Source organism: Malus sylvestris, chromosome 11 (assembly GCF_916048215.2).
Source record: "Malus sylvestris chromosome 11, drMalSylv7.2, whole genome shotgun sequence".
In the NCBI taxonomy this organism is placed as follows: Eukaryota; Viridiplantae; Streptophyta; class Magnoliopsida; order Rosales; family Rosaceae; genus Malus; species Malus sylvestris.
In genome coordinates this window covers 11,644,114-11,788,292 of record NC_062270.1, presented here as the reverse complement: position 1 = coordinate 11,788,292, position 144,179 = coordinate 11,644,114, and the positions used below count along the sequence as shown (strand labels likewise).

General features: G+C 38.1%; 6 protein-coding genes, 2 long non-coding RNA genes and 2 pseudogenes across 11 annotated transcripts; 5 read left to right on the top strand and 5 right to left on the bottom strand.

Annotated features, from left to right (window-relative positions):
* The first annotated feature begins 20,047 nt into the window (after positions 1–20,047).
* On the top strand, positions 20,048–22,190 carry LOC126589607 (putative pentatricopeptide repeat-containing protein At1g12700, mitochondrial; annotated as a pseudogene).
* Positions 22,191–28,741: 6,551 nt separating this feature from the next.
* LOC126589611 (uncharacterized) lies at positions 28,742–29,872 on the bottom strand. The gene is made up of 3 exons (XR_007611885.1): positions 29,484–29,872; positions 29,364–29,398; positions 28,742–29,137 (listed from the first exon to the last, which is right to left on the bottom strand). It is a non-coding gene; the product is annotated as an uncharacterized LOC126589611 (long non-coding RNA).
* A 10,886-nt stretch (positions 29,873–40,758) lies between these two features.
* On the bottom strand, positions 40,759–41,340 carry LOC126589610 (uncharacterized). The gene is made up of 2 exons (XR_007611884.1): positions 41,231–41,340; positions 40,759–41,121 (listed from the first exon to the last, which is right to left on the bottom strand). It is a non-coding gene; the product is annotated as an uncharacterized LOC126589610 (long non-coding RNA).
* Positions 41,341–47,230: 5,890 nt separating this feature from the next.
* Positions 47,231–88,924, top strand: LOC126589606 (putative pentatricopeptide repeat-containing protein At1g12700, mitochondrial). Of its 3 annotated transcripts, XR_007611878.1 has the most exons (3): positions 47,231–47,342; positions 47,441–49,482; positions 50,769–51,162. XR_007611878.1 is itself a non-coding variant. In XM_050254957.1 (2 exons), the coding sequence occupies exons 1-2, from the start codon at positions 47,536–47,538 to the stop codon at positions 88,630–88,632; spliced, it is 1,851 nt and encodes a 616-aa protein (XP_050110914.1). In that variant the 5' UTR covers positions 47,366–47,535; the 3' UTR covers positions 88,633–88,924. The 3 variants fall into 3 exon arrangements, 2 of the variants coding, with proteins under 2 accessions (XP_050110914.1, XP_050110915.1); XM_050254957.1 differs by lacking the exons at positions 47,231–47,342; positions 50,769–51,162 and adding an exon at positions 87,886–88,924 and having other exon boundaries at positions 47,366–48,639; XM_050254958.1 differs by lacking the exons at positions 47,231–47,342; positions 47,441–49,482; positions 50,769–51,162 and adding exons at positions 86,227–86,875; positions 87,325–88,924.
* Positions 88,925–89,959: 1,035 nt separating this feature from the next.
* Positions 89,960–93,516, top strand: LOC126589608 (probable pyridoxal 5'-phosphate synthase subunit PDX2). The gene is made up of 7 exons (XM_050254959.1): positions 89,960–90,144; positions 90,239–90,366; positions 90,875–90,962; positions 91,081–91,154; positions 92,146–92,337; positions 93,083–93,180; positions 93,249–93,516. The coding sequence occupies exons 1-7, from the start codon at positions 90,090–90,092 to the stop codon at positions 93,370–93,372; spliced, it is 759 nt and encodes a 252-aa protein (XP_050110916.1). The 5' UTR covers positions 89,960–90,089; the 3' UTR covers positions 93,373–93,516.
* Positions 93,517–97,339: 3,823 nt separating this feature from the next.
* Positions 97,340–99,251, bottom strand: LOC126588236 (mitotic-spindle organizing protein 1B-like). 2 transcript variants are annotated; one of them, XM_050253319.1, is made up of 3 exons: positions 99,101–99,251; positions 98,920–99,016; positions 97,340–97,675 (listed from the first exon to the last, which is right to left on the bottom strand). In XM_050253319.1, exon 3 carries the CDS (start codon positions 97,664–97,666, stop codon positions 97,448–97,450), a length of 219 nt encoding a protein of 72 aa, XP_050109276.1. In that variant the 5' UTR covers positions 97,667–97,675; positions 98,920–99,016; positions 99,101–99,251; the 3' UTR covers positions 97,340–97,447. The 2 variants fall into 2 exon arrangements, with proteins under 2 accessions (XP_050109276.1, XP_050109277.1); XM_050253320.1 differs by having other exon boundaries at positions 99,105–99,202.
* Positions 99,252–101,433: 2,182 nt separating this feature from the next.
* LOC126590810 (subtilisin-like protease SBT4.4) lies at positions 101,434–104,426 on the top strand (annotated as a pseudogene).
* A 6,228-nt stretch (positions 104,427–110,654) lies between these two features.
* LOC126589651 (uncharacterized) lies at positions 110,655–112,266 on the top strand. Its single transcript, XM_050255017.1, has 2 exons — positions 110,655–111,291; positions 111,414–112,266. Exons 1-2 carry the CDS (start codon positions 110,805–110,807, stop codon positions 112,148–112,150), a joined length of 1,224 nt encoding a protein of 407 aa, XP_050110974.1. The 5' UTR covers positions 110,655–110,804; the 3' UTR covers positions 112,151–112,266.
* Positions 112,267–112,410: 144 nt separating this feature from the next.
* Positions 112,411–119,357, bottom strand: LOC126589650 (beta-galactosidase 8-like). Its single transcript, XM_050255015.1, has 19 exons — positions 118,773–119,357; positions 118,585–118,680; positions 118,149–118,261; positions 117,920–117,986; positions 117,727–117,819; positions 117,482–117,625; positions 117,298–117,389; positions 117,050–117,155; positions 116,827–116,914; positions 116,440–116,558; positions 115,764–115,925; positions 115,128–115,330; positions 114,906–115,015; positions 114,195–114,304; positions 113,967–114,080; positions 113,695–113,796; positions 113,240–113,451; positions 112,826–113,162; positions 112,411–112,713 (listed from the first exon to the last, which is right to left on the bottom strand). The coding sequence occupies exons 1-19, from the start codon at positions 118,923–118,925 to the stop codon at positions 112,606–112,608; spliced, it is 2,529 nt and encodes an 842-aa protein (XP_050110972.1). The 5' UTR covers positions 118,926–119,357; the 3' UTR covers positions 112,411–112,605.
* Positions 119,358–124,360: 5,003 nt separating this feature from the next.
* LOC126590733 (probable catabolite repression protein creC) lies at positions 124,361–129,056 on the bottom strand. Its single transcript, XM_050256231.1, has 11 exons — positions 128,534–129,056; positions 128,086–128,388; positions 127,865–127,973; positions 127,684–127,777; positions 127,076–127,163; positions 126,890–126,973; positions 126,464–126,560; positions 126,295–126,382; positions 126,007–126,112; positions 125,804–125,896; positions 124,361–125,327 (listed from the first exon to the last, which is right to left on the bottom strand). The coding sequence occupies exons 1-11, from the start codon at positions 128,771–128,773 to the stop codon at positions 124,884–124,886; spliced, it is 1,746 nt and encodes a 581-aa protein (XP_050112188.1). The 5' UTR covers positions 128,774–129,056; the 3' UTR covers positions 124,361–124,883.
* Positions 129,057–144,179: the final 15,123 nt, after the last annotated feature.

Sequence of the window (144,179 nt, the reverse complement as noted above, 5' to 3'; positions counted from 1 at the left end):
AGTCTTCTCTGTAGATTCCCTGTTAATGTACAGAGCCTACTCACTTCTCCCTTGGTTTCCAAGGAGATTCTTTCCATGCTTTTTAGTACTTGGATCATAGTAGCTTGTAGTTCACTAGTTCCCTTCCCTTCCGATCTCTCAGATGAAGTTGGGCTTTCTAGGACCACTTGTCCTGATGGGGAAGAAGGATCTCCTGATTGATCTGCCATTTGTAGGAGAAAAGGGTGAGAGAAACCCTTTGTCGGGTAAGATCACAAAGTGCTTCGAATCCCACCGGGCGTGCCAAAACTATATTCGCGTCAGGAATTTCCGTCAGGGACGTTTCCTGGCCGACGAGCGCACAGCTCCCTAGGAGGTTGGCATCGGTTGAGGGCTGCTGTCGGGCTTCTACTTTTCTGTCGGGCTTCGTCGGGCAAGTCTTATTGGGCAAGACTCTTCGGGCAAGGCTCGTCGGGCAAGGTTGAAAGAGAAGGACAAAGTTAACTTTGAGAGGTGCCTTTGAGGCTTCCCATTAGAGTTCGTTCTTATACTCAAACGTTCTAAACCGCAGAACGAAATGAATCCAAATAGGTGCCTTCGTGGGGCCTTAGGTGTAGGCCTTAAGGCTTCCCATCAGAATCCATTCCATGCTTAAGCGTTCTATGATAATCATAATATAATAGAAATAAGACTAAGAGGTAGGTCGATTACTTGCGCCCCAAGTAACTTCGGACTTCTCGTTTATCAAGGATTGTCGTGGATGTGTTAAGTCCACATAAGGTTCTTTTTTATGCCTTGAGGCCAAGGACTTTTAACTGATCAAATTTACATGCCCGATGGCTTAGAACTTAGATCTGGTTTGAACAATGAATATATATTCAAATCGGATCCGAGTACTGAGAAAGCCTTTTAACAATCATCTTGCTAGAAATAACTTGAATATAACTGGAAGTATACAACATATTGCTAGGCTAATGAATGAAAAGACAAAAAACACAAAGAAGGTCGGGCAAGCCTGGTCGTCTTGCAGGTTCCTATCTTTATGGCTTATCAAGGGTCTGAGAGCTTTTTAGGGAGAGGTAAGGAGAGGAGTTTTACAAAGAGAAATCGATACTACAGCAAGGTTGAACAGGGTAGCAGAGCTATTACAAGGGTTTGAGTGAAGGCTTGTCCCGAGAGGGATGAAGGCTTGAGCTGACTACAGCTTCGTTCTAAAGGCAAATCTGGCTTTGAGCAGAGTTTGTGCTTGCATTTGTTTATTTGTTTGAGTGTCCTTAATCCTGATTTCTCTTTCTTCTTTTATAGACAACTCAGCTTAGCCTCTTGTAGCAGCAGCCTTGCCCGAATGCAACTTGAGAGGTAGTGACTCATCAGCTATATTACTTGTTCTGCCATTATAAAGTACTTTATGGGCTGTATAGCTGGTCAGTCTATACCACTTGGCTTTTGGGTAGGTGAGCAAGTGGTCTTCATAAGCTGTACCAAGTCAGAAAAGCCCATTTTCTGCTTTCTGGGCTTTGGTTGGGCTCTCCTTTAGGCATCCCTTTGGGCCAACCCCTTTCCTGAGCCCAAAGTTCAAGTTTTGATCCAAACAAGTTCCAGACCACAAACGTCATATTCCTATCACCAAAGCCTTAGATGCAACGGAGGAGAAACCAAAAAGCAACTTCTGTAGACAACAAATATCACACACCGGTCCGTCAAGTGCAGCTTCAAAGTTCCAACCTTGATCCCTATGAAAAGGGCAGGAAGAAAGCAATATATACCAAGATACACAGAATTCATAATTTCGAATTATACAAAGAAAAAGATAAAAGAAAGCATGAAAACAAAAAGAGGAGGACAAAAAAGTAGAAACTCGAGAGGAAAGAAACTGTTCCCTTTGTAAATTCTAGTCTTTGGTGTTTTCTTTGCTGCTCATCATGGGTACAAGACATGGAGGCTACCTTTTTATGTAAGAGTTCCACCAAAAGCTTTTTGTGCTAGGAATTCGAAAAAGAAGGAAAAATGAAGATTGTAAAGTCTGCAAAAGAAAGCTACAGCAGGGAATAAAAAAAATAAAGGAAGTTGTCTTCTAAGTTGCTAGAAGATTTGACGCAAACACAAATAAAAGATGAGATGAAGACAAAATGATAGAAGCTACAAGTCAAAAGCAAAGGAAGAAATAAGTTTTCGTCAAGGAAAACTTTGTACAGTACTTGAGACGACAATACTGTAGCAGCTTTGATGTTCTGGCTTCACAACTTTAATAGATGTTCTTCCTTCTTATTCCACCGAAAGCCTTACTATTAAGAAAAGGTGAGTTGATTCCAAAGTAGTGGAGGATTGCAGTAAAAGACCAAAATAGGGCAAGTGTGCTGCAGGGAAGTCAAAGACCCCCGATCCTTTCACATGGTTGATTCAAATGGGCAAACTCCTATGAAAGACTTGAAGTGGATACAGGATGAAAAAGATGATAATATCCTGGGTGGTGATTTCAAATTACGGCAATACCTCAGCCTGGTCATACAAATAAATCCTCTGCACAATGAAAGAAATAGGGCAATCACATGATGGTTCAAAGGCTGAACGACCCAACAATTAAAAAGATGTCATCTGTTCAAAAACCAAAAAGACGAAGGTAATTCTACAAAGGCTTATCATTACTCCTAAACAACAAATACAAGACCACTAAGGAGCTACAAATGAAATTAGTAGATAGCTTTAAACTGATGTTGTTGCGGAATAAAAATCTGAAGCAAAGCTTTCAAATACAAAGCAAGTTGAATTCAGAAAACAAAGATGCCAGTCAAAAGGGGTTTATACTGATTAACAACTAATTGGTATAAATTTCCAAGTGAAGTCAATGGGCATGATCTCCAAAGTAAATTTGTCCGTTGTATCAGTTGGCATATAATTGATACAAAATTTCACCAAAGCCAAATCCAAATCCAAATGGCATAAAGCCGCTCCAAATACTAAATGGCACAAAGCCACTTCAAATGACATGAAGTCATGTTAAATGGCACGAAGCCGCGTTAAGTTTCAAATGGCATGAAGCCGTGACAAGTTTCAAATGGCACAAAGCCACATCAAATCCCAAAAAGCACGAAGCCGCTTCAAGCTCCAAGTGACTCAAAGTTCTCGCCTGCAAGAGCCTAAAATGCACAAGGCATCAAATCCAAACAAAGACATTTTGAACTACATCGGCTTGATTCCACCAAGGATACATAGGTAATCTAGAGATTCTATGACACGCCCCGACCCTGATATTCTCTTAATACCAGGATAGACACGTGCTGGCCGACACTCAAGGGTGACAAAAGCCATTAATTGATACAAAAGCTAAGAATAAGAAGTAAATAAGGGTTATGAATTTAAAATATAGTGAATTAATAATTTAGGAACGTGTTCAAAGCATACAACCAACTAGAGTTCTAAAAGAATTAATGTAAAATTGAATAAATAAGAGGATGTGGGTCCTACACCGAGAGGACTTGAATATACCAATGCGAAAGCGTTGACGTCGGGATCGTATGCCTCGATTCTAAATCCTGAAAGAGGGCGCAAAACAAGGGTGAGTGGACCAATTTCATATAAATACATAATACAAAAACATTTATAAACATACTAACCCCCAAAATTTTAATAATGAAAACTACTAGTATGATAAATGATAGGTTTCTCTGAAAACCCTAGCATGCTGTAAACATCTCAAAAGACATATCGCGGAAATCAAAGCATCAATAGTCTCATAAGATCACTGAATAATAATACTCCCGGCCCAATGCCTGCACCTAAGTCTCTGTGCCTGTAGCCAGAGATAACTCCATCCCGGCCCAATGCCTGTCTCTGTGTCCCTTAGCCTTTCGCTAGGGATTATTTCTCCAGGCCTAACTGCCAACACCAGATCCTTGCCCCAGGCGGCATAGTGTCCACTAGGTATGCACAAATAGTTACGCCTCTAAAAAATAACCACTTCATAGTACAAAGTCATCTTTCGTCTATACTATAAAGAGGGGTTTTGAAAACACGTTCTAGTATCCTATCGTCATCCATCAGATAGTCTACCAGTTCATGGTTTTTATAGAAAATACTATATATTAAAATATAGCTCAATATAGGCCGACAATTAATTCCTAACCAAAAACACGAGACGAAAGTCAACATATTCAATAAATATGCTTAACTAAAATCAAATCATAAACTCGTAAGACATGCATTTCATTTATGCAATTAAACAATGAAATTATGCAAATTTTAGAAATGGTCCACTCACCGTACACCGATGGTGCCAAGCTGTACCAAAAAGGAATAACGAAATCACCGCCAATAATCGCACCTAATCACATAAAGGGGTACCTTTAGTCAAACTCTATTTAAACAATTGAATTTGGGAAAACGGACTTCAAAAACGGGTCCAAGACGTTGAAATTAGCCTAGGAAAGGTCCTGGACAAAACCGCGAAAAGTCAACTTTAAAAGTCAACATTGATTGGTCAAAGTCAAAGTCAACTCGAACCGTTGACTGAGTCAACACTGACCGTTGATCGAGTCAACATTAGCAACATAAGGATATTACTTGCCAAAACACTATTCAAACCAGAAATTGAATTGGAGATTGGGCCCATTGTAGATGATAATGTGCCTCGTTTCCCAACCAATGATGCAATATCAGAACCTATTTCAAAAATAGAAGTTGAATCTGAGAGTCAGCCCACACATCTTCGATGCCAATAACAAAGCTAGAAAACACATTGGATCCTCGCTTACTCAACAATTTCCTCAGTAGATCTAAGGCAACTGAATCCTCACCTGCTGCATAGCAGTAGAGAGCTAGTTTGTAAAATATTGCTTTCCAATCCATAAACCCAGGGAGCAGTTCTTCAACGTGATTAGCTAAAGCCATGGTATCCCCTGTTACAGACAAAGCAAAAGAAAGATGGTCCAAGATTGATGGATCCCACTGGTTATAACAATTTCTTGTGGGATTACCCTTTGTGGGATTTACCGTCAACAACTTCATTGAACAATGGCTTCGTGCCCACAATCAAAACTAACAGCTTTGTGCCCACAATTTCTTCAACTAATTACTAACGGCTTCGTGCCAATAAATTTCAACTTCTAATGGCTTTGTGCCAACAATCTTCAAGTACTAATGGCTTCATGCCCACAATAAAAAAAAAAAACTTAATTTCTAATGGCTTTGTGCCAATACTACACTACACTAAACAAATGTCCACGGGATCGCCCTTTGTGGATTTTACCAATTCACAACACTACCTATTCATAACATGGAATTTCCCTTCGTGGGATTTACCATTACCAACTTCTTCAAACTTCATCTTTTGAGACACATATAACCAAACTTACAGTAGATACATGCTAGCAACTGAGCTCGTTAGACTCTGAAATTATAGGCTGAGTGTTGAGCAAAAATTGTACACAATATGTAAACAAATAATTCACTCGACACAATTTCACCCTCGTTCATTTTTACGAAGAGGGTTTTATTAATCTGAGTTCAACCCATTCCAGGCTACGCGCCTATTAATTACAACCCTTCTTTTGGGAAAGGAATACCCTTTGATTCTAATATGAATAAATCGTAACTTGGGGATTTGGGTGTTTATTTGATTTTGCAACTACACCTAGGTCGAGCCCTAGATTGCCTATGTACCCTCGTTGAGGGATCAAGTCACTTGTAGTTCATGATGTATTTGTTGGGGTTTGATGCCTTGTGCAGTTTTAGCTCGTGCGGGCGAGGACTTTGAGCCATCGGAGTTTTTGATGCCTTGTGCAGTTTTAGCTCGTGTGGGTGAGGACTTTAAGCCATTGGAGCAGAACGCAGCTTCGTGCCATTTGAGACTTGATACGGCTTCATGCCATTCGAGATTTTCCTTTGGCTTCGTGCCATTTGAGACTTGTCGCAACTTCATGCCATTTAAGTCTTGTCGCGGCTTCATGCCATTTGATATTTGATATGGCTTCGTACCATTTGTAGCGGCTTTGTGCCATTTGATTTGCTGTGGCTTTGTGCCATTTGAGACTTTTCTTCGGCTTCATGCCTTTTGGTATTTGATACAATTTTGTGCCATTCAAATTTGGAGCGGCTTTGTGCCATTTGATTGTGGCTTCGTGCCTGAGTCTTTGATGTGGCCTCCTGTCATTGGCCACTTCGGAAATTTGATCCATTAAATTTGACGTAGCGTAAGTCCATCGATCCTTGTGTTTTGAGATGGTTCACGTCCACGGCAGTTGAAATGGTTTGTAATCCGTAGTTCAAAGTTGTCTCCAATGTTTTTTTGTTTTAACCGCTTGAACTCAGTGCTTCCGCCATGGAGTAATGAACTCTTGTTTGGCACACATGTTTGCCAAAGTGATAATGCCCACATGAATAATATGGAAAAGCTACCCTCCTTCTTTTCTCTCTGACTTCCACGTGGATAGTATTCCCATTTAATTTGAGAGAATTGTATTGTAGCAAGTAAAAAAAAAATGACTTCATAATCATGACTAATGTTTGAAAGCCACGTCACATTCACTTGATTTTTTTTTAAAGGAACTTGATGGTGCCTTGAATCGTCTTGCTGCACTTCTTTTCTCTCCTTTTTTATTTTTATTTTTTATGTTTGGTGTGGATGAGATGGGGTTGCCCATTTTTTCTTCCTTGCTTTCCTTTGTCTTGGGAACCTTGTCAGTTTGTCTTCATGCTTTTGATTAAATTCTTAAATTTACAAAGCCCATAATTTAGATGGGGAACCATGACGTTCTTTGGTTCTCCACGTGAGTGGCCTTCCTGTTGTCAAGGAAAGAAGACCACATCAACATTTTTAAATTTTACTTTTGATGTGACAAAAGATACTTTTGTATTTTTGGTTGAAGCTCTTCTCTTCCTTTTGAGTTTTAAACTTGTTTTCCCTTTCCTTTGCAGCTTCTTTCTTCTGACAAATTTGTAAAAAATCGTGCTCAGAATTTAAAAAAAAAAAAAATTCCTTTGATTCCTTCGCGGGATTTATCCCACAAGGGTTCTGTTCAAAGTAGCCCTTTTTTTTTTATATATTCTTCTTTTGAACTTTCAATCCCACCTAACATGGGACTTTAAACCCATTTGTCCCAAGCTTATCTCCAACTTTGTCAGCAAGCTTTTTTTCTCTTCCCCTCTTTGAAGACTAGAACTTTCCTAGTCTCGAATAGTACTACACGGTCGTCGGGTATGGCTGTAGGAACTTCATAGAGAGCTGTTGAGCTTCTGCAATCTATTTTAAAGTGCAATTTTAGAGCCACTTCCGCTGCATCCTTGGACCTGGGGACTTTTCTCTTTTCTCAAATTCTCGGCTTTCTTGCCTTCGGATGTCTTCCACATTTTCTGAAGGCTTTGGATTATTCTCACCACTGTTGGTGTGGTGGGATGGGAATGGCTGGCAGCGATTGGTGTTGCAATTTTTTATTTTTTTTTTGTGAGACTAGTCTTTGAGATGGCCTTTCCACCATGTGTGAACTTGAGAGAGAAAGGCAAAAGGACTCTTTTCTGGGCATCAAAAGAGCTGCTACAATAATCACTCTGCTATGGAAAATTGAGGGACTTGATGCTTTCTTTCAACACTTCGTAAGACGACCAATGATGTGTGGAGGAGGGAACTGAAAATCCCTTTTCTTCAAATCTTTTTGCTGCTACTAACTTGGACAACAACATGCACCGTTTTTGGTGTACATTACACTACAGATGAGCCTTAACTCATTCCTTATTTGTGGGGTCTCCCATCTACAAATTGTCAGTAGCCGTGAGAAGAGACGAAGTTGATTTTGAGCCTTCCACTGGATGAATTTGGCATCCAAGATTTGCACGGGTTTGGTACCCAAATATTTTCATGTAGGTTCACTGCTTGCTTCATCTTTGTTCTTTTGTTGGCTGTCTTCGGGGTTTCTTTACTAGGCATACCACTTTTTGTTCTTTAATACCAAGCCGGTGCAATTACCGGAAGAGACGTTGATGGTCTGATTTCAAAGAGCATTAGTTGAGAAGCGGATCACTTAGACTTGGTTGGAACTTCAGGGGTGGTTTAGACCACCCACAAGAAATTCATGGAGTTGACGGCAACGGCGGGGAGCGGATCACTTAGACTTGGTTGGAACTTCACGGGGTGGTTTAGACCACCTCGAAGAAATTCATGGAGTTGACAGCAGCGGCAATGATGGTTCTATTTTCAGAACTTCTCTCGACTGTTTGTTGTTGCTGCCATGGTGAGCCGGTGGGCTTAGTCTTTATTTTTGGCTTTGGTGAAAAATGAAGAAGAAAGCAAATTTCTTCTCTCTCTCCTGCAAAAGTTGAGAGGAAACAAAACAACAAAGAACAAATTTAAAATAAATTTATACCTTGCTGCCCTTTGTTGTTTCTTTCTTTTTCTTTATGTTTCTCCCTTGCTTTCTTGCTTTGTTCTTCTTTGCCGTCCGTGCTTCTCTGCTGTCTTCTCTGTATCCTGCTCTTCTCTATCGTCCTTTTTTATTTTTGCCAATCTCCTCCCTAAAAGTAGTACTTTGTTACTTCTTTTCTCTCTCAATTTCTGCAGATTACCCCCTCCTCCCTTTTTTTTCTGCCCCCTTGCTTTTGGATCACATCCTTTTATAGAGAGAAGACATGGAGCAGTTGCTTTCCATTTTCACAAAATGGGCGGTTTGGAAGAGCCACTACATTGATGTTGTTGAAGACGTGGGACTATGGGATTGTTCTGGAAGCAGACCACTTCTTGAAGTTTCAAAACGTGATTTTATCCCACCATCTTTTATTCTTATTTATTTAATTGATTGCAAACAATTATAGACTTTTAAAGGAGCCAGCCCAATCTTACTTTTTGGAATGAACTTGGGCTGTTTTTTTTTCTTTTGTTTTTATTTTGGCCCTCTTTAAAGCTATTTACTTTTTTTTTGTTTTTTTTAAGGGCTGTTATTTATTTTCTGTGAAAATATATGACTCAACACTGAGATAAGGGAAAATTACTGCATAAACTCCCCAACAGAATTGCAGAAATCAGTGAAGCAGAGAGACAAGAATTGGATACTGCAAAACTTTCTGAGCAATTCGACAATGAACACAAGAATCCAAGAATCCATACCTGTTGGAGTGAGATTTCCTACAAGAAGAAATACCTCCACAGATTTGTTGACCGCAATCCTCACGTTCGCCGAATCCTTCTTTGAGATGTCCCAAAATAATCTTCCTCCGCAGTTCGACGAGCGGGTACTTGCAAAAGATCCTCCAACGCTCAAGGCAGTCGATTGATTTCTATTCTTTGGATTCTCTCGGGTTCTCCTCACGTACCTTGTTCTTTGGCTCCACTCCATCTTTATAGGATTGCCTGCCTGGAGAACACGTACCACGATCTCTCTCTCCTTCCCACTTCCTTAGTGGTCCTCCGTAATATGACTGCATGCTTCGGGAACAAGCACCATGTCATACTTTCCTTTCCCACTTCCTCAGTGATCCTCCGTAATGGAGGCGATTATACCTGGACACGTGCGCCTGCTTGTTCCTCATGGGCTCTTCTTACGGTTTACCTTGCATAACACCACCCTTAAGTGACTTGGATTGGCCCATGAGTCGAAACCCGGATTTTATCCTCCCACAATGCCCCCTTTTTCCCTTTTTTACGTATGTAAAATAGGGGAAAACCGAGTTTTTCGATCACATGTGGCCTTGAAACTATGCTTTTTGAACCTAGCTAAACTTTTAGCATTTCTTACTAAGACCAACATTTGTGGGAGTTGCTTTTTCTACGGGTAAACTTACTATCATTGTTTCGTGTGCTTGACTCTCGAAAGCCAGACAGGCTGCTTTGCTTACTTTACGAAAGCCACATCACGCCTTCACATGAAATATTGGCCGACACCTTCCACAAAAGTAGACTGACATTTACAAACGTGGATTTACGAAAGAGGGTTTACGAGGACATCACGAAGGCGGACTGAGGACTGTCATTACGAAGGACTGACATTAGGAAAGTGGAATGACACAACTGACATTACGAAAGTGGACTGTCATTACAGAAGAGAACTGACATTACGAAAGTAGACTGACATTATGGAAGAGGACTTAACTGACCTTACGGAAGAGGACTGACATTACGAAAGAGGACTTAACTGACCTTACGGAAGAGGACTAACATTACGAAAGTGGACTGACATTACGGAAGATGACTTATGAAAAAGGACTGACCTTACGGAAGAGGACTGACATTACGAAAGTGGACTGACATTACGGAAGAGGACTTACGAAAGTGGACTGACCTTACAGAAGATGACTGATATTACGAAAGTGGACTAACATTACGGAAGATGACTGACATTACGAAAGTGGACTCACATGGCGAAAGAGGACTGACGAAATTTAACTGTGTAGTCTGACATGTCACACTTATGCGTATCTATTATATAATTCATTGTCCTATCCCGTCTTAGCTTACATACGTACATATAGATATATATGCATACTTTTGGGGACCTCACGTTCTTGCCAGACTTTTGCATGTTTCCCTACACATACTTTTGTGGACATCATGTCCCGGCCAGATTTTTGCATGCTTTTATATATATATGTATGTATCCTTGTGGACATCATGTCCTGTCTAGATTCTTGCATGTTTTTGCATGCTTTTCTATATATATATATATATATATATATATATATATATACGCACTCTTGTGGACATCACGTCATGTCTAGATTCTTGCATGCTTTTGTATGCTTTTCTATATATATATATATATATATATATATGTACTTTATGTGTGTATACATATATATGTTTGGATTCATAGGCATATATAGGCAGATCTACGAGCAACTTACGTGTGCATATCTTTGCATACTGACATGCGGATCTCTGCACGTACTGTTCATATATTCGTGTACATCTTATGCACACATGTATATATATATATATATATATATATATATGTATATGTGTGTGTGTGTGTCATTACCTTGTGTCTCTCCATCTTTGCTTGTCTTCACTTCCTCTGCTTAGTTTCTTCTCCAAGCCTGTGATTTCTTGCTTCGAAAACCTCTTAGTTTACAGGTAATTTTCATTTCAAACTCCTCTTGCGAGAATATTTCAAACATTACGAGCACAAATTCCCTTTCTATCTTATCTAAGCAAATTTTGGCCGGTAAGTCTCCCACCCGTTTATCATGTTGAGACGTACACCCTGGTCTAAATATGGTGGTACTCCACCACCCTTCGAAATCGTCAAGGCTCGTGACCTAGGTCATGTTCCAGATAACATACGCCTTAACCCACTTCCTGCCAGAGCCGACATGTATTCGGGCCTCGGTATCCCAGCTGGGTCTACCGTCTTGTCTCCGGACCATTTAGAGGTCATTAGTTTCCCGCTCCACCCCATGATTCATCTCATCTTATTCTTCACTAATACTCACCCTATGCAATTGAACCCAAATTCTTACTTGATTATGTCGACCTTTTTGGCTTTGGGTTTGAAGCTTGGTGTATCCTTAGGTTTTAGGGATTTTCTCTATCTCTTTGACTTGACGGTTATTAAAGGTGAAACTAGCTTCTTTAATTTTAAACCTAGATATCGTAAGAAATTCTTGTCATTGGGCCCTTCGAGAGCCAGAGATTGGAAGAACCGCCCTCTTCTGATTTCAGGGAACTGGAAAGCTCCCGAGCTGGCACAACTATCTATTACTTTTGCTTTCGGTCCTAAACCTGGTATATAAATTTACTTTTATTATTTTTTTTCATAAATATGCGGACTTTACTTACCGTGAATTTCTTTCGTAGCTTTATCAGATGGTCCCGAACAGATCATTTCCAAAGATCGAAAATGATGGCTAAAGAAGTTTGTGACGAGGAAGATATGGAGCTCTAGAGAAGTTGCCGACACCCTCGCTCTAATCACCTCTCTTCGCAACTCCATCATTTACTTCCCATACTGTTTGGTCGACCGGTCGTTGCCCCCAGACCCCCTGCTCAAATCTATCTTTGCTCTTGATCTTGACTTTCAGTTCAGCGCAGAGTCTTCCTTACTTGTGGCCGACTCTCGAACGGAGGGCTCAGAAGAAGAAGACGAAGGAGGAGAGGACAAGGAGTCAAGGCAATAGGACATAAATTCTAACTCAAATTATTCTCCTGTGATGGCTTCACCACCCTCTGACATTCCACTATCTCGCTGCGTTACGTCGCCTCCATGTGATCTTCCTGTGCCCAGAATTGCAGGCAGGTCGGATAAGCGTCCTCTGGCAGATAGGTCCAAAAAGTCTAGGTGTGGTTCGCTGAATATCTTCGACACAGCCCCAAGATCCATGTTATGGCAACCGGTTCCTCCCACCTTCGGCTCGGCTAGTGGTGATGGTTCCAGCAATTCATCTCAAGCTTGGAGGCCTGAGTTCACAAAAAGAGATGGGAGTCATGTCACCCTTGGCGATGATATATGGGACAATGCAAGTGCCGCTACTGCTGTGGCAAGGGGCTTGGTTCACCCTAGTGACGTCGGTTGTTTTGAGGCAATGCTCGATGACGATGTCGACTCTTATGAATCTCATTGCCTTATCAAGGTATGCCTTTATTCTCTCATGTTTTCGTCATTTTTGTAAGCTTTAGCCCTGACGTTGTTTCCAGATGACTCTCCTTCAAAAGGAGAAATCAGACTAATTGGCTGCCAGGTTAGAATCCCTCAGCCTTACTCAGCAACAGGTCAGAGAGTATCGGGCTAAGTTTCACGGATATGAGGAAGAGATCACAAGTTTGCAAGGAGCTCAGGATGCTGCGACGTTCGAAGTATGCCGTGTGAAGGAAGAGCTGGCCGAGGTCAAGCCAGCGAGGACCACTGAGCGCGAGATGAATATGCAGCAAATACGTAAGGAGATGGCTTCCAGCTTCAGGTTTGGTTGGGCGCAGAGCCAGCAGCGCCCTGAACATCGATTTGTAGATGATCTTGACGTGTATGATCGTCATATGGGAATTGAACCGGGTGGATACAAGTGGTACGAAGGGATGGATCCTAAAGATCAGAGACCCTCAGACCAACCTGCTTTTTCTTATCCTATCCCAGGCAGCGGGTTTGTTACTACTTCCGGACCCATCTCGAGTTTAGGCTTTGGAGGCTTTCAATCCGACCCTCGTTTCGGCGCTCAGTAGCTCTCGCAAACGTGTGGTCTGTTCTTTTGGGCTACACCCCATTTATGTTGGTGATCCATTCTCGTGGGCTAAAACTCCATCTGTGTTTGTAATATGTTTTTTCTCTTATTATCTCATTTGTATCTTCGCGTGATTGTCGTTCACAAATTGGGCCTTCGCCCTTCTGCTTCCTAACTCTTCCTATCTGTTCCTTTTAATTTTCAATCGTAACTGAATGTGACCAATTATCCTTTATGCTTAAATTTGAGTTTTCAAACCAAAGAGGTTAACTTATCTTGATAAGATACGGTCACCTCAAATTTTGAATTTTCGTTTCTATCAACTTTGAATTGCCTCTAAAGAAGAAATACCTCCACAGATTTGTGGAGGTATTTCTTCAGTTGTTCAAAAGCTTCCCTTTGCTCATGCCCCCACACATCTCCTTTACGGTTTCGTATGGCTTGAAAAAAAAGGTCTGCATCGATTGGATGATCGTGAAATGAAACGACTAAGGGCAGCGATTCGCCCGGTTAACACTTGAATGTCTCGGGGTGTTACCGGATCTGGCATGTTACACAAGGCTTCAACTTTCGCTAGGTTCGGTTCGATACCTCGTTTGTTCACTATGTGCCCTAAGAACTGCCCAGATGATACACCGAATGCGTATTTTGCTGGGTTTAGCCGCATGTGATATCTTCTCAATACATCAAAGGTGTTGCGTAGATGATCAATGTGTTGACACCTTTCTCGGCTTTTGACGACCATATCGTCAATGTAAACCTCCATTGTGTTTCCGATTTAAACATCTTGTTCACTAACCTTTAATAAGTTGAGCGCGCATTCTTGAGTCCGAAAGGCATAATGGTGTCACAATACAATCCACGCTCAGTGATAAAAGCAGTATTCTCTTAATCTTCAACAGCCATAGGAATTTGGTTATAACCAGAATAAGCATCTAAGAAAGACAATAGTGCGTACCCAGCCGTAGCATCCACCGTCTGGTCAATCTTTGGAATTGGAAAACAATCTTTCCGACATGCTCTGTTCAGGTTGGTATAATCCACACACACGCGCCACTTTCCTTTTTCTTTCTTGCCCACCACCATGACATTCGAAACCCAAGTTGGGCACCAGACATCGCGGATGAACCCAACTTCGAGGAGCCTATCAACCTCTGCACTGATAATCTGATTTCGTTCTTGCGTAAATCTCCTCTGCTTTTGTCTGTGTGGAGTATAACTCGGATCAACATTCAACTGATGGCATGCCACTTCTGGATCAATTCCTGGCATGTCCCTATGAGACCATGCAAAAACATCAGCGTTGTTCCTTAGAAATTTCATCAACTCTTCGACTTCCGCATCAGATAGGAGGGAACCCACCCATATTCGTTTCTCAGGATCGGTTGGATCCAAAACCTCTTCCCTTAATGGTTTTATAGTTGGGGGCTCTTGATCGTTGTTTTCCTGATCCTGTTGTGGTGGGTCCTCCGCTAATTGCTATAATGGTTTATTCTTATGAAGGTCCGTGCTCTGTTGCACTTCTTTGTTTGTCTTGATGTCTGTTGCCATGCTGTAGCATTTTCTGGCCTCCAGCTGATCCCCTTTGATATCGATGGTCCTTTGACCATCTGTCGACAAACACCTCATTACTTGGCACCTGGTTGACGCTTCCCCATCCATTCGATGGATCTAATCCCTTCCCATAATGGCATTATATGCACTCGGTGCATCGATGATGACAAAAGTGACGAAAAGAGTCTTACTTGCTGCCGTGACAGGAAGGGTCACGTCTCCAATGGGTCGGGCCTTAGTTCATTCAAATGCATAGATAAGAGTTGGGTTTGGCCTTATCTCTTTCTCGTCTAGTTTCATTTTCCTAAATGTGCTCCAAAATAGAATGTCTGTGCTGCTTCCCCCATCTATCATTACCCTTTTCACTCTTGCATTGGCAACACGTAGCGTTACGACCAATGCATCATTGTGAGGGAATTGAATTCCTTCGAGGTCTTTTTGGCTAAAGAAGATGACTCTGAAATTATCCAATGCTTTAGACGCTTCAGGGGCTGATGTTATGTTGTGTACGCGTCTAGACTTCTCGGCCTCTCGTCTTTGTGACCGATAACACGCTTCGCGTCCCTCAGAGGGTTGGGGCCCACCATGTATGACATTGATATCCAACAACCTCTCATCCGCTCCAATGTTTCCTGTTACTACTTGAAGTCCTCCATCGTTCTTGTATTCGTCTCTCGATTCTATGCGGTACTGTGATAACATTCCCTTTTTCAGCATAGCTTCCACTTGGTTCCTTAGGCTTCGATAATCATTAGTGGTATGACCAAAGTCGTTGTGATGAGCACACATCTTGTTCCTGTTTCACTTCTCTAGTGGCGTTTGAATTGGGGCCGGTGCACGAAAGATTCCTTTTCCCTTGTTCTCGTGAAATTTTTTACCCAGGCTCACTGTCAGCTTAGTGTTTGGGCGATCAAGTCTAGATCTTTCATTAAACCTATCATTCGGATCACGTGAAAATCTTTTTTCTTGCCTCGATTGAGCCGTGGGTTTCAAGGTAAGTGCGGTAGTGTCCGCTGGAGATGCAGCAATAGTCGCGGTGGCCCGCTTTGATTGGTTAAGTTCCTCTTCCTCTAATCTGATGATTCCATCAGCTCGGGCCATCACCTCTCTTATGTCCAGTGGTGGTGTCTCGATTAACGACCTACGCATCTTCGTTCCAGGTAACACCCCTTCTCGGAATGCCAAAGCGGCAGTGTGAGAGTCACACTCTTCTAGGGTAGACATCTTTTCCGTGAACCTAGTTATGTAGCTCTTCAGGTTCTCGCCAACATTTTGTTTGGTGCTGAACAAGATCGTAACATCTTTTCTTGGCCTCCGATTACAGACATATTGAGATATGAACGCTTCACAGAGATCTGTGAAACTTCCGATAGACCTCGATTTCAGTTGTCTGAACCACGTTAAAGATGATCCCGAAAGATTTGAGGGGAACAACTTGCATAGGAGGGCCTCATCGTCTCCTTCAAGTGTCATCTGCTGTTGAAAGTGGTAAATGTGTTCGACAGGATCGGTCGTGCCTTCAAATAGCCTAAACTTTGTTTGGGTGAACTTGGCAGGTTTTTTAGCTTTCAGGATGTCCTCTGTGAACGGCAATTTACGAATTCCTCTGGCCACTTCTAAGGCAAGCTCCGTTGGAGTTTGTGGCTTGTATCCCTTTACAATCTTCTCAATTTGCTCTCGCAAATCAACATCTTTTACCTTCTTCGATCCTTTTCCCCTGTAGCCCCATTCGCCTTGAGTTTTTGTCACTTCAACACGGTTACTGGATGGCGCGCTACTAGAGCTACCTTCCTTATCCTCCTCTTCTGCACGTTGTCTCTTGGTGCCTGTTACATCTTCTACGACATTTCTCGCTTCAGCCTTCTTCAATGCCTCCTCTGCTGTCTTTTTTGTTTCGCGCAACTCCCTCGTTAACCTTCTAAATTGTTCCATGGCAAGACTGGATTCACTATTTTGTGATTGAGACCTAGCATGTACCGATCGAGTCCCTACGCCTTCAAAGGGATTCGGAACTTCTTGTGCGGATCCAGTCATGTTTGTAGTTTGATTTTGATTCCCACAGACAGCGCCAACTGTTGGAGTGAGATTTCCTACAAGAAGAAATACCTCAACAAATTTGTTGACCGCAATCCTCACGTTCGTCGAATCCTTCTTCGAGATGTCCCAAAATAATCTTCCTCCGCAGTTCGACGAGCGGGTATCTACAAAAGATCCTCCGACGCTCAAGTCAGTCGATTGATTTCTATTCTTTGGATTCTCTCGGGTTTTCCTCACGTACCTTGTTCTTTGGCTCCACTCCATCTTTATAGGATTGCCTGCCTGGAGAACACGTACCACGATCTCTCTCTCCTTCCCACTTCCTTAGTGGTCCTCTGTAATATGACTGCATGCTTCGGGAACAAGCACCACGTCATACTTTCCTTTCCCACTTCCTCAGTGATCCTCCGTAATGAAGGCAGTTATACCTGGACACGTGCGCCTACTTGTTCCTCATGGGCTCTCCTTACGGTTTACCTTGCATAACACCACCCTTAGGTGACTTGGATTGGCCCATGAGTCGAAACCCTGATTTTATCCTCCCACAATACCCATTTCACCAAACATATCAAGATTTGCAGAAAAATCGAGAGCATGAACCCAATGAAAAGTCCAATCAAAGCAGCAAAGACCAACACAATCATAAACTTGAACATCCCGGCCATAGCAACTACTGAGAGAATACTAAACCATATAACTGAAAAGAAGGAAGTTGTCCCCATCCGAACTAAGCTATCAAAGCCCCTTAAGGTGCAATCCAACCAGGCCATTGATAAAAGAAACAATATACTCCCAAACTGCATAAGCCACTTCAAAACGAATGGATATGCCTGCTCAAACTTTGTTTTGACATAATCACGGGCATACAGTGCCTTATTTCCAAAGAAAACTCAAACTGGTAGTGCCATTTTCCATAATCCAACAATATTCTTGAAATTGGGAGTGCATAGAAACATGAATACCCAAATCTTGAACAAATATACTTCCAAACGACAACATAAGCCACAACCAAGTAGTAGAACTGTAAATTCTTAACCAGCAACAAAAAACTTGAAAAACCCAGAAAAGATCCATTCTAATTGTTCAAGAATTCAGAGAAAAATGACTGAAAACATAACCTTCAAATGAAGCTTGTGAGCTGGGACTTTCTTCAAACACCTGGGTTGCAGTGAACAAGAAGCATAGGATTTTGGGGAAACAGCACCGCATTCTAAGGAAAACCCCAATTCTGACAAAACACCAAATCTGGATGAGATGAAGATATTCCACTGGATCCAAAAAATTGCTTGAAACTCCCACACAGCCACTCTGAGAGAGTCTCTTCTTTCCTCTCGATTTGGATTTCACACGGAAGCACTCTCGCTTTCTCACTTCGCAACCATCGCAAGTCTCAATCAATTCGAAAATTTTCATTGGAAAGAGTTGTTACACTGCCGAATCCAGTTCAAGATAGAGCAACTTTTATGTTGGTCTCCCAAGAAACATGCACATGCCCATGGAAGACAAAAGTGGTTACCATCTTCAAATTTCAAAAGTCGTCTATGATTGAATTTGTTATAAAACTTTCTAATTAATATTAAAAGAACAATTATTTATGAAAGTAGAAGACATAACATGCCAATAGAGATACGAAATAGGCACTATTGATGAAATATGATTAAAAATTAGACATTATTTATGAAACTGTACCAACTACTATACACTATTTATGAAACTGTATCAACTACTGTACACTAATTAGGCATTATTTATGAAACATGACCAAGAGCTAAGCATTATATGAAAGTGGACCAAGAACTATGCACTATTTATTAAACTAGACAAATAAATAGTGTAGTACTGTTTAATTTCATAAATAGTATTCAGTTTTATAAATAGTGTTAGTTTCATAAATATTGTTCAGTTTTTAAACAGTGTCTGTAATGAACGCATGGGTCCCGCACGTCAAATTTTTAATTTTATTTTATATTAAAATTGTGTCATTTTCATTAAAATTTCAGTTCTTTTGTGTTTTTTTTTTTAAATTAAAATTTAAGAGTTTTTCATTAATATTTAATTATTTTTCATTAAATAAAGTTATAGCATGATTTTTTGTTAAAATAAACTTATTTCAAGCCATTTTCATGAAAACTCCCTATAAAAAATGCTTGAGTTCATCAGAGCTTATGCGTATTATCAGATATAATAGTACAAGGAATACTAATTTACAACTAGTTTGTGGATGAAGTAGGCATTTAAACGATAATAATTAATGTTTGCATCATACTTCATCAATTCCAAAACTACCCAGCATTGATCAACTCAATATCTTTAGAGACCCACTGAAGGATTCGTGTTGAGGCACCACTGCTGAAGCACAAGAGTTTCTCTTCAACCAGGAGGTCAATCGCAACGTGACATGTGTCAACATAAGAATAAAGTTCCTAGAGTCCCACATCGACCACAGACGAAAGTCAGAGACTCTCCTCAACTACAAAAGGAGACCATTCTTCCACAATTAATCCCTAATACCAGTATTGCATGTAAATTCATCCTTAGAAGTCACTAATGATGATTACACTTGAACCTATTTATTGTGTAGACTCTTCATTGTTAATTAGAACTTCTCTACCTCGTGGACGTAGCCCAACTTAGGGTAAACCACGTACATATTGTGTTTGTTTCCCTATCTTTATCTCTTTACATATTAGTCTCATTAGGTGACCGGAGCAACCTTGCAAAGGTCACAAACTTGACACTTTAAGTTGTTCCAAAGTCTCATTGATTTTGTGCATCAACTAGTAATTTTTGCACCCATGCTTGAATATCTACAAATTTTTAGACTATATATTCAAGACCTTCTCCATCCTCTGGATAAATTAACAACTCTGACGTTGAACACAACTTAGACTCAATGTTTTTCTTGTTGCATGAAACTATGGAATTGTAATGCAATGTAAATATTAATAACCACAAGGTATTGAAAAATCATGCAAGCTTCAACACAAATGAGATGAGGTATGAAATTATAATATTTAAAACACAAGGTATGAAACTGTAGTTCAATTCACAATTGAAATAATTTTATGTAATTTACTCTAAATATTAATAACCACATGGCATTGAAAAAAATGTGTGCTATCTACACATCTCATTTTACTTCTCACACATTCCTTGATAATTTATGTTCGTTGATCTTCTTCAATTCATCCGATCCAACGGCCGAAAATTAAAAAGGTGTGTGAGAAGTAAAATGGATTGTGTGGATATCACACCCCTTGAAAAATAATGCACAGCTTCAACATAAATAAAGTTTGTTCCACCCAAACACCTCCACCTCCACATAACTATTTTTAATCTTCTCCCGACTTCCTCTCTTTTTCACTCCACCAAACACTACCGAAGTTTTTCTCGTGTGCTGAAGTGTTTTGTATAGCGGAGCTCAGGTTTGGAGGCTGAATCGCTGAAGATGATGCTGGCAACGATTGCTTCTTCTTCTTCTTTAAAGGTTGGTTATGGTAGCAGAAGCAGCACCACCAGACTGAGACTCAAAACTCAGAGATATGATGCCTTGTCTTGTTCAATCTTCTTCTGTTGTTGTTTACTTCAACAATTACTTGGCTTTGTTTCACTCTCGGGCTTCTACATCGACCGAATCTAGAAACACCCAACAGCGTCAGCTTGTGAAAGTCACTAATCTCGAGAATGCTCTCAATGTGTTCGACGAAATGCTTCAAAGGCGTCCTCTGCCTTCCGTTGTCCCTTTCACCCAAATTTTGATTCAACTTGCCAAGATGAAACATTATTCGACAGTCATCTCGTTGAATAATAAAATGGGTGTTTCAGGAATTTGTCCTGATGTTTATACTCTAAGTATTATCATTAACTGCTTTTGCCATTTGCACCAAATGAGGTTTGGTTTGTCAGTGTTGGGAAACTTCTTCAAATTGGGGTTTGAACCAGATATCACGACCTACACCACTCTAATCAACGGCTTTATTCTCCAGAATAGAGTGGCTGAGGCAGCAACACTTTTCAATAAAATGTTGGACAATGGTAATTGTAAGCCGAATATGGTTACTCTCCGTACCCTAGTAAAGGGCCTTTGCGCAAATGGTAACAACACTACCGCAATCCAATTGCTTAGGAAGATGGAAGAAGGGGGTTGCAAGCCTAACCTAGTTATTTATAGCATGATTATCGACAGTCTTTGCAAAGATACTCTAGTTGCTGATGCACATAACCTCTTCTCAGAAATGATGAGTAAGGGTATTGCCCCAGATGTCATGACCTATACCTCTTTGATTCATGGAGTTTGCAAATTACAGGATTGGAAAGAAGCTACAAGATTGTTGAATGAAATGGTGAGTAAACATATCTTTCCAAATGTGTGCACCTTCAGTGTCTTGGTTGATACATTTTGTAAAGAGGGGATGGTCCAAGAAGCAAGGAGCGTGGTCAAAATGATGATTCAAAGAGATATCGAACCTAGTATGATTACTTACAGCTCTCTTATGGATGGGTATTGTATGCGAGGAGAAATGGACGAGGCGAAAAAGGTTTTTGAAGTAATGCTTAGCAGAGGCTGCATGGTTGATGCTCGTAGTTATAACATATTGATAAACGGCTATTGTAAGCTTAAAAGGATGGATGATGCCTGGATGCTTTTTCTGGAAATGTCTCATAGAGGAATTCTTCCAAATATGGTTACTTATAACACTCTTATTTATGGGTTTTGCAAGTTGGGAAGAATACAAGATGCACATAACTTGTTCTCTCAAATGCAAGCTTTAGGCCAACTTCCAAATGTTCAAACGTATAATATTTTACTAGATGGCCTTTGTAAAAACCAAGAATTTCCCAAGGCAGTTGAATTGTTGGAAGAGATGGAGGGAAAGAAGTTGGATTTCAATATTGTAACTTACAATACTCTTATTCAAGGTTTGTGCAGAGATGAAAAAGTTGAATATGCATGGGATCTCTTTAGCAGTTTGTCATCAAAGGGAATTCAACCTGATGTCTGGTCATATAATATAATGATTAGTGGATTTTGTAATGGGGGGCTAACATGTAAGGCAGAAAACTTGCTAAGGGAAATGGAAGAGAGAGGTTGTTCTCCAGATGGTTGCACGTACAACACAATTATCCGGGGGTTTTTCAATAACAACGACACATCAAGGGCGGTGAGGCTTATTCAAGAAATGGTAGGGAGGGGTTTTTCTGCAGATGCATCAACTGGGGAGTTGATCGTTAATTTATTGTCTAAAGATGAAGTAGATCCCGATTTGTTGGCATTTATAAAAAGTCCGCGATGAAACTGATTTGCATCTTTGCAGTTTAAACAAGTTTCGGGGCTTCCTTCCCTTGAATGCTGCATTGGAGGGTGTTGTTCCACTGCTGAGTCCAGTTCAGGTAACCATTCATTCGTTTATCACCTAGTGATGTATGATATGTGTGATTAATTTAATCTATCAAGTGATAGAGCAACTTTTATGTTATACCTTTAAGATGATGATATCTTTAGCAATTCAAAATCTTTACAAAAGTAACAGAATCAACGAAATACAAACTTTCATTTGCTGCCTGCAACCACTCCTCAAGTAAAATACTCAAACAAATAGCCAATTAAAACACAACACCTCCCAAAAGTACAATGAGTTATCATATTACGTACATAAATTTATTGTAGCAATGCTTGTATTGGTGTTGTTTTGCTGTAATGTATAATTCATATGCATGAGGATCAAGAAAGAAGTTGAGATTACTCTTAACACACGTGCTTATGCGTGACATATTTTGAAGTTAATACACACGTAAATTGTTTAGCTAACATATATAATCTGCTCTGATATATTGGGTGAATAGGATGGACAACTGCTTGCTTCGAGAATTTCTCTATTTGAAAAGAACAAAAGGATCGTAATAAGCCATTTAAATTACGTGTAAAATTTGTTAGTTCACATGTAACAAGTCAAATATTTTTCGAAAGAAATCGCCTCAGCCTCAAGTTTTCCAAATTCCTCCACTATTGATTAAATGAGTTTATCGTACTTGGCCATAAAAAGATTGAGTTTACTGTCATTAAAAGCATTTTTTTGAAACAAACAAAATGTTCCAAGGTTCCAAAAACACTTCAATTGCTTTTTCACGATTCACTTGCATTTTCTCTAAAAATTGGTTTCAAATTTATTTTCACAGATATGTTTTTAGCCATCTTAAAAGCAGACCCTAAATCATCAATACAACTTTTTTAAATTCTCAATAACATCTCTTAGGAAACAATGTCTAACGTCTTTAAAAAAATTCGTGAAGCCAATGAAATCATTTAAGTGTTTTTCTTTAGGGAATTGTTATTGGTACTCCAAAAATCTCATTCTACACTCCAAACTTTCTATATTTGGAAAGAAAATGTGAAATCCCGTTCTTGGATTTTACTGTTATAATCTACGTATTGTATTATTGAGATTTTATATTATTTTTCGGAAATTTATATTAATTTATTTGAATGTAGGTTTTAATTAAACTAGTTATGAGGGTTGAAGTTCGAAATTAATTATTTAAATTCCGTAGACCTTTTGAGGTTATAATTTATATTTTCAAATAGAGTTTGATCTCATGAACGCGTAGGCGAAAACCGTTCATGAAATGGTGTTATAACGAAGAAATTAGAGTCGTTTTAGTTGTTGGGAAATAAATAAATAAATAAATGTTTAGAAGATGCCAAGTGGCAGCAAGGGAGAAGGAAGAAAGGAGAGAGTGCGGGAGAGAAAGGGAGACGAGCAGCCCAATCAGAAGAGAGAGCAAGGAGGGGAAAGGAGGGAGACCTGAGTTGGGTCATTTTTTACCCGCGAATGATCATTTTTGACCCGGCCATATCGCCTTCATCCGACTTCCATTTTTGGTGATCTAGGTGTCCATGGAAAGCTCTTGACGATTCCTACATCCCTGTAGTGTTAGATTTTCATTTTTCTTTTCCATTTTTCTAGGTTGAAGCCACAAAGTGCCGGTTTTCCGACAAGTTTTCTCATGTTACGGTGATTTCGACAACGATTACCATCGATCACCACTACAAATAGACTTCCCTCAACCCCTAGAGTAAGGCCCAAGTGTTGGTTAGGGCATCAGAGTTTTTTTGGCGATGAATCGAGGAACACCCATTTCTTGGTTTTCCGATGGGTTTGAGGGCAATTGGAGCTTTTTCCGGCCAAATTGGACTTGGCCACATGTATGAAACTTGCTCCACTCACTGAGATCTATTTTCCTGTAAAATTTGGTAATTTTGGAAATAGTTGAATTTTCCGAAGAGTCGGGGCGGCCGACCGCCACCCTCGGCGGCGCGTGGCCAATGGGCTGACGATGTCTTTCAAATTCCAATTAGATGCCTTGAATTCATGTTTGATATCCGTATGACGTAATTTGATTGTTTGAACTTAGTTTCATTACGATACATTACTCAATCAAAATATGAACCGACGATCTGACCGTTGAATCGTCACCAAACCTTAATGCGTTATAGAAAATAATATTTGAGGATAACTGGAACTGACAAATCGGGAATCCGACTTACGGATCTTCCCAAATTAGATTTCTAAGTTAGTAAAATTAGTTGTTAACCGCCACCTAATTCTAGCAATTGGCGGAGATCTGACTGTCGTATCACGATGAGATTTTAGTGTGTTGTTCTTTGAGCATAATTTGGACCTTAGGAAGTTACGGATCTAGATTATGATGTGAAGATCTTCCGGATTAAATTGTTAGGGTGTGGACCCCGCCGTTGACGTTTGGTCAACAAGTCTTGAACCATTTGAATTACTAAAATTAGTATTGCTAGAGACTTAGTGAAGCTTTGCAGACTTGTCTCGGTGAGTGACTTTAATATATGTGATATGGTGATTACCCGATTCCGTATATTAATATCCTTTGTGGATATGACTTGGTTTTATAAATGTATTTTCTGTTAAAATGTGATTCTCTTATAATTGGCCATCGATCTATTTTTATTAAATGTGAATTGAGTCATGGATTGGTAATATTGGTGAAAAGGTGATTTGAATTGCATATTGAAATGTTTGTTAAATTAGGGGTTAGTAGGAGACCATGACTCTGCTTGGTTAATCCGCGATAGGGGGTCACTAGTGGTCGTGCTTGGTTAATCCGCGATAGAAGACCATATTATTTATGGATCGTGCTTGGTTAATCCGCAATAGGCGATCCTTATGGCCATACATACCTAGAAGTGATCATGCTTGGTTAATCTGCAATAGGTGATCACTGTCTAACAGTTCCGTAGGTGTGACTCTACTTGGTTAATCCACGATAGGTGATCACTGTCTAACAGTTCCATAGGTGTGACTTTGCTTGGTTAATCTGTGATAGGGGATCACTACCTACTTAGTTATCTTGGTCCTGCTTGGTTAATTTTCTATGGATCGTGCTTGGTTAATCCACGATATGCGATCCTTATATCTTTGGTATGGCCATACACACACACACACACTTAGGAGTGATCATGCTTGGTTAATCCACGATAGGTGATCAATGCCTAACATATGCGTATGAGTGACTCTGCTTGGTTAATCCGCGATAGGGGGTTACTGCAAGGGTGGTTCTGCTTAGTTAATCCACGATAAGGGGCCATTTCCTATTTGGTTACATATGTAGGCTTCGGTCGAACTGCATCCCTCCAGCCCTAATTTTTAATGCACATATGAACGATGGTTTTTGGGAATCTTGTGGTTTGAATTAGAAAAAGCGTTGGACGTCTGGGTGACTCATTCGGAGTTTTCAGCGACTTGATTATGATTTCATAAAGCATGATTCTATACATGATGTTTATAGATTGTGATCGATGGTTTGTTTTTATTGAATATCACATACTTGTATTATTGTCACTCACCCGAGCCTCACAGCTTATATGAGTGCCTGATTTGTCCAATGTACAATTCCTATAATGTAGGCATTGATTTTACATATGACAGGTTTGGTTAGATTATGAGAAACTGCTTGATATTTTGGTTTCGTTGAGTGGTTCGGAACCCGGTGTTGTTGGATTCCGTTGAGTGGTCCGGAATCCTTGCTCTTACTCATTCCCATAAGGTTAGTCTAGAAACCTAGATTCGAGTGAATGAGAATCACTCACAATAGACCTTGTGAATACAAATTAGAATTACCATGTTCTTATTCATAATCCAAGTAGGGAATTATATAGGGTTCCTTGGTTAAATTCGTGAAATGATATGTTACTGCATTTATTGATTAACATAATTAAATGTTAAGATCATGTATCTTTGATTCATGAATTGATTGATTAATGGGATTGTGGAATGACCTTGGTTATGGTTGTTATTATTTTGATTATAGAAAAGGGATTGTGGAATGACCTTGGTTATGGTTGTTATTATTTTGATTATTTTGGTTATGGTTATTATTTTGTGACTGGGCAGCTCTAGTATATTTGTGTCCTAGTTTTTAGAAGACATTTTCTAGAAAAGATTTCATTGCTGAATAAATAGAGCTAGTCGACCATTAGGGTTTTCGTTATGCCATTTTGAGATAGAATTCGGCTAGAGCTGTTGGAGATTTGTAGACTTTTAATCCAAGGTGTTTTCAATTTTTTTTTCTTCTTAATAATATTTTCCTTGATTTTCATTATGAAAACGCGTAACTAATTCATTTTTCTACGGCGAAGCCACAAGGCTTAACATGAATATACGGACTTTATTTAATTGCTTATGATATAATGCATGCATACTTTGAATTATTAATCATTGTGTTTAAACTATCTTTATGTCATAATGACTAGATAAGTAATCAAATGCAATTTCCATTAGAATGTCACTCTGAAATTGACGAATGCTTTTTGTGGTTAATAATTGTAATTTCACTTAAGGCGAGTATCACGTCTTACGGGTTCATGGTTTTCAAGGGGTTTTCACAAAGTGTAATGAGTCTTGCATGTTTACATTTGATATGAATGTTACAGATGGATTGCATATTTGATATACGTTGTATCTGCCACAAGTAGAATATGCATTAGGAAAGCCACAAGTAGAATATGCATTAGGAAAACTAACCTTCAAGTTGCATGCATAATTCATAAGTAATTGGTAAAACTACATAAAATTGTTTAGGTGACGACTGAACCTAAGTGTCTCTTTACTCTTATTTTATCAAACTAGTGTGTTGTTACAATTTGTTTTCCAATTTTTTATTTTTTTTTTGGAAAATACCCCAAAATGGGACAATTTCTTAATCTTGGGACATAAATAGGACAAACCAGCCCGGACAAACCAGCCGGCCATGCACAAGCTATGCACACCATGCACAAAACCAAAATTACTAAAATACCCACATATAAATGGGTTATTCCTCACTCCCTCCCCCATTTTTTTATTTCTCTCCTTCTCTACTCTCTCTCCCTTCCTTTCTCTCTTCTCTCACTTTCTCTCTTTCCATTTCTCAGATCTCTAAGCTCCGATTTCAAAGAGATGGAAGTCCAAAGAAAGGCTCGAAGAGTGAGATGGGCTTTGGGTTCACCTCATACCTCTAATTTCGAACAAAGGGATGCGAGAGAGAGGTGAGAAAAGTGAGCTAGGTTTTGTACCATATTTTCTGTTTTGGCTGGAAAGTTCCATTTTTTTCGGCAACTGAAGCTTCAGCAAGTATATCAAGGTAGGGTGTTTAGTTCCAAGTTCCTTCATCAATGATTTATGGAATAAATGGGTTGTTTGTAACATGAATTAATACTTAGAAGTTAAATTAGGGTTGGTGTTTCATGTTTGGGGGTATGCGTTGTGGAACAAATTTCAAGTTTTGACGTGCTACAAAATTGGGATGGAACAATTTCTGGTTCAAGTGTCCAATTGCAGAAATTTGTGAATTTTTTTTTTCGTAATGTGCATGTGGTGTGCATATGGTGTGCATGGCTGCATCTTAATATGAGAAGCGAGAATGTTCACTAGTTAATTATGATGCACGTATGTTGTGCCTTAGAATTTAGCAAGTATGACCACAACCTAGTTGGCCTCGGCAAAAAACAAAATTAAGAAAAAACTTAGAAGACGTTAAGGATCATGCGTGTCTGTGAAATAATGACAAGTATCATGTTTTCCACGTGCACGATTGAGCAGTGGTTGATATACGTAACAAGACTTTTCAAATTGTCATTGTAATCTTATATACATAACAATTATATTTTAATTGTACCCATTATACCAATATGTTGCCATTAAAGTTTCTCTCGTTCTGTGCATATCATGTGCATATATTGTACATATTATGTGCATGTGGTGTGCATCTAGTGTATTATGTGTAGATGCGTACTTTGATACTCCTCGCATTAGTGTAGTTTACAACTTTTTCCTTTGATTCAAAGATAGGCCTTGCAAATACGAAAAAAGCGAATGAGTTCGTGAAACAATTTCCTTTGATTCACTTGGGTTCTTTCGTGCCCATTCAAACCACAATTTTTCAAATCCTTGAAATATTTGAACCCAATCAAATTTGATACCAAATTCAAATTAATGAATCTTCGATTCTTCATATAAAGTTTAGGATCATTTATCTGATTGCGTCACTTTTCTGATTTCAAAGAGAGAGCTGTGAGCTATAGGCTTTTGAGTTGAGCTCAGATATGTGAGCATAACATGTGCATGTGCATATCTTGTGCATGTCGTGTACATACAATATATGAGCGAGCTTGATACGAAGAGAGCGAACGAGTACACGAAGCAGTTTCGTCTAATCATTCTCTCTTCCATCTTTCCACTCTGATTTCTCCATTTTCCCTAAAACTTATCTCTTCTCCAAAAGGCAACTGGCCTTTAATACATTTTTTTCATTTAATTGCAACAAAAGCCAAACCTTATTTTAGTGCTTGCAAATTTGGATCGAGAGAGGGAGCTGAGGGAGGGAAAGAATAGAAGAAATGAAAACCCACATATAAACCAGAGAAATGGTAAAAAATAAAAAAAATCAAAATTGAAGAATTTGGGTCTCTTCCAAGAAACACCAAACCAGTCACTTCAACTCCAAAAGTCAATCAATCCACTACTACGAAACCTTTTGTTAGTGTCACTATGATAACCGACAAGAAACGTATATTACTGTCAGATATTAAGCAAAATCCGATAGAAAATGGATACAGTGGTGGATATAATAAGCAACAGAATTGCCAACGTCATGAAATGAATTTTCCGACAGAATATACTCTAAAACCGACATAAATTATGTCGGATATAACCGACAGAGAATATATTAATAATGAATAAATAAGAGTATTCTTTGTTGGATAAAGCCGACAAAAAATATATTAATAATAAAAAAAATATAAACCACTTTTTGAATCATTTATTTCCCTTTCAAGTTGGTCTCCCCTGCATTCACTGCATTTTCCAGCCAAGATGCTGCTGAGGAATCCAGGTTCTAAAATTTTCACCCATCCAACCAAAACAACCACCTACAAGTCCAATCACAAATATATAAACTTCTAAAAACTTGAGAGAAATCCTTAAAAAAACAAACCAAAAACAATAAACTACAATACATCAAATTGGAAATAAAAATCGTACCAAAAGGACGTATGTACAACAAAAAATAGTTGATTTATGTCTCACTTTCAACAAGAATGAAATAAACTAAAAAATACAGCTCAACTTGAACACAATATACAGAAATCTTCCAACCTTACAGGTTTCAGCAAATGTCGAAAATATTCAGCCTGGAAAATACCCAACAATCATATATTAGGCACCAACAACCATTATCAAGCGCAAAAAACAGAAGGAATAAACCCGAATTAATACTTCAATTTACAGTTTTGGGATAACAAGTACTTGGAGTCATTATTCTTCCTCAAATTTGCTTCTTTTGCTTTCAAAAGTCCAAACTTTCCCAGCCACCTGGGTCTTCCTCAAATTTGCTCCTTGTTGCTTCTCGAATTGTTCATCCATGGTGATTGAAGCGAGAAGGAGAAGGAAATGAGGAGAGGAGAAAAGGGGAAGGGAGAAGGCATCGGCGCAAGGAAGAAATGGAGGGGTTTTACTTTGGAAAATTTTCATTACTATCAGTTAAAACCGACAGAAACATTTTTTAAAATAAAAACCGACATAAAATTTTCATTATTGTCGATTATAACCGATAGCAAAAAAATGGTGGCAAAATTCCCCCCAAAATTTTAAATTCCCCCACAAAATTTTAAATTCCCTCCCAAAATTTTAAATTCTCTCTCAAAACTTTAAATTCCCCCCCAAAATTTTGTTACAATTTTAAAAAATAAAATAATAATTATTTGGTTTAATAAATAAATAAATAATATGTATTTAAATAGAATACATTTTTAAAAATTAAATAAATAATTGTTTGGTTTAATAGATTATAATCCATGTAAAATATGCGATAAAGAAACAAAAAGATAATTGTACAATGAAAATGTCATCACACAAACTAAATATTGTCTAATCAATACTTGAAAAACATAAATAAAAATTTAGCACAAATAATTTTTCCCACTTCAAAATTTAGGCAAATTTAATGGAGATATGCATTCAACGAAACTAGTTTTCATGATCTAACTGTCAAACTTGTTTATAGATACTACAAGATCGCATACGTAAAAAATCGCAAAAAAAAAACATTCAGAGATTAGGTAACGGAACAAAATTTTTCGACGGTTGTAAACTAAAAATCACAATTTAACTGTTATTCTAGCTCCGGTTTTGATGATTTTTTTACAGCTACACTCCTTGACCCTATAAGAATACAATGAATGAATTTGTTCTTCAATTTAAAATATTTACATTATTTTATACTTAATAGAAGTATAATATTAACTCTAAGTGTTTGTTTAATCTACTGTTTTGATGCGATATGCATTCTACGAAACTTTTTTCAACAATCCAACCGTCAAACTTATGTGTACACACTCTGAGATTGCATACGTAAAAAATCGTAAAAAACAAACATTCAAAGATTACGTAACGGAACAAATATTTTTGACGATTATAAACGAAAAATTACAATTTAACAATTATTTTAGCTTCAATTTTAATGATTTTTTACAGCTACACACCTCGACCCTATAAGAATGTAATGAATAAATTTGATCTTCAATTTAAAATATTTACACTAGTGGATAGCACAAAATTTTATTTTATACTTAATGGAAGTATAACATTAACTCTTAAGTGTTAATTTAATCTACTGTTTTGACGCGATACACATTCTACAAAACTTTTTTCAATGATCTAACCATCAAACTTGTTTGTACACACTTGTTTTCGACGGTTATAAACGAAAAATCACAATTTAATGGTTATTTTAGCTCCGATTTTGATGATTTTTTACAGCTACACTCCTCGACCCTATAAGAATGCATTGAACGAATTCGATCTTCAATTTAAAATATTTACACTAATCTTATTTTATACTTGATGGGGAAGTATAACATTAACTCTTAAGTGTTTGTTTAATCTACCGTTTCGATGCGATACGCATTCTACGAAACGTTTTTCAACTATCCAAACGTCAAACTTGTTTGTACACACTCCAAGATCGCATACGTAAAAAATCGCAAAAAACAAACATTCAGAGTTTAGGTAACAGAACAAAAGTTTTCGATGGTTATAAACGAAAAATCACAATTTAATGGTTATTTTAGCTCCAATTTTGATGATTGTTTACAGCTACACTCCTTGACCCTATAAGAATGCAATGAATGAATTCGATATTCAATTTAAAATATTTACACTAGTGTATACTTAATGGAAGTATAACATTAACTCTTAAGTGTTTGTTAAATCTATCAATTTGATAGGATATGTATTCTACGAAACTAGTTTCAACGATCCAACCGTCAAATATGTTTGTATATACTCCGAGATAGCATGTGTAAAAAATTGAACAAAAAACATTCAGAGATTAGTTAACAGGACAATGAGTGAAAAAAAAAACATTCAAAGATTATTCTGGCGGCCATCCAAAATTTTGCTTTGTTCGTGTTGGTTATAGCCGACAAGGCCATGAGTGAAAAAAAAAATTTTAAACCATGTGTTTATTTATTTATTTTTAATCAATATAACATTTTAAAATAATAAAATAGTCAATTTCTGTCAGTTATAACCGCCAAAATACTAAAATAATAACCGCTAGAAACTAAAATTATAAAATAGTCAATTTATGTTGGTTATAACCGCCACCATTAACTTAAAAATTGCCGGAATATCTTAAAAATATTAAAAAAAAAGAATTCAAAAATAATGGCGGTTATAATAATTTTATGGCGGTTGAATCCGACACTAAATATCCGCCAAGAATTTATGTCTGATATAACCGACATAATTTCATTATTATCCGACACTAACTGAATGATGTGTCAGGTATCTTTTATCCAACATAATGGCTTATTAAACCGCCACCATCATCCGACATCTAAAGCTAATATTGTAGTAATGATCGAAAAGCAAAATTAAGCAAACCTAGTTCAGAAAACCTACGAATGAAAAGGTAAAAATCGAAGAATATGAGTGGGTTAGAGAGAGAGAGGTCTTGTGCATATTCAAAATGTAGAGAGAGAGAGAGAGAGCTTGGATGAAGAAAATGAGTGGGTTAGAGAGAGCTCTTGGATGAAGGAGATGGGTGGGTTAGGGTTCTTTGAACTAGAATAGGAGGAGAGATTTTCTCTCTCTCCTCTTTGTTTCTCTCTCTACAAAATGAGAAATGAGAGCTGAAATTTCTAGATTCATATGGAAGGACAATTTGGTCATTTCAAGGTGTAGGAAAAATCTTATTTCTGTCCGATTATTGTGCATAGTGTGTGCAAGCCGTGTGCATAATTGAAATGTCTTATTTCTATCCCAAGATTAAGAAATTATCCTATTTCTGGGTATTTTCCAAATTTTTATGTGATTACCGATTTCTTCTTAATTGTTTTCATTAAAACGTTTTTCTTATTTTAAATTGTAAATTCAATCTTTTCTAAACCTTGTTTCAAATAGTTAATTAAGATTTGGGTTTTAACAAAAATTATTTCAAATAATCACTTTGGAGTCCTTGCATAAACATTCTTCCTACAACTACCTTGTACTCTTGAAAGCATTTGTAAGTATTTTGTGTGATTTTAACCCCTTTTGTACATGTGGTAAAAATCCTATCAAGAAGCCGGCGACATTGCCAGAGATTTTTTTTAAATAATTTGTGCTTTACCATATTCTTGGTTAATTATTTTTGTAAATAGCTTTTTATTAAATCATTTTTTTTTCCTTATCACAGCAAGCAAAATTTGAATGGTCAAAACTCGTTTACAGAAGATAGCACTTGAACCGTTTGATCCAGAAACTGAACGAACTGACACTTAGGAGAGACGCAAGGATAGTAATTTGGCGTGGGAACCTCCTTCCATAGGGCTTTCCTACACTATTTGTTTGCAGATCTTTCGGAGGAACCAATGGCGTTGGTGTTACCACCAGGGGGCCTGCCACGCAGAGAACCAATGAAAAACTGTGCCAATGATGTCCCGAGCTGTATTATGTATGTAGGAAAAAGACGATGCTTTCGAGATCAAGCACCATATGCTTGAAATTTTACTAACCTTTCATGGGATGCAAAATGAGGATGCAGATATGCACATTATGAAATTTTTGGTGGTGGGATGCAAGAATATTTTGATCATGGGTTTTTCGGCTGAAACTATCAAGCTTCATCTTTTTCCGTCTACTCTAAGGGAGAAGGCAAAAACTTCACCCTTCCGACTAACATTATCACTACTTGATAGCAGTTGCATACAAAGTTTTTGAACAAATACCATCCTACATCCAAGACCTTGAATTACAAGAGAGATTTTTGTCATTCTCATAGCGGCCAAACAAGGAGTTTCACGGGGCATGTGAGAGGTACACTGAGATGTAAATGAAATGTCCTACATCTAAGAGCCATGTCAATGCATCAGCTAGAGGATCTTTGTTTTCTGAGTTAGCTAGGGTGGCGTTTGAAGTATTTGACAAGATGGCCAGGGAATCTCAACAATGGGCAACAGAGAATTCATTGAATTATTTGCATTGGAAAAGTTTTGTTCATACTTGGTCGAGTCAAATGTAACTGTTTACACTAATCATGTTACCTTAAATTATTTGTTATCTAAAAAGGATGCAAAACCAATGTTAATTTATTGGTTCTTCTACTTCAAGAATTCGATTTGGACATTAATGATAAGAAGGGTAGTGAGAACGTGGTGGGTGATCATTTATCTCGATTAATTCTTCCAACGGTTGAAGGGATTCACTTCCTTTAAGTGAAAGCTTTCTAGATGAATAACTCTTTGCTACCCATAGCAGTACACTTTGGTTTGATGACATTGCGAATTATTTGGCAAGGGGAGTTGTAAATCCATACTTAACGTTTCAGCAAGGAATATTTTTTTGGCGAATGCAAAGCATTATTTCTGGGATGAGCCATACGTTAACACTCAAATTCTAAGGTTAACAAACTTAATTAAATCCCTTGTAATGGCCTTATGATATGGACTGAAGCGAAATGAACTCAAAGAAATAAGTGGTTCATTCCTCAAAACTGGGGTAAATCCAATGTATAGCTCATAATTTATTGACTTTAAGAAAATAGTGCTCGGCTTTTGGGTTGGTCATGTCCTGTCATAGTGCCTCGTCAATGACCTCGTTGTGTTGGATACCGCGCAATCACTCGGTCATGAGCCTCTCTACTTCTTCTTGAATTTGCCTTTGTTAGGGCAACGGAGCTCTCGGCTGCCCCTGATCATGACCTGCGAGTCTAGGTTACTCTTCCATGTGTTTGGCTCAACTATGTCGCGGTTGCGGTGCATGTGGAACGTTCTTAGCAGGCGACCAAATTTCTTGCAGGTTGCCAGTTAAACTTGAGCCGGATTGAGTGACTGCTTCTCTCCGTCCGTCATGATGCCTACTCCGATGTGAAGTTGAGCATGCTCCTTGTGAGCCTAACCGCAAATGAACACTTCGCCTAAAAGGTTGCTCATGTTGATTATGGGGGTGTGACCTTAATCGTGAGTGTATACTCGTCTGTGGGTTTAACTGATAGTACACACTCATTCGCATGCTAAGATGAAAGTATACGCTATCTAGGGATCCAGTTAAGAGTGTACACTGCCCGAACGCTCGATTCGTGGCTAGTCGAGGGGCTGCTTGGTGGGATGTTGCTAGAGAGGTTCATTGTTTGGCCTTGTCCTACTTCAAGACATCTCGTCTGGGGCACGCTGCATCTCGGTACGTTGCAAGAGCTAATTCACCAAGGTCTTTTGTTGTGCGAGGGTACTTATCAATTCTATGACTTGTCGAGACAAGTGTCGTTTGTCATTTGGGTTGGAAGAGCTTAGACGGTATACGTCTCCTTGTGTAGTGAAATGTAATGGGTTCCGAGCACAAGATTTGAATTGGGAAATGTTAAATCTATGGAGAAACATGGTGAAAATACCCCCAGTTTAATCGTCAGTCCAAAAATCTAAAACCCAGATGGTTGAACCAATCTTGGACCGATTTGGGCTGCTAGAAAGGCCATGAGAGTGGGCTGGACCACAGGTTTGACCGCGAAAGTGGGTCGAGTCACAGTAGCGGGTGAACCGCTGGCGTGGGCTGGGCTGCAGGAGAGCGTGTGCGCTGGGCTCCCATTGGTGCACCTCGTGCCTACATTGTACTTTGGGCTTGTAGGTCTTAAGCTCGGCTTCGGAGCACACTAAGCTCGCGCTGGCCTTGGGTCCATAAATGCTGGGCTACTCCAATTACTACAGCTGCTTGGGCATCTACTTTCATTATAACGTCATGGGCCTGTTGGATGTGGGTTGTTTTATGCTGGGCTGGCTGCCTTGTGGCACGGGTCTAGGTCTGCTGCTGCAACATGGCCTACTCACCGTAGGTAATGGGTTCATCAAGAGCTGCTATGGTGGTTGCTGCTACGATGGTCGCTGTCATGGTGGCTGCCACGATGGTGCCCCGTGAGGGTGGTGCTGTTCCATTAGTTCTCGTGTTAAGCCTCGTGGATCGTCACGATGAGGCTATCTTGGATCTCATTCATTTGGTCCAAATCCTTGAACATAGGAAGTTTCATTTGTTGTGGTTTCTGAATTTCTAGTCATTGTACTTTTTTTTTTACATCTATTCAAAGAACTTTATAAAAAATTCTAGAAATAAGAACGTACGAAAAATCTACAAATGAACGAGAAATGAGAAACTTTGAATGCGAGAGTCTTTTTCGAGCGTGTGAATCAAAACTCTCAATGAAAGCACCAATTTGTGGATCCAAAAGCCTTATGCACCCACGATGAATGGGGGGGCTTTGGCTGAAGAATCTCCGATGCCAAAGTTAGAATTCTGAAAAGGATGTGTTTAGGAGTTTATGGGTAGCAAATGGCTTAGCTTTTTAGTGGAATAATAAGGCTATTTATAGGGGAGTGACGGACCCTATTTAGAGAATAGTGACCGGCCATATATGGTGAAATTGTATGAATAATTGCAAAATATTATTTCACATAATATATTGCAATTAACATGACAATTAATCCTAAATTAAATAAGAAAATTGGGATTTACCTTTTGAATAAGGATTTGATGAGGAGTCATGAGAAGGATTTGGTTTTTGATCACCTTTGACTCTTCCTTGATTAAGCCGTATTGTTCGCTGCATGCGTGTGGGAATCCCGGTGTGCCTCGAGGGTAATTTTGTCCTTTTAACATAAAAGTCCATGTGTCACCTCCATAATTTTCTTAATTATTTTTTGCTCCACAATAATGTACTAACGTATATACGCATTTTTTGTACAAAGTACAACTAATAAAAAAACAATTATAAAACAATCGAATTTCGAAAAACAGACGGCAGATACAGGTTCGGCACGTCGAGAAACCTAAAAAGAGATCACCACGCACCGCCAGAAGGTGGTTGTGTATGTTGTCACGCGCCACACGTGCCGACCACCACGCACACCCATACACCTGCAAGTACAACAATACTCGCCTTCTTTATGAAGCCTAAAAATTTGCAGTTGCAGGGCCGACTTTCAGAGCTCCAAACGAGCTCATATCTCAACCATAACCAGCAATTTATATATGGATGTAAAGCTGGGAATGAGGGGAATCGGTATATACCTAACAAGACCAACTCGTGGTCGAAAATGGCCAAAAATATCGTTTGAAAGTGACAAAATATGGTCACGTATTTCATCGAAATCTAGGGAACTTTTTCTCCCAATCGTGTTTTTATATCAAACTTCACCAAATCAAACATCCTGCATCTTAACATTACTTTTAAATCACGAATGAGGAATGGCAGAGGTGACCTGAGGCTTATGTTAGTCGAAACACGAGAACCTGCCGAGAAAATAGCACAATGTGCACAGACGGTGAAAGAACAGACGAGAGAAATAGAGGTGGTGAGTTGGGTGCCTTGCCATAGAGGTGGTGACTTTCTAATGAAGCTCACAATAGATAGGCTGAGAAAGTCTTTCCTATAGAGTTTAATTAACGCGTTAACTGCTGCTCAGAGTAAATGCTTCAAACTGGGTTTTCCTTAACTTGCCACCATGTCATTTTCGTCCCAAGTAATGCATCTGGGTAACCTTTCAGCTCGAACGAGCGGTCAGGCCATTCAACAAGTATTAGGATCTGGTGCAAGTAATCGTCCAAGCATTCGTATGAATCCCTTGGTCGACACCTTGGTCTTCACTTTTACTGCTGACGCATAGTACACTCTTGCTAACGCCTAATTGTCTTTGATCATTCTTACCCCCTAAGAATCAAGAACTTCATCATTAACATCCTTTGATTAATCGTCACCTCCATCTTGATGAGAAACGGTTGTCCAAAGTTAACATTGTAAGTTGAAGAGTAGTCTAGAATTATGAACCTGGTTGTTAAGCTAGCCCTTCTAGGATGACCCCCGATTGACAACGTAAGGTTCGTTTCTCCGACTGGATGTACTAGAATGTCCTCAAATGATATGAGGGGTTCTATGTTATCGCACAAGAGATCCATGTTGACCTCTAGCTGATCGAATGTCGAGAAGAATATGACATTTAGAGAGTGACCGGTGTCAACAAAGACTTGCGTAACTTCACATTTGGCTATCTTTGCTGAGATGAGCAAGATGTCATCATGGGGTTGCAGAACTCCGAATTTATCATCTTCATTAAACATGATAGGCTATTTTGACAATCTTTTCAGCTTCAAGGGTTGGCTTACCTCTCTGACTAAGTAGAAATGCAAAGCTGCTTAACACAACACCTGAGCATAAACATTCTTATCTCAGTTAGAATTCCCTACTAGTGAAGATCATCTAGACAAAGTCTAGATCACCTTCCTTCTTACCAGATTAGAAGTTGCAGTGGCACCCGACGCTTCAGTTAGAATTCCCTACTAAGGAACTATTAGCGATGTATTATGTAAGTCACCACCAAACAAGCACTTATATGTCATCCTTAACATCTATGCAATTGTCGACAACATGGTCGTGGTCTCTCTGATACCAACAATACTTTTGGTATCATCTATTCACCTGCGAAAATCGTTTTCACCCTTCGAGTGGTAGGCAGTTAACGCTCCACAAAAGGGAATATCTCCCTCTAAGATGTATTCATGAGGGTATAGGACTTGTACTTGTCATATCGCTCCGAGTGACTCTTTGTGTTGGGTTGGTAATTCTCATACTTTTTTCTTTTTTGGCGAGCAGTCATACACAAATTCTTGATTGGCTTTAGGTGACATGCTTGTCCTTAGCCGAAATGCTCGGTCTATTAATCATTGTTGTTGTGGCAGTTATCTACATCCTTGTTTTGTTAATCCTTGTCTTGTTAAGTTGCTCAGTTCAGGAGTAATTAGTTGACTCATGGAGCAAATTCTTGAAAGTCTCCGGGGGATTCCGAGTTAGATGGAAGTAGAAATCGCCGTCAGTAAATACCCCATGAAGGCATTATTTCATCGACTCATCACATCCTTTGCATCTGATAATACTATTTGAATTTAGATATATAATATCTCAGTGTTTCATTCGGACTCTGTTTCACGCAGGCAAGACCAGTCGGTGTGTATTGCCTCTTAAAGATGGTCACACATGTGTCTACTAAAACCTACCTCAATCCTCTCCCAAGCAGCTCTACTAAGGGTAATCGAAAATAGCTTGCATTTGGTGGCATGGTTGTCTTGTCAACCCTTGACAGCGTATATGAACCCATAAAGACAGTTATCAGTATGCCCCTCGTAGCTTTCCATCTTGAGTGCTTCAGTGTCCCTGCTTGTCGGCTTGTCGAGTAACTCCTTGGCGAATGGCAGTAGCACATCCTCCTCCGAATAATCAGGGTTCTTTAGTTTGGACGATTGCTTAATGTCTCCGAGCTGATACCATATTTTTTTTCCTAACCCATAACTTTTCTTAGGGTGTTTCTCAGGTGATAGGGACTGACCAGAGTTCCCATCGAACCTCCTAGTGCTTGCTCGACAGTTATCACCCCTTCGTCCAGAGCGTCATCCTCTATTTAGAGATTCATGTTAATGACTTCACGGGCATCTTCATCTCCGCTCCAGACATCCCAAGGAGAGGACAAGCCCTTTACTTGGATGTTCTGTCAATCTTCTTGTTCATATAGTTGATTTGTATCAGGAGGTCATCATACTTTTCCTGGAGCAGGGTATTTTGGAAGTGGAGAAGGTTCCCCACCTCATTCATTTCTCCAACATTAGCAAGTAAGTCATTCATTTTTTCTTCCAAGCTGGCGAGTCAGGCCCTATCTTCTCGTCTTCTTCTTCGGAGTGTCGTCTTGGGCCTTGCAAAATATAGGATCATCCATCGTGTAGTCACTGCGTATCATTCTTAGACATCTGGGTAACTCTTTTTTTGTCTCGGTCTGCTCAAGTGCTTGGGGCTACCTTCTACAAACCATTAGGCCTTGCACTCCTAGGTCTTTCCTTGAGCATGCGCCATTAGGTGGGCCAGTGGTCCTGAATTTACAATTTTTCCACATTTCAATATTCCAAGAGCTATTATTAGTGATGTAGGTAAGCACTTCTTGAATAAACCATTTGATGCACTCCTTGCAAAATATGGGATCACCCATCATGTAGCCACTGCATATCATACTTAGACGTCTGGGCAAGTTGAAGTCTCCAACAGAGAGATAAAACGCATCCTAGAGAAAGCAGTCAACTCCACTTGCAAGGACTGGAGCTTGAAATTAAATGATGCTCTACGGGTGTACAAAACAACATATAAAACTCTAACTGGGATGTCACTCTTACGGCTCGTCTATGGTAAATAGTGTCATCTACTTATAGAGCTAGAGCATAAGGCATACTGGGCTATCGAACAGCTAAATTTTGCCTATTTTTATGCGGATGATAAGCGTAAATTGCAATTCAATGAGCTGGACAAACTTTGTAATGAGGTATATGAAAGTGAGAAGCTTTACAAGGAGAAACTAAGGCGGCATGACAATCAAATTCAGAAAAGAGTTTAAACCAGGGCATAAAGTTTTGTTGTTTAATTCAAGGTTGAAATTGTTTCCAGGGAAGTTGAAGTCCCATTGGAACGAGCAATATCGGGTTACTAACGTTTATCCTCATGGAGCTGTTGACATTATTAATGAGTAAAGTGGTAACACATTCAATGTGAATGATCACAGGCTAAAACCACACTTAGACCACCGGACTTCTGCTACGTCTAGCTATAGACGTTACTAAATTGCTTATTAAGAGGCAACCCAATTTTCTAACCTTAACTTGAAAAAATCCAAAAATAAAACATTTTGCTTTCGATAATACTAGTTTAAAATTTTGTATTTTTAACTTTATATTTTATTTTATTTTTTGTAAAAATTGTTAGCTATGAAAATTCTTGTTTGCCTAAAGAGTGTTTTTAATTCGAAAAAGAATTTATTTTGTTGGATAAAATTCTTATCTTTTCAAAGAGATTTTTTTCTCGCAGAAACTTCTATTGCGAAAAAAACCAAGTTGATAAAAACAGGGTATTGACTGAAAGACTTTGGTTTTTGCAGGTTGCAATCAAGACAGACAAGGCGGCCCTATATCTAAGACATGCAAGGAAAATAAAGTATAACTGGATACTGCATCCAGCAGCAATTCATTCATTCACATTAACCAAGCAGTTCTAAGGCTTTCATATTGCAGAAAATGTAAGCAGTTCAAAGCAATCGAATTTCACGCAAAGGACAGTCAAAACAGACAAGCAGATATGGGGTCCTAGCCTATCATTGAATTGCTAAGTCTCTAAGGTCATTCCTAATCTTGTTTATCTAGTAATTAACTCCTATGCATGTTTCTAAGCACAGTCATAGCAAGCAGCAGTTATAAAGTGGGTTTTTAGAAAGCATTCCAGGACAATTCTGATGAAGCTTCTACATTTGGACCGACTCACTAATCAATCACTTCATTGTAAGAAGCATTTCCGCCGTTTGATCTGAATTAAAGCGGAAACATTCGCGATTATTACACCGCTCGCTCGACGATTTAACAAGAAATTAAATGAAAAACAAGAAATAATTTGATAGAGAGAGAAAGGAGAGTACCTTCCATGGATTCGGATCGCAGCAAGAATGCGAGTTCTAGAGAGAGAGAGAGAGAGAGAGAGAGAATGTTTTTAGGACCAGAGGGATTGTGAGGGTAAGGTTTTGATTGCATTGAAGTTTGAATTGAGTGAATCTGAGCCCTTGGTTTAAATGTAAGCGATCAGAGAGCTCTTTCTTTCTAACGGCGACCACTTCGAAATTACCCAATTGGCCCAGTCAGTGAAAAGGCAAAAACGACGCTTAGTTTCACGTCGTCTGTTTAATAGGATGCAACAGCAGGTCGTTTACCAGTAGAGCCAATTGCAAAGATAATGTTAAGGAGACTAATTTTTTAAATCAAATTTTTTAAACAATATGATGTGTCTTTTGATAATTAGATTATTATTTAAGTGTTGATGAACATACATATTTTCTATTGATGACGCATCATATGATTTATAAATTTGATTTAAAAATTGGTCAAACACACACATCATATTATTATTACTTAAATGTTCATGAACATGCTTATTTTCCATTATCGGCGTTTTATACCATCACCATGCACCTCTTTATGTATATTTGCTCTTATATTTTTATAAATAAGATGTGCACGATAACATTTTTATCGATCAATAACATCTCTTAAGAAACAATCTCTAACATCTTTCAAATAATTCTTTGAAAAGCAGTGAAGTCATTCATTTTTATTTATTTATTAGAAGATTGTTTGATTCTTAAATATGAATGATATTTTTAATGATAGGGAATGAAGAACAAAGCAAAAAATAATGGAATTGGGAAAGAAAATTGGAAGAATTGGAAATGTTGGACCCCAAATTACATGCAAGTAGACCTGTAAACGGATCGGGTTTACTGGGTTTGGGTCGGGTTTAACCCAACCCGCTAATTTAACGGATCATCTGAACTCAATCCTTTAAGCTAACGAGTCATCTAAACTCAACTAGTTAATCTAATAAGTCACCCGTTTCACTCGTTAACAATTATTTTATTATTTTACTTTTTTACATTTTGCATTCCAATACAAATTACACATCTTTTAGCCAAAAGGGAAGTGTTATTGGCACTCCAAAAATCTCATTCTACACTCCTCACAAGTGTATTTTTCTTTCTAAATATAGAAGGTATTGATAACATTACCAATATCATGAACACAAGAGTACCTCATGTTCATGATCAAGAGAGTGTGAGGAGTGACGAGAGATTGCCTTTTCATCTCATCAATCAAGGCCTAGGTAGTGTCAAACTTTCTCATTTTCCCTAGAATAGAGATCATGGAATGGCACCGAGTGAGTGTAACCCGACTGCTGCTTTCCGGCCCAGAGGAAGAAGGTGAATGCCAATTCCCAATCATTGCGAACACGTGAAAGAACCGCTGCCACCAGCTTTGACGAGGCTGCTATGCCACATTGATCGAGCTTCATTTTCATCTCAGAGCCCATCGACTTGCACCGTAAACTTAAGATGTCGACAATGCTTTTCACATCTTGAGAAAGACCTGAATCCAAGACTCCCAACTCAATATCATCATCATCTTCGTCGTTGTCGTCCTTGTCATCGTCGTAAGCAACAACAACATTGACATGTGATTCTTCTGCTGTGGAATTATCATCAGCTGAGTTTGGAGACTTAGAGTGTGAGCTGGTCGAAGATGAAGACCAAAGGAGGACGGGAGTAAAGAAATGCGTTGGAGGTGTTGATAAAGCAGCAGCAGGGGTTTCATTATTGACTATTGAAATTACACAAAAACCCCCCATAACGAGTGTTAACGGATGGTTAACGGGTTTTGCGGGTTCACCTAAAATGACCCGTTATTTAGAGCAGTTCCACCGTGGGAAAAAACCCGATGGACTGGCTCTCAAACAAGGCAGAAAGCCCGAGCAACTTGGTCTAGCGTGTGCTGGCGATGAAGCCCGACCTGGCTAGAGGGAGAGGCCCGGCAGGAGTTGCCAACCCGAGAGCCCGAAGGGTATGTGACGCAAGGCTGACGTCTGAACGACGTCAACCACATGGTGGACGAGCCTGGACAGGATCCAAGAGCGGCAACACTCTAATGCGGTGGTGGACGGGCCAGGACAGCTCTTCCTGGAGGTCAATCTTGATGCCAGTGATGCTAATATCCCGGAGACGAAGGGTGAGAGTGAAAGCATGGCATCCAAAGATCATCTATGAAAGTGAAAGTATGGCCTCCAGAGAGCAACATTCTTAACAGCAAAACCAGATGAGGAAAGTCCCACTCTTCCCTCTCATTTCCCTCGTCTTCTTTGTCTCCATCTTCCTCGTCTTCTCCTCCATTCGAAAGACCTCCGTTCCTCCGCGGCCGCATAACGCGAGCTTCGAATTCCAAAAGACTGACGAATCCGACCCGAGTCGTCGGGGCGGGTCGTGTGACTACTCTGACGGAAAATGGACCCACGACCCAAAATCCCCTCCGATGTACAACAATACTTGCAAGGAGATATTCAAGGGATGAAATTGCATTTCCAGCGGCAAATCCAACGGTCAGGAACTACTCAAGTGGAGATGGAAGCCCAAGGGTTAAGATCTATTCAGTGCAAGGGTTGTATTATTTTATAAATAAAAAAAATATTATTCAGTGTAGGAGTGGAGATGCAAAAGGCAATAACTGTTCATTAAGAGCAGCTACTGTTCACTGAGTGGATTAAATAGTGAATAGCCTGGGGGGTCTTTCCCACGGTGGAACTGCTCTTAACGAGTTGACCCGTTAACCACCCGACCCGTTAAACACTCATCCAAATACTCATTTTAACGGGTCGGGTCTAGTTAACGGGTCGGGTTTGAAATGCCAAGTTTACATGCAAGGCGTTTTAGCATGTAGAGGCCCTCTCAACACTGAATTGTTTTAGTATACATCAAAAGTTTATATTTAAATTACACATCTGACCAAGAGTCATTAAATTCTGTTAAGTTAAATGATCTAACGACTCTCGTTCAAATGTATAACTTAAACGTGTACTAGAGAAAGCCTCATCTCATCACCAGTTGCTCTCTCAATCACGTTCTCTGTTTTTGTTTTTTTGTTTGTCAAACGATAGATTTGTTAGATTAGCCACTGATGGAGTTTAAACCCACACCGTCATGCAATTGCCTCCTAGAATATGGTGCCCTTGGGGCTTTCTATTTGATTGTATCAAAAGGCCCAATGAATTGAGATTTCCCTATTGTGTTAGGTCATTTCGGGACAAGTAGATCATTTATGATGAAGAGGACGAATTCAACACTTTTTCATCACTATAGTAACGTGCCCCATTAAGTGTGTATATTAAAGCTTAATGGGCCCACATGATCTCGAGGAAAAGGCAAAAACTAAAGGTTAATGGGCCCAACCTGATATTTGTTCTCTAAGGTTTCATCACCTGACCCACTAATAATAAGGATTTGGATCCTAATAGGGATTTTCTTTGTGAGGATTTTAGAAATTTTGACATCCTATCCGTTTATCGTACATTGTGTTGTTAGAAATCATTTTAAATTTTTTTATTTAAAATTAAACGCAAACATTACTTAATGAAAACTTATCGCACAATGTACAATAAACGGATAAAATTCCTGAGATCCTCACAAAGAAGATCCCATGAGTATCCTCGTCCTAACGAAGAATATCATCAATTCAGAATCAAATATCTCCAATTTGCAAAAGTGATTGTCTAGTGGAACGAAACACCCACAAAACACTGCATGTATTGTTTTTTTCCCCATAAAAAATTCGAAAAATTTACTCAATTATCCCACCATTTTTCGCATGGATTTTTCTTTCAAATATGCCATTTTAAAAAAATATTGTTATTATGGGGAACGATTTTGGCTCGAAACTATTACAACAATTTTGAGGAAGGGGGAGTTTTAAACTTGGGATGCATTGGTAAAAACTAACACCCTATCCGCTAAGATCTTAGATGACATGCAATAAAGGGAAGGACGACTCTGTTGGGGATTAAACTTAATCATGCCCATTAATTCTTCTTTTATTTACATAGTCTAATGAATTAAAATGGGTTAATTACACTAACACCCCCTAAGGTTTTTTCGTGTTTTCACAAAAACCCCTCACGTTTGAGAAATATCACAAACACCCCCTATGGTTTTGATTCACTTTTACATAACCTCTTAAAAGACAGAGATACCCTTGTAATTAATTACTTAAAATAAAAATCTTTATAAATAAATAATAAGTCTAGAAAAATGTTAAATTAACTAAAATTACATGAAACACCATTAAATAAAACAAAAGAAACCCTATGAAGCCATCAATTTATGAGATGCTTCAAGATCGGCATTCTTTTTAAAGGATCTAATCCCCGTCCTTATGTCATCACCACAAATGGATCGCAAGAACATTCCAAAATCCCAACAACGATGGTGCACAGACTGGTCGCAACCTAACATGTTTACATGGAGGTTAGCCAGATTATCTATTGTTTCTTAGCCATGATTCGATCAGAATCACCCTTGTTAAGTGAAGAAAACCCGCAAACCCAATGCACATACCATTTTTATATTAATACACCCTTCAACCTGTTATTCTTTATCGTGGAAGATTTCCCTCGCCAACCTCTACAACTGCTTCTTCAACACTGCCGCTTTGGCCACTGTCGTCCTATTAGAGTGGAAAACACCCGTCTTTGCAATTCCAATTGTTTTTTTTTCTGTATTTTGGTGGATTTTATTTTATTTCTGAGAATTAAAAATGATCAATAAAATCTTTGTTTCCAGTAAATTATAAACAATATTAGGAAAATTTTTCGTTGTCGTAGTATATGTTCTTCTTCATTCTACCATTCTCGCAAAAGAGGGTATGAATCAAATCCGAAAAAATATAACGAGAATAATTATGAAACTTGAAATTATTGAAGGAAGCCACCAATAGTTAAATACCAAAACCAAAAACCCAACACACACGTATCCCAGAATTCAAAGCCAAGAAGAATTCTACAATTTGGCCATTTTTAATGTTTAATGTGATTCTTTTTAATTTGATTTCTTTTTCTATTTATTTATAAATTTTTATTTTAAGTAATTAACTACAAGGGTATATACGTCTTTAGAGGGTTTATGTGAAAGTGAATTAAAACCTCGGGGGTATTAGTGATATTTATCAAACGTGAGAGGTTTATATGAAAACACGAAAAACGTCAGGAGCTATTAGTGTAATTAACCTGAATTAAAATGAAACATGAGAGTGTAACAACTAAGTGAAATGTATAAAAGACTAACGGCGAAGCAAGATGAAATTTGAAAACCGAGATCCGATAGGTAACAGAGGAGTAGTCCAACTCTCCTAACTTTTGGATGTGCAAAACTCTTCCACATTATGATATTAGATCTTGATTTTGCCTACGTGTGAACCTAACGATTGTACGTGTCTAGTGTCACTTTATTTGTGATGTGAACATGTTTCACTTAACCAACCAGATTATTCAACTTGAAGTCTTGAAGTGACCGGAATCTGCAGAGCCTGGCAAAGCTAACATAAGAAATATAACTAGAGAGTAAAGATAATGAATAGTTTACATACAATGAGACCAATACAAAGACAATTTGTGTAGTGTACCAGTTATGTGCTTCTTTAAAAAAACACTTCAAGTATTTTTTTTCAGAATGTACTTGACTTTTACTAATGATTGATTCCAAAAACATTTTCATCGAAAAAGTTTTCTTTTAATTATTTAAAATACACTTCCAAACACACTCTTATACTCTCATGCTTATTTCAAATTCTCACTATGGCTTGCATATTATCTTATTTCTTTTTCATATTAAAATAATGCTAGTACTACAATATTCCAACTTAAAACATAATATTTCTTTACTTTTTCTCTAAATTTTCTTTAATAGTCTACATTATTTAATGGTACGGAAAATGAATGGTCATGATTGAATTAAAAAAATATTATTTTCTTCTTTATAAGCCTTCAAGAAGTATATGCTAACACTATAGGACTGAATTTATAAGTCTCTGAACTATCACTTGATGTCATAAATGCCCCATCATTTATTAAGTTTACCAAATTGACGTTGGTTGTGTGCATCATTTGTGGCATTATAAGTTATAACCAAAACTTTTTTAGAGTAGCAATTGTATCTTGTTAAGGTATTTATGCATGATCGAGTCCTTATATATTTGTTTTACATTTCGCAAGAGTAGACTTTATCTGAAGTAACATGGGGTTTTGATTTCATTATTTCAAGGGAGAGCATTTTCCAACACACTCAACGAGAAGGGTGGTTTATTCCCGAGTACACTCTATTGTGGAGGATTAACGCATTGAATCGGTGACTTAGAGATGCTGATGATGATGCGGGCAACGATTGCTGCTGCTTCTTCTTCTTTGAAGGTTGGTTATGGCAGCAGAAGCAGCACCACCAGACTCAGACTCAGAGGTATGCTGCCTTGTCTTCTTCATTCTTCTTCTGTTGTTGTTTTCTTCAGCAATTACTTGGTTTTATTTCATTCTCGAGCTTCTATATCGACCGAATCTAGAAACACCCCACAACACCAGCGTGTAAAAATCACTAATGTTGAGGATGCTCTCAATGTGTTCGACGAAATGCTTCAAAGGCGTCCTCTGCCTTCCGTTGTCCCTTTCAACCAAATCTTGACTCAACTTGCCAAGTTGAAACATTATTCGGCAGTCATCTCCTTGAATAATAAAATGGGTGTGTCGGGAATTCGTCCTGATATTTATACTCTGAGTATTATCATTAACTGCTTTTGCCATTTGCACCAAATGGGGTTTGGTTTGTCAGTCTTGGGAAACTTCTTCAAATTGGGATTTGAACCAAATGTCACAACGTGCAACACTCTAATCAACGGCTTTCTTCTTCAAAATAGAGAGGTCGGGGCAGCAGCACTTTTCAACAAAATGATGGAGAGTGGTAATTGTAAGCCGGATGTGGTTACTTTCGCTATTCTAATAAGGGGCCTTTGCGCGAAAGGTAACAACACTGCAGCGGTCCAATTGCTTAAGAAGATGGAAGAAGGGGCTTGCAAGCCTGACATAGTTATTTATAACACGATTATCAACAGTCTTTGCAAAGATACTCTAGTTGCCGATGGACTGAACCTCTTCTCAGAAATGAAGAGTAAGGGTATTGCCCCAGATGTCATGACCTATAACTCTTTGATTCATGGAGTTTGCAAATTACAGGATTGGAAAGAAGTTACAAGATTGTTGAATGAAATGGTGAGTAAACATATCTTTCCAGATGTGTACACCTTTAATATCTTGGTTGACACATTTTGTAAGGAGGGGATGGTCCAAGAAGCAAGGAGCATAGTCGAAATGATGATGCAAAGAGATATCAAACCTGATACTATTATGTACAATACGCTTATAGATGGATACTGTTTGCAAGGAGAAATGGACGAGGCGAAAAAGATTTTTGACGTAATGCTTAGCAAAGGGTGCATGGTTGATGCTCATAGTTATAACATATTGATAAATGGCTATTGTAAGCTTAAAAGGATAGATGATGCCCGGATGCTTTTTCTAGAAATGTCTCATAAGGGAATTGTTCCAAATATGGTTACTTATAACACTCTTATTGATGGGTTTTGCAAGATGGGAAGAATACAAGATGCACATAACTCGTTCTCTCAAATGCAAGCTTTAGGCCAACTTCCAAATGTTCAAACGTATAATATTTTACTGGATGGCCTTTGTAAAAACCAACAATTTCCCAAGGCAGTTGAATTGTTGGAAGAGATGGAGGGAAAGAAGTTGGATTTTGATATTGTAACTTACAATATTCTTATTCAAGGTTTGTGTAGAGCTGAAAAAGTTGAATATGCATGGGATCTCTTTCATAGTTTGTCATCAAAAGGAATTCAACCTGATGTCTGGTCATATAATATAATGATTAGTGGATTTTGTAATGGGGGGCTAACATGTAAGGCAGAAAGCTTGCTAAGGGAAATGGAAGAGAGAGGTCGTTCTCCAGATGGTTGCACATACAACACAATTATCCGACGATTTTTCAATAACAAGGACACATCAAGGGCGGTGAGGCTTATTCAAGAAATGGTGGAGAGGGGTTTTTCTGCAGATGCATCAACTGCAGAGTTGATCGTTAATTTATTGTCTAAAGATGAAGTAGATCCTGCCTTGTTGGCATTTATAGAAAGTCCGCAATGAAACTGATTTGCATCTTTGCAGTTAGACAAGTTTCGGGGCTTCTTTCCCTTGAATGCTGCATTGGAGGGTGTTGTTCCACTGCTGAGTCTCGTTCAGGTAACCATTCATTCGTGTATCGCCTAGTCATGTATGATATGTGTTATTAATTTAATCTATCAAGTGATAGAGCAACTTTTATGTTATACTTTTAAGATGATATCTGTATCCATTCAAAATCTTTACTCAAGTAACAGAATCAACGAAATACAAACTTTCATTTGCTGCCTGCAACCACTCCTCAAGTAAAATACTCAAAACAAACGGCCAATTAGAAAACAGCACCTCCCAAAAGTACAATGAGTGGTCATATTACGTACATAAATTTATTGTAGCAAAGCTTGTATTGGTGTTATTTTGGTGTAATGTATAATTCTTATGCATGAGGATCAATAAAGAAGTTGGGATTACTCTTAACACACGTGCTTATGCGTGACGTATCTTGAACTTAATACACACGTAAATTGTTTAGCTAACAACGTATATAATCTACTCTGATATATTGGACGAATAGGATGGACAACTGCTTGCTTCGAGAATTTGCCTCTTTGAAAAGAACCAAGGGATCGTAAGAAGCAATTTAAATTACATGTAAAATTTGTTAGTTAGAAAGAAATTGACTTTATTTAATTGTTTATGATATAATGCATGCATACTTTGAATTATTAATCATTGTGTTTAAACTGTCTTTATGTATTAATGACTAGTTACCATTATGATGTTTATATAAGTAATTGGATGCAATTTATGTTAGAAGGTCACTCTGAAATTGACAAATGCTTTTTGTGGTTAATAATTGTAATTTCACTTAAGGCGAGTACCACGTCTTAAGGGTTCATGGTTTTCAAGGGGTTTTCACAAAGTGTAATGAGTCTTGCATGTTTACATTTGATATAAATGCTACAAATGGATTGCATATTTGATATACGTTGTATCTGCCGCAAGTGGAATATGCATTAGGAAAACTAACATTCAAGTTGCATGTTTCGCAATTCATAAATAATTGGTAAAACTACATATGATTGTTAAGGTGAGGGTTGAACCTAAGTGTCTCTTTACTCTTATTTTATCAAACTAGTGTGTTGTTACAATTTGTTTTCCAAATTTTTTTGGAAAATGCCCCAAAATGGGACAATTTCTTAATCTTGGGACAGAAATAGGACAAACTGGCCATGCACAAGCTATGCACACCATGCACAAAACTGAAATTACTAAAATACCCACATATAAATGGGTTATTCCGCACTTTCTCTCCCCTATTTTTTGATTTCTCTCTTTCTCTACTCTCTCTCCCTTCCTCTCTCTCTTCTCTCACTTTCTCTCTTTACTCTCTCTCCCTTCCTTAGATCTCTGAGCTCCAATTTCGAAGATATGGAAGTCCAAAGAAAGGCGAGAAGAGTGAGTTGGGCTTTGGGTTCACCTCATACCTCCAATTTCGAACAAATGGAAGCGAGAGCAAGGTGAGAATAGTGAGTTGGGTTTTGTATCATATTTTCTGTTTTGGCCGGAAGGTTCCATTTTTTTAACTCGACTGAAACTTTGGCAAGCATAGTAAGGTAAGGTGTTTAGTTCCAAGTTCCTTCATCAATGATTTATGGAATAAATGGGTTGTTTGTAACATGAATTAATACTTAGAAGTTAAATTAGAGTTTGTGTTTCATGTTGGGGTGTATGGATTGTGGAATAAATTTCAAGTTTTTGATGTGCTAGAAGAATGAGATGGAACAATTTCTGATTCAATTGTTGTGAAATTTTTTTTAGTAATGTGCATGGCTACATCTTAATATGAGAAGCGGGAATGTTCACTAATTAATTATGATGCACGTATGTTGGGCCTCATAATTTAGCGAGTATGACCATAACCTATGGCCTCAACTAAAAACAAAATCAAGAAAAAACTTAGTGGAAGTTAAGGATCATGCGTGTCTGTGAAATAACGATAACGAGTATCATGTTTTTCATGTGCATGGTTAAGCGGTGGTTGATATACGTAATAAGACCTTTCAAACTGTCACTATAACCTTATATACATAACAATTATGTTTTAATTGTATCCACTATTACCAATATATTGTTGTTAAAGTTTTTCTGGTTCTGTGCATATCATGTGTATATACTATGCATGTGCATGCGGTGTGCATATAGTGTATTATGTGTAGATGGTGCGTATTTACATCTTTGATACTATTCGTATTAATGTAGTTTACTACTTTTTCCTTTGATTCAGAGGCAGGCCTTGCAAATACGAAAAAAGCGAACAAGTTCGTGAAACAATTTCTTTTGATTCACTTGGGTTCTTTCTTGCCCATTCAAACTGCAATTTCTCAAATCCTTGAAATATTTGAACCCGATAAATTTGATACCAAATTCAACATATAAAGTTTAGGGTCTTTTATCTAATTGCGTCATTTTTTCTGATTTCGAAAAGAGAGCTGTGAGCTATGGATTTTTGGGTTGAGCTCAGATCTGTGAGCATAACATGTGCATGTCATGTGCATGTTGTGTACATACAATGTATGAGCAAGCTTGATACAAAGAGATCGAACAAGTACGCAAAACAGTTTCATCCATATCATTCTCTCTTCCTTCTTTCCCCTCTGATTTCTCCTTTTTCCCTCAAATTTATCTCCTCTCCAAAAGGCAACTGGCCTTTAATACGTTATTTCATTTAATTGCAGCAAAAGCCAAACCTTATTTTAGTGCTTGTAAATTTGGATCAAGAGAGGGAGCAGAGGGTAGGAAAGGACAAAAGAAATGAAAACCCACATATAAACCAGAGAAATTGTAAAAAATAAAAAATAAAAGTTGAAGGATTTTGGTCTCCTCCAATAAACACCAAACCAATCACATTGATCACTTGGTTGGTGATAATAGAGGGTGAACCTTAAGTGGAAGGATGAAGTTTGGAGTTTGAAGCCATAGGGCCTAGCTCTTTTGGGCATATAGGTCTTCGCCCTCCCTATAACATTTCAGCCCACTATTTTGGGCTTGCCGACATTTTGCCCTTTTTTTTTTGGCATGCTGCCTTCTTTCTTTATTTATGATTACCCTCTGGTGAGGTTATACAGATGTGTCCAAAAGATAAGAAAAGTAAATCACATCATTCAAAAAAGCTGCTGAAGAAGGTGAGTATGGCAGATGGTTGGATAGTGGGATAACATGTGCAGCTGGCAGTTGCAGGGGGCAGGGCCTGCTCAATGGGTCACGCCCATAATTCCCTTCTCTACAATCATGCCATCACCACCACAATTATGTCTGCTTTTTCCTTCTTTTTATCTTCTTCCTTTTTTTTTTTTTTTTTTTTTTTTTTTTTTTTGTTTCCGACTCCATTTTACAACTCAAGTAGACATATCCTCAGGTTCTGGGCCTTCAGAAAGTGATTTCACATGGCTACCACCCTGCAAAGAAGATGCAGGGGATAGGTCATTGAGCTCGGCACTCTACCCGCCAAGCATTTGATCCATTTGATCTTCAAAGATAGCCATGTCGGTAGTTCGACCCTCCTTCCAGGAAATTTGAATATTGGTGAACATCCCTCGAAGCTCTTGGACTCGAGTCCTTGCTTTCTCCTTCAGTAGCTTGTGGGAAGCAGCCTCACACTTGCTTTTGGACTCCTTCGTCATTGCTGCCCTCTATACTCTCCCCATCGTCTTGCAGCGCTGCTTCCAGCTTTGTTCTTTGACTTCCTGGCAATCACCTCCCACTCTCTGTCACCCTCGGCCGAGCCCAGGCTAACGTCTGCAACACCATGACTCAACTCTTCAATCTGCCGCGCAGGCCTCCGATACCGATATGAGAACGCTCAGCACATACGCCGACTTGTCCACCATGTTCGAACCGAAGTCCGCCATCAATTCCACCAGCGGTTTCATGATTCCCGATTGTACGGCTCAGATCTTGTTCTCTTTGACTGAACAAAATCCCGGTTGCCATTGAACGTGATTGACGACACGTCGTTCTGGTCCTTGTAAAATGTCACGAACGGCTTTGAAGCGTCAACAAGAACCTTCTCTGTATACACGCCCCCGCCGATGAAAACCACGACGCGCCTTGTGTTCTTAGAAGGAATGTTATTGACGGCGTCTGTGATGGTTCTGAATTTTTCATCTTTCCTGACGATTATGATTCTGACGATTTCCCTGGCTGAGAGAAGTTGGGTGTCGAAGCGGAGAGTGGCTCGAGTGGCCTTGCGGTTGGTGTAGTCCCTCATGTTGTGGGCGATCCACGAGTCGAGTTGGCCGAAGTTAGGTGGGATGAGGTTGGGGCGACTCAGCCCAAGTTGAGGTGAGTTTATGAAGATGTTGAGAACCAGAATAAATGCTAATAATGGTGCCATTAGTGAATTCTTGGATTTCTAGAAAATGTTTAGGGTTTGATTGATTTGATGGGTGAAGGGTTGGTGCTGTCATGGAAGCAGGAAGAAGAGAGAGACTACAAGACAGAGAGAGAAAAGATATTTGGTTTCTTGGGTTTTGCCGATCCACGGTGGATATTGTGGTGAGGTTTCACGCTGGTGAGATGAAAAAAATGAAAAAGAACCGACATAGCTTTTCGTGTCGATTCCCATAGATGGCGCCAAATGTTGATGCACAAAATCGGATGGGTCTTAGAACAACATAAATCCAACAGTAAATCTGCAAGAAAGTAAAGAACACAAGATGTATCATGGTTCACCCTAATGTTTGGGTTACGTCCACACTGATGTTGATATTGTTTCACTCTGAATGGTGAATATACAAGAAGGCTAGAGGCAGTGTGCTCTCTAGCCTATTTTCTGTGGAGATGTTTTCTCTCTTCCCATGGCTTGAAACTTGACCTCCCTTAATGAGGAGAGTGATGAGTCCTTTTATAGAATAAGGGCTCATCACTTATTGCATATTTGCCCCTTCATTTATTACATAATTACATTTGATTCCCCTGAGTATTTATACGAGGTCTAAATACGGAGGCCTTAAGTATGGTACAAACAAATTAAATCCCTTGTAATGGATTTATGATACTAAAACGAAATGGACTCAAAGATATAAATGGTTCATCCCTCAAAACTGGGCTAAATCCACTGTATAGCTCATAATTTATTGACTTTAATAAAATAGCACTCGGCTCTTACAATCATTCTTCTCTCTCCTATTCGTTCGACCCCCATATTGAAGGTCTTCATTTCTATATATAGGCCTCTCATTCTTGGAGTCTCTCAAAATGTCATTTAATGTGCCAACAACTTGTACTAACTCACTAACACCATTCCACCTATTCGGCCAGGCTCTCCTCAGTGACAATTTTGTAGTATGGGTCTTTTTAGGTCTAAGCAAGTTAACCGTCCTACTTGGACCTTGGTTAATTTGCCCCATCATAGGCTTCTATTGTTGAGTGTGAGCCGCCACATAGTCCAAATGGCACTTGAGTAGTTTTTCCCTTGGAGACTTGTCCCATAAAGATGTTAGTTTTCCCACATGGTTCATGCGGTCGGACAACTCTTTTTTTATTTTGGCCGACTATAGTGCTCGGGGTGACTTTCTATGAACCCTTTGGGCCATAGGCTCCTAGGTTTTTCCCTGGGGTGAGCCTAAAAATGACCAGCGTTAATAAGTATCACAACTCATTGGTTAAGAGTTCCTCATCAGAAGGTTCGTTGTTTGTTTATGGGGAATGGTCTATCTCCAGCTACGCGAAAAAGACTTGGAGCATGCTGCCGACCAGGCAACCCTTAGCGAAATGGGAGCCGAAGGTTTTCCCAATGCATCGTATGTGCTTTGAGGAAGTTCTTTCGCCTATCGGGTCGGTGTCCTGCCGACCCGTTTCACTATGACGCTCGTGAATACAATGTCAATCATACCCCTATCATCATGACCCAACCATTGTTAGAAAAGTTGACACATCTATATAGCATCCCTTCTGATGTCATCCTCAGACCACCGGTTGCGGGAAAAAACTTAGCCGACTGCCACATGGTTGGGTGGCTTTTTTTTGCTGAGCTTTTCAAATTAGGCGTTCGGTTGCCTTTGCACCCCTTCCTTCATCATATCATAGCCTACGCTGGTTTAGCTTCCCATAAGTCAATCACAATAATTTTCATTTCTTCCTTGGCATGTATATGATTTAGAGGGAGTTTTTCAAAGTCGACCCTAGCCTTGCCCTTATTCGACACTACTATAAACTACGAAACAGTCCTGGCCAGGTCAGATTCTACCACATGCTCGCCTTTTGTTTACTATTTACGGACAATTCATCAAATCAATGACCCTACAAGAAGAGTTGGTTTCTTGTAAGCGGCAACTGAAAGAGCTCGACTGAGTTAGAAATGACAGACGCTCGAGTCGCAAGGTGTTTTAGGATTAACGTGCTCAACTCTTGTCTATTATTTACAGACAACCCGTCAAATCAACGACCCTATAAGAAAAGCTGGTTCTTTGTGAGCAACAATTGAGAGAGCTCGGCTAAGGTGGAAGCGACAGGCACTCGAGTTGCTAGGTGTTTTAGGAATAAAGGTTCTAATATATACCATGCCTCATTCATATCCTAGTGTCTCGTAGTCTGTTATGAGTTTTCTAACTTAAATACAACTTCCCTCTTTTTCTTTGTAGTTGACTGTTCTGAGCAAATCTCCTTCTTTGAGGAGGAAGAGCTTTAGTTGGCAGTCGTCACTTCTTTGCCTTCTAGAGAAATTTACATTGCCACTATCCTAACTGACTTTCATTTACGAGCGATTCGTCTTCTAAAAGATAAATTGCATAGTCTCTCAGTACTTGTCTATCTGAATAGACTCACTTCTACTTGTTCATTTCTAACTTCTTTGTACTTTGCTAAGAAGAGATGAATAAAATGGACAAGGATGTTGAGCGGAATGCCTGCCAAGTTGTGGGATAAAAGTGTTGGAATTTATTAGGTTTATTAGGAAATTAATTAGAGATTTGATTTGATTTTGTAGTAGGGTATTTTTGGCATTTACGCATTAGGGTTTCTTGGGTTTATTGCTCTATAAATAGAGCTTGTAATTTAGTTTGAGAATTAAGTCATTCACAATGTAGCCTCTTGGAGTTTTGTAGCCGTTTCAACATTCTCGTTAGTTTAATAATATTCCTATTATTTTGTAGTCTTATTCGTTGAACACTCTGATATTCAACTTGGTATCAAAACAAGTTCGATTCTTCAGAATTTAATCTGTTCTAGATGGGTATCAATTTGTTCATCCGTTTGTTCGCTGCGTATCAGTTTGTCATGAAGTTGGATTGGAAATTGGCATTAGCATTGGCACTGGCATTGGCATTGGCATTGGCACTGGCACTGGCACTAGCACTGGGATCTGGAGTCTTACATCCACATATACTTTGGCAAACCCATGTCGTGTTCCGCCATGAATTTAACGGGGGATGTTGGAATTTATTAGGTTTATTTAGGAAATTAATTAGAGATTTGATTTGATTTTGTAGTAGGGTATTTTTGGCATTTACGCATTAGTGTTTCTTAGGTTTATTGCTCTAGAAATAGAGCTTGTAATTTAGTTTGAGAATTAAGTCATTCACAATGTAGCTTCTTGGAGTTTTGTAGCCATTTCAGCATTCTCGTTAGTTTAATAATATTCCTATTATTTTGTAGTCTTGTTCGTTGCGCACTCTGATATTCAACTACTCTAAGCAGAGCTCACAAATAGCCAACCGGCGTCACTGCCTTCCCCATCGGTTGGTACATAGTACCTTTTTTAAGCATGAGCAACTCTTCGGGCAAGTGCACAGCTGCTAATGGGCCAAAAGGCCCAGTTCCTAATTAAGAGACCGGTGGTCGGAGCCTCTGCTCCCTTGAGAATAGAGAGGTCGGGTACGACCGCCATGACAGTAGCTCGCTCGAAAGACACCTCTCTTTAAAAGATCGACTCATTCTTGAAGGTTTGCATGGGGATCTTTCACGAAGCGAGTGTCATGGATGACATAGCGCGAGCCAAGGGGAACGCCTTTTCCTTGGCGAAGCAAGTAGCCTCGCCCTTGGTCTGCATGCTTCCCATTTCACTTTCTTATGCTACGAAATGTCTTTTCCTTGGTTGATTTCCATAGTCTTTTCCCGTGCAGACTCTCTTTTCTCAGTATCGGGCGCTCTGACTCCTCTTCTCTAAAAAAAGCAGAGTGTTCAAACTCCAGTGAGACCTGAAAAGGCTTCGGGATGCCGTAGTAGCCAAGAAGACGGAGCTCAGGGCCGTTATGAGGACCATCGAGATGGTCAAAGAGTGCTCGGATAAAGCAATGGTTCTTTAGAAAAAGGCCATTGAAACTCCCATTTTTCAAACAAAAATCCACCTAATATTAAACATCCAAATAAAACTCAAATTTTAAATAGAGTACCATGTAGTCTAATGATTATCACATATTTACAACTTATGCCACAAAATCTTAATTATGTCAATAAATATTATTACTCACCCTAATTATGATTAGCAATTAACCCCATATGGAAATTTTACCTTTCTTGTATGATAAATATTAGGAACATATATATATATATATATATATATATATATATATATATATGTTGTAGGCATAATTTACTGAACAATTATGAAGGCATTAGAGAGAGAGGGGGTGCGGCAATAGAGAGAAGAATAGATAGATGTGTAATTGTGAGGTGTGTGTTATTCCACCCCATTGTGCCTTTATTTATAGTAGTAGGAAGGGTAAAACCTTTCCCTTTAGGATTACAACATTTAATAGGTAATCTAATCCTAATAGGAATATAAGATACATTCCCAGATTTCCTAGGATTTACACAATCACATTCCTATTCTAAATAGGACTACAACACTCTCCCTTGAGTGTGTAAATACTCAAGTAAATGGCGCATCAAGTCTTCATTGATGAAGTACAGTTGATGAAGTCATCGGCACAATGGGCAAATGCGAGTCTCAAATCAATGGAAGAATGCATAAAAAGTAAAACTCACAAAACCTCGCTATGGTAAAACCCAAGATGGGAGAGAAACCCATAGTCTAAGGAGAAAAGTGAGAAGTTGCATTAAGTCAAAATTATACATCTTTTGGACGCAAGTAGAAGAGCTCTTAAGGGTATGATCAGCCCAGGATGGGTGCCTCGTTAAAACCTAGTTAGGTAGCAAAAACCCAGTGGGAAAAATGCTCCTAATCGTAAGGAAAAAGAGTACATTAAGATCAAGTGAGTATACTTCTGGATAGTCCCCCTGAGTTTGACATAACTTCCAAATGAGAACTACAAGCATTGCATATGAGTAGTTAGGCATACCAATTCCTCGGACAAGCTTTTGGAAGGTTGACTTCGGCAGTGACATCGTGTAGAGGTCGGCAAGGTTGTCTGGGATCGGTTTGCATGACTTCAATCTCCTGATGCTTTGCTGATGTAGATGTAGACGCAATATGTCTTAGTGTTGACTTCGTTGATGTATCATGGCTTGGTCGGGTTGATACATGTGGCATAATCTTCATGGATCGTTGTTGGGACTCAACGATGGATGAAAATATAACAAGTACTTCGAATATGCTCAACAAGAACTCCTAACCATGTCTCACTTGTGGCATAATGAAGTAAGGTGAGTCTTGGAACGATTCGAAGATTTCGCAACTAGGGTCATATCGTGGACCTCCAAGATATTGCGATATTCCTAACGGTAAAGACATAACCATTCGGGGATTTTACCTTGTGCGGGTTTGATAAGTAACCATCGTCAGCATAACAAACAAGGCAAGCATCATTTCGAGGATCAGAGGGGTTAGATCCGCTCAAGATACGTTGGAATTTGCCCACGTAATACCTTCAGGGTACGTCTTTAATACCAATTCAGTGGTTGCATGTAGGCGCGGTGCTGCATCTTTACCAAGATCAACAGCAAATGAGATGTCCTGTCTAAATATAATGAGCTAAGTACAACGAAGCGCAAAGTTGAACTTTTAGATATGGAATTTCGGATTCCATAGACTCTTCAAGAGTCTCATTTGCATATAACGTATGGACGATCATGGGTATACTCAAAGGTGACACATTCAGGGTGTAGTTCAACTGGTAGACCAAAATACCGTCAGAACAATGCTTCAACTTCAGGTCAAGGCATAAACGAGTTTTCTCAAGATCCTTCATCTCAAATTCCATCTTCATGTGCGAGATAGTTTTCTCAAGCTCTTCCAGAGTCTTAGTGAGATTCGTGTTAACGACAAAAACTGTAACTCTAGCAATTTGGAATAAGAATTCATAGTTTAACACGCAAGGGCATAATTCATATCCTTGACTGATCAAATAATCACTTAGACGGGTATACCACATTCGTCGGATTTTTCAATCCATAAGTGAACGCCTCAAAACGAGTTAAAAAGGTGTTTCGTGGTTTGGAACTATTTGAACCAGTCCATGTAATTCTTCTGGAACTTACACGTAAATCTCTGTATATATATCCCCATGGAGAAATACTAACCACATTTCATAATGCTGCTATCAATCACAGGGCGTTTTAAGAGAAACCTTGTGCCGTAAGGCGTGCATCATATCGCACTATTTCATTAATCTCATAACGTTTCATTTCCCACTTGTAACTCAACAGGGTTACCTTGGGCAGTGTAGGAACGGCAGGGCAGGTCCAATACACACTTTGGTAAGGAATTTGACCTGGATTGTAACTTTAGTTGTCCAATCAGTTCTACGTTGTCACTTAATCAACGGAACATGGTTCGATATCGTCGCTTTTCATTTATGTCGGTAGCTACCATATAAGTGAAAACATCATCGATGATAATCTCATTTCAATTCCATTTTGTCATCCAAACTAGTATACTGGACCAAGAACTTCAAGTCTCAGGAGTAATCCGGATTAATCTCATGAGATGCAAATGATTTGAGACAGCGATCGAGTTTAGATTCATTATCGTGCCGTGTCTTCCTCTTCTAGGGAAGTGAATCCTACGAACCGAATGATATGTCGTGCTTCAGGCCAAGACAGATTGATTGGCTATCCACCGGTGTACCGGACAGTCCAACATGAGCGTCCAAACCATTCAACAGGGGCGGCACACCCTCCAGGGATGTTGACTCGACGTCCGTTAAGTACGTCTATCCTTGCAGGCATGTTTGCAGCTGGTATATGATCTCGTCACTTTAGCTAGATCAAATGAATGCGTCTGGAGCAACATTCTGAAATCTAGAATTCATCGCACTTGCTTATCACACTTGTGCTGTATGTGGATTGAGATGAGACATAGTGGGCAACGTCCACGTAAATTCGCGCCATTCTACAGGAACGTTGACATTTTTATCTCCCCCTAATGGCGGGAAGATGGTCTTATTAAAGTGACAACCCGTAAATGAGCGGTAAAGAGATCGCGTGCAAGGGCTCAAATAGAGCTAGTGTGAAGGAGAATCATGATCGACAAAAGATTCCCATCCTTTTTTGAGGACCCAAGGTGGTATGTTGCGGCAGTGCAACTTAGCACATGGAATGCACACCCAAATGCGTAAATACGAAAATCGTCAGGTTTGTACCAGTAACCAACTTTAACGTCATATAGGTTGGGTGGCAATGGGCCTCAATGTGGACCAACATAACTACGTACAAGGATTGCATAGCCCTAGGCAGAAACTGAAAACTTGGTACGTTTACCAAAATTCGGGCGATCATTTAAATTGCGCTTTATGATCACTAGGCGAGGCTATTTGGGGTGAACATGGGAATTCGATGTTCAATTAGAAACCCAAAATACATGCAATACTTTATCGAAAACCGTCGATGTAAACACTCCTGCATTATCCAGTCTCCGGGACCTTAAGGGATAAGTAGGGTGGTTAACCCATAATCGGTTAGGAGGTTTAGCAGCAATGTGTATGGACAAACATGTGACCAGTTTGTCGATTCATCAACCAAAACCATAAATATTTATATGGTCCGCATTTTGGTTGGATTAGTCCACATATATTCCCTTGAATCCACTGCGAAAATGGAGTTGTTTCATATCTTTGCTAGGAATGATTTAGAAAATCAATCTCCCTAATGAGCCTGCTTGGCAAAGTGTGCTTGTAGGCACAAGATCCTTACTTCGGGTAAGGAGATGTGTTGTAGCATCATTGTTCGATCGAAGTGTCCCAAAAGGTCGTGCCAAAGCAAGTAAACTGCTCAATCACCAGGCTATAGGCCGGCCACATGTGGTGTATTCCCAGTTGGGAGACAACCCATTGGCCCCAAATCAAAGCTTCAGGCTCATTTTTGGAGGTGGTGCAAAGATATTTCACTCTATTTTCTTAAGTGGTTTCATTTATGATCATTGTCATCTCGAATATCCTTAAAAACTCAACATCATGGAAAATTTAAGGTCCTTTAAATGATAATTCAGTATCATTCATACAACGAGGAGCGTGCCAATGCTCTTAATCAGGTTGGATAGACCTGAAATCGTTGTTAGAGATGTGATTTAGGTGTAAAGTTAGTGTGCGTAGTACGTATTCATCCAGACAACTAACTTTCCCACATTCCTACCTAATCACGTGTTTAATTGAATCGGTCACATGTATTAAGAAACATGATTCAATTAACTCATATTCGAGGACAATATCAATAAGATTATCCATAAGTAAAACATATACCAAACTTGAATCCAAGAACATGGAAAAATGTTCACAAAGTAAACCAAAGTTACTTTGGTGGATTCGGCCAACAAGGCCATTCATGTCACAATTTTAATATTCCAACGATATTCGATGGAGCAAAATCAATCTCACATATTGACTACTAGAATGGTACTCCTCAACAACATTGGTAAGGGCACGAACATGTGCATAACCAATGGTCTATTCCATCAAGACGGAAGTAGATTCTGCAGGGTTAAGGTTTGGGAATATTATCTCGTATTCTTGAAGTTTTAGGTCTTGGGTGCCAAGGATCACGCGTCGGGCATGATGCCACACCTTGGCAGGCCCTGATTCTACCATATGTTTGTCAAAACAAACTCAAAATTGGATGGTGAGAGAGTATGTCATTCAGTGTATCCTTGCCGAAGCAGTGCATCACCATTTGGTAGGCTTTGACCAAATTGGGTCCATACCTTTCTCTCATGTTTGTGGTAGTAATCAGATCCGAGAATTTGATAAACTTCCGCTATCTACACTGCTGCTTCAGGGGCGAGTTAGAAACAAGGAAGGACGAGAAAAGTATTCTCTAGTCAAAATTCGATTAGATTTATAAACTTCAGAATTGTACTCATTCATGGACGCAATCATGGTTTGCTTTGGGCAATATCTTTCATGATTAGACGGTCTGTAGAAGCGAGCCAAAGAGCCATGGAATCCTCGTTCGGGAGGTACTTCTATTTGTAATGCTTTGAGCATAAGTCTTCGAATGAAGATCATGGCAGAGGCTTATTCAGCTCTTCCATGCCATTGTTGGCTTCAATGATTTCTCAGTTTCTTAATAGTCATGTGGAGATTCACATCTTGTACCCCACATAAAGTGGTTTCTATTAGAAACGTCCAAATTAGGAAAATCAAACTTGTGACGGTTCGACAATTCATTGAATTTGAGGGAACAAGATTGTGATTGGTGCTATGGGAAGGAATCATCCATAAGCATCAAAGTTAGAACATTCGAGTTCTAAGACATGGCATGAAAAACGTTGGTTTTTCATGGGTGTATTGTTTTATGAAACTTCTGGTTTCAAAGGCACTAAATTCGAAACTACAGGTTCGATTTAGTTTATGAACATTTAGTTCATAAAAGAGAGGTTCCTGCAAGAAACTCAGAATGCAATATACTAACTTAGTGTAGTGGATTTGAGTTGTCTTCGGGAACTCAAGTGTGAGAGCTTCGTTACTACGAAAGTATGTGACGGTTTAAAGAAGAGAAATAAATTATTGAATCGTTAATGTCCAAAAGTAACATTCAGGTCAATAATTTTGGATTCATTATCAGATTAATGGACTGCAGGTCACTTTTAATTAATTCAATAGATCGGGACCATTCATGGTCGATCGTAGAAGCAAAATAATATTAAAATAATATTATTGGATCGAAAATAGAGCCCCAAAAATAATTGGGCTTAATGCCGGGCGTTAAGAGGCATGGGTTGGGTGCCTTAAGCATAAGGCGAGGCCCAAATGTTCCTTTGGTGGTGGCTGTAGGCCACGGGTGAGGAATGGGAGACCCTAGCCGCAGTTGGGTTGTGTTTTGGGCCACAAGGGAGTGCACGAACAGGTCTAGCGCAAGCTGGCCTGTGGGTTGTCACGGGGATCCCAGCGAAGGCTGGTTGCGTGAAAGCAGCCCCATAGTGACTGCAGGTCACGGGCTTGGGTATGGGTGGCGCAGTGACAAGCCCAGCATATGCTGGCTATATGTATGTGGGCCAGAGCAACAAAACCCAGCAACCAAAAAGGTTGCAGCATGTGTATGGGAGGACAGCCCAGACAATTGGGCAGGTTGGATGGCTGCGGGCCAAGGCCAGTGTGCATAGGCTCAGGGCTACAGGCCCTACCAAGGTAAAATCCAGGCCTAGGCCTGGTGATTATTTGCACAATGATGGTGCGGTGGTGTGCCGCACCATGTCCTGATTCCCCCTTTTTTTTTTTCAAATCCTTTAGGGTTTAGGAAAACCCTAATATGCTTATAATTTCTTTCGATTCTTTGACTCACAAATTCCACATAGCAATTATTGCGTAATGCATGAAACAAATATATATATTGACAAATATATGAAACATATACAATATATATATCGGAAGGTAAATATAAATGTAGGGGTTCATGCATCATGGGGAATGTTTTCATGCTTCATGGGTCGTTTCAAATATCTTCCTTTATTTTAAGCGTACCTGAGTAGAAGAAAACAACAAAAGCCTTTGAATTTGTAGAAGATCCTTCTTGAAAGCTAGAATTCTCCAATGCGTTGTATTATGTTCAACACAGAAAAATTAAATTGAATCAATAGCATGTAGATCAATTTAATAAAATAATAAATTAATCATGAAAAGAATGATTAAAACGTAATACTCCCCAAATTGAAGATCAAACTCTCTTGTTAGCGTAGCGTCAAGAGCGTACTGATAACGTGTTGTAGGCATAATTTACTGAACAATTATGGAAGCCTTAGAGAGAGAGGGGGTGCGGCAATAGAGAGAAGAATAGAGAGATGTGTAATTGTGAGGTGTGTGTTATTCCACCCCATTGTGCCTTTATTCATAGTAGTAGGAAGGGTAAAACCTTTCCCTTTAGGATTACAACATTTAATATGTAATCTAATCCTAATAGGAATATAAGATACATTCCCAGATTTCCTAGGATTTACACAATCACATTCCTATTCTAAATAGGACTGCAACAATATACATATTAATTTAGCCATGTTAATAAACAATTATGGGTACATTTTTCGTATGGAGAAAAAAAATCCTTTGTACAATCAGTTATTTTGCATCAAATAATATTGTTTGATAAAACCAACAAAGAACCAATTAATATTCTTTTATGTTGTAGGTAAATTGTTTTACCTAGATTATTACATACATTAGGCATTTTTTGTTTGTTATTATATTTGCGTGACAAAAATAATTTATCTATATTTATATGTAAAATATAAGTAAATTAATTTTGAATAAAATAGCATTTATTTTGTAGGTAAATTAAAATAGTAGTTCCATTATTTTGGTAAAGTTAAACAGTGACTAAATTATTTCGTAAAAATTAAACCAAGACAAATTATCTCCATTAAAATAAAACAGTAGATATTCGACAAAAAGGAAATAAAAATAAAACAACAGGTACATTATTTTCTTATAAGATTAAACAATAGGTAAATTATATTGTAGGTACATTATGTTTGTAATAAAATATAAAGAAATTTGAAATTCATAAACAAAAAGTAGTAGATATATTATTTTTTTAATCAAATTTCCTTTATTTGTAGGTGAATTATTTTCATGCATTATTATATATATTGGGCACATTTTACTGATGTGCACAATAATTTACATATAGATAAATTTATTTTGAATCAAATAACATTTTTTATTTTATAGGTAAATTATTTTGCATGTATCATTACATACACAAGGCAAATTTATTACCAATACACATGTCCAAATAGTTTACCTATATTTAAATATAGGTAAATTATTTTATAGTGCTCTTTTAGATTTTCATTTGGTAAGAAAATAACAAGATTGAATTAAAATTGTCTAATTTTATGCAAATTTGAAAAACAAGTACAAAATCTTAAGGAAAGTATAACATTATTAGTTCTTTTTTGCCTTAACATACAATTTGTTATGATATATTAATATATTAATGCATTTTTTCCATTAATCTCTCCTTTCAAATCTGCATAGAATTAAATGTCTACATTAAAACTGTAATTATGGGTATTTTAGGCATCTGAAAAATGCAAAATGTGTAAGGCAAACCAAATTAATGAATTTGCTTATGTGGAGCCTAGTCATTGGGTTTTATTCAGATAAAAAAACTATATCGGATTTTATGTAAAGAAACTTGAGTTTCAGGGGCTAAATTCATATTTTCAGTAAAGCACAGTAATGGGCGCCTAGGGAGGCAGTTGAGCGAAGCTGCCACCAAGAAACTTCTGGCTGCTTTGGAGCTGGGTAAGGCTAAAGATACTGCTCGGGTTGAGGGGAGAACGAGCCAACTCTTGTGCTTCCGGCTGACCCGTCGAGTGTTCTTGATGATCAAGCCGACCCAGTAACTCCACACTTAACAGCCGCAGACTCCTTGGCTGTCGACTACGCAATAGTGACGACAGGACCAAACCAGCCGTAGACTCTTTGGTCGTCGATCTAGCAGCCGCAGCTGGCAAGAGACCAAACCACCTCCGTCAACATAATTTTTGTGCTTTTAGTTTTTAAGTGTTTTGTGACGAAACGAAAAACTTTAAGTTTGTAATAATTTTTTCTTTTTATTGGACAAGGTCTTTCAGGGGTTAATTTTAAATTTTTTTATGAAGCGTATTTTGCTTTATCTTTTAACATGGTTGGATGTTTGATAGGACATGGCTTATTCTGAGTCATAACAGTGATGATTGGTTTAAATTTTTGAGTAATTAGTGGTCAGACGGATGTGTTTTTGCAAGTTGTTTAGTGTAGTAAGGGACCAAAATGCCTCTACAACATTTAGCTAGCTTCTGATCCAAAATGTGAACTTCTTTCAAGCCGAGTTCTTCCAAAAAACCTTCATGTTCACCTTCCTTTGAGCGGCCTCAACTGACACACCTCGACCTGGAATGTCCACCTGGACTTCGAATCGGGCTATGCTCAGGGCTATCTCTGAGATTTCGGGGGCCCTATGCGAAATTCATAAAAGGGGCCCTTCTTATAAGACATTTAAAAAAAAAAAATTGAACAATGTATTTATGCTAAAAAGCAATATCGAAATAAACTTTAAAACTAACTAATCATCTGTTTCTAAATATTATTAAATGTAAAGAAAGCTACAAAATAATCATAGTCCTAATAACTAACAATAAGTTCAATCTAAAGAAACAAAATAAACAAAACTTAAAAAAGTCTAGCACTGAAGCTTCACTTAAATATGGCTCTTCGTGCATTCTTTGCTGCAAAATCATCAATTAAATCTTCATAATCAATTTTGTCTAAAAAATCACTTTCAATCGATATCAAAGCTAGTCCATTTAACCTTTCCTGCAACATGGTTGACCGCAAGTATGATTTTAATAACTTTAACTTTGAGAAACTCCTTTCTGCAGATGCAATGATAACAGGTATAGTCAACAAAATTTTGTATGCAATGTTTGCAATCGTTAAACAACGCATCCTCTTCAAGTAGTTCAATATGTCAATGGATGTCTTTATTTCTTTTGGAAAACGCTCTCGCAAAAGCTTCAACTCTACTAATAATGCATCCCCATCAACATCAAAGAGCTCATCTTTCTTGAGAAAGTTTTGAAGCCAATCACAACAATCTTTTAATTTATCATTGTCTATCGAATTCAACCGTTCTGAAGTGAACCAAAACCCAAATATATCATCATACGCTTGATATTCTTCAAACCTTCTCTTCACTAAACAAAGAGCTTGATCTATTATATACAAGAAGTAATGAACCCTAAAAGATTCATCCGCTGATTGTTCAATTGGTTGGGATGATTCACCTTCATTCTCATCAAAATGTCTTTTTCTACGAACTTGACGTTTTTTTTAAAACACGGGATCAATTTTCATTTCAATAGCAAGTTTTTTAGCATTAATCATAACCTCCGTAAATCCAGTTTCTCTGTACTTTTCAAAATAAGTGATCAATCCTTGTACTTGTTCTATAGCAACATCAATAAGCATGTCTTTAGATTGCAAATCTTTGCTAACCTCATTAACAGCAACCAATATTTCATACCAAATAGTCATGCCCAATAAAAACTCAAAATTCCCAATGTCGTATGTTGCCAAAGATTTAGCTGCACTTCTTGTTACTAAGTCATTGTCACTTTCTGCTAATTGGAGTAAAGCTTTTTTTATTTATAGAGGTTGGGATTGAATTGCTTTAATACTTGCAACACGGTTTTCCCATCGTGTGGCCGACAATGATTTGAGAGTCAGTACTTTTATATTTTCTTTCAAAATCAGCCATCGTTTTGTAGAATTTGTGAACAAGCTGTAAATATGTTGTACTGTTCCAAAGAAGTCTTTCGCTTTGCCACAAGAGTTTGCCATATCACAAAGCCTTAAGTTAAGACTATGGCAACCACATGAAGTGTAAATTGCCTTAGGATTTATATCCAAAAGCCTTTTTTGTACACCTTGGTGTCTCCCTCTCATATTTGATCCATTATCATAACCTTGCCCTCTTACATCATCAATATCAAGATCAAGAACTTTTAATGCATTCTGCAACTCTTCAAACAGTCATTCTCTTGCTATGTTATTCACAATTAGATATTGCAAAAAATATTCTTCTACTTTTATTGGAGTACTATTCATATCCACTGTGAAATCCCATTCCTGGATTTCACTGTTATAATCTATGTATTTGTATTATTGAGATTTTAGATTGTTTTTCAAGAATTTATTTTAATTTGTTTGAAATTAGATTTTAATTAAATTAGTTTCGAAGTTTGAAGTTTGGAAAATTAATTGTTTAAAATGAGTAGACCATTCGAGGTCACAAGTTATATTTTCAAATAGAGATCGATCTCATGAACGCATAGGCGAAAATCGTTTGTGAAATGGAGTTAGAAGAAATTAGAAACGTTTTAGTGGTTGGGAAATAAATAAATAAATGCTTAGAAGCTGCCAAGTGGCAACAAGGGAGAGGGGAGAAAGGAGAGAGTGTGGGAGAGAAAAGGTGAGGAGGAGAACAATCAGAAGAAAAAAAAAAACAAAGGAGGGGAAAGGAGAGAGACCCGAAATGGGTCCTTTTTGACCCAAGAATAATCATTTTTGACCCGACCATATCTCCTTCATATGAACTCCGTTTTGGGTGATCTTGGTGTCCATGGAAAGCCCTTGACGAGCCCTACATCCTGGTAGTGTTAGATTTCCCAATTTCTTTCCCATTTTTCCAATTCAAAGCCACAAACCCACAGGTGTTCCGGCAGCTTTATCCCATTTCCCGATGGCTCCGAAAAGTTTCACCGTCCATGAACATGGCCAAAAGACTTCCCTCAACCTCAAGAACAAAGCCCAAGCAATGTTGGAGGCGTCGGAGTTCGATTGGAAGCCAAATCAAAGCACACCATTTTCTAGGGTTTCGGCGGGTTTGAGTGAAATTGAAGTGTTTCCTAGCCAAATTGGACTTGACCACAGGTATAAATTTTGTTCTACTCTTTGAGATCTTCATTTCTATAATTTTTGGTAATTTTTAAAAATAGTTGAACTTTCCGGCAAGTTGGGGCGGCCGACCGCCACCCGTGGCGGCGCATACGGCGGCGGCCTGGCCAGTGGGTCGACTATGTCCTTTTAAGTTCAATTCGATGCTCTTATTTTATAATTGATATTCTTATGATATGGTTTGATTATTTGAACCTAATTTCATTACGATACGTGGTTAGGTAAAAAAATATGAATCAACAATCCAATCGTTGGATCGTCACCAAATCTTAATGCGTGATAGAACATAACATTTTTGGATCATAGAAACTTACGGATCGAGAATCCGACGTACGGATCTTCCCTAATTGGATTTCTAAGTTTGTAAAATTAAATGTTGACCGCCACTTGAATTGTGAAATTGGCAAAGATCCGACTATCGGATCGTGTTGAGATTTTAGTATGTTATTATTTGAGCATAATGTGGACTTTGGAAAGTTACGGATCCAAAATTCAATGTGTGGATCTTCCGGATTGAATTGTGTAGAATTGTGGACCCTACCTTTGACTGAAAGTTGACTTTTGATCAACATGTCTCGAAACGTCCTAATTACTAAAATTAGTACTACAGGGGACTAAGTGAAGTCTAGTGGGCCTACATTGGTTAAATAGCGACTTGAATATATGAAATATGATTATTATCTTAGTTTCTTATATTAGTATAATTTTATGAATTGGTCTTATAAATATGATTTCTATTGAAATGTGAATTTTATATATTTAGCCATAGACCTATGCTAATTAAATATGATTTGGCTTGTGTATTGATGATGTTTGTGATAAACATGTGTTTAATTAACTTTTAATAATGTGAATGATAATTATGAAGAATGTTATGACAATTATGGGATCTAAATATTGTTTGATAATTATTTGGATATGATTGCCAACTGAATACTTATTTGAACTTGGCACTATTACCTAGCATGAGATGGAGATGAAATTCAGGAGATGAGTTAGGTACTTTATTAGATTTTTAGTAGAATTAGTAATTGAGGGAATTCCTTGTTTTGTGCTCTATATGACTAGATGTTGGTTGATATGTAGAGTCGATAGCATGTATGCGTATAATTATGTATAAGGTGTGATGATGAGACTGCACCATGTAGACGTGGTGCATGGCTGGTCCTGCTTGGTTAATCCGCGTTGGGGAGTCACTATCTACTTGGTTATCTTGACCCTGCTTGGTTAACCCGTGTTGGGGGGGGTCACTAATGGTCCTTCTTGGTATATCTACGTTGGGGGACCATATGCATTCTAGAAGTGAGAAGGATTAGTTGTACTTGGTACATTTGATGGAGGAATGATATGCTTGTTTGGATTCCATTGAGTGATGGTCCGAAATCCTTTTTATTCTGCGATTCCGTTGAGTGATTGTCTGGAATCGTATCCACTCGGATTCCATTGAGTGATGGTCCGTAATCCCTTTTATTCTGCAATTCCAGTGAGTGATGGTCCGAAATCGTATCCACTTGGATTCCGTTGAGAGATGGTCCAGAATCCCTCATACTCTGCGATTCCGTTTAGTGATGGTCCGGAATCGTATCCACTCAGATTTCGTTAAGAGATGGTTCGGAATCCCTCATACTCTGCGATTCTGTTGAGTGATAGTCCGGAATCGTATCCTGATTTGGATTACGTTGAGTGGTCTGTTATCCCTACTCTTGCTCATTTCCATAAGTTAGACTTGTTCCCTGGATTCGAGTGAATGGGATATACCCACAATAGATCTTGTGAATATAAATTAGATTTATCAAGTTATTACTTGAAATCCAAGCAGGGAACTATGTAGAAGTCCTTTATTAATTTTGTGCATTGAGGTGTGATCTGATTGACTGATTAACTTAATTAAATGTTAATATCGTGCCTCCTTGATATCATGGAATGGGTTACTTGAGATGATTTTGGAAGGATGTTGAATATGATTGTTATTAATATGATCAGATCAATGATTAATGCGACTAGAGGATACTATTGTACTGTGTTGATTCTTTGATATATTACATGATATGAATAGCGATTTTATGTTGAAACATAATGATTTATATGATGGATGAAATAGAAACCTTGATTGTCATGCGGGTTGTTATGTAGTTTGAATCGAATAATTCATGCTTGTTAAGTCCAAATGTTTGATTGAGGAATGTTATGCATTTTGGCTTGAATAGACTGTGTTATATGTCCAGTTATAACGAAGTTGAACTACGAATGGCTTGATCCCTATTGAGGGGACGTAGGCAGTCTAACGAGGAGGTTAGATGCAACTATAAAGTATAAGAAAAATTATCACGAAATTCGAATCTTGAGTTGTGCATTGTCCATATCCCGGAAGGCGGGGTATGTGAGTGATACGGGTATTTTGTAACGTCAAGTGTCGATCCTGGACGTATGTCGGGATCGGGGCGTGACATCCACACATCTTATGATCAAGGTCATTTGTTCTTGGTGGCTAAAATCAGGAGTACAATCAAGTATCACGGTAAAATATTTAGCTTCTTTGACTTTTTGAATGATTGCAGCTTTGATTTCACAAGATATCAACAATATTAACTCATTCTTCATGGTATGACTAAGATAATGATAACAAATCTCATTATTTTGGAAGCATTAAAGATGATTCTTTATCAATGGATCAGATTCAGCTATCATTTGAACTAGGCCCATAAAATTTCCATTACTTTCTTGATAAAGCGTATCGTTATTTCCACGAAAAGCCAGTGTGTGTTTAGCTAAATATTTTACAATGGAAATCAACCTTCGTAATAACTCCCTCCAATGCTCTTTTTCTTTCTTAATCTGGTCTTGCACAACTTTGTCAATTGTTTCATTTTTCTGCAACCTAAGACGCAAATCAATCCAAGTGGTCATGTTCGAGATGTGATCAAAACTGTTTTCATGCTCTTTAAGCCTCATATTGAGATGTGTCCAATCTTTGTAGCCCTCATTTGCTAATTGACCTTTGAGAGGCCATTTCTTGAACAATTTACAACAAAAACAGAACACTTTATCAACATCCTTTGAATAGACTAGCCAATCTTTATCATGTTTCGCTCCATTGGATAAGTATCGAGTGTAAAAGGCTGCATTAAAACGCCTATTAAACTGATCTTTAGGACCTTTCTCAATTGATGGATCTCTTGCAGGACCTTATCAATTCATTTGGGATCAAGACTATCCCAAATTTGAGGATCATAAATGTTTGAGGGAATGGACTCACTCGGTTGATCAGTGACTATAGGAGCATCCTCATGATTATCATTCTCATCAAGGTCATCATCAATTTCATCTTTGCCCAAATCATCAACTAATTTCTCATTGTCATCCTATTGTTCCGTAATTAAATCATCAACTGAACTTTGTGGTTCTTTTTCTTTCAAAAAGAACCTATCAATAGCTCCTTTTTGAGACTGAATCATTTGTTCAACTTTTCTTTTTCTTTGACGCTTCAAGTAGCCAGATGGATACTTTCTAGTAGGTGCCATCTTTTATATCTCAAACAAGATCGCAACAAAATTATAGTAAGTATGAACAATGAAACTTGATAGTCCGTAATACGTGTGCGTCTAGCAATTTTTTGTGACTACTCTTCTCTTGATTTTGTCCTGAAAAGTACAAAAGCAAAAAAAAATCATTATAGATGAGAAATACCCAAATCTTCAAATTTTGAGTCAATATACTTAAATTAGTCAATATCTTATTTTGTTTGAAGTCTACATCACTCTGATTAGTTGAATTGTCTTCATGATTTGGAAGTTTCTCTTTAATTTCATAAATTTATATATTTGGGTTTAATAATTTGTGGGAAATATAACAATGGGACGAAGAGAGAAGGGAATTACACTGGGAGTCTGGGACGTTCACACTGGCACAGGGTTCTGTTGCTCTGCGCTAAATTGTTTGCCTCTGTAGTAACCGTAGTCTGGTGTGAAAAGAAGAAAAGTGGAATGTAGTGATGAGATTTTGGCGTGAGAGAAGTAGTCTATCTCTGAATATTGAATTGTTTGCCTCGGCAGTGGGGTTCTCCACTTTAATTGATTAACTTTTCCCATTGTTAATTATTATTTTATATATTTTCATACTAATAGTAGTAGTCTGATGGCTTTTAACCTTTTAGCCTTTTAGGTAGTAGTTTGAGTCTGACTCTGATGGTTTTTAGGTAGTAGACTAGTAGTCTAATGGCTTTTGGGCCCATCAGATTTTTATACGTATATATTTTGATTTGATTAGTATTTCTATATTATTTTTATATATTATTATATATACATTATTATTATTATATTCAATAAAAAACATTTTTGGGGGCCCTCAAAATTTTGGGGCCCTGTGCCATAGAACCGGTCGCACTCCCCCAAAGCCAGCTCTGGCTATGCTGGCCGACACCCAGAATGTGACGAAGCCATAAAGTGTAGTGAGGTGAAAAATGTGAATAAAGTTAAACCTAAAAGTGCATAAATGCAAGAGTGCACATGTGAGCATGATTGAAATCATTTTATACGTGATATCAGAGCATAAGCATAATACAGTAAAAGTAGAATGAGAATTATACCATTGAATGTAGAATCCTCGTCGACACAAAAGCTCTGCCACTAAAACCTGGAGGGGCGAAAAACAAGAGTGAATGGGCATAAAATAAAGCTTTGTAAAACCTTTTCGAAAACCTAATAACCCCACGTTATAAAACAAGTATAGTTTCCAAATATAACATACTATGTATAATATGAAAATACTTACTATAAACAGTGCAATCATCGAAAATTCAATATTTCATAATATTTCCGCATATAAAACATATAACATCCGCTAATCACAATATCTCAAATAAATGAACTTATACTATCGGGTTCTCATTGATGTATGCTAACATACGAGTTCATGTAGAGGTATTCTGACATTAACATGACTGAGTGTAATTTGATATACGCTCTAGTACTACAATCACGTGAAGATTGCCGCTATGCGCATCAAGTACGAGTCCTAATTGCCTATAGCAATCTAGGATAGGATTGGCACCTACAATGGATCCCAGGTGAGTGTGTGGTGTGATGTGAACATACACGTGAAGCCTGGCCTTAGCTCGAGCGAGTATAAACACCAGTGTAGCATGCATATGAGCAGTAATATAAATATGATCATACTACGAAAATTTCGTAATTCACAACAATAAATAATAATATTTGTAACCTAAATATATTTATAGCATCGCATCAAAATATGTATAAACATGCATCCCATAGAATTCTTGAGAATTTCATAAATTTCATCAATACGCTAATTCTTCAAACGTTGGTCTAATTAAGGTATAATGTAGAAGTTCTTTGTTAAGTATATATGAAAACTAAATAAATATATGATATTTTAAAGTAAAGATCTACTCACAAATCATGTCGTCGGGTCGAACCTACCTCACGGGCATTGAAGATTCTTGCAATGCATTTCACCTAAAAATGAAACCATTTACGTAAATATAACGTACTAACTTATATATGGATGTGAAGTTGGGAATGAGGGGAATTGATATATACCTACATGGGACCAAATCGTGGCCGAAAATATCATCTGAAAATGATCAAATAGTCACTGATTTTGACAGAATCTGGGGAACTTTTCCTTCTAGTCGTGTTTTTGTATCAAACTTCACCAAATTAGACATCATGCATCTTAACATTGCTTCTAAATCACGAAGGAGGAATAGCTAAGGTGACCAACGGCTTACCTTGGTCGGAACACGAGAACCTGCTAGGAAAATGGCATAGTGTGCACGGACGGTGAGAGAACAGACGAGAGAGAGAGGTGGTGAGTTGGGTGCCTTTCCATAGAGGTGGTGACTTTCTGGTGAAGCTTGACGTTGCACCATCTCTGTGCTTGCCGAGGAATAAAGGAGAGAGATGAATGTTAAAATAAGAGAGAGATATAGAGAGAGTGAAAGAAATGAGAGTTGAAAAAGAGAGAGATCCAGGAGATTAGGGGACACGAAAAAGAGGGAAAAAGTGGGGTGTAAGCTCTACTAGCTCACAACACAAGGTAACAAAAGACAAAACATAAAATATCTCCCGTGAATATGAAATTACGAAAACGCCTTTTCAGTTCGTAGTTCCATAAAATTTTAACCGTAACTTCAATTTTGATTCATCTTATGACCACGCATTCGTACCATCGAGTACTTTGAGAATACGATAAAATAATAGATCATACGCTTCAAAAAATGACGATCAATGAAAATCAACAATCTTGCCTTTAAGGGCATTTTTGTCAATTCACTCTTAAAATTAATAAAATCATAAAATTAGTGACGTGTTGTTACATCAACAACTAGTTATGGGTCAAGTTATGTACCATTTGTCCTTTTTCGATATTCTATCATTTATTCTCCATCTTCCCGACCTACATGTTTTTAGCTCCGAGAACTTGGCCCCACGTCGTGGTCATTGCGAAACTCTGCCTTTTATTTTTCCTACTTTGGTGTTATCCGCCTTAGACAGGCTAATAGAGTCTTTCCTATAGAGTTTAATTCACACATTAACTGCTGCTCGGAGTAGGTGCTTCAAACTGGGTCTTCCTTAACTTGCCACCGTGTTCTTTTCGTCCAAGGTAATGCTTCTAGGCAACCTTTCCACTCGAATGAGCAATCAGGCCGTTCAACAAGTATTGGGATTTGGTGCAAGCAACCCTCCAAGCATTCGTACGAATCCATCGGTCGTTACCTTGGTCTTCACTTTTACTGCTGATGCGTAGCACACTATTGTTAGCACCTAATTACCTCTGATCATTCCTACCTTCCTAAGAATCAGGAACTTCATCATTAACATCCTTTGATTAATGGTCATGTCTATCTTGATGAGAAACGGTCGTCCAAAGTTAACATTGTAAGTTAAAGGGCAGTCTAGAATTGTGAACCTAATTGTTAAGCCGGCCCTTCTAGGATAACCTCTGATTGACATCGTAAGGTTTGTTTCTCTGATTAGGTGTACTAGAATGTCCCAGAATGATATAAGAGGTTCTATGTTTTCGCACAAGAGATCGATGTTGACCTCTAGCTGATCGAAGGTCGAGAAGAATATGATATTTACAAAGTTACTAGTTGTTAAAGTTGTTAGGTCTCCTAGTTTTTAGGATTTGTTTTAAGTAATGGTGAATAATCCCTATTCTTGAGGGATACGTTTGTTGCATTATCTGTTTAAGACTTAGTCATATACCACGATCCTAGGGTTGTAAATCATGGGATGTTATTTCTCTTTCAGTTTATTTTGTAAAGCTATTATATAGCAACTGCAACTCTTTGAATTCAATAAGAAAGTACTCCCTGCATCTGAGTGTTATCAAGCTATTACTTTGCAAGTTCTTTGTTGCTCTCTTGGTTTTGACATCTGGTATCAGAGCCCCATCACGGGGCCTGACCAAAAGTTTGAAACAGGAGTGTGAAGAAGCTTCGACATGGCAACTGAGAACAGTTTTGTGCAGCCAGCTATTCCGAGGTTTAATGGGCACTACGATCATTGGAGCATGCTTATGAGAACTTTCTGCTGTCCAAGGAGTATTGGAGCCTGGTGGAAATTGGGATTCCTGCAGCAGCAGAAGGAACGGATCTCACTGAAGCACAGAAGAAAACAATTGATGATCAAAAGCTGAAGGATTTGAAGGCGAAGAACTATCTATTCCAAGCCATTGATCGATCAATTTTGGAGACAATCTTGAAGAAGGATACTGCAAAAGATATTTGGGATTCGTTGAAGCAAAAATATCAGGGCACAACACGAGTTAAACGTGCACAGTTGCAAGCTCTTCGCAAAGAGTTTGAGATGCTTCATATAAAGAGTGGAGAATCGGTGAATGAGTATTTTGGAAGAACTCTCATCACAGCCAACGAGATGAGAATTCATGGAGAAAGAATGGAAGACGTGATAATCATTGAAAAGATCCTGCGATCCATGACTCCAAAGTATGATTATATTGTGTGCTCCATTGAGGAGTCGAATGATTTGGATTCTTTGTCCATCGATGAACTTCAAAGCAGCCTCTTGGTGCATGAACAACGGATAAGCCGACATATTATAGATGAACAAGCATTGCAAGTCACTCACGGAAGAGGTAGAAGAAGGGGTAGGTTTGGTTATGATAAATCTACCCTAGAGTGTTACAATTACCATGAGCTTGGGCACTTTCAGTGTGAATGTCCCAAGAAAGTAAAAGATTCTAGGGCAAACTTTGCAGAGACAAGTGAAGAGTTGCTGCTGATGGCATATGTGGATGTCGACAAATCTGATAAAGATCACATTTGGTTCCTGGATTCAGGTTGTAGTAACCATATGTGTGGCATAAGGGAAATATTTTCTGATTTGGACAGCAACTTCAAGGAATCAGTGAAGCTTGGGAATGATTCAAGTCTTACTGTGCTAGGAAAGGGTAATGTTCAAATGGAGGTAAAAGGAATTGTGCACATAATCACTGGAGTTTTCTATGTCCCAGAGTTGAAGAATAACTTACTGAGCATTGGCCAGCTACAAGAAAAGGGCCTTGTTATGCTTATGCAATAAGGAAAATGCAAGGTCTTTCATCTTGAGAAAGGCCTAATCATGGAGACAGAAATGTCGTGTAATCGAATGTTCGCTGTACTTGCATGATGTTCACCAAAGGAGCAAAGGTGTTTTTCGTCCCTGACTAATGACCAATCTCAACTGTGGCATTGTCGATACGGACATCTCAGTTGGAATGGTCTCAAAATTCTCCAAGACAAGAAGATGGTTAAGGGGCTACCTCAGTTCAAAGCTCCAGTAAACGTATGTGAAAACTGCTTGGTAGGAAGACAAGCTCGAGACCCATTCCCAAAAGAAAGCATATGGAGAGCTTCTGCGACTCTTCAATTGGTGCATGCAGACATATGTGGACCGATAAATCTCATCTCATCCAGAAAGAAAAGGTATCTCATCCCCTTCATCGATGACTTTAGTAGAAAAACTTGGGTATATTTTTTGGTGGAAAAGTCAGAAGCATTTGTTAGCTTTAAGACCTACAAAGCTAGGGTTGAAAAAGAAACTGGGATGTTTATTAGAAGTCTTCGCACTGATCGTGGAGGTGAATTTACATCACAAGAGTTTACTAATTTCTGTAAAGTCAATGGGATTCAAAGACAATTAACGGCTGCGTACACTCCCGAACAAAATAGGGTAGCGGAAAGGAAAAATCGAACTATCATGAACATGGTTCGAAGCATGCTTGCTGAGAAGAAAATTCCAAAGATTTTCTGGCCCGAGGCAGTAAATTGGATTGTGCACATTCTAAATAGAAGTCTGACATTTACCATGAAGAACAAAACTCCTGAAGAAGCTTGGAGTGGATATAAACCGCTTGTGGATCACTTCAGAATTTTTGGATGCATATCTCATGTGCATGTACCTGACAGCAAGAGAATCAAACTTGATGATAAGAGCCTCAAATGTATATTTTTTGGGGTAAGTGAAGAGTCTAAAGCTTATAGGCTATTTGATCTTGTCTCTCAGAAAGTTATCGTGAGCCGAGATGTAGTTTTTAATGAGAACCAAAGCTGGAACTGGAATGAAAGTCATGAGGAGGAAATCTTGGCTAATCTTGAATGGGAAACAGAAGAGGAAGAAGGTACAGAAAAAAGTAACAGTGAAGATGAATCTGCAGTGAGCGTTGTCAAAGAAACTCTTGGGGATGAAAGAGTAATTGAAGGTGACTCTTCTAATATGTTGGCAAGTGGAAGCCCACCACGTGAACCTCGGATAAGAAGAACACCAGAATGGATGAGGGATTATGTGAGTGGTGAAGGACTCTCGGAGGAGGATGACGTGGACGTGAACTTGGCTCACTTGGCATTATTCACGGATGTTGATCCTATTTCCTATGAAGATGCAGTGAAAAGTAAAATATGGAGGCAAGCTATGGATGCAGAAATGAAAGCAATTGAAAGGAATGATACATGGGAACTGACCGAGCTACCACCTGGAGGAAAAACAATTGGCGTGAAATGGGTTTTTAGAACAAAACTCAATGAGAATGGAGAAGTGGATAAGTACAAGGCTCAGCTAGTCGCAAAAGGGTACAGCCAACAGTACGGAGTGGACTATGCTAAAGTGTTTGCACTTGTGGCTCGCTTGGACACCATACGAGTTGTACTTTCACTTGCTGCATAGAAAAATTGGATGATCTATCAGTTAGACGTCAAATCTGCCTTTCTACATGGAGAGTTAAATGAGGAGGTGTTCGTTGCACAGCCACCTGGTTATGAACAGCAAAGGCACGAGCAAAAGGTGTACAGGCTTAAAAAGGCTTTATACGGTCTTAAGCAAGCTCCTCGAGCTTGGTATAGTCGTATAGAGTCTTATTTCATACGAGAAGGGTTCAAGAAGTGTCCATATGAGCATACTTTGTTCATAAAAACAATGAATGAAGGTATGTTAATTGTTTGTCTCTACGTTGATGATCTTATATTCACTGGGAATGATGAAAGTATGTTCAAAGAGTTTAAACAATCTATGATGGTTGAATTTGATATGACTGATCTTGGGAAAATGAGTTATTTTCTTGGCATTGAAGTATTGCAAAAGACAGATGGTACTTTCATTAGCCAACGAAAATATGCTCAGGAAGTATTGGAAAGGTTTAATATGGATCAGTGCAATCCGGTGCATAACCCAGTGGTTCCTGGTTTCAAACTTGTGAAGGATGAAGATTGAGTGAGAATTGATAGCACACTCTACAAGAAAATTGTGGGGAGTCTCATGTACTTGACTGCCACGCGTCCTGACCTGATGTTTATAGTGAGTTTAATCAGCAGGTACATGGAACGTCCCACTGAGATTCACTTACAGGCAGTAAAAATGGTGCTACGGTATTTGAAGGGAACACTCAACTTTGGCATGTTTTACAAGAAGGGAGGAGAAGAAGAACTAGTGGGCTATACAGACAGTGACTATGTAGGAGATCAAGATGACAGAAGAAGCACATCGGGTTATATGTTCATGATGGGCTCGAGAGCAATATCTTGGTCATCGAGAAAGCAACATGTGGTTACTTTCTCTACAACTGAATCAGAGTTCATTTCTGCAGCCTCGAGCTCTTGTCAAGCAGTGTGGTTGAGAAGGATTTTACAAGAACTTAAACATGTTCAACACAAAGCTACAGTGGTGTATTGTGATAATGTTTCTGCGATTAAACTTTCCAGGAATCCGGTGATGCATGGTCGTAGTAAGCATATTGACGTTCTGTTTCATTTTCTTCATGATCTCATCAAGGAAGGAGTTGTGGATTTGGTTCAGTGCTCTTCTCAGGAGCAAGTTGCTGATATTTTAACAAAACCATTGAAGCTCAATGTGTTCACAAGGTTGCGTGGGCTGATGAGAGTAATCTCATATCCAGGTGTAAACTGATTACTATCAGTATTCAGTTTAAGGGATGATGTTAAAGTTGTTAGGTCTCCTAGTTTTTAGGATTTGTTTTAAGTAATGGTGAATAATCCCTATTCTTGAAGGATACGTTTGTTGCATTATCTGTTTAAGACTTAGTCATATACCACGATCTTAGGGTTGTAAATCGTGGGCTGTTATTTCTCTTTCAGTTTATTTTGTAAAGCTATTATATAGCGACATCAACTCTTTGAATTCAATAAGAAAGTACTCCCTGCATCTGAGTGTTATCAAGCTGTTGCTTTGCAAGTTCTTTGTTGCTCTTCTTGGTTTTGACACTAGTGTCAACAAAGACTTGCAGAACCTCACAGTTAGCTATCTTTGTCGAGATGAGCAGGGGGTCATCATGGGGTTGCAGGACTCCGAATCCATCCTTTTAATTAAACATGACAGGCTATTTTGACAATCTTTTAAGCTTCGAGGGTTGGCTTACCTCTTTGACCAAGTAGGAATGCGAAGTTGCTTAGCACGACACCCGAGCATAAGCCTTCTTATCTCGGTTAGAATTATCTGTTAGTGAAGAGCGTCTGGACAAAGTCTAGATCACTTTTCTTCTTACCGGATCATAATTTGCAGTGGCACCCAATGCCGAGATAACACTTAGGTTGGGCCGAGGATCTATTGGCTACATATTCTATAAATCGCCATCAAACGAGTGGTTATAAGTCATCCTTATGATCCATGTAGTTGTTGACAACGTGGCCGTGGTCTCTCTGATACCGACAATACTTTTGGTATCATCTTTTTGCCTGCGAAAATCATTTTCACCCTTCAAGTGGTAGGGAGTTAATGTTTCACAAAAGGGAACATCTCCCTCTAAGACGTATTCATGAGGGTATATGACTTATAACTGTCATGTCGCTCAGAATGACTCTTTGTGTTGGGCTAGTAATTCTTATACTTTTTTTTCTTTTTTGACGGGCAGTCATACAAAACTTCCTGATTGGCTTTAGGCAACATGCTCGTCCTTAGCCGACATGCTTGGCCTATTAATCCTTGTTGATGTGGCAGTTATCTATATCCTTGTTTTGTTAATCCTTGTCTTGTTAAGTTGCTCAGCTCAGGAGTAATTGGTTAACTCATGGAGCAAATTCCTGAAAGTTTTGGGGGGATTCTGAGTTAGATGGAAGTAGAAATCGCCACCAGCAAATCCTCCATGAAGGCATTATTTCGTCGCCTTATCACATCTTTTGTGTTCGGGCAAGAAATCTGGCTAGCGGCTATTCCTGGCTTGAGCACACAACTCCCCGAGGAGTTGGCACTTTGGTTGATTGTCGGGCTCCTGCTTGTCGCAATGCTATAAGAGGAGAACAAAGTTAGTTCTAAAAGGTGCCTTTGTAGGGCCTTAAGTGTAAGCCTTGAGGCTCACAATCAAACCAACTAAGTTTTGAGGCGTGCCGCTGCCATCTCTGTATGGCAGATGTAAAACAAGTGTGTTTTAAGCTGATTCCTTGCGCCCCAAGTTATTTCTAACTTCAAGTCTACATTAAGTTCTTTTCCATGCCTTAAGATCAATGACTTTTAGTTATTTTGTATGCTTAAAGGGTAAAGGTCCAAATCTGATCAAGTCATCAATTTAACTCATTTTAATCTTCTTGTGACGACCAAACCATTAAGTGAACCAAATCTAAGAACTGATGGGGCTTTGGGTCATCAAAAGACTGGAAATAACTTGAATACAAACCGGGGAATGCATTATAACACCAGATCTATTAATTGAAAGACAAAACAAAGAGAGTCGGGCAAGATTTCACCTTGTCGGGCAAGGTTAAACGTCTTGCAGTCTCTTCTCTTTACATTTATAAAAGCATTGAATGCTAAAGGGGATAACTGGTAAAGAGTTTATACAAGAGAGATCGATACTATAACATATAGGAAAATGTAGCAAAGCTTTTACATGGACAAAAGATATCCTTCTAAGGAAATCTAAGGCTAAAAGGGTGCAGAGTCTAGATAAAGCACGACTTTCTGGGTATTTGCTTAACTGGGAGATAAGTTGTATGTTTGTTTGTTTGATTGATTGAGTGTCTTTGTCTCTGAGCCCTTTTCCCCCTTTTATAGGCAAATTAGTCTGACTTCACTATTTTTGCTTTTGCCCGAAAGCAAATGAAGGGTAGTGAGTCATTGCCTTTTTTACATGTCCTACCATTCAGAAAGTACTTTTGGGCCAAGAGTTGGTTGATTTCCATCAGTTGTCACTTCCCTTGTAAGCACTTAACCTTTGCATTTAATGGGGAGCCGTTATATTGTCTTGAAATAAGCAACTAGGCTTGGTGTTGGGCCTCGGGTAGAAACTCCTTTTATTAAACTCTTTTGGACTTTCTCTCCTCTAAGCCCAAAGTTAAATATTAACCTAAACACTTTGCATCTGGTGTACTCTTTGAATCTGGATATATAATCTTTTAGGGTTTCATTTAGACTCTGTTTCACGCAGGCAAGACCAGTCGATGTGTACTGCCTCTTAAAGATGATTACATAAGTGTCCAGGAAAACCTACCTCAATCCCAAGAAAGAGGTATAGACACTGGGGCTATTTGCTTGAACCAATCCCAAGCAACTTTACTGAGGGTAATTGGAAATAGCTTGCATTTGGTGGCATCGTTGTCTTATCGACCGTTAATAGCGTATATGAACCCATAGAGATGGTTATATGGATCAGTATACCCTTCGTAGCTTTCCATCTTAAGCGCTTCGGTGTCCCCGCTTGTAGACTTGTTGATTAGCTATTTAGAGAATGGCAGTAACATCTCCTCCTCGAAATAATCAAGGTTCTTTAGTTTGGACGATTGCTTAATGTTTCTAAGCTGATACCACAAGTTTTTTTATTTCCTAACCCATAACTTCTCTCAGGGTGCTTCTCAGGTGATGGGGACCGACCAAAGTTCTCATCAAGCCTCCTAGTGCTTGCTGATGACTTCACGAGCATCTTTGTCTCCACTCCTAACATCCCAATGAGAGGACGAGCCATTTACTTGCATGTCCTGTCAATCTTCTTGTTCGTCTAATTGATTTGTATCACGAGGTCGTCATACTTTTCCTGGAGCAGGGTATTTTGGAAATGGATAAAGTTCCCCACCTCATTCATCTCTCCGACATCAGTAAGTATGTCATTCATTTTCTCTTAGGCCTTGGACTCCTAGGTTTTTCCTGGGGCCTGCACCATTAGGTGGGCCAGTGGTTCTGAATTTCCTCTAAGGTACAATTTTTTCACATTCCAATATTCCAAGAGCTATTATCAATGATGTAGGTAAGCACTTCTTGAATAAACCTTTAGCAGCACTCATTGCAAAATATGGGATCACCCATCATGTAGGCACTGCATATCATACTTAGATGTTTGGGCAAGTTGAAGTCTCCAACAAAGAGATAAAGCACATCCTAAAGAAAACAGTCATCTCTACTCGCAAGGACTAGAGCATGAAATTAAACGATGCTCTACGGGTGTATAGAACAACATATAAAACTCTAATTAGGATGCCTCCATTATGGCTTGTTTATGGTAAAGAGTGACATCTACCTATAGAGCTAGAGCATAAGGCGTACTAGGCTATCAAACAGCTAAAGTTTGCCTATTTTTATGCGGGTGATAAGCTAAAATTGCAATTCAAGGAGCTGGACAAACTTTGTAATGAGGTATATGAAGGTGAGAAGCTCTACAAGGAGAAAACTAAGTCATTTCATGATAATCAAATTCAGAAAAGAGTTTAAACCATGGCATAAAGTTTTGTTGTTTAATTCAAGGTTGAAGTTGTTTCCAAGGAAGTTGAAGTCCTAGTGGAATGGGCAATACTAGGTTAGTAATGTTTATCCTCATAGGGCTGTCAACATTATTAATGAGTAAAGTGGTAACACATTCAATGTGAATGATCACAAGTTGAAACCACACTTAGACCACCGAACTTCTGCTACGTCTAGCTATAGACATTACTAAAGTACTCATTGAGAGGCAGCCCAATTTTTTAACCCTAACTAGAAAATATCCAAAAAATACATTTTGCTTTCGATTTTGTATTTTGTATTTTTAACTTTTTATTTTATTTTATTTTTTGTAAAAATTGTTAGCTGTGAAATTTTTTTGTTTGCCTAAAGAGTGTGTTTAATTCGAAAAGAGTGTGTTTAATTCGAAAAAGCATTTATTTTGTTGGATAAAGTTCTTATCTTTTCAAAAAAAAATAAAAAATCGCAGAAACTTCTATTGCTAAAAACTAAGTTGACAAAAACATGCTATTGACGTGCAAGGAAAATAAGTTGACAAAAACATGCTAAAAACTTTGGCTTTTGCAGGTTGCAATCAAGACATACAAGGCGGCACTATATCTAAAGACGTGCAAGGAAAATAAAGTAAAACTAGATCTTGCATCCAGCAACAATTCTTTCATTCACATTAACCATAGCAATTCCAAGGCTTTCATATTGCAGAAAATTTAAGCAGTTCAGAGCAATCAAATTCCACGCAGAGGACTAGGGCTAGAAGAAATTTCCCAAAAATCCCGAACCGAACAAAAAAAATCTCGATTCCAAACCGAAAAAATTCCAAACCAAAATTCCCAAAAATTTCTGGATGAAATACCGAACCGATTCCAAAATTTCGGTACGAGATTTGATATTATCTACTCAATTTTTGGATAATCCCATACCGAACCAAAAATAAGCATTATATATATATGTGTGTGTGTGTGTGTGTGTGTGTATCATACATTTGAATGGTTACTAACTACTAGTAGCAATATAATTGGTGTGGTCTACAGGTAGTAACCATAGCCATTTTTGTTACTTATTTTGTTTCACTTAACCAACCAGATTATTCAACTTGAAGTTTTGAAACGACCGGAATATGCAGCGGCTGGCAGAGCTAACATAAGAAATATAACTAGAGAGTAAAGATAATGAAAAGTTTACATACAACGAGACCAATACAAAGACATTTGTGTAGTGCACCAGTTATGTACTTCTTCCAAAAACCATTTCAAGTATTTTTTTTTCATAATGTACTTGACTTTTATTAATGATTGATTCCAAAAGGACTTTTATCAAAAACATTTTTTTTAAATTATTTAAAATACACTTCCAAACACACCCTTTATTAATGATTGATTCCAAAAGAACTTTTATCAAAAACATTTTTTTTTAATTATTTAAAATACATTTCCAAACACACCCTTATACTTTCATGCTTACTTCAAATTCTCACTAAGGCTTGCATATTATCTTTCTTATTTTCATATTAAAATAATGCTAGTACTACAATATTCCAACTTAAAACAGAATATTTCTTTACTTTTTCTCACAATTTTCTTTAATAGTTTGCATTATTTAATAATACGAAAAATGAATGGTCATGATTGAATTGAAAAAATATTATTTTCTTCTTTATAAGCCTTCAAGAAGTATATTCTAACGCTATAGGACCAAATTGATAAGTCTTTGAACTAGCATTTGATGTCATAAATAATGTGAACATGCCCCATAAATTATTAAATTTACCGAATTGATGTTGATTGTGTGCATCATTTGTCGCATTATAACCGAACCTTTTTTAGAGTAGCAATCGTATCTTGTTAAGAAATTTATGCAGGATCGAGTCTTTATATATTTGTTCTCCAAGGTGGTAGATAGATTACAATTGTTTGGGTTTTACATTTCGCAAGAGTAGACTATATTTGAAGCAACATAGGGTTTTGATTTCATTATTTAAAAGTACGGAATATGAATGGTCATGATTGAATTGAAAAAAATACGATTTTCTTCTTTACAAGCCTTCAAAAAGTATATGCAAATGCTATAAGACCGAATTGATAACTCTTTGAACTACCATTTGAGGTCGTAAATGATGTGAAGATGCCCCATCAATTATTAAATTTACCAAGTTGACGTTGGTTGTGTTCATCATTTGTGGCATTATAACCAAAACGTTTTTTAGAGTAGCAATTGTATCTTGTTAGGATATTTATGCAGAATCGAGTCTTTATATATTTCGCAAGAGTAGACTCTATCTGAAGCAACATGGGATTTTGATTTCATTATTTCAAGGGAGAGCATTTTCCATCACTCTCAACAAGGGTGGTTTATTCCCGAGTAGACTCTGTTGTGGAGGATTAACGCACTGAATCGCTGATTTAGAGATGCTGATGATGATGCGAGCAACGATTGCTGCTGCTTCTTCTTCTTTGAAGGTTGGTTATGGCAGCAGAAGCAGCACCACCAGACTCAGACTCAGAGGTATGCTGCCCTGTCTTCTTCATTCTTCTTTTGTTGTTGTTGTTTTCTTCAACAATTACTTGGCTTTGTTTCATTCTCGAGCTTCTAAATCGACCGAATCTAGAAACACCCAAAAACACCAGCTTGTGAAAATCACTAATGTTGAGGATGCTCTCAATGTGTTCGACGAAATGCTTCAAAGGTGTACTCTGCCTTCCGTTTTCCCTTTCAACGAAATCTTGACTCAACTTGCCAAGATGAAACATTATTCGGCAGTCATCTCCTTGAATAACCAAATGGTTGTTTCCGGAATTCGTCCTAATGTTTATACACTAAACATTATCATTAATTGTTTTTGTCGTTTGGGGAAAATGGGGTTTGGCTTGTCTATCTTGGGAAACGTCTTCAAATTGGGTTTTGAACCAAATGTCGTGACCTTCAACATTCTAATCAACGGCTTTATTCTCCAGAATAGAGTGGCTGAGGCAGCAATACTTTTCAAGAAAATGTTGGACAGTGGTAATTGTAAACCGAATGTGGTTACTTTCGGTACCCTAGTAAAGGGCCTTTGCGCAAATGGTAACAACACTGCCGCAATCCAATTGCTTAGGAAGATGGAAGAAGGGGGTTGCAAGCCTAACCTAGTTATTTATAGCATGATTATCGACAGTCTTTGCAAAGATACTCTAGTTGCTGATGCACATAACCTCTTCTCAGAAATGACGAGTAAGGGTATTGCCCCAAATGTCATGACCTATACCTCTTTGATTCATGGAGTTTGCAAATTACAGGATTGGAAAGAAGCTACAAGATTGTTGAATGAAATGGTGAGTAAACATATCTTTCCAAATGTGTTCACCTTTAGTGTACTGGTTGATACATTCTGTAAAGAGGGGATGGTCCAAGAAGCAAAGAGCGTGGTCAAAATGATGATTCAACGAGATATCGAACCTAATACGATTACTTACAATTCACTTATGGATGGGTATTGTATGCGAGGAGAAATGGACAAGGCAAAAAATGTTTTTAAGGTAATGCTTAGCAAGGCCTGCATGGTTGATGCTCATAGTTATAGCACATTGATAAACGGCTATTGTAAGCGTAAAATGGTAGATGATGCCCGAATCCTTTTTCTGGAAATGTCTCATAAGGGAATTGTTCCGAATACGGTTACTTATAGCACTCTTATTGATGGGTTTTGCAAGATGGGAAGAATACAAGATGCACAGAACTTGTTCTCTGAAATGCAAGCTTTAGGCCAACTTCCAGATATTCAAACTTATTCTAGTTTACTGGATGGCCTTTGTAAAAACAAACAATTTCCCAAGGCAGTTGAACTGTTGGAAGAGATGGAGGGAAGGAAGTTGGATTTTAATATTGTAACTTACAGTATTCTTATTGAAGGTTTGTGCATGGCTGAAAAAGTTGAATATGCATGGGATCTCCTTTGTAGTTTATCAATAAAAGGAATTCAACCTGATGTCAGGACATATACCATAATGATCAGTGGATTTTGTAATGGGGGGCTAACATGTGAAGCAGAAAACTTGCTTAGAAAAATGGAAGAGAAAGGTTGTTCTCCAGATGGTTTCACGTACAACACAATTATCCGTGGGTTAATCAATAACAACAAGACATCAAGGGCAGTGAGGCTTATTGAAGAAATGGTGGAGAGGGGTTTTTCTGCAGATGCATCAACCATGGAGTTGGTCATTAATTTATTGTCTAAAGATAAAGTAGATCCCGCTTTGTTGGCATTTATAGAAAGACCAGGGTGAAATTGATTTGCATCTTTGCAGTTTGACAACTTTCGGTGCATCCTTCCCTTGAATGCTGCATTAGAGGGAGTTGTTCCACTGCGGAGTGCAGTTCAGGTAGCCATTTGGTCATGCATCGATTCAAGTGGTAGAGCAAATTTTATGTTACTCTTTTATGATGATGAAATATGTTGGAGAAGCGGAGAATCTGAACTGATATGAAATTCATAGACATATTTATGGCTTGTTTAATTTCTCCTTTGCTTTTTGGTGATAATTCTGTTAATGACATTGTCTATTAATACTTTTGAAAGCATAAGAGTCTGATGGAAGAAGCAATGGAGGAAATGATAGTCACCGGCGGTGGACTCTGATCAATTTTTAAAAATTCTGCACTTTCTCTAACACCAGATACAATGTACACGTATGAGCAAATGATGCATCCGAATTCCATCGCGCAAGGAACAGTCTGTAGCCGATCAAACGCCGTGTCGCGTAATTCTATCTGCACTATAGATGTTGAAAGAAGAGAAGGCCATCTCTCAGTATACAGAAGCCAGCTTACATATTTTTAAGAATTCTGGCAAGCAAGAGTATTCTGAAGCTTCTTTTCAGACGTATAATCGTAATGACCTGGGTATTGGATACACATATATCATCATTCTACGTAGGAGTTGCAATAGCCATCTGCACCATAAGAAAATAAAAGTGATTAATAAGATGCTCTTGCTTTATGGTGTTTGACAGAACACAGTGTCACACACACATCACACTTAAGCAAAAGGAGGGGGAAGTTTCAAACCCGTAACGCATAAGTAGAAATCCAACATCATATCCATTAAGATATTTGACAAATGGGTAGAAACACACGATTGTCTAGTTGGAGATTGGTGGAATGTTGGGAGGTGGGAAACAACGTAGGGGTCATGTAAACTGATAAGGAATAACTTTTGGTATCAGAGCACAGTTTCGTTCTATTAAGACCATAAAGGGATCAGTCTGCCATGTATATATGAAAATGCTAAGGAGACGCTTTTAAAAGTACCACTCTTCATGAATTCTCCGTCACCTCATGTTTTTGGCACAATTCCAACGTTATAAAACATTGTGCCATAAACATGAAGTAACAAAGATTCAATGGAGAGTCATATTTTAAGATAATCTACTTTAAAACTATTACAATAATTTAAAAAAAAATTTCAAACTCGAGACACCTGAACCGAAAATTCTTTAACAACCAGGAATAGCACTCGATATTTCCTAGCGATTAGTGAACCCATGACCTCAAACGTGTAACATTTTACTACGTAAACAACTTAAATATTCATTAAAAAGGGCAAAAAGTGGAGCCACTCAGGAAACGAGAGGCGCAGTGCGCTCAATCGCTTTACGCCTTCTCTCCTTCCCTCGACTCTCTACATAATAAAAGCTCTGTTTGTTGTATCGTCAGCCCAAATTCCCCGAGCCGTCGAGCAAAAATGGCCCTCGTCGGCGTGCTTGCTCTTCAGGGGTCTTTCAACGAACACATAGCAGGCACTCCCTTTTTGCCGCCCGCCCCCTCTCTCGCAGCATATGCATTCGATATATGTTTTTGCTGACTGCTTGTGTGTTTGTGTGTGCGTTGTAGCTCTGAGAAGGCTTGGGGTGAAGGGCGTAGAGATAAGGAAGCCGGAGCAGCTTGAATCTGTGGCCTCCCTTATAATCCCTGGAGGCGAGAGCACCACCATGGCTAAGCTCGCTGAGTACCACAACCTGGTCTCTCTCTATGCTTCTGGGTTTGTGTTGATTTATTTAGTACTTTTATGTATGTTAATTCTTGGGTTAATGTGTAAATGACGGCTATAGAACTTCAATTTCCGGTAAAAAGTTGTATAGTTTTGATTTTTAAGTGATTAAATTTGTAATTTTTAAGAGAAAGAAATGGTAATGGGTCTTGTTAAATGGTAATTGTGGGTTAGGAGAGCTATTAACCGAGTATGAACAATTTTGGTTTGCCTTTTGTACTAAAGCTCCAACAGAGGGGATAAAAAAGGAGGAGAAAATAGACTATAACCTTATTTGATTGAAAAAGCAAATGACTTGGCTAAATGTAACCACCACCTTTTGTTTCGTATTTGCACAAAAGGAATTTGGCTAAATATTTGTGTATTGTCTGATTGTTTGTATACTGTAATATGTTTTTGGCTTACCAGATGGTTAGGAATTCGGACATTTTCTTCGTTTTCATATTTGGTTATTATTTATGCATGTATTTTGTTCACAGTTTCCTGCTTTGCGCGAGTTTGTTAAAATGGGGAAGCCTGTTTGGGGGACCTGTGCAGGGCTTATTTTCTTAGCAAACAAAGCCACAGGTTCATTTCCTTCCTTCTTTTCTGCTATGAATCTTTGAATTTTATTTTGCTTCTTCAATACAAATGAAAGTTACCAAAAGTTTAACTTTATAATTGAGACGAGTGGCATGTTTTTCAGGACAGAAAATAGGAGGACAGGAACTTGTTGGCGGCCTAGATTGCACTGTTCACAGAAACTTCTTTGGCAGTCAGGTAATGCACTGACTTCTGTATTCTCTCAAGTTAAGCGTGCTTATCAAGACCAGATATGCCATATGCAGCAAAATGATGAGACACATGTTGCATTAGTAAATTTGTCAGTATTTACCATGGTAAGAGAGTCCTAGTCTCCTAGAGTTCGTGTTCAAAAAAAAAAAAAAAAAAAAAAAGAGTCCTAGACTTCCTTACTTTGGAAAGTTAATAAAAAAAGAGTTGTACGTGGCACAGAGTATTTGATTGGTTGAACTGTGTTTGAAAATCATTTCTGTTACCTGTAGTCTCATCTGTCAATTATGTTCCTGTGCTTGTTTATGGGAAACTGTGGATTCCGTAGTTCTAAATTTTAGAAGGTCACACATTCATGTAATCTTGAAAGTTGTGCGCGATATTGGACCTGAATGATGTATTAGATTATGATGAAATATATGATGTATAGAAGAAAAAAAAAAGACATCCACTATTTCTTCACAAAAAAACCACGTCACTGTCTTATCTAAGGAGTCCAGTGGTGGTTATTTTACTAGCACAGACATAAAAAGAGAATAAAACACTTGCATGAAACTTTATTCATGTGCTTTTATGGGTACTTCATAGGGTTAGTATTTGGAAAAAAGAGCATGGAGCTAATGGACTAATATATTGGCTCCATTACTTATATTTTTGGTGTCATCTGGTGGAGGTCAAACACTTGTCTGATGACTAGATATTACTTTGAAACTAGATAAAGGAAAGGAGGAGGGCAAGAGGGGCTGGGATAATACGTATTCTTGGTGGAAAAAAGAAGTTAGTTTAGATGGGTGTAGCGCACCCAAACCACCACTTGGGTCCGTACCTGGTTTTAACGTTAAATAGATAAATAAAAAAGGAACAAGAGATGTGAGGAACTGACTTATTTAGGGAACCATCTGTTGTAACACATAAGTTTACATGATTTTGATATTCTGTGTGGTAATTGTTTTGCTTTTCCTAAAACACGAACTTACAGATTCAGAGCTTTGAGGCTGAACTTGCAGTACCAGAGCTTGCTTCTACAGAAGGTGGTCCTGAAGTATTTCGTGGGGTTTTCATCCGTGCTCCTGCTATCCTTGACGTAGGACCAGAAGTTGAAGTGCTGGCTGATTATCCTGTCCCGTCCAATAAGGTGTTGGATTCAAATTCCACAGTTGAAGCTCAAGAGGTTTGTGGTTCTCTCCTGTCTATAGAATTTTTTACCAGTTATACTGTTGTATATTCAGTCTTTAGTCGAGCCTCATTTGTTTCATTTAGGTAGGCAGCTTCATTTGCATCTTCAGTAACCATATTTCCTTGTAAACCATAAAACATCTAATATGTAATAGTTGGGTAAGTTCAACCAGCTCCGTCAGTGGTTGGCAGTTCTATTATTTGTGGATAGGGTATATAGGATTTTCTTTCGAAGGAGTGGAAAAATCAGGTTCATTTCTTCTAAAATACGGTAGTTAGTTTGCAAGTTCATTATAGCCGAGCAAGTTACGTTCAAAAGTACATTTTCTTATACAAGAAGCTGTAAATTTCTTGTGGTCTTGTCTTAAGTATATGTCTATGATTGAAAGTTGTTGATTACAATCAGACTAGAATAATTTGATCTGTTCATCATCTCGCTTAGTTTTGGGCTCTTAGAATCACCACTCACAAACCTGGTTATGCCATGTGTTTATAACACTTATTGTGTAGTTAGATTTTGCACAGAAATCTATCGTCGGTAACACTGATTCTGCAGTATATATCAAAAGACACTATCAAAGATTCTGTTCTGGTGTGCAAATATGCAGTTCTATTGCTACACAAAACCAGATCATCATTCGTCTAAAATGAAATTGCCAATGACGGCATGCTGCTGGAATATATTAAGTTCGTTTTTACCTTCTTTGATGCTATTTTCTTATTACTTTTTGACATTCCAGGAGAATCCTGTGTCTGAGAATAAAGTGATTGTAGCAGTTCGACAAAAGAATTTGCTGGCGACTGCCTTCCATCCTGAATTGACAGCAGACACTCGATGGTAAGTATGCTTACTCTGTCAGCCATTCTCCGAAATTCACACGAGGCTCTAAATGTTTAATATCGCAGGCATAGTTACTTCTTGAAGATGTCAACTGAAACCGGAGAAGGAGCCTCAAGTAGCATCGTTGCTGTTGGAGCAGATCTAAGTTCAGACCAACAAACAAAGATTGACCTCCCTATATTTCAATAGTGGCCCAGATAGAGAATTGTTATGGTTTATTCCCTGCAGTTTTAGATTCCTTACTTTATAACGTCTGTTTTTTCCGTTGACGGATGTTGATGTACGATGTCTGTTAAAGTTCTTTGATGGTGGAAAGTATTTTTTTCAGATGAATGGTTTAGTTCTAAGGAAACTAACGAAAAGTCCAAAAAAACTCTAGTTTTAAAGAAAAATGGCAAATAAATGTGTAGTGAATAGTACCCAGGAAAGGTTAAAATGTGGTTTTTCGTTAAAAACGAACAGTTTCGGAAGTGTTTTGTTAAAATTTCCATAGTTCTAAGGTAGATAACAAGTTCTGCATTTCGGATGGTAGTATATACCAAGTTTCCTTTCAAAATTCAAATTACCATCTTCCATTTACCTAGTACTGTATCATTAGGATCTCAGCCTGTCCTTTTAACTGCAATTACTGTTGTATTATATCGTAAGGTTGTCCGTCTTCCCTATATAGTTGATCGGAAAAATGTTGTCGCTTGAACCCTGCGATTACACATTTGACACACGTCACACACACCACAATTACTGGTGCAACTGATGGGCCTGGTACATATAGATGAGTCGAATTATCAATTTGCCCCTCATTTTGTTTGTTTGTGAATTCTTTGTTATAACTTAATTTCGTGAACGGTTTTTACCTACGCTCTTATGGATTTAGCTTGCAATGACATTAGTGAACGATACTGATTTGTTGCGTATTTGGTGTACCTTAAATGACTCACACAAGCTATATTTTATTAAGATGTGTATGGACGATGAATTGTATCCTATGCTATATGTAGGATGAACTGTTTTAGTATGTGAAACTTTCATTATTGTTTTAGCAATACAGTAATTTTACTAAGTCAGGACAAATGGTCCAATTGCATCTTCCCTTATTTGCATATTTATAAGTTCTAGAATATCTGTTTTTTTTTAGGTCACAAGAATCTATCAATTTCAAGCACCATCTGTTTTGCAATCAATATATCGAAACTTTTTCATTACCTGCTGCATTTTTGAATAGGTACTAATAGGGGTGGGCGCGGGTTGGGTTGGGTCGGGTCGGTTTTGGGTCAAAGCCAAAACCAAACTGACCTAGTTGGTTAAGTCAAAATTGCAAACCGAAACCGATCAAGCTAGGCCTAAAATCGATAATGTCAATTAACCGACAATGGCGGGTTGGTTTGGGTCAGTTTTCGGTTTGTATGAACACTAGTTAAATTCAAAGTTTAACATTCAAACATTCTTAAAGTTACAAAAAAGAAATTCATCAAAGGTCCAAGTTTTCAAAATATTACAATCCAAAAGTTTCAAAATATCAAAAGTTCCAAAGTTCAAAAGATCTACTGGGGAAGAAAGTACATATAGATACTTAAATGTTACATTCAGACATTCTTAAAGTTCAAAGTTCAAAAGTTCTACTGAAGAAAGCATTACATATAGATAATTAAGAATTGAAGTCCCAAAAGTTCCAAAAAGATAAAAAAGTTCCAAAAGTTCCATACTTCCAAGCCTCTAGTAACTTTCCCAGCACTTCCTACACTCCAACAATCTACCCATGTAATAATTATGTAAACACAGAAGCATAAGCTTTGCACAAGAGTTCGCAAAACTACCACATTTTGTTTTGTTGTGATGGGTACATGGTATGCCTATTATGATTAAAACAAATAAAAGCAAACACACAGGTTTGTTTGGTTAACCGATGTCCAAGAATTATAAGAACCACTTATCAAACCGAACTAAACCGTCGGTGCCGTTTGGTCGGTTTTGTCAGCTTTTTTTTTTTTAATTGCCCACTCCTAGGTACTAATATTCAATAAGTGTTAGTGTAACAAACATATCATAATTAAGCATATATGTGTTAAAAAATCAACAATAAAAAAACCGTCCCATCCCATCCATCTCATAAACATTATACCAAATAACAGACAAAACATGAGTACGCTGGTCATTTAATCTTCTCGTCCATTCCGCCTTGTGTGTACAAACACGGAACTAAAAAACTGTCCCCTTCAAGCATGCGCGTACCAAACGTGGCATTGAACCTCTATTCTATCCCGTTCCATTCTGTTCCATTATGTCCCATCTCCGTACCTAATAAGTGACAGAAAAATATCACCAACCAGATCACAATTGTTGCCCAATCTAATTCAACCCCATAGAACTCTCTCTTTGCAACAATTTATTGTCATGCAGAGGCTCGGTTCAGTTCGATTAATAGTATTTCAACTCACTTATATATAATCGTAATCGAGTTTTTACTCAAATAAGTTTTTCGTATTTAGAACCCAATCCAATCCAACCCCATATCGGTTGAGTTGGTCGGTAGACCAAATGCCCACTATTTTGGCAAAAAAAAAAAAAAAGCATATGTAATGTCGGTTAGGTCTTCAAATAATACAATTTTGGCAAAATATTAATGTCACATGTTTCCCTCATAGAAAAAGGAATCCATTCAGGATTTGGATATCAGTTAAAACAAGGGCAGTATTTGGAAGCATGGACTATGACTATATATATGTATATATATAGGTTTGGTCGCCAAATTCTTTGCAACACTATACTGCTAGCTTTGCCTTCTTTTTTCTCTTCACACATGGATTCCAAGTCTGCACTGTGTTTTCTTCTCATACTTCTCTCTTCAACTTTCTTTGTAACCACTCGAGCTGTCCAACCATATGAACAAGCAAACCAATTGAAACCACCGGGAATCAACGCCGGTTTAGTCTCCGGTGTACTTTCTGACAAAGGGTATCACGCCATGGCACTAACCCTAGACACCATTCTTGAGGCTGTGATTCTTCCAACCCTAAACATAAACCCTAATACCACTCTTACCCTCTTTTGCCCTCAAGACCAAGCTTTCTTTAACGCCATGGCACTAACCCTAGACACCATTCTTGAGGCTGTGATTCGGCAACTTGACACTCCTTGAGTACCATGTTGTGCCATTCAAGATGGACAAAGATGCGAGGGAGGCGTCTTTGCGTCACGGTTCCAAGGTTGACACTCTCCTGCTCGGCCATCCTCTCGTTGTTACTTCCCTCCCCGTCGGCACTAGCGGATACGCTTCTCTTAACCAAGTCAAAGTCACTGAGTGGGATGTCTACAACGACGGACGACTGATTGTGCATGGGGTAGAGGACTTCTTCGATCCGGCTTTCCAAACCCTAAGGTATCCAGAGTATGACGTGACAAATGTGAGAGAAGATTCTTCTCAAGGATTTTTCGCGTGTCCAGATGCAGCTGGGATATTAGTTGGTTTCTCTTTCTAGCACTGCTTGCTGGTTTCACCTCCCGATCACGTATTTGTTGTAGTAAGCCATATAACGATGGAGAATATGAACCTCTGCCATTTAGTACAACGATTTAACTGTAATTGTCTTTCACTTGTATGTGAGAAGTCTTGAGTTCAAACATCGTGAAACACGTTGGTTGTTGCTTCTTTCTTTCATTTTCTTCTTGATTGTTGAAGTTTGTTATTCTTTACATTAATTTTGCATCTTACAGGTAAATGGTTCTTCCATCGTAATGTATTTTATTAGAGAATACAATGAAACTTCGTTTCTTTTGGTTACCTCTTTGTTGCAATTAGTCTGAGACTGGTTTTCTCCTCCACAATAACAGAAGATGCTAATTAACTAAATGGGAAATCTACAGTGAGTAAAAACATTACAACATATTAGCTAGCCTAGTTTTGAGATCGACTGCGGTCCGAGAGCGCCGTTTTGATGCAACTCTGCCATATTTCACGCCCGATGAACCAAGTCATGAAGAACACACAAGAAACAGAACAAACAAGACTAACTTAATCGCGCACTCAGTAATCTGTGAGAAAGTGAGGGAAAATTTAGGCCTTTGGAGATGGAGAGAGCTGTTGATTCTGTACTGAGTATATTAGGGTTGAGAAAAGAAGATGAAGGCAACTAATGAGATGTAATCACAACTCCCGAACTTAGAAAAAGGGACTCACTTCGAATGAATACTTCAAGCGCGCAATTGTTTATGTTCCAGAGAAATCAACAAGTGAATCAAACCGAACAATCCAAACACAAAAACCAGTTCAAAGTACAGGACGAGCAGCATCTGATGGCGCAAGTGGAATGACTTCTCTTCGAAGTTCCTTAACAACAGCAGCCAATGCCTCAGGGTTGAGACCCAAATCGCATAATGCAATGAGGATGGAAAGGGTGTGACGATCAAGCCCTGTGTCAAGAATGTTGGACATCTGAAATGCTAGTTCAAGAGATTCCCGGGCAATTTTTGCAGCATCCGCATCCATATTAAGAAGCTGAATAAATGAAAAGAAAACAATATTGTTAAACCCTCGGCGATTAAAATGAGATAAATAAGTTAATCATAAATAATTCAATAACATTACAACCTACCAAAACACTCTAAATATTCCTTTTCACCTCTTCAGCAAAAATACACATATACAAACATACTTGGGCATAAATCATCATAAACAAAACTCGAATGTACGAGAATTTCATTAATATGCAAGAATGATGACATAGTGATGCGGGCACAAAGAGCCTTACCCCTCAAAGTGCATACAACAAACTAAAAGACAACAAAATCAAGAAACAAACATGAAATGCAAATATTGTAAAACACAGGATAACAAGATTCAAATCCAGAAGAAAAATCAACTTATAGGATTAATCCAAGCCTTTTCTGTCATCAATTTAGGATTAATCCATGCCTTGATTAGTTTAAGGCATCCAAACCATACAGAAACTGAATTTTCTAAACAAGTTAGAAAAATTGATTGCACAAATTTTTCTGATTCTATTTTAATTTTTGAATTACTGGTTTCAATTGGAATCTGTTCTCTTGTTTGAGACGGTCATTGCATTTCCATATTCCACAATGTTCTCGGCATTCATTTCGTTTCTATGACATAGTCTGCCTATCTGGTGCATAAAACATCTGTACACAGAGACGACAGACGACTTAACTCAAGGAAACAAAAGCCAAGTTTTGGTATTTGGGGTACAATGGACGAACGGCTAACTAGTTGCTTGAGGTTGGGTGTCATCTGGACTACTATTGGGAAGCAACACCACAGCAATAAAATTGGGGCATGTAATTCAATTTGAAGTCCTTTTCTCACTCTGCTTATCTTCTTATTGTTTCCAAGCTTTTGTCAGAATTGCAATGCATTGCGTTTCACTTCAATTCGATTTTTGATAAACACAATGACTATTTACTAAGAACACCGAACCCACTGGGGATTGGGTTGCTAGATCCATGAAACTACCTAAACCCGCAAATCAAACCCAACAAACAGTTTAGTACTTTGCGAAAAATCAACCACTACAACCCCAAATTGAAACCTCTGTTAAAGTGGGCATTCCCAATTCTACCATATTTCAACCAATTAAAAATGTCAGTACATAGAACAGCTCTGCAACACAAGCAACCCAGTAAAATTCTAAATTAAAAACCCTAATTTAAATCCTAAATCAAATTCCCCAACTTCAAACCCTAAACGAAATTTTTTTTTTCAAATTAAATTCCGATAGATACCTTGTTGCAACTTTTGGTTATGGTTGAGGTTGTGTTGTGAGAGCGAGCTTCCAAATTTGTGGGAGAGGTAGCAGCAAAGGTAGAGCCAGCAAAAAGCCTGTTTAAAATAAATAAATAAAATAGAAAAACCATAAAATTATAGGAAGAAAGAAAACGAAGAAGAAGAAGATGAGGAAGTTACCGACTGAAACAACAGTAGTTACAGAAGCGAGAGGGAGAAGGAGGAAGAGCTACTGCCTACTGGTGCGATTCGTGCCAAAGAAGAAAGGGAACTCAGGCGTCAACTTGTCAGTTCGGCTGGGCTGGGCTGGGCTGGGCTGGCCTTTTGTCCCCTTGGCCCATGTCGTTGATTTACTTTGAAAATGTTCAATTTTTAATTAATTTTACTGCACGAGATATTACTATTCTAAATTAGATTAAAGAGGTTGAGTATCTGAATCTGAAACTTAGTGGGTTGAAGAGGAAGTCCACCTGGGCAATTCATCACCTTTTTATTAATTCATTTTCAAGGTTTTTATTTGTTCTCGTTGGGGCAAAGTCGGCAAACGAGATTGAAACATCTACAGGTTATGTGCTCGTACAAGTGGGCTAACCATAACTCCAAGTATCGGGACTTTCCTACAGTACGAGTAAGGGGAGTGAAACTCTTGCTCTACTTTGAATAACAGGATCATTGCTCCACTTGACAAGTTAAGAGACCAATACTAACGGATTTTTAGTTTAGTATGTTTAAGATAATTGCTATGTGGCAAAATATAGTTTAGGACTATTGCTCTAGTTTCTCTTAAAGTTATACGCCTCACATATTTGATATGTAACAAAATTAGATGCGGCCCTTATTCTGTTGAAATATCCGACTTCAGCAGTAGAAAGAAAGAAAGAAAAGTTCAAATATTCTAACCCCACTCCATCTAACACCAAGGGCTTTTGTGATTAAAACTTCATAGTTGTCGAACTGTGCAGGTGGTAATTAACAAGTTGAGGATAATATCGGTGTTGTTGGAAGTGACATTTAACCTGTTTCTTTGATAATTTGGCATGGTATCAGAGCCAGGGAGCGCACCTATACTGCCACGTGATGGGTAGATCCCATTGGCACCGCACAATGATGGTAGGTCCCTTGGCCCCGTGTGTTGGGTGAGTCCTCTGGGCTCCACGTGGTTGTTGAGTTCAAATATCTTAACCCATCTCCATCTAACACATGTCGAACTATCAAGTTCAGTCCTGAGATTTTTAAGGGCCGGGGCAACACCAAAAAATGCGTCTTGGTATAACTCCATGTAAGAAAAAAAAATCAATTGTTTTAGTGTTCATATTTATGCATATAGATGTAACGTTTCTTTGATAAAATGATATCAGGATGTGAGTGATTTTGCTAAGCAATGAGATGAGCTAGCCATAATTCGATATCTAACTCGTCATTTAAGAAAATCAAATATAAAACCTTCCACTTATAAGTAAAGAAAGAATAGATTTCACATCTAAGCCATAACATTACACTTTAGTTGTAATTAGATAAGGGTACACAATTATTTCACAAGCAAATATAGGGCCTCATACTAATATAAGGATATTTTTTCTAATTTACTGTCCTCTTACTAATAGAGGGCCTCATAAGAATTGTCATGTTTTTATATCTCTAATTTTTATATATATAAAGTTATAAACAATGAATGAACATAAAAAAAATTCAGAAAAAAAAAAAACTAAATATCACATATATGTTATTTAAATATTACTCATTTTTCTTGGATAAGAAAGAAAACTAACCCTAAACCCTAACATTATATTGAAACATAACAACATTGTTAAAAAGAAAAAGGCCCTCATTTTGATTTGAAGCTGGGTGGCTATTATTTTTATTTTTATTTTTTGCCAAAGGGTGGCAATTAATTGAAGATGAATTTGTAATAGCCACTTTTGTCAAAGGCAAATGATTCATAAAAAAAAATGCAATTTACAGGGTACGAACCCGCGCGCCTTTTCATTGCAAGTAGTTAGCAAAAACTTTACTTCAACTACTGCAGTATAATAAACTTCCCAGTTTTATGTTTTTATACTCTAACAGAACATAACATCACAATAAACACTACTTCAACATTGCAGACTTTTCCAGTAACTTTAAATGGAAGGCACTCAGAGAATCTGGGCAGTGCCAATGCCAATTAGACTACATAAATTGAAGGCTCAGTAAATCCTATAAATTTATTACCATATCTTGGAGGAATGCAAGAAAATCTGGGTGTTTTAATACAGATGACAGGTTGTCATTAATTAGTCCAACTATATAAAGCACTCACCACCCATGAAGTTTTTGAGCATTGAACAATGGCTAAGCATGGAGCTTCTCTGTGTTATTATCCTTTCTTCACTCTCTTCTTACTCACAATGATCTTGTTATGCAAGGCCGCTGACGAGGAAAGAAGGGTACGTACTTTTCTTTTGCCATTAATAACAGAAAGATGCCGTCTTTGACAAATGGTAATTTCTTTTACATAGAATGTAATGATAACAATGTCGTTGATGCAGGTCCATATTGTGTACATGGGATCGCTTCCTGATGGGAATCCAGCGTACTCACCGTTGTCTCACCACCTTAGTATTCTACAGCGAGTTGTGCGGGGAAGGTAGTCTATCTAGATCTTCAAGGTTGCTCTTTTCTTTTCGTCTTTTGAGTCACGAGCGAGTTCTTATCCTTGCTATCTCTCTCTCTCTCTCTCTCTCTCTCTCTCTCAGTTTGGCAGAAACTATATTGGTCAGAAGTTATAAAAGGAGTTTCAATGGATTTGCAGCCAACCTCACTGACCAAGAAAGGAAGAAAATTGCGAGTGAGTCCGCTGAGATACTTTCTTATGAACTAGAAGAAGTTATATTGTTCACTGGTATGGTTTTGAGAATTTATCGAGTTTGTACATTGTAGACATGGAAGAAATAGTCTCTGTCTTTCCGAGCATAAGAATGGAACCTCAAACAACAAGGTCTTGGGACTTTATGGGTTTCGATGAGAAAGTCAGTCGAAATGCCACAACTGAAAGTGATATCATTGTTGGCGTGATGGACACTGGAATTTGGCCTGAAGCTGAGGGCTTTAAAGATGAAGGTTTTGGTCCTCCTCCTAAGAAGTGGAAAGGTGTTTGTGAAGGCGGCAAAAATTTCACCTGCAACAAGTATGTCTCTCAATATTTACATGCATAAAGTTATCAATTATACGAATTAAAACTTTTGGTTGAGTTTGCTCATTTCATAATTAAACTACTTTTGTAATGGTTTTGCCTTTGTACTTTGCAACATTTAGTCAACAGTAAGAAATGTTTGTTTTGCAGATAGATCGTTGGTGCTCGATATTACTTAACAGACTCTGCAAGGGATTTCGGGGGTCATGGAACTCACTGTGCATCAATTGTAGCCGGGAGTCCTGTAAAGGATGTAAGCTTCTACAGACTAGCAAACGGTACTGCAGGAGGAGGTGTACCTGCTGCGAGAATCGCAGCATATAAAGTCTGTGATCTTGATTTCGGGTGTAGTTCAGATGGTATCTTGGCTGCTTTTGACGATGCAATTGCCGATGAAGTTGACCTCATTTCAAATTCACTTAATGGATTTTTTCGTTCTGAGCCTCATTTTTATATTGACCCGGTTGCAATTGGTGCCTTTCATGCCATGAAGAAAGGGATACTAACTTCACAGTCTGCCGGAACCATATTTAATAGTGATAAGGTTGGTCCTGTGTCAAGTGTAGCACCATGGATATTCACAGTTGCAGCTAGTACCACAGATCGCCGGATTATTGACAGCACTGTTCTTGCAAACGGAAAGAAACTAGTCGTAAGTCTCATCCACTTCCTTTTTCAACAAAATAAAAACATTTTATGAATACTTGTATATACTGTGGCTCAGATTGTTTTCATTTCAATATTTTTTAATGTTCTTATCACAAACAGGGGCACTCTACGAACACGTTCACATTAAATGGAACAAATTTTCCTCTCGTATATGGAAAAGATGCTTCAAGAACAAATTGCTCTCAAATGCTAGCTAGGTAATTCTTGTCCCCGTTTCACTTTTACTGCATAGAATATAAAGGAATAAAAATGAAACTATAGCACTGACTTCTCGTTGCATTTTAGTATATGTTGGGAAGGTTGCCTGGACCCTGATTTAGTTAAGGGAAAGATAGTTGTATGTGAGAAGAACACTGGAATTCCTGGGACTTACAGATCTGGGGCAGTTGGGATAATTTTTGTTAATTTTATGAACGAAACTTCTTCTCAAGTTCTCCCATTTCCTGGAGTGAATTTAATCACAGAAGAGCTAAATGTGGTCAAGTCCTGCATGAACTCCACCAGGTATAGATTCATTTCAATTCTGTTAAGGTTGGCGATTTTCGATCAGGTTGCTTTTTAAATTCTTGAAAGCCTCTCTTATTTTACAGGGTCCCTCAAGCGACGATATTACAAAGTGAAGTCATAAAAGATGTTGCTGCACCTCTTGTTTCTATCACGTCTGCAACTGGACCGAATTTAGTTGTACCCGATATTATTAAGGTATATGTTTCTTGTCACTTACAGCTTAATGTCACATACATGTAGTAACATTTATTCTTTAATGTGCTTCATCCAGATATAAGTGCCCCAGGCGTAGAAATTTTGGCTGCATATTCAACTTTTGCTACTGCCAGCGAATATCCAGAAGACAATAGGCATGTAAAGTACAATATACTAAGTGGAACCTCCGTATCTTGCCCCCACGTTGCCGGGGCAGCTGCATATGTTAAATCATTCCATCCTGATTGGTCTCTGGCTGCCATCAAATAATCTCTTATGACTACTGGCACCCCCTTCATAAGACCTAATTAATGCTTAATTCTTTTGGCATTCTAAAATATCATATATCATGATACCAAATTTATTTTTTCCCTACTTGCAGCTTGGCCCATGAACGATACGTTGCCCGCAAATGATACGTCCAGCACTTTTAGCGGTGTATTTGCTTATGGATCCGGACATATCGATCCTGTAAAGGCTATAAGCCCTGGCCTTGTGTACGAAACTTCTGAAGATGATCATATAAAGTTGCTATGCACAGTCTATGATGAAGGAAAAGTTAGGCTCATAACAGGAGAAAATATCACATGCCCTAAAGATCCTGCTAAATGGTCTCCACGGGATCATAATTACCCTTCAATGGGAGCTAAAGTTGATCCGATGAAACCTTTCACGGTTCAATTTCATAGAACAGTTAAAAATGTTGGCCTTGCGAACTCCACATATAGGGCTAAAATCTTTTCAAACTCCAAACTTGATATCAAAGTGGTGCCTGAAGTTCTTTCGTTCAAGTCCTTGAACGAGCAGATGGATTTTGACGTGACTGTTGGTGGAAGCGATTTGCAAGATCGATCACAAGTATCTGGGTCACTGGTCTGGTCTGATGGTATTCATAGCGTTAGAAGTCCAATCCTGGTTTATGCATATGTTCCAATAAGCTCCAGAACATGGTTACATGAGTAATGAGCAAGATGTACGTTTTCAATTGATTTTAATGAATAAAAAAGTAGTAAAAATACAGCTCAAAAGGTTTTTTGTATGATTTTTACTGTTTTCTGTTGTTAAAAACTAGCTCAGAAATAAGAAATAAGATGGAGACTAACAATATATCAGCTATCACCAATTCTGAACCTGTTGAACCCAAGTTTTCCAGATTAGACTTACCAACTTCTTGTCCATTGCTTTTTAATTTATTGCAAATCAAAGCCAAGTTTCCAGATTTAGCTAAATCCAGCCGCAATAATGGTTGCCTGCTTTCATTGAATTCAAATGCTTTCCAGATTAGCCAAATCCAGGCTTTTGAAACAATATCTGGCCTGAATAAATGCGAATTTGTGTATACGAATGAAAGAAAATTCGGATGCTTCAATAGAAAAATTGATTGCACGAATTTTTTCTAATTCTATTTTAATTTTTGAATTAATTCTATTTTAATGTAGTAGTTGAAGCGGTGTTTTTGCTTCAACTACTTGCAATGAAAAGGCGCACGGGTTCGAACTCTGTAAATTGCATATTTTTTTATGAATCATATGCAATGTATTGGTCAATACCTAATGTAAGACTTCATTGCAAGTAGTTAAATTATAAGCCACTTTCGTCAAAGGCAAATGATTCATAAAAAAATATGCAATTTATAGGGTTCAAACCCGTGCGCCTTTTCATTGCAAGTAGTTAGCAAAAACACGGCTTCAACTACTACATTATAATAAATTACCTAGTTTCGTAGTTTTATACCTTACAGAACATAACATTATGATAGTACAAATTTTTTTTTTGGGCCCTTGACTTTTTAGGCCCTTTGCGGTTGCCTTGCTTGCCCTGGGTTAGGGTCGGCAGCGAACTATGCGGGTAGTGGTAACTAACAAGTCGATGACGATATTGATGTTGTTCGAAGTGGGTTTTTGACCCGTCTATTTGATAATATAACATATTCTACATCTCGGGATCCAATCAAATCCTCTAAAATCATTGAAACTGATCAAAATATATTGTTTTGGTCAATTTGAACAGATGATTCTTGCTGGTTGATATTCAAATATTCTTTCCCGTGAGAAAAAAAAAATCTTCTTTATTGTGTATCAATGTCAAGTTGTCAACCAGGTTGCAGTTGACGCTAATTTAGCTATGAAGTCTTATATTAAGTATTGACCAATACACTACATTGGATAGTATTGTTGTACAAAATCACGTTTACGTTAAAGCCCACCAAAGGAGTTATGCCTTGCAAAACAAGCATTTCTAATTTTCTAGGGCTTAAAGAGCATCTTCTATGAGCTCCATGGGAGAATAGTTGTTTTGAGTAGTACTAATATACTTCTTTCTTTACACACACACACACATATATATACAGAAAGAAATGCTAATGTGAACTGGAAGGTATCTCACTATAATTTTTATGGTGAACTCATTTTATTTCTTTCAAATTTCAAGTTTATTTCTTTCATTCAAATGTATAGCAAAGGTATCTCACTGCTATTCTTATGATAAACTCGTTTTATGCATGCAAGTGGATCCAAATGTGTTCATAATTTAGTTCAAAATGTGATTCATACGATAGATACAATCATCACTTGTTAGAATGTAACGGTGTTTTGAATTAGATAAGTTTAATACAATGGCCAAAAAAAAAAATCGAAACTTTTACTGCAACCTTCGCATGCAAATTACAATTTCGTAGTTGTTGACGATGTTCAAATGCTCATATTGTCTAACTGCAAATCCTGATAACAAATTAATTGAAGCAAGAATCTACTTGTTCAATGGTAGATTTATGGCCGGACAGCAAAAGGATTTTATCACTATAAAAAAAAGAAGTTGATAATCGTTATTAACATTAGTTCTACAAAAAATAAGTGTATAATAAGGCCATCTTCAATCGAGGGCTGGCCAGATGACTCATTTTAGCCCTTTGGCCCTCCAAGATATTAATATTTTAAAGAACAGTACAAAGCCATATTTGCCTCCATCTCCAACCGAGGGCCAAAGGGTCATAGGACTCATTTTAGCCCTATCACAAAAAACCGTCTCCAACCGAAGGCCATAGGGCCAAACATAATTTATTATTTAAATTTAAAAACTACAACAACTTAAATTTCAAAATAACAACAACTTAAATTTCAAAACTACAACTTATATTTTAAAACTACAACTTAAATTTAAAAACGACAAATTAAATTTAAAAACTACAAATTAAATTTAAAACTACAAATTAAATTTAAAAACAACATTAACTTAAATTTAAAAACTACAACGTCTTAAATTTAATATCCATAATCAATATCATCTTCATCATCCGCCATTGTTAGAGGTAAACAATTGTCACCGAGTTATAATTTCTTTTTTTTTTCATATCAAAATAGGCCTTACTCATTGGAGTGTAATTTGAAGTGTTCATTTCCATATTCTTATCATCCATCTCTTCTTGTATTTGTTTGCCCGTTCTTCATGCCTACACTTCCTTTCTTCTACCTCAAGGGCATTTTGCTCAGCCATTAATCGCAATGAGGCCGCCACTTCATCATGTTGAGCGACGTAATCATCATTTGCCTTACCCTTTTCCTTCAACCTTCACGCCTTGTTTCGTCCCATAGCCCTAGGTATGGAACCTTCACCCGAAGACGGATTTTCTACCCTTGTTTGTTAATAGTAGGAGATCCATCTTCATCCATATCTGCAACTGAGGATGCAGTTCCGAACACTGGCGTAGGAGCTCTATGTTGAGGTGGATCTTCAAATAACACCCACCCTTTACAAATTTCCCAACAACTGTGAAACTGAAAGAGTTTCGATCTGCTATCCATATACAATTCCTTCGCTTGGCACACCTAGAAAATATAATTACAAAAATTAAGGGAAACTAATTTATGAAATTAAATGTAATATAATTAAATATTTAAAATAAATTGTGAAAACACTTACTTCGTCGTAGTAATTAGCGCCGCTTTCATGCTTACTTGCGGCTGCTAACAATGCTTGATGCCATTTGTTCAAACTTGGCTGAAGATGTTTCTTCCATCTTGAAGAACAACTCTCATGATTCCGGATATTCAATAGAGTGGTGTCTTCATAGAACTCTAAGTATTTTTTGGACACATGAGTCCAAACACCATCATTTGTTTGACAATTCCCCCTCACACTATCTTCCAACACCCACCTATAAGCCTTGCAAAGAGCTTCATCTTCTTTTTGGGTCCAAGCCCTACCTTTCATTGCAGACGAGGCCATCTGAAAATTATTGAAAAAAAATGAAAGATAGATTTTTGAAAGAGGAAAAAAAATATGAGAATTGAAATGGTGTAGGAATGGTGAAAATTTTGTGAGGAATGGTGAATGAATGGTTTAGGTATTTATAGAAAAAAAATTAGAATTTTTAAGAATTAAAAAAAAAAAATTGGCCCAAAAAACCAAAAAAATATATATAAAAAATAAATCCAACGGTAACTAGCGTCAACTAGCCGTTGGATTCAAATTTTTGTTTAAGCACTCCTATCGGATATAACTGACAGGAATAAATTTATATTAAATATATTTCTGTCGGTTATATCCGACAAGATTGCTGGAATTTCTGGCCATCCCCGGGCTGGCTGCATGCGGCCAGCCCTTTAGCCATTTGGCCCTTTTCAGATTCTGTGGGGGCCACGAGCCCTCTGGCCTAGTCCTCGGGCCCTTTGGACCCTTTGGTTGGAGATGACCTAAGGTGGGTAAAGAAATATCCACCCTGTTAATGACTGATAAGGCTTTACTAACCTCATTGTGTAAACTAATGTCAATAGCTATTGTCAAGTTTTCTTGTAATGTATGCTAACTACATTTCCCATAACATAAAATCCGAATAAGTTTTCTTTTCCGATCCGTCCATAATGGAATAGCCATACATTAGTACCCGTATAATTCTTCATATAGGCTACGACTTACGAATCACTTATTCAATTATTATTCAATGGCTACCGTACTAGGTCGTGGTTGTTATGTTCGTGTTCGTGTCGTTTTTGTGTCATATCCGTTATCTGAAAGGATTGTGTTGTGTCAGACTCATTATCTTAACGGACGACATGATAACAACTTGATCCGTTAACGGGTTGACCCAAAACCTGCTATTTTCGTGTTGTTTCATGTAGGATTAACGGGCTATGCAATAAATTGTGAGGCATAATGAGTAAACTTGGGAAAATTGATCGTATTTGTTGTTTTCGTGTCATGCCCATTATTCTAATGGATCATGTTATGTTAGACTAGTTATCTTAATGGGTGACCTAGTAACTACCCAATCCGTTAACGGGTTGACAAAAAACTTATTATTCTCGTGTCGTTTTGTGACATTTTTAACTGATCATGAAATAAATTGGCAAGCCTAGAATATATCACATACACAGTGAGTCAAATTACGATAAAGTCCACTAAATTAGCATACCTTGCAAAACAAGCACTTTATAGGGCTTAAAAAAGAGCATCTTTTATGAACCTCAAGGATAGAATAGTTGTTTGAGTATGTATAATGTACTCCTTTATTTAATTCATGAAATGGGAGGCAATAATTAAGCTCCTCCCTCGTGGAGTGGCTGGCGGTGGCCGTGGCGGTGAAGTGTTCTTACAGTGCTCTAATATTATTTGTGTTTTGATGACAGTCCAAAAAGTTTCTCAACTTTAATATGATTATATAAATCTATTTCTGTCATATTTGCTAATCACATTGATCAGATCTCTCATAAAAATGAAACTTATCCCCCAATTTGTTATACGAACTCATATATAGAGGTCAATCCTAATATTCTCCTTAAAAAAGAAAATTTATATTAAGAGGAGTGGGAGGGTTTGAAAGTATTACAATAATTTAGGAAATTAGGAGTTTCAAACTTCAGACACACGTAAAAAACCACTTTATATGACAACTTTCACTTGCAAATTACAATATGTTTTCAGGACTCATGCCGAAAGAAATGCTAATGTGAACTACAAAAGAAGAGAAATGCTAAGCAATACACCCAAAAAAATAGGATCTTTTGATATAGGTGTCTTGGTTTTGAATTTTCTATATCAAACATCCATGCCTTTTAGTGATTTGATTTAACTTCTTTTTTTTTTTTTTTGTCATAATTTTGGTGCCATATGGACATTGTATTGTAACAAATTTCCTATAATCTAGCCTTTTGATTACACTCTCCTCTGTTAGAGATAATTGTAAAAAAAAAAAAAAGGTTGGTTAGATTCAATTTTTTTTCACAATAATGCTACAATTTAGCAATAATTATCTACGATTGAAGATATTTTCTTTCCAAAATAGTTTAAAATATTTTTAAATCCTCCAAAATCAAACGTACTGAAATGAGTTTTTTTTTAGTACGTTAAGAGAAAATAGGATTGAGAATAATATAAACGTACCAATACACATTGTGTGCAAAATAAAACGTACAAAAATAAAAATAATGTACCAATATTAACAATATGTATCAAATCAAACGTACCAAAATTGCAAATAAATGTACCAATTAATGATTTTTGTAAATTCAAAGTTACCAACAGATAATATATACACGATATATTATACCTAATAATAATTCGTCACCAACTATACTTAAACAAACATAAAAAAAAATATAATTTCACAAAAAAAATTGAAAAAATTACACGGAGCTTTTATGTTGATCACCAACTATTTGAAAAAGAAAAAACCATTTAGAAAAAGAAATAATATTAAATGTTTGCATTAAAAAAAATGTGATCGAAAAAACATTTTTGGAAGAAGAGAAAATATAGTTTAATTACTAAAATCTCCACTAAATAAGGAAAATTGCATCCTGCAAATAAAATGATAAATTCAAAAATTATTTTAATTTTAAAAAGTAGATGTGACTATTGGTCAAAGCACTTTAATCAAATTTTAAAAAGATACAGATGCTTAATCTAAATGATATAGAAAAATAAGAGATTCTAATTTTCCCAAAAAAATTTAACAAATCAAAAATTTGAAGGTTCCTACCGTTAAATTTCTTAATTTGTTTAAGTTTCAAGTTTATTTTTCAAATATGAACTATTTGTATTATGAAACTTTATATACCAAACAGTATTTTGACATAATGAAAAATTTCCCGGTAATGTGATAGTGTTTGGGATAGAAAACTTTTATTTAATTACAAATATATAAGACTTTTCTTGCAACTTTCACATGCAAATTTCATTATTTTTTCGGGAGTCGGCCATTTTTTCCCTCGATAACAACGCTTTGAGGAAGCCGAAAGAAATGCTAATGTGCGATGCAAAATACACAAATAAAAAATTGGAAGCAATCCCAATGCTTAGCCAAAACTGCTGGTTCTAAGCTGTTTGATTACATGTAGAAGCAATATGAGCACAAGCATTAAGTCGAATCCCAAGGCTAATGCTAGGGTTTCCTCCCTCGTCACTCCCTTATATAATCTCTTGTCGGACCATTTCTTTCCCATCAATTCTTCAGCTCACAACACAAACTACAATCAACAGAAGGAGAAGAGAAGCATACATATTTGGCAGCCAGAAATGGCGCCTACGATTAAAATGTCACATATTTTGGTGGCTGTTTTCGTCGTCCTTGTTTCGATGGAAGCCGCCTTGGTTATGGGGCAAGGCAATGGAAACGGGAACGCAAATGGCAAAAAAGCCGATGAGGCTAATTACGACGTGTTGACACCACTGGGATCCGGGCAGGAGCGAGGGTTCTGCAAAGCAAAGGGGGCTTGCTATTACAAGACCCTTACGTGCCCGTCGGAATGCCCTCAGAGAAAGCCGAAGAAGAACAAGAAGAACAAGGGTTGTTTCATTAACTGCGGTAGCAAGTGTGAAGCTACTTGCAAGTGTAAGCCATTTCACCCTTCTTCTTTGTTCTTTCAATTAACTACGCAACTGACAAAAAGAATTCAACTAGATCATATATTTTGAAACTTTTACTAAAACTAGATCTTCTTTTCTTCTGTGCAGATAGGAAATCCAAGTGTGACGGATATGGCTCTCTGTGCTACGATCCTAGGTTTGTTGGCGGTGACGGTGTGATGTTCTACTTCCATGGAGCCAAGGGGGGAAACTTTGCCATTGTTTCAGACACCAACCTCCAAATCAACGCACACTTCATCGGGACTCGACCAACAGGAAGGACCCGGGATTTCACATGGGTTCAGGCTTTCGCAGTGATGTTCGACTCTCACACCCTTGTCATCGCAGCAAAGAGGGTCTCAAAGTGGGATGACAAAGTTGATGCTCTCATGGTAAAGTGGGACGACAAAGTTGTTACCGTCCCCACTGATGGAGATGCTGAATGGAGGACTAACGGCGAAGATAGAGAGGTAGTAGTGGAAAGAACCGACGACACCAACTACGTTAGGGTTACAGTGGCCGGCCTCGTCGAAATGGACATAAGGGTTAGGCCTATCGGAGAAAAGGAAAACAAGGTTCATAACTACCAAATACCAGCTGATGACACATTTGCTCACTTGGAGACACAGTTCAGGTTTACCAATTTATCCGATCTTGTGGAGGGAGTTTTGGGCAAGACTTACCGGCCAGGTTACGTTAGTCCGGTCAAGGTCGGAGTCCCGATGCCAATGGCAGGCGGGGAGGACAAGTACGAGACTTCATCCCTCTTTTCGCCTCTCTGCAAGGTTTGCAGGTTCCAAAAACAGCCTGAGCTTGCAGCTGCTGGAGGAATTGCTCAGTACTGATGCTGATCAACAGTAACAAACACTTTATTGGTGTATTTTGTGTAATTTGTTAGCATTTCAAACATGAAATTAAGGAATAAACAAATAAGGGCTGCAAATTAAGCTTTTGATTGAAATGTGTTCACTCTTTTCTATAGATCTAGGCAGAGAGAAAAATAATGTTGGAATCTTGTCTTGCAAGTAACCTTGCTTAATTGTAGGGATGGCAACTTCCCTATCAATTTTGGGCCCGAGGAACCACCCGAATGGAACACCGACACTGATAGGTGTAACATGTCCCGTCCGGTTTATCGGAAGATAGGATCTTCGCCAAACCGAAATAGTCTTATATATATTTGAGAATTTTATTAATGTTCAATAGCCTCCTTGAGAATGACATTATTCAACTATAATGAAACTTGGGGATAACAAGTTAACCATATACCACAAGAAATTTTCAAAGCCAGGAACGATGTCTATCTACATGATGCTTCTACTGCTAAACTCTTTGCTACTCCTTCACACGGGTCACCGAACGTTTTAACCGAGACTTCAATGCTGCAACTCTTGGATCCAACGCAAGCCTGTTCAAAAGGTAGCACTCATCAGTAAAACAATGTGAATCGATAGTAAACAAAGAGGAGACAATACTTGGAGGTGCGAAGAATTTTATCAATGTAGCAAGCAAGATCGTACCTTCTGTACAATGGATAGAGCGCTAGTGCTCTTGCAGTGGCCATGGCTAAAGCTCCCACAGGTCCCGTGAGGTTTTCCGTAACTTGCAAATTTGATTGAAGAAATGACCTGGTTAGGAAATGGGCACTCTAGTGATAGCACAGGCCCTAACTTCCTTCCCGCTTTTGAATCTGAACTCCATGTATCAACAGGTGACGGATGAGACTCCGATACATGTGAGCACAAACTTTCAATCTGTCTTGTAGCAAAAGATATCTGGGTTGGATCACCCCCAATTTCCTCAAACAGGACAAGAGTATTTCCACTTGGTTTCAACCATGAACGAGGCACGTGGTACCTGTACGTTTAGTGATATCAAATATTCAGAATCAAAGTTTCAATTCAAGTTTTTCCCTTATAATCTCTAACGCTTACAATTCCTGAGATGGCTTTCCACAGTTCTTTCTGCATTTGTTGGAGTCATAAGGTCCTCTGAAATTGCAAGAGTCAGGGCAACCGCTAGTTGGTGCATTGTTGGTCGGCCAGTACCGCCCAATGCTTTGTCCGTTCACCCATGCTTCACCCTTTCCCATCCCTGTGAAGTCTAGTGCAACAGGGTTACTGCCATCAGGAGCACTAAATGTTGCCTGCATGAGAAAGAATATTTCTTCGGTTAGTATCTAAATCATGAGCAGCCAAGACTTGAGGAAACCCATATCACTCAGAATGCACCACATCCAAGCATGAACACGCAAGAAAATACAACACATGCACCACATGTAGCAGTATTAGAAAGGTTAAATACATTTTGTCCCTGCAATTTCTCCTCAAAATCACATCGTTTTTCACCACCCTTACCCTTATACATAATTATTATGCTAAACTTTTACCTTGTACCATGTCAAGGGCTGTTTCTTGGGTAAGGTAGGTTGTGAAATCCACTGAGAAGAACTTCCGCTGGAAAAACCCGAGTCTTCCCCTTGAAGTCCAATCTGCAGCCGCAATGATGAAGACGACAAAAGGAAAATTGTTAGACTTCGTCCTTTGAAGGTACGCCACTACTTATTCAGATTGAAGAACTTGGGTGTTTTTCTTTTTGTTTTCGGTTTTTGAAATTTCAAGTTATCAGGGAATTGCAACAAAACAAAATAGGAAGACTGACCTGATAGGTCCATTGCTGAGACGAGAGATCAGTGGTAGTGCCATTTTTCAAGCCCTTCAGCTGCACAGGACCAGTGATTCCGGCACCTGCTTTGTCAAAGAAGGCTCCATAGTTCTGATTGAAAAATTGATATACAAAAAACAATACGTGGTCAGAAATTGACCTTAAAGGATGGCATTCATTTATGAAAACTGCAATTCCAGAATATAATAAAAAATAAGGTGAAACCTGAAGGCCGACAGTCAAACTCAGAAGATCTATTGTGTTCTTCCCAGATGCAAATGTGACAGGGATATCCACAGAAATTTTGGCATTCTTAGAAGTGATTATTCCTCTCCCTGAAAAGAATCCAACTAAAACATAAATACAAGAGCAGAACAGTTGTAAAGTTGAGCCAGAACAGTTGCAATAGTTCAAGCAATGCACTAAATACTTGCCAATAACTCTCATTCAGATCTGAAATTCGCAACTGTGAAGCGTGAACCTTATCATCAGGCTTGTCTTAGTATCTAACCTTTGGTAGGAGGCTTTTCCCAGAAAGAAATAAACATAGAACCACTATATTTTGAGATTAAAACCTCATTTTACATGGTGCCTTATGACAGTATTCTGACATCTTCTTTTGCAATACAGTAAGCAGAAACTATGTTTAGTGTTCTTAAAGTCTATAAAACAGAATGGCGTGGGGAATTTAAAACTCAGATTGGACAGCAATATTAGCATAGTCGCGTTCAAAGCCCTATCAGATTCTCAGCCTTGAAGGCCTGCGTCTCCAAACTACAAAGGTTTAGGGATAATAAAATTATGGTTTCCTTCGTAGTTTCCCAAGATGTGTCAACGTCTATTACCAGGAAACAAATATTGCTGCTGGATGAAGACCAAGGAAGAAGGGCAAGCAATCAAATTATAGCCACACTAGTTTATAACTTTATACATCACCTGCAGGCTTTCCGTTAATAAACACGTGAAGGGCATGGCCAAGTGATTCCACATGAAGAACGGTTTGAGATCCATCTTGAAGGAATGTATCAGAACTTGTGACATCAACGCTGCAGAATTTGTTTAGAAAACGGATTTAAGTCTTGAAAGAAATCAAGACAACCAGATGAAAGGAAATAAATATATTCAAAATTAGTAACAAAGCATTCGTGGATTGCCTACCTTAAAGAGTACCACAAATAATCACTTTTGTCAGCTGTGGTGTTTATTTGCTCCAACAATCCAACTCTGGTAAATGCATCCTTCTTTGAGATACCCACTGGTTCATTTATCCAACTCCAGCCTGAGCCCAAAGCTTCAGAGGAATCGATATCATCAATCACTGAGTGATGCATGAAGCTTGGAATCATGGCGGCAGAGTTAATCTGTCATGATAGATTATATAGTTTTGCTTATAAGACGATTCCAATGAAAAAAGAAAACTTATGAGCATACTACTTATATATATGAAGGCTTCAATAGAAAATACTTGCAATATCCCTTGGAAATGTATACCAAATATGACATACGAGACACACTAAACAACAGCATTACATATATAGTATTTTTGAAAATAACCCTCAATGGAATTTGGGATACACAGAGATATACAAAGTAGGGACCGATATTTTCAAGTGGTAAATATAGAACGTTGTGAAGATAACTCATCTCTTGACCAGACCAAGAAAAGGTAACCATAATATATTATACATATAGAATACAAAATATTCTGATACTCTCTAGACCTGAAGAAATAAATATAGGTAATCTTCTCCAAATACATGCAAGCACAACGCGATAGAAGATGGGGAGGCAAACCTTTGCAGTGTTAAGCACTACATTTTTGCAGTCTGGTAAGATGCTCACAGACCATGCAGGCAAGTGATAAGAATTTCCATTGAAAGTCACAGTGGCATCAGATTTGGTGTCAGAATTAGCAAGAAACGCAGCACATGCTGATCCTGTTTTGTAAACAGTTGTCTGAGGATGAGAATAAACAAAAAAAAGAAAATACATGTTAGAAAAATCATGTTGTAGGACATTCACCTAGACCGATAGAATACCACTTCTTTTCAGATATACAAAGCATACAGGTGATGACCAGAAGCCACAGGTCATCTATGATTACGTTTTGGAGATCCTAAGAACTAGTTTTGGAGCTAAAACCATCCAGTTTTTTTACTTGGCACTAGTTTTGCAGCATCAATTTTAAGAAACTTCATCCACAGATACTTCCTTTTAGATATTCTAAAATGAAGACTAGGAAGTTCAGATATTCCATACATTTATTCTCAGATATTCAAACATGAATAACATGTATGTTCTATTGCTTCACACCACAAATGAACAGGTATGGGTGATCAATTCCACAATGGATATGGCTATACAGGGGGCATGCACTTAGACTGGAGGACCTTGAGGCCTAGAAGTTTATGTAACATTTCTCATCATAGCCACGAAAGATACTCTGTAACACTGAGTAAAAACACCATACCTCAACGTTTGGACCAAAAGAAGAATATTTTGGGTCAGTGGCCACCATCGCTTCTTCGCAAAGCTTTATGGCCTTATGCACATCTTTTAGGTGACCCCACTTAGGTTGTCTAAGAAGTCCTGCAACATGAAAAGGTTGAATCGATTACTGATGAGCCATCCATGTTATATGCATTGATGTTCTTAATTACTCTCTCCTCATTATAAAAGTATATCGTAACATTATAACCATTGCCTATACCCTAAGCTTAGTGTTGACAGAAGCTGCATTTCATTTATATAGCACTGATGAGCACACAGTTCTATATAGTATATACATACAATAAGCAAATATGCCTACATCATGAGCAGTAGTAAAGCAATAATACAGGGATACTAGACAACATACCATACTCATCAATTGGAGCATCATAGTCATAGCTTGTAGCAATAAAGGGTCCACCAGTACTCCGCCCAAAGTTAGTCCCGCCATGGTACTGTTCAAGAGCAACAGAGAACAAATCACTTCATATTTTCTTCCTGGTTTCTGAAATATACTGAATTGTCCTAAATCGTGACAGTCCCCTAAAGTTATGCTAAAATGTTAGTAACTACAGAGGCAATTGCAATACCATATAATAATTTTGGAAAGTTCCACCTCGCTGAAAGAAGCGTGCTACGGCAAATGCAAGGTCTTCCACTGGTCTCTGAGGCACAGCACCACCAAAGGAAAGAAACCTAGTGACCACAAATATTTTGAAGGTTTCCAATAAAAGAGCAATCAAATAAAGATAATACAGGTGATGCCAGAAATTTATTCAAATTTTCAGAAAACTAGCTCAAAGTACCAACAAAAAAACAGATTAGATCAACTAATTACCATCCGCTCCAATTCTCAGTCCACATTTTGGGTCTCTTTTCAGGAAGTTTTGGGGTCCATTGGTCACAATAAAATCCATTGCAAGTGCTGATCTGCAGGTAGTTATACAACATGTGAGTGAGTAAAGAAAGCACGTTAAGAGCGCTGTGTTCATACAAATGAAACCTGACTACAAAAGCCTCACCACAGATGGAGGAGCATCGTCTTGCTGGCACATGACCCAAGGCACCCCTGTATCCAAAGACACAGCCATGGCTGCTGCCCACTTAATATAGGTTTGGGCAGCTGGCCCGTATGCTTGATCAATGTTTCCATACTCGTTTTCAATCTGGCATAATTGAAACAGCACTTAATCCATAACTCTAATTGGAATATTCTCAATACCAAACACTTTGGGTAAATTATAAAAAGAAGTAAGAAAATTTAAACCTGAGATAAAATGATTGGTCCGCCCTGAGATGCATAAAGCTTCTCCTTCTTCATCATATCAACAATTTTTGCCGTGAATCGCTGCATTTCTGCCTGAACCACATAAAGTCAAATAAAACACTGAAGTTGAGAAAATACCGAGAAAACGAAACACAAACACACAGAGGCAGTTGGGACAAAATGAAGAAGAAACCTTGAATGGTTCATTGTCCGTTCGCAATTGAATTCCGGGTATGAAATGCAACCAAAGAGGAAAGCCACTGTTGAAAAAAATTGAAACACAAACACAATCACACAATAAAACTCTTCAGAAAGTAGTAAAAAATATAAGCTGATCATCATAAAAGCAACTTCCTTTTCCTATTTCTCCAAAAGAGAAAAATGGAAAAAGACCAATTCAAATTCAATTCAATTCATAATACCCGTAGTTCCATTCTGCGCACACATATGGACCAATTCGAAGGTGCAGATAAAGGCCAGCTTCTGCTACTGTCTTCACAAATTTAACCAAATCTTTTCTTCCCCCAAAATCATACTGCAAAAATTGTACAGTCCACCAGTCACCACCATCACAACAAAGACAAAATGCACATAGTTCAAGATAACCAAAAGCACAAAAAACTCGCTACGTCCCGGATTCAAACCATTCCCCTTACTCTTATAATAAAACACGAAAACGATATAAAAAAAATATGGGTTTTCACTTTTCATGATTTCTTTAGCGTTTGTGTCTCTGACCAAGAAAAGCAGTAATCATTGCAATGAACTTTTAGTCTTCGTCTTCCCACATTTTCACAGAAACCAAACGGCGTCGCATTGGAAATGAAAAATTCAGCAAATGCTAGAAGAGAGAGAGACCTGGCCTCGAACTGGTTCGTGCAAGTTCCAGAAGACGTAGGTCTCGATCACGTCCAAGCCTCCGTCTTTAGATTTCTGAATAAGGTCCGGCCACATCTACAACCAAACACACACACAGCAAAATTCAGACAGAAAAAAGAAAAAGAAAAGGACAATGGAAAATGGAAGAACGAGAGGAAGAGAAGTACCTCGGGAGTGCTGCGAGGATAGTGAATGGAGCCAGACACCAAAACCCTGCGCTTCCCGTCAATCACCAGCGCTCTGTGGTCGTACGTCACCTTCGCGCAATACGACGCCGTCGCCAGAACTCCGATCACCAAAACCACCACTAAAATCCTCATCTTCTTCGACTCCGAATTTTGAGTTCGTTTCTGTATTCAATCCTTTAAAATTTCGTTTTCGGAGTACGATTTCTTAAAGCAATGGCTACTCAATTAAACAACAGTTTCTTAAAACGATTGCTGGATTTCTTGCAGCATTGCTTTGCATTGTTGCTTACTTTTTTTATTCCTTGTTTATCCGTTTGTATTTTGGCTCGCTTTGGCCGCTTCCTTAAAACGACGCTTCCAATCAAAGCGGTGACGCTGTGGAGAACGTCATCGCTGCCGTCGTCGTCCTCGTCTGCTTCTGCTTTCTGCTTTCTGCTTCTGCCTTCTGGCTTCTGCTTTCTGCTGCTGCTGCTCTCTAACTAGTAATACTCAGTGAGCTTCAAAGGAGTGAGTGATTAGGATTTGGATGGATAATAAGCGCGTTCAAATGCTGTTGCTGTCGGTGCGGGGAAATCATCGGGGCGTTGCCGGGCGCATTGAAAGACTGGCGTGTCGCGTCTCTGCGTACGGAAACGCGGAGTGGTAACTATTTGCGACAGCGACGGAAAGGTTTTTACTTTCACGGTAAAAATCACCTAAAAGGTAAAAAGTAAGCGCAATGCGAGCCGGGACCGTTTTGTATTTTAGTTGCAGGTGGTGGATTGGCGGAATTAGGATTTTATCTCGTGACCGTTCAAATAGGTGGAGAGAGAACAAAAAGAGAAGAGAATCGTACTCCGTATTGGCGGGAGCTGGCGTTTCAGTTATGCGTTTGTTGTGTCATGCGTGTGAACGTTGGACTGCCAAAAGAAAAAGAAATATTTAAAGTCAAGAGAAAATCTCGTGAAGGAGAGAGATGCATGGATGAGGGTATGGGACTTGGATTCAATCATTGAAATTATTATTCCCGATTATTGAATTAATTTAAAAATTATGTTTAACGGTGTAGATTTAAAGACCGATCATTGTTTTTCGTTTTGAATAATATGTGATGTATCTCGTCACATCGATAACATACTATTTTTTTTCTTCATATAGCACTATTATCGTATAAGGCCACAACATATTATAGTTTCTGTAAAATCGTGATTACTTTTGGATCGGATAATCATTAAACTTGCACACCTTTTTCAATTTCTCACACATTTTCTCTTTACTTCAAGCTATTTGTTTTTGTTTCATTTATTCGATTTATTTAATTTATTCAAGTCGATAGCTAAATATAAATTCGAACGTGCCATGTTAAAAGCAGTATGTGGAAATTAGCTCCCTAACTTCTAGAATATTCTTTCGTGTTTTGGCAATACGAGATGGGATTAGAGTTTTGCTACAAACCCTAGCGTTATTCTTAATCTATTTTCATTTACTAAACTAGAATTCAAAGTTGAGTGCAGAAAAGCATACTAACAGAAACAAACTAATTTCAATTCACATATACCACGTATGTGTTATTGATCTAATAATGGTCATAACATTCACGTCCTTGTTCCGAACAATAGTTGCATCATCCATATCATTTATGTTTTTCTTTTTTCTTTTTTTTTTATCAAAAATATCACTTTATGTTATCCATTTGTTCGATTGTGTGATAGATATTTTTGTTTGGGGTTTTTAATCCAACTTTAACTTTAACATGGACAGCTGGTAGCTAGACCACAGCTTGGCATGACTTGCAAAAGTGTTATGGTTTGCTATATAGGGGTGGGAATCAAATCGATCGAACCGACCGATCTGAATCATATTGAACGTTTAGAAGATTAAAACTCTTAAAATGTTGAACGTTTTTATTTATGTGTTGAATAGATTTAAATTGATTGAATCAAACTGAAACAAACCGAGTAACAATGATTTGGTTTGATTTGGTTCAGTTTTAATGGTGGTATTGAATCAAACTGAACCAAACCGAATCGACGGAATCGTTGAATACTAGTTGATTTAGTTATATTTTTTGTAACAACCCGAATCAAATCGATCCATGCCCACTCCTAATTTGCCACATCAATGCTTGCCAATGAAAACTAAAAGCCACGGTTGAAACGTTTGAATAGGGTAGTTTTGTAGCATTATCATGGTTCAAGTGGAAATCCTAATAGCTAGTGGGAAGGTTCATCATTCAGATATTGTGAGAGCTACCCAAGCTTGATGAGGATGTTGTTCTAATTTGGCATACATTCTCAATTCACAAACATACAAAACAATTATTGTATAATACTGAAGTAACACGTGTACGTAAATGGAGTTTATAGTATACACTAAAGTTTATATCATCAATAAGTAAAATGCATGTTATCACACAAGCAGATTGTAACATAACGTGGTGGTCATACAGTATATATGTCTCATCCAAAATTAGATCCAACGCATGTTATACCTCGTCCAAAAATTACTCCACATCATCCGTATGTGTTGCCGCACTTAACTTAAACGACGCATACTTCTTTAGTTTGGAAACAGAAAAATGATTGCCATCTCAACGCTAGACCCTAAAAGAACCAGTCACTAATGTAGCTCACTGCAATCGCTCATATAGCCCAAAGTAACCCACCAAATCATAGTGGTGCCATGTGAAAATCAACAAAAGCGAGCACAATGGGGGTGTCAGCAAATCATTCAAAGTACCCGGATTCTAGAAAGAATGATGAAGCGCATGTAAAGATGAATTGACCTATCACTTAGTATTACACTTTACTGATATTCCTTTTTACTTGTAAGTGAGATGTCTTAGGTTCGATTCTCGCCAAAAACAAATTCGAACCATATTATCGCTAGTTCATTGTGAAGCTAAACCCACACTCTCGGACTTAGTATAGATAGTATCATTTGTTTTAAAAAAGGAAAAAAGAAAAGATGCATTGACCTTGGTGAGTTGATGTGCTTTAGGTTGGTCAACTGAGAAAATGATCTGTACTTTGGGGCGGTGCATGCGTGCAGTGAGTGCCATAAAATGGGTCCAAAACCTACTTAGTACTACATCATATCTGCATGGTTGATAGTACTGGCAATTGGCAAACCATATGAACCACTAGTATATAATGTCCAACCAGTATTTCAAATTAAATTAAAGCATTAACAGGTGATATTTCGGTCTGATAACACAATATTTCATATTAATCTCACTTCATATAGTATTTGTATTATCGGATCGGGATGTTTACTCAGTCCATCTAAATTATTCTCCAAATAGACCCACTCCCTCAAGATTATTTCAGCTTTGAATGCCGTCTCTTCCAAATTGTCTATTGTTGGACCTACTGTGGAAGACTCAAAGCTTCTGCTATATGATCAAGGTATTTCGACCCATGTTCGACTCCAAGCTAACTCCGCTACCCATCGACTAGCACGTTACGCTCTTCAGTGTTATTCTTTTTGTAACTTGTTTGAGGATCCTCCATACCTCATTTCAGATTTATTGATTGAGTGTAATAGTTAAAGAGTCTCATAACTGAACAACTTTTTGTACTGTTGTTTATTCTCCAAATAAGGACAGGTGACCTAGTATTTTTTTACCAGCTACACACCAAAATAGTAGGCACAAGGCACTATTGTGATCAAGTAGTGGGCATTGTCTAAGTTAAAAGCTCCATTGGTATACAATTATAGCAATGGTCTTTCAACTTTAACTTAATTGAAGTAATGGTCATTTAACTAAAAATTTCATGACCCTTAAATCTTTAAAACATGTAGCGATGATCCTTTTCATCAGCTTCATTAGAACTTCCATCAAAATGAATCACGTATCACACAAGTGAGGCTGAATCAAGAGGCAAATATGGAAAAAGAATGAGAAAAATTGTAGCAATAGCCCCTCAACTTCTTAACTTTAACCCAATTGGAACAATGATCCCTCAACTTTAACTCAATTGGAGCAATTATCCCTCAACTTTAAACCCAATTGTAGCAATGATCCTTCCAACGTGACTCATTTTGATAGAATTATAACTGAGTTGACGAAAATGATCATAGATGCACGTTTTGACGAGTTCAGAGACCAATGGTCATGAATTTTTAGTTGAGGGACCATTACTCCAATTGGTTTAAAGTTGAGAGACCATTGCTACAATTGAGTAAAGATTAATGAATCAATACTACAATTTTCTCACAAAGGTTTTAAAGAAGCAACATATATTTGGATAAAGTTTTATATGCATGCCGTTTAGGAAGGGAAATCAATCAATCACTTTAAGTATAGAGATAAATATTCTTAATGGCTTCATTTGCGTTTAGCACTCACCATTAACAAAATAGAATCATGTATTTATGCATTTACGTAGTAATATTTTGGGGGTGTACCTACAATCCTACGTGCCCCGTGATATTCAATGCTTTAGATCTCAATGTCCAAATCTCGCTGTACATTTAATATTGGTCCGAGTTCTAGTTGGGTTTTAGATGGTGATGGTTTCTTTTTAAAGGGGACTGGGGTCAATAAGGACGACAATAGGAAGCTGTCTCAGACAAGCACATTGACAATTTGACACAATCACATGCCCTGCTAAGTTGCCGAAACAGATTATTCAAATTAAGAATAATCTCAACCTAATTCTTGTTTTAGGTGTACGCGGTCCAATTTGGTCCGTTGCACCTCAAAAACCAACAAATTATATAACCAGGTTGTTTGGTGTTCGCTTAACTTGTCGGGATCGGTTTTGTTTGGATTGATTTGGTTTATTAATTTTTGTAATTTCTAGTCATTGTTCTACATGGAACAGGAAGATGAAATTGTTTTTCGGTATCAAATTGGGTTTTTGAGTTCATAGCATGAAATGGCATGTGGTAAAGAATCCGTAGTATTTTTCAAAGAAAGGATGAGTTTTTAGTGAAATTTCTGTGTTGGTAGGGCCTAGGCCGTACGATGGTCATGAGGCTCAAAGTTCAAACCATGCATGTGGCCGACGCAAGGGTCGAGCAACCGAGTCTAAGTTGGGAGGTCTTAAGATACCAGGTCATATTTCTCCTCTTCACTCTTTTTATTTCTTTACAAAAACAACAACAATCAAGCCTTATTCATCTAAAGTGGGATCGGCTATATGAATCATAGAATGCAACTACGCTCGGTTGTGAATTTAATATTTGAAGTTCATTTTTACTTTTGTCTGTGATTATTGCATTGTTATGAACACCGAACAATTTGATCAAATGGGTGTTTGAAATGATAGAAATTCTCTGATGCTGCTATAGCACATTAGCACTCTCATGGTTTGGTTGGTTCATGATACGTGAGGTCTTGCTTTTACATGCTGCATAAAAATCAAAACGGGGTTAGCATCTCGTTTTCCTCTTGAAATGGAGCTGTCCTGGCGCTACATCCTCGTTTTCCTCTTGCGTTCTCCAATATACTTATCTTTACATCTCACAGTAATATGTGAGCTATCAAGCTCCTGTTAGACACCAAAGCAAACGAACTTTCATATGAATCACATCCGGAACATATACCGATGCTAGTTTAAAACAAAACACTCTGGACACCGTTGCAGGCAACTCCGATATCGCTTTTATTTTGGCCCTGGTGACCATTACACAAAATCATATTATCTGAACTAGTCACAAGGAAAACGAAAAGAATTTGCCCCCGCCAACGCAAAACAATGGGCATTTGTACATGTATTGTGCTATAGATAAGCAGTCAGCACCATGTGAATATTGTGAGTTGTAAGCTGTAAACCTACCTTTGCAAAAACCTAAAAGCGATACAATTATACCATGTGCGTCTCCCTCTACCCCTCTCTTTGCTTCTTATCTAAAAGAAACCGTCGTTTGTCACCGTTGAGCTAGATTACTTCCTCTGTGCATAAACTTTGACCAAAGCAAATTCAATTACCTGGTATGATACATATGGCAATCTGAAGGATCAGAGTGGCTGAAAGCGGCACAAGTACAGGTTCAAACAGCGATTCAGCTTTATGGAAGGTTACCCCCAATTGACTGTTTTTTGACATTTCCTTGAAACTAAAAGCACCGCCTTTGCCTGTCAGTGGTTGTTGGTCCTCTGAACTAGCACCGAGCAGGGTATCCATGCTGTTTCGATTTACTTTCACTGAACGGCTTGCTTTTAGATGGTTCTGTGTAACCTTTGCCTGTGAGTGGTTGGTCCTTTGGACTAGCACCTAGCAGGGCTTCTGCGTTTGACTTATTTTCAGGTTCGCTGGGTCTCATCCAAATTTTTACATGCCCTTCCCAAGATGCAGTGAGAATAGTTTCCTCTGTGAAAACTAATCCGGATAGGGGCTCAGAATGAACGCAGTGAGACACTAGTGGGGAGAGCTTTGGAATGTCCCGCATGCTGGGTGCAGGTTGAAGAGTGCCAATGGGGTAAACGCTGTCCCAGTGGGATGACTGGCTACCTGTGCTGAACGTTGGAGATCCACCAAGTGAACTTCGGCGAAGTGGCACTACAATCTCATCCATGGGCAGGTCCCATAGGAGCAATTTTGTGTCCTGTAAGCACAAATATGAGAGGTGGAAGTAGCCAGACAAGCAAAACTCATTGGCACAGATAAAAAAAAATCGCATCTAAAGCAGAAAAATATTTCATGGACCAATTTTAGCTTCATAAAAATATATCACGCCCCAACTTCTCTCTTTGAAAATCTCGCACCTAGCTATTGAATTTCTTTAATCGGACTTAAACAATTGTCTCCAGGACTAACAAAAAAGAAAAATCTGATAGCTAAAGATATTTGATACTAACCAGCACGAGAAAAACTTAAAAGAATATGTAGCTTAGCTGTGTGATGGAGAGGAATTGGGAATGATATAGAATATTATAAACTGATAAACATACGCTCTTGTCAACAGAAAAAATAAGAAGATAAACATAAGCACTTAAATGATTTTATTTTTAAACATGTTAACCATGGCATATCATCTCAGTGTTTTCTTTAGGCAAGGACAAGATGGGGAGAGCAAATTACCTGACCCACAGAACCAAAACGGTAAACAATATTTTCTTCCGTGCCATCTGAACTTGGTGGGGACCAATATGAATCAAACGCCACACCACTAACCTGCAAGCATAAGGGCTAAAAGGTGTGAGATGTCCATGAGTTATGCTAAGTCAAAAGAGGGAAGGATGGAGAACTCAACGACTATGCACAAAGGTTTGCTGAAACTGTACCCATGAGTTGTGCCCTTCACCCCAAGCTACTACTTTTCTATCTTCCATGCTCCATACCGTAACGAGATCCTCTTCTCCTCCTGTCAAAATGTATTTCCCATCCGGACTGAGAAACAACACATAATGAAGGTCAAATATGAACATCATAATGTGTAAACACATTCGGTTTGACAAAAATTCGTATGAACATCATGTGGAACACAAGTATAAATTTCTGGATATACTAATGGCAGGAATTTGGCCAGTATAATCATGTATCAATGAAAAATATATATTTTAATTTTTTACCTCCACGCACAACACAGAAGAGCACCATAATAACTCTTGCCACCGAATACTAGCTGTTCTTTTGAGTAGTCAAATACTCGCAAATATCCTACATGTAGCACCTAATGTCAGTACCAATTAACAGATACGCTCATACACAGAGTCGCAAGCGTAACAGATTGAGGAATACCATCTCTACCGACTGTTGCCAAATTTGCCCCATCTTCTGAGTAAACAATGCTGTTTATTGCACCTTGGCAAATATGCCATCTGGAAATTGGATTACTCTGCAGATAAACCATAAACATGAAAACGGGAGGAAGAAGAAACAAAAAGGAAGATGATAAAAACATCTATATTTGGTTCTTGTATAAGCTTTAGGAAATAACAAAAGTTCTAACGATTAGCCAAACTGCATAACCTATACGGCGGTATTGCAGCAGCTCAAGTGAAAATGTCGCAAAGGTAGGTTAATACGCAGTGGCAGTAATAATAATATTATTTGACCTTGGTCATAATGGTATGTACTTTAAAAGCCAATCCTTTACATAAGCAGAAAATTAAGTATAATAATGCTTTACTTAACATGCAAAGAAATTTTATACATTGATATTACCTTACTGGATCTTGCATGAGCCACCAAAAATTGAGTATGATCCCTTATAACCGGGAAAGAAGAATCACCAGCACTTTCCTTACTCTAAAATGAATTAATGCTGAGCTCAGTTCATGAAGGAAAACAGGAAAACCAGGAAAGGATAAATAGCATTTGAAACAGGAAAAATTAAAGATCAAGGCTTGCCTTCTCATACACATACAAGTTTCCATCAGCATGAGCAGCAGCAAAAGCACCGCTACCTTTGGGAACCCATGCAACACTGGCACACCGACTGTTAAAACCAAATAGTTAGTTTGTGCATGAAGACTGCCACCAAAACAGAAACCACTAAGCACAGTCCAACAGCCATACCGCCCTGCACCCCCACAAGTTATTTGGTACGTTGCTTTGTAACGTTATATCAAGCCAACAGCTATGGTACTTATCAAGAGTGATCACAATTTACGATTACATTAGCAAACTTATTCGATATATAACAACCACATTCTGCTTCTAAGATGGTATGTATTTCCAAGGTACAGAACTAAACTGTAAGATCAATGAAAGTGGGAATTTTTCTGGATAGGGAACTCTCAGCTCCACTTACGCAAGAAGTGTTAATTTGTTTATCTACCTTATGCCAAATTTATTCCTTGGCCCACCCCGTTTCCCCGTAACATAATCAAGATTACATGCACACCAGCAGGCAGCAGTGACAATGTGCATTCCTGACACCTTTTTTCATCAACAAACTTGTAGTACATAGATAACAAAGCAGAAGGAAATGAGGCAAAGTTGAGTAACAATCTTGCCTGCTAGTGACAGAACCTTCTTTGTTATAATGATGGGCACCAACAAGCTTCTTTCCAGAATCTTGCAATTGCTGCCTCAAAGACGCCGAATAAACTGCAACAACAAACAAATTAACCAAGTCACAAACAGCCTCCTCATCACCAAAACCCCATTCAATCACACGCAAACAAGATTCCTTACTATCTCCGGAGCTCAATCCAATAAGCAAGTCATGCCCGTCTTTGGCCTCGGAATCAAACGCGTGGCACACAGGATTGGAATTGCCAAATTGCAAAGCCTTGATAGGATCCTACAAACAAAATCCCGAAAACCCTTTACACAGATTCCCAAAAAAACAGAAACCCAATTATCCAAACCGCACAATAAAAAACCAATCCAACCCCAAGAACACGGAAAATTACCTTATCGGGCGAATTGAGATCACTGATATAAACAGTATCCCCAACATTGAATACCAAAAACGACCCTTTACTACCGAGATTCGAGTTAACCGTGTGATGGGTCCCATTCGACCCGCCGAAATGAGCATACCTACTACTCCCATTGCTGGTTCTGCTATATCCACTCCCTCCCACAAAGCTCAGAGCTTTGCCCCCATTTCCCCCCAACAGCCTCGCCGCCGCCGACCGCACTCCGGTGGTGCTGAAACTCGGCGCCAGCGTAGGCTGGCTGCTAGGCTTGTCCTTGAGCTGCGCTACCGTCACCTAAAATCCACAAACAAACATTGACTAACTCCGAGTCAACAGAGACAGCGACAACGACAACATATCTAACACAACCGATTAATTCGGACCCTGCTTCGATTAATCCTACATTAAATTCGTTTTTTTTTTTTTTTTTTTTGGGTACCTGAGAAATTGTCTTGGCGTACGAGTACGGGAGGAGGTTGGGCGGCCGAGTCTTCTCCGAGTGAAGCTTGTATCGGCCTTCTGGGGTTTTGAAATACGCCTTTATAAGCGATTGTGTCTGGGAATTCGTCGTTGCAGACGAAGAAGACGACGTCGTTTGCGGCGTCGCAGTCGTTGACGATGATGCCGACAACATCGGGCTCAGGCCGTGTTTGTTGTTGGAGTAGCCGTTGTTGAACATCGTCGTTGGAATTCAGGAAATTTTACGGTCGCCGACTGACAGAGCGAGACAACATCGTAGTGTTTTTTTTTTTTCCTTACTGGTTATTTGGTCTGCTTTTTGGGGAGGACGGATCGGGTGGTGCGCGGGTGTTGGGGTTTGGAGCGTAGTTGACTTTGGGTTTTGGACTTTTCGGACAGGAGATGCAGATGGAGGTGGTCAGTATTTGGGACGATGAGGGCGATCCATGTGGTGGCTGGCTGTGAAGTTTGAGAAAGTTGAAGAAATGGACGTTGATGCACTTCCACCCTAACAAATAGGCTAGTCCAAAGTCTTTTTTTTTAGGCCCCCCCCCCCCCACCCAAAAAATCTATTCCACCCCATCCAAATAGGCTGGCCCAAAGTGGAGGCCAGCTTTGGGCGCAGCATAATGGACTAAGTAAGAAACAGGTCTACATGATATCAAACTGACATCAACATAGTCAGATGAATTTCTTTTTTTTTTGCCATTGGCTACACACACGCTTGGGCGCGCATTCCAGCATTAACAAAAAAAAATGTCATAACCTTGGCCCTTACCGTGGGCCACGTGTCTGATTTTGGGCGGTTGGATTTTATTTTTTTGAAATCAAACGGTCCAGATTAATTAACTTAATAAAAAAATTCTTTAAAAATATAAAAAATAAATAAAATATTATTTTATATATATATAAATACCTAACCATCTTTCACAAAAATTGTACTTTCGGAAAATGACATGTGGGGTGACAAAATTGGTTAAAAATTATATTTGAAATAAAAAATGAATTTTTTTTATTATTTTATAAAAATAATAATAATATTTTAATATGAATTTACTAGACTCTTGCCCATCTCATTTTTTACAGGTAGAGATGCACTTGGTCAATTAATGTTCATTAGAGTCAATTACTATTCATTTGGGTAGATTAAATGGGTCCATTGGAGTCAATTACTATTCATTTGGGTGGATTAAATGGATTTTGGACCAGCTCATTTTTTAGAGGTGGAGTTGCTCTAAGAGTTGCTATTTTTTAGACTAGGATCCTTGCCTGATCTTTTTATGTGGATCCCTTCAGGATCAATTCATCGTAACTGTCCACCACAAATCCTAAGGTCCGAATAATTTTGAATTTTTTAGCTTTATTTTAGTTTGAACACACAAGTCAGGATCCTGATTCTCTCTCTTTCACCTCTCTGGTGCCTTCTCTGTTTAACACACACCAAAAATCCTCTAGACGAAGTTTGCCGAATCAACACAATCGCCCAAAACCACATATATCTATGACCTCAAAGCCTCCAATTCTTCTCCTCGCCATCACGAAATTCATCAACAATCTCTCGCCGTCATTCATCTCCCCGTGCTCTTTGCTGTGACCTCTCTTCAACACCCTGAGAACTCTTGGCCTTCTCTCACTAACCTTTACTCTTTTTGGGGAATCCAATTCCGATTCTAAGAAAATTCTGAAACTCAATGACTAATGGGTAAAATATCTCCTTGCGGCCTCCCTTTTGTATGAGGTAATAAAACGAATTTCATTAGTGGGTTAAAAAAGTTAATTTATCTAACATTACTCGTAAAAACAGTTAGTACTATGATCTAGTGTTATTCCTCTTTACTTATAAGTGAGAGGTCTTAGGTTTGATTCTCACCAAAGGTGAATTTGAACCACATTATTGCAAGCCTTTTGTGAGACTTAACTCATTTTCCCACCCCATTTGTTTGTTTTAAATTGAGTAATGATAGAGAAATCACATTTCTTTTCTAGTACATCGATATTTTTACACTAGGAGAGGAGGAGTTCAGTTAAGCCACACAATGGGCAACATAATTTGGGATCGAATTCGCCATCCATGATATTTGAACATAAGACTTCTCACTTCCAACTGAAGAGAAATACCACCAGACCGTACCCCTATCGTTTGTTAAAAAACACATTACTCCTAAAAAAATTTAACTACAACTCCGCTCCGAATTTAAGACTGAGACAATTGCCAATATGAGGAAATGTCATCCGCTCACATCCTCTCAAGTTCATCTCCCCAGATTCTAAGCACCAAACTTGAGACTGAGACAATTGCCAATATGAGAAAATTCTCCCTCATTCTAAAGCGCTATTCCGTCTCCCCAGATTCAAAGCACCTAAACCTTAAAACTTGAAACAATTAGGGAGAATTTTCACTTTCCTAAATGGAGAAAACAAGAATTGAGACCTTGAAGTAGTTCCGGAGCCAAGCCAACAGATTTTGGTATCAAATTATTGTTGGAAAATAAAAAATAAAGTATTTTAGGATTTGATTTAATTAGTGATTTTATATGATTTAAATAGGGTTTGGATATGAATTGATTTGATCTAGATTTCCTTGTCTTGTAGAAAAATGATTGTTTTGATTTATTTCCTAGTTTGCTCTTTTGTAATCTTATTAATTGCTCCTTATGGAGAAGAATAAAATATTGAAATTGTAATTGAGAATTGTGAGATTGTAGAGAATTTTAAATTTACCCTAAACCCTTTATTTTCAACTTGTTGAATCCCACATCGGCCATAGAAAGAGAGAAATAATAGTTTAAATATCTCAATCTCACTCCAACTAATACCGATGCATTTTGTGATAAAACTCTACACCCGACGAATTGTGTAGATAGTAATTATCAAGTTTGGGATAATATTGGTGTGGTTGGATTCTACAATTATTGATGGTCATACGTTGTGGTACGGACAGACAATCACCATCAGCCAAATGGGGCTCTAGTTTTGTTAGTGTTTTAAGTACCTGCACTCATGCAGGATTTGTAAAAGAAGGCCGCAGGAGACTTTTTTTCTTTTCTTTTTTTTGAAACGAAATGCACCCTTTTGTAAAAAGAGAAACGAACACATAATGTACAATGAAAGGATGTTATTGGAAGATTTCGGAATCCTCACAAATAAGATCCTGGGAGTATCCTCATTCCTACCAAAGATGAAACGAACATATTATAATGAAATATTTCCACTTCGTCACATCATTTCCCATTCCAATTTTCTCATCAGTTTTATAGCATAATACATGCTAATGTAGACAAAATGAATTGTTTTTCTCATATAATACTGGGTTTTTTTTTTTTTGCCCGCTCATATAATACTAGTTAAATGTGTTTAACATGTAAAAATTAGATTATTGAGGTAGTACAAACCCAACCCGTTTAAAATTCCTATTTAGAAATTGTGCCATAATCATGTTGGCGTCAAAAAAAGAAACGGCACAACTTCTAACTTCATAAGTTCAAATCGTATTATCATGCAAAAAATATATATATTATAATGTTGTGTCATAAATTGTCACACTTTTTTTTTATCCAAAAAAAAAGAAGGGTGTGGCAATTTATGACACGAATATCCTTTCCTTTGATGCATTAGAATTTGTTTAGCACTCTACTTAAATTCAACTTTTTAAAATGAAAAATAATTTTCAAGTTTTAAGTTTTAAAAACTTATTTGGTGGGACTATTTTCAAAAACTGAACTCAAGACTAACTCAAAATATAGTTTATTCTCTAAAAACATGAAAAGTGATTTTTTAGAGTTTTTAAACTTAAACTCACTCCTTTCTTTTCTCTCCCTCCTCCCCTCTCACTCCAAATCTATCTCTCTATCTTTTCTTCCTTATCTCTCCTCTTTTTCTTTTACCTTTTTCGTTTCTCTTCCAATACGCTGTCTTCATTCTCTTGATTCTTTCTCTCCCTCCCCTTCCTCTCTATCTCGTCCGATCTTCTCTCTTCTTTCTCTTTCATTCAATCATCTCTTACTTTTTTTCTTCCTCTCTCATGTTTCTCTCTCTCCTGCGACCCTATCTTTTTAGATCTCTTTGTCTAGTTTAAGTTGGAAGATTTAAAATTTTTAAATCACAAACCAATGAAGTTTTTTAGTCTTAAAAAAATTGTTTTCATGAAATGTTTTGAGAAATAATAAAAAATTTCAAATAGGATACCAAACAGGCTTTAACGATTTGGGTGGGCTTGGCTCTAGGTGGGTTGGGCTAATATTTGTGACTAGACTTTTAACGGGTCTCTTAAGATCCACTACCATTCGAGATGTGAGAAGATAGTAATGGGCTTTTCCCTTTTTGGGCTGATGCGAGAGTCGTCTCTATTTTGCATTGGGCTTATGAGAAGCCTACTTTTTTTTTTAACAAACGATATTATTCATATACTAAGGAGGTGGGGGAGTGGAATAAGCCTCATAATGAGCTAGCAATAATGTGGATCAAAGTTGCATTTTGCGAGAATTAAACCTAAGACCTCTCACTTACTAGTGAAGAGGAGTACCACTAAACCGTAGTACTAAGTGGCAAAAGCATATTGATTACATAAAAAAACCAATAAGATCTCTCGACCAAAAAAAAAAAGAATAATATGTGAAATAGAAACGTGAGTCAAATTCTAAACCCTGTAGAATGGCATTTTCATGGTTGACAAGTGCAAACAAATTTGAGTTAAGTTTCTGTATGTGTATCCAAACATACATAGAATGAAAGTTTTGACTTAATCGAGGCTTAATCATAGTAAAGGTGGTTAAGACAATGTGTCTTCTCTCTTCATCTATTTCAGTATCAGCTAAATTCAAATTAAATATCAAGTTGGACTTATATTTAAGAAAAAAAATACTATGCAAGGAAACACACTAAGCGTAACTAAATATTTGGTATCAACTAAATTCAAATTAAATATCAAGTTGGACTTATATTTAAGAAAAAATACTATGCAAGGAAACACACTAAGCGTAACTAAATATTTGGTATCAACTAAATTCAAATTAAATATCAAGTTGGACTTATATTTTAAGAAAAAAAATACTATGCAAGGAAACACACTAAGCGTAACTAAATATTTTAGGATAGGTTAAAATTTTTAGAATTTGGTTATAATACTTACATGTATTTAATATAATTACTATCTCAACGGTCAAATAGTAATTGTATTTAAATATATATATTCACATGAATATTTTTTACCATTAGATGATAATTGTATTAAGTACATACATGTAAGTATTGTAACAAAATCCAAAACTTTATTGTAAGATGGGCCTATTACTAAGTAAACATAGGGAAGATTACCATATTGTCCTAAAGCTTATTTGTTTTAGGATATTAGAATCCGGGTTTGACTTTGGGGGTTTAGGGAATTAGAAGGTCCATTAAGGCTTGAGGTTGATCATTTTGGATTTAGGCCTCTTGATGGTTGGATTGGTCATTTTTGTCATTTTAACTAACAATTCATTTGACTTTTCAATTGGTACTTAAACTAAAAATACGATATTTTGTCTCAAAATTATTTGTTGGTATGAAAATACAAGCTCACGTTTCAAATCCCCCTCCCCATATTTAAAATCAAATTAGTCTATTGCTTGAATAAAAGAATTCTCTACTTTAATTATATACTCTAACTATATATATCTCAAGTTAAGATGGGCATAAATTATAAATTGCTTCAATGAGACACAAAAAAAAAAAAAAAAAAAAAAAAAAAAAAAAATTCCGAATCAAAAGTGCCAATGTCAACTGATAGATCTAGGTAAGGCCCCAGCATCCAAAAAGAAAATAATAACAAAAATTTAAGAAAACAAATGGAAAATAGTAAGATTTGTGAAGGTGACCTACTTGGAGCAATCATCAACACATAGCAAGGGATTTTTCACCCGAGAGGTTGGCCAATAGGGATTGTACAACTTGCATAACTTCATCAATAATCATCATGCTCCTGGTAAAAAAAAAATGTCATACTTCTTCCTTAAGTTTGTGGCAGGCAAATCATATGCATATCCTTTTTTTTTTTTTTTTATATAGAGAATGCATATCTTTATTTGATTTCATGATATTCTATTCTTTTATTCTACAAACAATAAATTAAATAATTATATTAAGTTCATTTAAATTATAGGGAGTTAGATTATAACTTGCAGAGAATGAACACTAGTAAAAAAAATCCCTTGCGCGACAAAACACATATCGTCACGCAAAGTCACTTTGCGCGACAAAACTTTAAACTTCGTCATGCATGAGCGACGAAAAAACATTGTCATGCAAAGTGACTTTGCGCGAGGAATTTCTAAGCTTCATTGCGCAAAGTCTTGCACGACGAAAATTTAAACTTCGTTGCACAAAGTCTTTACAAAAATAAATAAATAAAAAATTATTTTTTTAAATCTTTGCGCGACGTAATTCAAATATTTCGTCGCCTAAACCAATTTATTTTTGTTTTTTATTTTGTACGCATAACACTTAATAAATTGAACGGTATATATATTTATTAACTAACTTTAAATTTATTATTGTAGTTCGGATCGGGTTTTTGTTAGAAAAATATATTATTGTAGTTCGGATCAAATTTTTGATAGAAAATTATATTTTAAATTGACGATCGAATTAGTTCATTGTATTCATATAGGGTCAAGGAATGTAGCTGTAAAAAATCATCAAAATCGAAGCTGAAATAACCGTTAAATCATGATTTTTTGTTTATAACAATCGAAAAGTTTTGTCTCATTACTTGACATCTGAATGTTTGTTTTTTGTGATTTTTGGCATATATGATCTTGAAGTATATACAAACAAGTTTGACGGTTGGATTGTTGAAACTAGTTTCGTAGAAGACGTATCCAATCAAAACAATAGATTCACTAATACTTAGAGTTTATTTATATTTTCATTAAGTATAACATAATATTTTGTGGTATCCACTAGTGTAAATATTTTAAATTCAAGATCGAATTTAGTCATGGTATTCATATAGGGTCAATGAGTGTAGTTATAAAAAATCATCAAATGGAAGTTAAAATAACCGTTAAATTGTGATTTTTCATTTGTAACCGTTGAAAAGTTTTGTCCCGTTACTTGATCTCTGAATGTTTGTTTTTTGTGATTTTTGGTGTATATGATCTCGAAGTATATACAAATAAGTTTGACGGTTGGATCGTTGAAACTAGTTTCGTAGAATGCATTTCCCATCAAAACAATAGATTCACCAACACAAAGAGTTTATTTATATTTTCATTAAGTATATCATAAGATCCACTAGTGTAAATATTTTAAATTGAAGATCAAATTTAGTCATGGTATTTATATAGGGTCAAGGAGTGTAGCTGTAAAAAAACCATCAAATTGGAGTTAAAATAATCGTTAAATCGTGAATTTTCTTTTATAATCGTCAAAAAGTTGTGTCCCGTTACTTGATCTCTGAATATTTGTTTTTTGCGATTTTTGGCGTATGCAATCTCGAGATATATACAAACAAGTTTGACAGTTGGATCATTGAAACCAGTTTCATAGAATGCATATCCCATCAAAACAATAGATTCACTAACACTTATTTATACTTTCATTTAACATAAGATTTTGTGATATCTACTAGTGTAAATATTTTAAATTGAAGATCGAATTCAATCATTGTATTTGTTGATGCACAAAATCAGTGAGTACTTTGGTACAACAAAAAATATTAAGTTTGTGACCTTTAATAGATTGCTTCAGTCACCAGTGTGAACAAGTATGTAAATGGATAGGGATAGGGAAACAAACACAAGATGTACATGGTTCACCCAGATTGGCTACGTCCACGGAGTAGAGGAGTTCTCATTAATTGTGAAGGGTTTACACAAGTACATAGGTTCAAGCTCTCCTTTAGTGAGTACTAGTGAATGATTTAATACAAATGACATTAGGAAATATTGTGAGAGAATGATCTCTATTTATAGAAGAGAGTTTCTAGTTTCATTCTGACATTGACACGTGTCGTGTTGTAATTGGCTTCTGATGTTGGCACTGTTGCACTATGATTAGCTTCTGATGTCGACACGTGTCGCGCTGTGATTTGCCTTCTAGTTGGAGGGAAACTCTTCTGGGTCCTTGATGGTATAACGTTGACCGGTGCTCAATAGTTTCAGGATTGGTCAAGTATGGTACAAACAGTGCTCCCCTAAGTTCCCAAGTGAGGGAAGCTCCTCGATTGGGGACTTGCAAGATCCAAGCCATTGAGTAATCATGAAACTTCTAAGTACCGAAGTGTGATATCATTTTTACTTGCCTTATCTGTCTCATATGTAGATGTGGCATCTTCCCTGGAAGTACTTTTCCTCCATCCAAGTGTGGTATCTTTAACTGATGAAGATGCATAAGGTAATGTATCAATTTCACTTGAAGCTTACTTGTAGTTTCGGGCTTGGTCAAGTGCGATACAAACTCTATAGTAGGAGTCCCCCAAGTCGCCGAGCTAGGAGATTGGCCGAAGAAGGTAACAGACAAGGTAAGCAATCAGACGTCCAAGTAAGAAACCTGGATCGGAGGTTCGACTTTAGCTTCTGGTTAATTGTTCTCATTCTCCTTGTGTTGTAAACAGCAACAAGGATAAGGAGAAGCAAATGGAGAAGAGATGATATGAGATACTTTTGCTTTTGAAGAAGTAACTTTCCACAGGCTTATTCTTGAACTGGGCTGGAGGGTTTTCTGGTTTCCTCCAGAGTATAAGGCCGACTCAAGAATTTGAGGGTCAAAACAAGTCCATCAAATCTAGAGTACGTTCGACGCTGATGATATGAGATACTTTTGCTGTTGACAAAGTAGTGGATGTATCAGCACGTGTTATGTTACGCTTGTCTTCACATGCTTCCTTGTATCCTTCTCACTTGCCCTATCTATTCCTCAGGCAGATGTGGTATCTTCTCTGGAAGCATAAGATTTTGAAAATAAGTACTTGAGAGCAATGCTAGGTAAGTAATCAGGCAAAGGGTTCCAGGCAGTAAGTTCTTGACTGAAAGCTTGATTCTAAGTGTTGACTGATTGCTCTCTTTCTCCTTATCTTGCAGGTAAGAACAAGGCAAAAGGAAAAGACAGGGAAAAAGTATGATATGGGATACTCTTGTTTTTAACCCTGATGATATGAGATACTCTTGCTTTGGTGTGGCTTGTTTGCAAAGGTATTATCGGGAGGAAAAGAAGTTGAGTATTCCGAGAGACTCTGCCGAGAGTGCCTTCTCGGATGTGAAGAAAAGTTGAGCAATTTTTTTTATTTGCAAGTCTGCCTTGCTGTGGAGGATTGAGGTCGACATATATAAGAGTCTCCCTAACAACAAGTAGTAATGCTATTCCTTTACCCTTCTTGGTCATAACAATGTAGTGGGAGCTGCAAACTTCACGTGTTTTAACTTTGTCAGAACACTTTGAAAAAGTGGTCTGTGGTATCTGGAAAGCTGATGTTGTGTGTGAAGATTGCAGACAAGCTTTATCCAAGGAAATCTGACTCTCAAAGTTTGGAGAGCGGTGCCTCTTCGGTTTTCGAACAAGTAATTTTGTCGGGGATCTGGCTCTTGAGATTCAGAGAACGGTGCCTCTTCAATTTTTGAGAAAGCAATCCTGTTGGGAGTCTGACTCTTGAGATTTGGAGAGCAGTGTCTCTTCGATTTTTGAGAAAGTAATCATGTTGGGAGTCTGGCTCTCGAGATTTGGAGAGTGGTACCTATTCGATTTTTGAGCACGTAATCCTATTGGGAGTCTGGCTCTCGAGATTCGGAGAGCTGTGCCTCTTCGATTTTTGAGCAAGCAATCTTATTGGGAGTGTTTTCTTGAATGTGAGTAAAGGTTGGGCATTTTTACCAGTATGCCTTACCACGGAGCATAGAGGTTGACACACATTAAGACTTTCTAGTTATCAAGCAGTGGTGCTGTTCCTTTACCCTTGTGGGTAATAGTAGGGTAGCTGGACCTTTAAAATTTATGTGTCTAAACTTTGTCAGAGATCTTTGGCAAAGTTATCTGTGGTACCCGAGAAGCTGATGTTGCGTGTGGAAAGTGGTGTCGCTTCGGAATTCGGAGAGTGATGCCTCTTCGATTTTTGAACCAACGGCCATGTTGCGCTTTCTTTTATAAGGGCACCAATTGTGTGCAAGAAGTACATTCAAAGAGTTATTGCTTGTAGGAATTTTCCCCTTACTTCAGAGATTTATTGCACCTCATTTCTCCTTCATCATTTCTGAGAATGTCTGGCCCATTCGATCGTCGTTTTGACTTGAACTTTGGTGAAGAGGCAGCCATGCTTTCTCAAGACAACATATGGCGCCCATCTTTCTTATCCCCTACTGGTCCTCTTACCGTTGCGGACTCTGTGATGAAGAATGATATGACCGCTGCGGTGGTGGCCATGAACCTTCTCACTCCCAAAGATAACAGACTACTTTCCAAACGGTCTGATGAGTTGGCTGTTAAGGATTCTTTGGCTCTCAGTGTTCAGTGTGCAAGTTCTGTGTCTAATATGGCCCAACGCCTATTTGCTCAAACCCGCCAAGTTGAATCATTGGCGGCTGGAGTGATAAGTCTCAAACAGGATATCAGAGGGCTCAAGCATGAAAATAAACAGTTGCACATGCTCGCACATGACTATGCTACAAATATGAAGAGGAAGCTCGACCAGCTGCAATAATCTGATGGTCAGATTTTACTTGATCATCAAAGGTTTGTGGGATTGTTCCAAATGCATTTATTGCCTTCGTCTTTTGGGGCTGTACCGCGTAATGAAGCTCCAAATGATCAACCTTCGGTGCCTCCTCCTTCTGGGGTTCTGCCTAGTACTGAGGGTCCGAATAATCACCCTCTGGTGCCTTATCTTTCTAGGGCTCTGCCAACTGCTGAGACTTCTCCTGAGCAACCTTTATAAATGCTCCATCTTGTTTGTTTATTTTGAGTCATGTATATGTACATATTTGTAACTTATCGGAGATATCAATAAACAAGCTTTGCTTCATTTCAACATATTGTGTTAAATACACCAAGGCATTCTTCACTAAGTTCTTTGAATTTTTCCTTTTGTTGAAGCTTGTATGTTGAAGCTTTGTGAGTAAAGCATGTAGGTTGAGGTAGTGCTCCCTTAATTTCCCGAGTGAGGAAAACTTCTTGTTTGGAGACTTGAAAAATCCAAGTCACTGAGTGGTCGTGAGACTTTCGAGTATCAAGGTGCAGTAGCCTATGGTAGGAGTCCTCCAAGTCTCCGGTCGAGGAAGTTGACGAATGAGGCATTTCCTTTCTAAGTGGTAACCCAAAAATCCTTCTTCATACATATTTGATATGAAAGTTGTTAGGCCCAAAGAAGATGAGGCCTAGGCAATGTTTTTTCGAATTTTTTTTTGAATTTTTTTTTTGATTTTTTTTTTTTGATTTTTTTTTTTTTTGAATTTTTGAATTTTTGAATTTTTGAATTTTTGAATTTTTGAATTTTCGAATATATATATATTAAAGCTTTGTAGATAAAGCTTTGTTAGGTACCATGAATTGATTTTGCTTCACACTATCTTGATCAAGATAGTGTGAAGCTTTTGTGTTGAAGCTTTGTAGGTGAAGCTTTTGTGGGTGAAGCTTTTATGGTGGGTGAAGCTTTTATGGTGGGTGAAGCTTTTGTGGGTGAAGCTTTTGTGGTGGGGGAAGCTTTTGTGGGTGAAGCTTTGGGGGAAGCTTTTGTGGGTGAAGCTTTTGTGGTGGGGGAAGCTTTTGTGGGTGAAGCTTTTGTGGTGGAGGAAGCATTTGTGGGTGAAGCTTTTGTTGGTGAAGCTTTTATAGGTGAAGCTTTTGTAGGTGAAGCTTTTGTGGTGGGTGAAGCTTTTGTGGGTGAAGCTATTGTTGGTGAAGCTTTTGTAGGTGAAACTATTGTGGGTGAAGCTTTTGTTGGTGAAGCTTTTGTTGGTGAAGCTTTTATGGGTGAAGCTTTTGTGGGTGAAGTTTTTGTGGGTAAAGCTTTTGTAGGTGAAGCTTTGGAGTTGAAGCTTTGTAGGTGAAGCTTTGGAGTTGAAGCGTTTGTTGAGTACCATGAATTGATTTTGCTTCACACTATCTTGATTAAGATAGTGTGATGCTTTTGAGAATTTGTAGTTGTCCTCCATTGATGAAGCTTTTGTTGGTGAAGCTTTGGAGTTGAAGCTTTTGTTGGGTACCATGAATTGATTGTGTTTCACACTATCTTCATCAAGATAGTGTGAAGCTTTTGAGAATTTCTAGTTGTCCTCTATTGATGAAGCTTTTGTTGGTGAAGCTTTTTTGGTGAAGTTTTGTTGGGTACCATGAATTGATTTTGCTTCACACTATCTTGATCAAGATAGTGTGAAGCTTTTGAGAATTTGTAGTTGTCCTCTATTGATGAAGCTTTGTTGAATTTCCCTTTTTTTTTGGGGAAACTAGAAATTTGAAAATGTGGAAGAGACAACATATACAAATGTTTGAGAACAGTCTTGAATTTGCTTCGAATGTTTGAGAATTGTAGTTGCCCTATATTGATTAAGCTTTTATTGGCACCATAAATTGGTTTTGCTTCACACTGTCTTGATCAAGAGTGTGTGAAGCTTTTAAGAATTGTGGTTGAACTTCTTTAATGAAGCTTTTATTGGCACCATAAATTAGTTTTGCTTCACATTGTCTCGATCAAGAGTGTGTGAAGCTTTTGAGAATTGTGGTTGCCCTCCATTAATGAATCTCTTGTTGGCACCATAAATTGGTTTTGCTTCACACTGTCTTGATCAAGAGTGTGTGAAGCTTTTGAGAATTGAACTCCTTTGATGAAGCTCTTGTTGGCACCATAAATTGGTTTTGCTTCACATTGTCTTGATCAAGAGTGTGTGAAGCTTTTGAGAATTATGATTGAACTCCTTTGATGAAGCTTTTGTTAGCACCATAAATTGATTTTGCTTCATACTGTCTTGATCAAGAGTGTATAAAACTTTTGAGAATTATGGTTGAACTCTGTTGATGCACAAAATCAGCGAGGACTTTGGTACAACAGAAAGTGTCAGGTTTTGTGACCTTCGCTTGGTTGCTTGGTTGCTTCAGTCACTAGTGAGGATAAGTACGTAAATGAATAGAGACAGAGAAGCAAACACAGGATGTACGTGGTTCACCCAGATTGGCTACGTCCACGGAGTAGAGGAGTTCTTATTAGTAGTGAAGGGCTTACACAAGTACAAAGGATCAAGCTCTCAATTTAGTGAGTTCTTGTGAATGATTTAACACAAAATGGCATTAGGCCATATTGTGGGGGAATGACCCCTATTTATAGAAAAACTTGTAGCTTTGTCACATTGACATGTGTCATGTTGTGATTGGTTCTTGATGTCGACACGTGCTGCGCTCTGATTGGCTTCTAATCTTGACACGTGTCGAGTAGTGATTGGCCTCCTGGTCGGAGGGGAACTCTTCCTTGACAGTATAGCGTTGGCCGGTGCTCGGTAGTTTCTGGATTGGTCAAGTATGGTACAAACAGTGCTCCCCTAAGTTCCCGAGTGAGGGAAACTCCTCGGTTGGGGACTTGCAAGATCTGATCCCTTGAGTAATCACGAAACTTCTAAGTACCGAAGTGTGGTCTGATCTTCATCTGCCCTTCTCTGGAAGTACCTTTCCTCCATCCGGGAATGGTGTATTTAGCTGATGTTGACGCACAAGGTAATGTATCAATTTCACTTGAAGCTTAGTTGTAGTTTCGGGCTTAGTCAAGTGTGATACAAACCCTATAGTAGGAGTCCCCCAAGTCGCCGAGCTAGGAGATCTGCCGAAAGAGGTGACAGACAAGGTAAGCAGTCAAACTTCCAAGTAAGCAACCCAGGATCAGAGGTTTGACTTCGGCTTCCGGTTGATTGTTCTTCTTCTCCTTGTCTCTCATTCAACTGTCAGGATAAGGAGAAGCAAATGGATAAGAGATGATATGAGATACTTTTGCTTTGGAAGAAGTAACTTTCCACAGGCTTATTCTTGAACTGTGCTGGAGGGTTTTCTGGTGCCCTTCAGAGTATAAGGCCGACTCAAAAATTTGAGGGTCAAAACAAGTCCATCAAATCTAGAGTACGTTCGACCTTGATGATATGGGATACTTTTGCTGTTGACGGAATAATGAATGTGGTATGGAAAGGTGTCGTGCTGTAGTGATCTGTTTCAGCCCACCGTTGAACCTTCTGCTTCAATCTTTTGCATGGCAGAAGTGGTGTGCAACCTTTGCATTTAAATGGTCCTTCAGAACATTCCTTCATAGTGACTCATTCACGCTTGGCAGCTTCAGTGTAAAGAGCCAATATCTGATCAACTGTCATGAGGTATTTGCCGGTGGAATTCGTGACCTTGATAGCAGTTGAGGATGAGTACTCGAGAGCAATGCTAAGTAAGCGACCAGGCAAAGGCTCCAGGCAGTCAGTTCCAAATTGGAGGTTTGATTTCAGGTTCCGACTGACTGCTCTCTTTCTCCTTGTCCTGCAGGTGTGGACAAGGACAAAGACAAAGACAGGGAGAAAGCATGATATGGGATACTCTTGCTTTCGACCCTGATGATATGAGATACTCTTGTTCTTGGTGTGGCTTATTTGCTGAGGTATTATCGGGGGGAAATAAAGCTGAGTATTTCGAGAGGTTATGTTGAGGGTGCCTTTTCGAATGCGAGAAAGGGTTGAGCATTTTTGCAGGTTTGCCTGTCCGTTGAGGAGGGAGGTCAATGTATATAGGGATTTCCCAATAACAAGTAGTAATGCTATTCCTTTACCCTTCTTGGTCACAGCAATGTAGTGGGAGCTGCCAGCTTCACGTGTTTTAATTTTGTCAGAGCACTTTGAAAAAGTGGTATGTGGTATCTGGAAAGCTGATATTACGTGTGAAGATTACAGACAAGCTTTATCTAAGGAAATCTGGCTCTCGAAGTTCTGAGAGTTGTGCCTCTTCGGTTTTCGAACAAGCAATCCCGTCGAGGATCTGACTCTCGAGATTCGGAAAGCGGTGCTACTCCGGTTTTTGAGAAAGTAATTATGTTGGGAGTCTTTTCTCGAATGTGAGTAAAGGTTGGACGTTCTTGCCAACCTGTCTTGCCGCAAAACACGGAGGTCGACACACATAGGGACTTTCCAGTTGTCAAGCAGTGGTGCTGTTCCTTTACCCTTATGGGTAATAGTAGGGTAGCTAGAACTTCGAAATTCTCGTGCCTAAACTTTGTAAGAGATCTTTGACAAAGTTATATGTGGTACCCGAGGAGTTGATGGTGCATATGGAGAGCGGTGATTGAACAGTAAGATTCACGTGCTTTCTACTTCACCAGAAATCTTCGACAGAGTGCCCGTAATTTCTGCAAAGCTGATTGTGCATGTGACAGGTGCTGACGAGGCTGAAAAAGCAGGTGCTTCTTCGATTTCTGAGATCGGCCCTCGTGGTCTCTGAGCAGCCCAGCTTTTGAGAAAGCAAACGCCTCTTCGATTTCTGAGATCGGCCCTCGTGGTCTCTGAGCAGCCCAGCTTTTGAGAAAGCAAACGCCTCTTCGATTTCTGAAGCTCCGTCGAGTGCAGATTTTTATAGAGGCTGACATTAAGTTCCACAGCACACTTGAATCTCTACCAGTAGAAGCTCATTTCTTGCACTTCTAAGATCTTGAT

Bases quoted from the DNA above. Each gene is read 5' to 3' on its own strand.
- LOC126588236 (XM_050253319.1), bottom strand. From the start codon at position 97,666: ATGGATGCGGATGCTGCAAAAATTGCCCGGGAATCTCTTGAACTAGCA.
- LOC126589608 (XM_050254959.1), top strand. From the start codon at position 90,090: ATGGCCCTCGTCGGCGTGCTTGCTCTTCAGGGGTCTTTCAACGAACAC. The intron at 90,367-90,874 runs GTCTCTCTCTAT...TTTTGTTCACAG, and splicing joins TCGCTGAGTACCACAACCTG to TTTCCTGCTTTGCGCGAGTT. The intron at 90,963-91,080 runs GTTCATTTCCTT...CATGTTTTTCAG, and splicing joins CTTAGCAAACAAAGCCACAG to GACAGAAAATAGGAGGACAG.
- LOC126589651 (XM_050255017.1), top strand. From the start codon at position 110,805: ATGAGCACAAGCATTAAGTCGAATCCCAAGGCTAATGCTAGGGTTTCC. The intron at 111,292-111,413 runs GTAAGCCATTTC...TCTTCTGTGCAG, and splicing joins GTGTGAAGCTACTTGCAAGT to ATAGGAAATCCAAGTGTGAC.
- LOC126590733 (XM_050256231.1), bottom strand. From the start codon at position 128,773: ATGTTCAACAACGGCTACTCCAACAACAAACACGGCCTGAGCCCGATG. The intron at 128,389-128,533 runs GTACCCAAAAAA...TGTGGATTTTAG, and splicing joins ACGCCAAGACAATTTCTCAG to GTGACGGTAGCGCAGCTCAA. The intron at 125,897-126,006 runs GTACAGTTTCAG...TTATGCTTGCAG, and splicing joins GTGAAGGGCACAACTCATGG to GTTAGTGGTGTGGCGTTTGA.
- LOC126589650 (XM_050255015.1), bottom strand. From the start codon at position 118,925: ATGAGGATTTTAGTGGTGGTTTTGGTGATCGGAGTTCTGGCGACGGCG. The intron at 118,681-118,772 runs GTACTTCTCTTC...GTTTGGTTGTAG, and splicing joins ATCCTCGCAGCACTCCCGAG to ATGTGGCCGGACCTTATTCA. The intron at 115,331-115,763 runs GTTTGCCTCCCC...CTATCATGACAG, and splicing joins TAGTGCTTAACACTGCAAAG to ATTAACTCTGCCGCCATGAT.
- LOC126589606 (XM_050254957.1), top strand. From the start codon at position 47,536: ATGCTGATGATGATGCGGGCAACGATTGCTGCTGCTTCTTCTTCTTTG. The intron at 48,640-87,885 runs GTAATGCTTAGC...AATGTTTTTAAG, and splicing joins AGGCGAAAAAGATTTTTGAC to GTAATGCTTAGCAAGGCCTG.